At 38.9% G+C, this 129,089-nt stretch overlaps 10 protein-coding genes and 1 long non-coding RNA gene across 16 annotated transcripts; 5 read left to right on the top strand and 6 right to left on the bottom strand.

The window, feature by feature from the left end:
* Positions 1-5,110: 5,110 nt before the first annotated feature.
* Positions 5,111-6,662, bottom strand: LOC144646326 (QRFP-like peptide receptor). Its single transcript, XM_078505877.1, has one exon. It carries the CDS (start codon positions 6,603-6,605, stop codon positions 5,544-5,546), a length of 1,062 nt encoding a protein of 353 aa, XP_078362003.1. The 5' UTR covers positions 6,606-6,662; the 3' UTR covers positions 5,111-5,543.
* A 9,999-nt stretch (positions 6,663-16,661) lies between these two features.
* On the bottom strand, positions 16,662-18,445 carry LOC144645617 (galanin receptor type 2-like). Its single transcript, XM_078505182.1, has one exon. The coding sequence runs from the start codon at positions 18,247-18,249 to the stop codon at positions 17,230-17,232; it is 1,020 nt and encodes a 339-aa protein (XP_078361308.1). The 5' UTR covers positions 18,250-18,445; the 3' UTR covers positions 16,662-17,229.
* A 6,633-nt stretch (positions 18,446-25,078) lies between these two features.
* On the top strand, positions 25,079-26,968 carry LOC144646325 (type-2 angiotensin II receptor-like). Its single transcript, XM_078505876.1, has one exon. It carries the CDS (start codon positions 25,377-25,379, stop codon positions 26,454-26,456), a length of 1,080 nt encoding a protein of 359 aa, XP_078362002.1. The 5' UTR covers positions 25,079-25,376; the 3' UTR covers positions 26,457-26,968.
* Positions 26,969-27,573: 605 nt separating this feature from the next.
* Positions 27,574-29,671, top strand: LOC144645616 (uncharacterized). Its single transcript, XR_013569309.1, has 3 exons — positions 27,574-27,909; positions 28,050-28,197; positions 29,520-29,671. It is a non-coding gene; the product is annotated as an uncharacterized LOC144645616 (long non-coding RNA).
* A 3,118-nt stretch (positions 29,672-32,789) lies between these two features.
* Positions 32,790-50,200, bottom strand: LOC144646324 (endoplasmic reticulum aminopeptidase 1-like). Its single transcript, XM_078505875.1, has 19 exons — positions 50,118-50,200; positions 49,161-49,911; positions 45,867-46,140; positions 44,892-45,012; positions 44,530-44,798; positions 43,532-43,666; positions 42,897-42,962; positions 42,739-42,804; positions 42,178-42,365; positions 41,325-41,407; positions 40,635-40,765; positions 38,908-38,963; positions 38,301-38,448; positions 37,538-37,611; positions 37,037-37,138; positions 36,045-36,218; positions 35,120-35,260; positions 34,196-34,277; positions 32,790-33,777 (listed from the first exon to the last, which is right to left on the bottom strand). Exons 2-19 carry the CDS (start codon positions 49,814-49,816, stop codon positions 33,604-33,606), a joined length of 2,940 nt encoding a protein of 979 aa, XP_078362001.1. The 5' UTR covers positions 49,817-49,911; positions 50,118-50,200; the 3' UTR covers positions 32,790-33,603.
* Positions 50,201-51,649: 1,449 nt separating this feature from the next.
* Positions 51,650-67,117, top strand: LOC144646335 (endoplasmic reticulum aminopeptidase 1-like). Its single transcript, XM_078505888.1, has 19 exons — positions 51,650-52,230; positions 53,788-54,061; positions 54,788-54,908; positions 55,067-55,218; positions 56,103-56,216; positions 56,912-57,046; positions 57,611-57,676; positions 57,828-57,893; positions 58,466-58,653; positions 59,233-59,315; positions 59,416-59,546; positions 60,747-60,802; positions 61,192-61,339; positions 61,428-61,501; positions 62,089-62,190; positions 62,607-62,783; positions 63,586-63,726; positions 64,222-64,303; positions 65,133-67,117. Exons 1-19 carry the CDS (start codon positions 51,680-51,682, stop codon positions 65,340-65,342), a joined length of 2,871 nt encoding a protein of 956 aa, XP_078362014.1. The 5' UTR covers positions 51,650-51,679; the 3' UTR covers positions 65,343-67,117.
* A 1,255-nt stretch (positions 67,118-68,372) lies between these two features.
* LOC144646347 (MRG/MORF4L-binding protein-like) lies at positions 68,373-71,474 on the bottom strand. 4 transcript variants are annotated; one of them, XM_078505904.1, is made up of 4 exons: positions 71,252-71,474; positions 71,051-71,175; positions 70,331-70,463; positions 68,373-69,303 (listed from the first exon to the last, which is right to left on the bottom strand). In XM_078505904.1, exons 1-4 carry the CDS (start codon positions 71,472-71,474, stop codon positions 69,167-69,169), a joined length of 618 nt encoding a protein of 205 aa, XP_078362030.1. In that variant the 3' UTR covers positions 68,373-69,166. The 4 variants fall into 4 exon arrangements, with proteins under 4 accessions (XP_078362030.1, XP_078362031.1, XP_078362028.1 ...); XM_078505905.1 differs by having other exon boundaries at positions 70,340-70,463; XM_078505902.1 differs by having other exon boundaries at positions 68,373-69,327; positions 71,252-71,366.
* A 19-nt stretch (positions 71,475-71,493) lies between these two features.
* On the top strand, positions 71,494-76,521 carry LOC144646341 (uncharacterized). Its single transcript, XM_078505894.1, has 4 exons — positions 71,494-71,728; positions 72,435-72,602; positions 73,482-73,597; positions 74,996-76,521. The coding sequence occupies exons 1-4, from the start codon at positions 71,494-71,496 to the stop codon at positions 75,665-75,667; spliced, it is 1,191 nt and encodes a 396-aa protein (XP_078362020.1). The 3' UTR covers positions 75,668-76,521.
* A 2,214-nt stretch (positions 76,522-78,735) lies between these two features.
* Positions 78,736-88,425, bottom strand: LOC144646323 (stromal membrane-associated protein 1-like). Of its 2 annotated transcripts, XM_078505873.1 has the most exons (10): positions 88,233-88,425; positions 87,987-88,120; positions 87,820-87,905; positions 86,075-86,198; positions 85,632-85,703; positions 84,193-84,435; positions 83,122-83,187; positions 82,501-82,579; positions 81,841-82,079; positions 78,736-81,478 (listed from the first exon to the last, which is right to left on the bottom strand). In XM_078505873.1, exons 1-10 carry the CDS (start codon positions 88,345-88,347, stop codon positions 81,203-81,205), a joined length of 1,434 nt encoding a protein of 477 aa, XP_078361999.1. In that variant the 5' UTR covers positions 88,348-88,425; the 3' UTR covers positions 78,736-81,202. The 2 variants fall into 2 exon arrangements, with proteins under 2 accessions (XP_078361999.1, XP_078362000.1); XM_078505874.1 differs by lacking the exon at positions 83,122-83,187.
* Positions 88,426-91,167: 2,742 nt separating this feature from the next.
* On the bottom strand, positions 91,168-121,619 carry LOC144646340 (protein LTV1 homolog). 2 transcript variants are annotated; one of them, XR_013569393.1, is made up of 15 exons: positions 121,564-121,619; positions 121,343-121,480; positions 119,545-119,567; positions 118,170-118,344; positions 117,300-117,387; positions 116,694-116,794; positions 115,713-115,741; positions 114,732-114,907; positions 114,256-114,287; positions 114,018-114,148; positions 113,191-113,321; positions 93,745-93,797; positions 92,954-93,154; positions 92,409-92,709; positions 91,168-92,184 (listed from the first exon to the last, which is right to left on the bottom strand). XR_013569393.1 is itself a non-coding variant. In XM_078505893.1 (14 exons), exons 1-14 carry the CDS (start codon positions 121,564-121,566, stop codon positions 92,602-92,604), a joined length of 1,389 nt encoding a protein of 462 aa, XP_078362019.1. In that variant the 5' UTR covers positions 121,567-121,619; the 3' UTR covers positions 91,168-92,601. The 2 variants fall into 2 exon arrangements, 1 of the variants encoding a protein (XP_078362019.1); XM_078505893.1 differs by having other exon boundaries at positions 91,168-92,709.
* A 78-nt stretch (positions 121,620-121,697) lies between these two features.
* LOC144646336 (uncharacterized) lies at positions 121,698-127,326 on the top strand. The gene is made up of 4 exons (XM_078505889.1): positions 121,698-121,763; positions 122,114-122,185; positions 123,584-126,447; positions 126,727-127,326. The coding sequence occupies exons 3-4, from the start codon at positions 123,604-123,606 to the stop codon at positions 126,739-126,741; spliced, it is 2,859 nt and encodes a 952-aa protein (XP_078362015.1). The 5' UTR covers positions 121,698-121,763; positions 122,114-122,185; positions 123,584-123,603; the 3' UTR covers positions 126,742-127,326.
* The last annotated feature ends 1,763 nt before the right edge of the window (positions 127,327-129,089 follow it).

Here is a 129,089-nt window from a genome sequence, read left to right as displayed (position 1 = left end):
CCTAGTTTATGACTATACTCACGTGTGCAACCACTTTGTTGTAAAACCGAGATTACTTTCTTCTCTGACAGAGCGATAATCACGTTCCAATTCCACTTGTTTCTTTTCATTGGTTTTTAGACTCTTTTGCTCTGGCGGACATCGACGAGAAAATGTTTCATTGTTGAAATGTTTTATATTTTTAATTTCGTTTATTTGTCTTTGCCTTGTGTTATCCTGTCTCTGACAGCTGAGAACTAAATAAATATTAGCTATGCCGCAGCGGAACAAAAAGCCCGAAGTATGTCATGTATTTGTCAACCGGAAGTTCTGTCCATATTACAAGAAGTGCGTGCGTAACCCAGCCTTGAATATCACACACGCCCGTACTGTTCACCAACAACTCACAACTCGTCACGTAATATGCACATCGTGACATCCGATATGTTTTCAGTTTTTTTGCATTCACGTACATGTCTTCGTCCCTTCAAAGGCTGTGAATGGTTTGCAAAAGCTGATAAACCAAGCTTTTAACATGTTTGTGTAGTTCAAACGTTTGAGGAACAAGTTTATCAATGTTTGCCAACAAACGGCACTATCCTCTTCCTCGACTCGTGCCCTCCCACGCGTGCATCACGTTCCACGCGTTTCACGCTTATTAGCACTGCACGCGTGACCCAAGCGACATTTTCTTCTTGCTTCTGCTGTTAGATCTAAAACGATTTTTTAGCAAAAATGCACACCACTTTGTTCGATTCGATTATTGTCGTAAATTTTTATCAAGATTTTGTTTTGACTGGTTTTAATGTATATCCTGCAAAGAAAGAAGTAAATTTAAGCCTTGAGCGATTTATGAGCGGAGTCTAATACGTGCCGAGACGGAAACCCTATATACCATTTTTACAAGAAAGGTAACTCCTTTAGAAGGTAACCCTTTCTTACCTACAGCTGAAAAACTCCATCCTTTTTTCTTAACTTTTTTCTCGAATACCTTATTATAGGAAATTAACGCTTCATGAAATTAACGCGAATTTCAAAAATTCGCGTTAATTTAAGTCGCGTTAGTTTTTGTTAACGTTAATTTCCGCGCCGTTAATTAAGTGGAGCGTTAATTTCCATGACCTTAATTTCCATTATTTTGGCCCCAATTTTTCGATACAGTCCAGATGCTCTTGACTGCAAGGAAAAGACATTATTTCATCAGGGTACAAATCTGCCGGTATCACTGAAACTGTGAAAAACGTTCAAGGCGGTCAGATTCCTTCGCTTAACCCCTACGTTGAGGATTATACGCCTAGTGTTGACATGAACGTGTTCTTGTTGTCTCAACAAGATTTTTTCTTTGTGTTTGTCGCGTTAATTTCCTTCATTTTGAAATGTTGCCCCCTCTTTCGTGTTAATTTCCTTTATTGCGAAGTAATTTTTCCTTCAGTTCGCGTTAATTAATTTCAAATATCTTAATTAACACAAAAGTTTATTTCCCATACTAAGGTAACTCCTAAAAATACTTTAATGTATCAACCGTAGGTGCGTCTGTCCGAGATTTTTTTAAAAGCCCCTTTTTTTAATATACCTAATAACATTTTACTTACTCTTTCCTATGCCTCAGCTCGCAAAATCCCTACCCTTTTATCTATCTCCAAAAAGGTACCCCTTTCGGCCGGACCACCTCTCCCCGGATATTATGGAGACGATTAATTTTCATAATCGGACTTCCGCCGCTCCCATGAGCATGAATCACTTCATGTGTGTTTGTATAGGAAATACAAATACATTTCCATCAGCCTCGGGCTGAAATGCGGCATAGTATAAAACATGGACTGGACTCTGGACTCTGGACTCTGGACTCTGGACTCTGGACTCTGGACTCTGGACTCTGGACTCAAAAAAACCTGGACTTGCAATGAAAAAAAAAAAATTAAAAACAAAAGGAATTAAATTAAATTATCCACACGATGATTTATGTGAAATACAGACCTGTGTTAAGGCTGATAATATTAAAGGCTGATTTTTGTTCTATCAAAACTCTATTTCTTCTAGTCTCTCTCTTTCTGCAGCCGTTTATAGGGATGTTACACAACGCTCTGAACGCTCCCCAAGAGGGGGAGCGTTGTGTGACATCCCAAAAAATGCTGCAAAGGAGACTGCGTTTCTGTCAAAGTATGCGCAGTGGTGGATGGTTTGTTGTAACAGAAAGAATGAATTGCTATTGTGTCTTTTCTTTTCTCTTTTTGAAGTGCCTACTGCCTGTATCTCTTCAGATGCTGTGTAAAGTAGAGTCTGTTCTCGGCCCGATGGCTGTTACTACTCTCGTATGGGTGTCAATAACATATGTATAACTAATTATCAAAACAACAGGGCTCTGAAACGTTCAGAGAGAAATCACGAATCTGTTATCTTTAATCAGTTCGATATATAGGTACTAGGTGAACTGTCACGGTTGCTAGAAACTGGTGCATGCAGCGTTGTTATGTTTCATAATTTTAGCGACATTTTGAGCTGACACTCAAGGGTTGCGTGCTGGTAAATATTGTAATCATACCGTATTTACTCGAATAAGCGCCGCCCCCAAATAACCGCCGCCCTCGAATAAGCGCCGCATTTGGGACAAAAAAGTTAATAAGCGCCGCCCCCGAATAAGCGCCGCAGTACCAATGCGGCGTTTATTTGAAGAATTTCGTTTAACTTAAAACGGCACTACAAAGCAACTCTAAAACAAGCTTGAACATTTCTTTGCATCAAAAGCGATGTTTTGAAGTTATGAGTGATTGTTTTACCCCTCTCCCATTAGTTTTTCTATTCAACACTCTTACAATACATAGTTTTGTAAATGTCGTGATGGCCGCAAACAGTTTTCCACGACAGCTAGCGCCACTTCTGTCTCAGCAAGAGTCGAATACTGATAAGCAAAGGATGCTTATTTCAATTGCTGTTAAATATAAGATTTTTTTCGGCTGCCAAATTTTAAATAAGCGCCGCCCTCAAATAAGCGCCGCGGCGCTTATTCGAGTAAATACGGTAGGCAAGCTTATTGTTAGGTTTTTATAGCAATTAAAAATTAACGCAAATGTCGATACAATGTATGCTTGAAAATATCTGTCTATTTTGCGAATACTTAAAGCCGTTTCATTTATCTCCCGTGACAATTCACCTAGTATATGTCAAACTGATTAAAGATAACAAATGCGTGATATCTCTCTGAATGTTTCAAACAGGTAATTACAAATAATTGACAAAGTTTTAGCCACCTTAGTGGCATCCCTACCTTTGATAAAAAGTTATACACATGTTAATGACACCCATACGAGAGAAATAGGCATCGGGCCGAGGACAAACTATACATTAAAAACAGCATCTGAAGAGATACAGGCAGTCGGCACTTCAAAAAGAGAAAAAAAGGACAAAATAGCAATTCATTCTTTTTGTCACAACATACCATCCACCTTTTCAAAAAGGGGATGTCACGCAACGCTCCTCCCCAAATAGGGGGAGGGGGGGGGGGCGTTGCGTGGCATCCCTAAAAACGGCTGCAGAAATAGAGACTTGCAGAAAATGGAGCCTTGATAGAAAGAAATAAGCCTTTGTCGAAAAATACAATTAGGCCGAGGTATATTTTTTTGACAGAATAAAAATACGCTCTGTATCAGAACGCCCTGATTACACCACACCCCTAAAAAAAATTAACTCTTTTCTAAACAGAGGACTCTCTTTGGCTAAACGCCATGCCAAACACCTCAAGCAAGGCAACAGGCATTACTGTCTTTTAAAACTGGTCTGTATTTAACTTAATCCGTGGCTCTGTGGCTAATTTTTATCTTTATTCTTATTTTTTTTTCGTTGTTTTTAATTGTTTTGTAGTGGAGTCAATAGTTTTTTTTTTTGAGTCCAGATTTTTTGAGTCCAGGTTTTTTTGAGTCCAGAGTCCAGAGTCCAGAGTCCAGTCCAGAGTCCAGTCCATGTTTTATACTATGCCCTGAAATGCACAGCTTCGATCTACAAAATTATCATCCAATTATCAACATGAACTGAGGCACGGGTTTAGTATTTGCATCTATGGGCCCGGTCAAGTCACAAGTCAACTCAACATTAACTCACCGTTTTCACAAATGATAATAAAAATAAACTTGTTTTGAAATGCAAGTATTTGCATGACCAAGCAAATTTATTTTTATTTTTTTTATTTAAATACTGTCTTGCGCAAGACAGTACAGCTGTAATATAACCCCTGCAATTTTATCAAATCGGGTTATCTCTAAGAACTCTCGAGTGCCTATATGACAGACTTCCGTTGATTTTAAAATTTCCTTGTAGTATTCAAGTGCTTCGAAACCTCTGTTTTTAGCAGCATAGACTGGAAAAATGTCATAATGCTATTAATCATTGTTTTAAAATTTCTGCAAGACTATCACAGTCCAGTGCTCGCAATGCAAAAGAGAAAATCAGTCAACCCTTGTAAGCCAGTGCAGAAGACAATAGGAAAATTCAAAAAGCGAAGGAAGCACTTAAGTCGTAATTGCATAGTCTAAGAGGGAAACTGTATAGACATTCTGGCTTTAAAAAAAGAAATTAAAGTGGGGGGCATATATTCGCGCAAATATTTCGGTATTTCGACGTCTACAGTCATTTTTTGAACGTTTGATTTGTGGTCATAGAAACGTGAAGATTCGACTGTAATGGGGTCAAATTTGCGGGGGTTTCAAGGACTTCTTAACATTTCTGCCGTATTTGGGAAAGCAGCTCTAAATGATATTGATTAGCTTCGGTTGTTGCCTTGGCTTTTTAAGTGAGCATTAATAAAATAAAGTCCGCAATCCGCGAACAACGATCAATATGACTCCAATACCGAGAAATCTAGAACAACAATCGTTGTTGACTTCAAAATTTCAAACACCCTGCCGTGTAAAGCCGCACGAAAAATACAACGTTGAATAGGAAGACGGAGGGAATAAGATTGAACAACTTGTGTACTTAGTAATCAAAAGATTTTTTTATTATTATTACAGGATATAACAAACATGACAAAATTAATAATTCGTGCGTCGTTTCGTGATTTTTTATGGTCTATTTATAATTTCTTCCCCCGCATTTACGAAGGTTAAGAAAACACGGGCAATCTACAAACAAGCTAAGCTGTTAAGACATCGTTAAGATTTATTGACATTCCTTAAATTACAATTCAATTAATCCAAAATTATTTTTAAAGTTAAAATTTTTGCCATAAAAGGCGAGTAAATATATTTACACAAAAAGCAATTATTATACGGTTAGTACTTAGTTATATCACTTATAAATTATGACTTATATTTGACTCGTCAAAAAATCTGACAACAGAAACGATTATCGTGATAAAGATTAAGAAACTAGAAAGTAATTAATTATAATAGATCGTATCTTCAAGGTTCGTGCCCAACTAAACGAACCTAGAAATAATAAATATTAATCTTGTAGGAAGAACAAAAATTGCAAAACAAAAACACATCTCTCCTTGTTCAGTAAACTGACCTGAGATGTAAAATGTTTCGAGCAAAAAGCTCTGCGTGTAAAGTTAACGTTTCTTTTTTTTCCTAAACGTGATTAACTGTGCAAAATTCGTTTAGTGCAAAAGTGTTTTGTGAAGATTTCAAACTTGAGATTGATCTCGTGGAAGAAGATCTGAGTTTCCTGGTTTCCTTGGTGCTGAAGCGACAACGTAGCAAGTCCTTGAAGGAGAATCGAAACTGCTTGCTGTAAAAACAATAGATAATAGGATTGACTGCGGCTTGCCCGAATATCATCATTTGCCCTAAACGCCACATAATGTCTCCATTATAAATGTAAAAGTATCTTAGAGCTCGTATCACCATAAACGGTCCGTAGCAAATAAAAAATACGAGAGTTACTATCGCCAGCATCTTCGTGACTTTACGTTGTTTCAGTCCATCTCTTGTGTCCGTCATTATACTGTTCCTGGTTCTAACATGGCTTGACAAAAGTTGGAAAATTCTTACGTGCGCGCAAATCATGAATCCTAAAGGTAACAGGAAAAGCAAGCCCGCCTGGATCGCGTAGTATATTTGTCTTCCAAGATCCCCCATGTATTCGTTGACACATAGCGACTTGCCAGTTTTTTCTTCCTTTTTAACGTAATAAGCGTACAGCAGTGGGCCGCAAGAAAGGATCCCGATCACCCAAATTATCGCTAGGATAATCGTTCGTTCGGATGTTCGCTGTGCGCGCGCCAGCACGGGCGATGACACGGCCTTCAGACGTTCGTAGCTGATTGCAACCAGTGTCAAAATGCTCACTGTGTAGCAAGACTCGATGAGAAAGCTCTGAATCTTACACACGGGATTTCCGCCGAACCAATCACCACTGCCTATGAAGGCAATCAAGTCGAAAATCGACAGCAACGTGAACATCAAGTCCGCTGTAGCTAAACTGGCGATGAAGCACAACAACACCGAAGTGGTGACTTTGTAAGTCTTGTAGCATGTTATTAACGCAAAAATGTTCCCTACAAACGCCAGAGTAAAGACTATCGCGTACAGACAGTAAAATATGGTCGTCATCATCGGGGACATTGCTTCTACTTCTCCAACTATGGTAGAGTTGTCTTCGTTAGCGAGAGTTTCGTTGGAAGGATCCATTTTGTTCAAGTCCTCGCTGCAGACAACGTGTTAGTTTCTGAACTGTCACGGTTCAGGGGGCAACTTTTATAGCAAGGTAGTGTAAATTACGTATGTAAATTTAGATTGCAGGCGTGTCAAGTTCACAAAAGGAATGACTTCCTGTCACGATATTACGCGGCATGGCAGTGCACTTCACGTGTATTGTGTATAACAACAATTAGTGGTCATTTTTTAAACCGCTTTTGATGAAAACGGGAATTGATGTCATTGTTATAATGTATCGCGATCTTTCAGTTTTTAATTAAAATTTCAGGCAACTTGTTTTCTTTGTGATTTTAGCGCGGCCGAAAAAAGTTGCTTTGATTGCAAGAATCCGTTTCAACTCAGAAACAGGCTTCCCGTTTAAGCGCACTCCTTCTCTTCCTCATTCTTAACTTGACTTTTATCAGGATTATCTTACAGTTACTGACTGCGGAGTTTGAGGAATTGAAAAACTGGCATAAACCTGACGCAACTACATCACCCGCCTAAAATCAGACTTTGAGACTATTCGGCAAGACCAGCAAAAACTGGTCAGTGATAGCTATTAAAACTCGGTTTGTTGCTAGTTTACAATGTGTTAGAGCTCTCGCGTGTTCGCGTGATCTAATAAAACGGGGTCAAGTGCATGCAAGCGATTGACATGTTTGTGGAACTGTAATGGCTTTTTTATTAATTTTTGTTTTTGACACTTCCATCGCAAACGACTATTTCCTACGCATTTTACAAAATCCCCACAAAAATGTAAGTAGTCATGACACGATTTACGTTATTCAGATTTTGATTTTCCGGGCTCTCGAGGATACGCGCGCGTCAGACACGCCAATTTGAACGACTTTAAATAGCGTCGCGCACAAATGACGTCACCAAAATTGAGACCCCCCACTTGACTCAGACAAACTACAAGAGCGATATGAAGAAATTATGTCGCTCGCGAGCACTTCGCTTCGGTCTTTGGCCGTTCTCACGCAAGATGATGGCGTTCCTGGCTCGAAATTTGAAAGTGAAGCAGAGAACTATAATGTGGATCAGTTAAAACGATGGCTGAAGTGCAGAGGGCTAAAATTAAGCGGAAAACGACAACCCTTCGTGACGACCTTAATTGTGAAATGTGCTACGGAATGTATAAAGGCTGGACAACTATCGAGCCGTAAAAATCGTATTACTAAACACTAATCACGAACCTAGCGTCAAATTTAGAATTGACCGAAAATAGCTATTTTGATCGGCTCGAAATAATTCTTATCGGCAAAAATGTAGCTGAACGGTATAGCAATCATTTGCATAATCACAGTTGTCGGCGTTTGTCGTCCGAAAGATAACACATTCCCCTAAAAAAAAATGCCATAAATTCACGAACCTTCTGTGAAACTTTTATTCGATCTTAATAAACGTTCGCCATGTTAAAAAACAGACTTTTAATCCATTTGTTTTCATGACTACACATAACAAGAAAGCATGACAAACGTGACCATCGCGACCTTTATTTACAACCTGGCGCGCCGGGCGGCGTACATTCATGCACTAAAATAAAGATAAGAAATCCTCGGCGGCGGAAAAATTTCGCATCCTTCATTTTCGGATGACTAAAGCGAGAGTAGTGCTTTTACAGGCGTCTTTATTTCTGATTTATGATGTTACTTACATTCACCCTGATTCACGTTTTGCATTTTTGATAAATTATTTCGCGACGCGACAAGTTTCGATTCAAAAGCAGGCATCACATTTCTCCTTCACTCATACCTGGGTCGACTTATCATGACTTATACCTGTTTTGCAATCAATGTTTATTTGCCACATTCAATATTTTTGCAATATTTTTACCTCAGTACCGTTTCGCAAAGTACCATTTCGTAAAGTACCGTTTCGTTTCGCAATTCGTACCGTAAGCCAAATGGAATGAAGACTTTCTTCCCCGATTCCTTTAGCTCTAAGAGCAATTTTGGCCAATGTTCAAAATACTTTGAGTCGGTTTTGCACTCACCATGACAGCAGTGCTTTGTACTAACCATTCTTAACCCTTTGAGAAAGCATACATTCCGATTTACCTAACTTTTCACATGTTTTCTTCACGTATTGACGCTCTCTCGCATACATTCGCTTATGGCCGACTGCAATGTTTGTCTGTGTCACGCGGGGGGTCTCATGAGACCAAATCTATTTTTAGAATTTGTGCGCGACGCTATTGAGACTTTGAAGACTGAGCGGAGCCGATGGATTTTACTCTGGCTGAAGTCCTCTAAATGAAAAAGCTGTTCCTAGGTGAATATCCTTACACTGTTGTAAGTCTCGGATTTTCTTTTGCCTTTTTACTTGAAAGAACTTTTCACTCGAAAGAACTTCGGGGCCAAATACTTGAATACACTTTCCGTAATTGGCCGTAAAAACCAAAGTTGCTCATGCATGATGCTGAAGAGGGTTAAACTCGGCGTTGACCCAAAACAATTCAACAACAAAATTTTCCTCTTTAAGACTTCCGTTAGGTCTAAAAGCTGATTGCTGAAGGTAAGCGCTGGGCAACGGTAGCTGTCGGATTGCAGGGGTGATCGAAAAACACGGAAGCAACCACGCCACCGGTTTACATTACTTTGATTATTAAAGTTAGCGAACACGTTCCGTGCAAATATCACGTTCGCTATATACTCAAAGACTATATCCTATGTTCTTGATAAGCGTATCAATAGAATATAATGGAATTTCCTACGGTCCTATTTCGGCGAACTAAGGCAAAATGGTTATTTCCAAGCCATTTAATTTCAATAAGTGGACACAACTATTTGAATCGCTTTTTGATCCAAAAGAATTTAGGAAACTTTTAAGCTTAAAAAAAGAAACTGTATCTCTTTGATAACGAGATACTGCGGGGGATGTCTTCAATCAGGACATATATACGTCATTTCATTGAATTGGATTTCCCTGTTCGTCATAACTCTGAAGAATTGATGACATGGGTGTAATGTATCGCGATATTTCAGCTTAATGAAAATTTCAGGTGACTCGTTTTGAGCGCGGCCGAAAAAATTGCTTTGATTGCAAGAATCCGTTTAAACTAAGAAACAGACTCCCCGTTTAAGCGCACTCTCCTCTTCCTCATTCCCAATTTGACTTTTATCAGGATTATCTTTCAGTTATTGACTGTGGAGTTTGCGGAATGAGAAAACAGAAACATGAATTTGGCGCGACTACATCACCCACCTAAAAACAGACTTTGAGATTATTCGGCAAAAACTTATTGCGTGTTCACGTGATCTTATAAAATGGGGTATAGTGCAAGCGAATGACATGTTTGTGAAAGTAGACAAAAACGGAAAATATAGACGGCAAACTGATCCTGGCGGCTAAAGCGGTAAAAAATAAACAAAGTGGATTAACCAAAAAGGGAAAAAACTAAAATCGATTGAAAAAGCTTTGCCCTATATTTCCGTTTGCGATACTTCTTTTCTTACTTAAGTAGACCAACACGCCTGTTTAAATCGCTTTTTGATCCAAAATGGTTTAGGAAACTTTTAAGACCCTTTTTTAAGGCTTGAAAAACGAACTGTATCCCAATTGTAGGGAAGTGTGTTTGCAATCAGGAAATATATACGTATATTTTTTTTAAATAGGATTTCCCTTTTCGTCATTACACTGTCATGAGCTGAGGAATTAATATCACTGTTGTAACGAATCGAGATTCTAGCTGAATTAAAATTTAAGGCGAGTCGTTTTGTTTGTGATTGGTGACCGAAAAAAGAAGTTGCTTTGATTGCAAGAATATTAATCTTTTCCATCTCAGGACTTCCCGTTTAAGCGCACTCTCCCCTTCCTCATCCCCAACTTGACTTTTTTTAGGATTGTCATAAAGGTATTCCGTGCGAGGAGTTTTGAAGTACGGGAAAAAATGAAACATGAACTTGCAATCATGTGACGCAACAACATCATCCGCCTAAAATCAGACCATGAGACTAAGCTAAGCAGTTAAGACTTGGTTTTCGACAATTCCATCGAAAACGATTGTTTCCTCAGTTACAATGTTTTAAAACCCTCAAAAATTTAAGTATTAAAGACGTGATTTACGTATTTCAGAAAAGGAAGTCCAAAATTGGTCCTCCCAGGCTCGCGAGAATACGCGCGCGTTAAACACGCCAACTACGACTTTGAAGACTAGCACTTACTAATCGGAGCAGATTATTCAGTGCTTATCCAGTGTGTAAGATAAGATAAGATAAGATAAAAGATAAAATTTCATTGTGCACGCCTAAAAAGGTTTTTCAGTGAACAATACATCAAGTGGAATGGAATGTAAAATATAAAATATGTACACTAGTTAGAGGGTCTCAATGGGGTTAACCGTTAGCCGTAAAACGGCCAAAAAATAAGCCGTTAGGCGTAAAAATTGGAAAAATTTAACCGTTAGCCGTAAATACCTCTTATTAATCGAGTTCGAGGTCCGTACTGTAAAATACGGACCGAGTTTTTTCCCTTCGACTTATGGCCCGCGCGCTTCGCGCTTGGGCCATAAGTCGACGGGAAAAAACGAGGATCCGTATTTTACAGTATGGACCGAGAAAACGAGGTTAATAAGATATTTATTATATCTCTCACTCTGGAGAAAAGAAAACATTTTAAGTCAAGAGTGCTGGAAGCGGCTTCGTTTGACTGACGTTTTCATTGGCTTTGACGTGAATTTCATTGGCTTTGTCGTAAACAATTCGGCCGTTTAATAGCTCGATTGATAAGCGTATAAACATAATTTAAATCTTTATTTCTGCAATTAGTTTTACAGTAATTTCAGTGACAGGATGAAACTAGATACAGTGCAAGTTTCCTTTGGAATAACTTCTAAAGTTCTTTGCTTGGCGACGAAAGTGCCGCGATTGACAACATGCGTTATAGCTTATCAAACTTTCGAAAACTTATGGCAGTGTTTGAAGATAATACTGAACGAGAAAACACGTATAAAGTTTGAAGGAACTACTTAAAAAAACTTAGCTCTTTAAGGCGGCGTTGAATGCTACGTTGAAAGCTTGAAATGCTGTCTGGCTCGTACTCAGCTCTATCGCGTTTGCGTACGTATTTGAAAAACTTTCCGAGGAGCTTATCGAGGACGTCAGCAGGTACGGTTTCTACATGAAATGTTCCATCAGCTCAGTCTGCTCTTGACAATAATTGTCGAACCGTTTCCATTCACGTTTCGTCTTCTTGACCGTGTTTGCATATTTCTCGGCACTGATGAAACTTTCAAGTTCTTGACTTGAATCCTGCCCGGGTTGCTCTAAGTCCGCCACATCAGGGAAGTTTTCTCCTTCCAACAGATCACAAAAATTGAGTTTAAAGTTCGGTAGACCTTCTTCGCTTCGCCTTTGTTCCTCGCTTTTTTCCTCTGACTGCGAACGTTGTAGGAAGTTTTGAAAATCTTCTTCGCGAGACATTTCAACTTGCAAAGGCGTACGGCATCAGGAGAACTCTCAGTCAAATTTCGCGGGCCGTACTGCAGAATACGGCCCGTAAAATTGACCAATCACAGCGTGCGTACTATCTCAGAGATATAATAAAATATGTTAACCGTAAAAAAAATCGGTCAGTAACAATAAAGTAACCAAACTAGTTCACCTCATCGTCCCAGAATGGTCCTGAGACCGAAAACATGTTTTTCAATAATGGAAATTATATTTTAACCTTTTAAAACAATGAATTATAGCTTTTAACTTCTGTTAACCGTTATGGAAATAAATTAACGGTTAGCCGTAAAAAAAGCCAAAATTTAAACCGTTAACCGTAAAAGCCACCACCCCATTAAGACTCTCTAGTTATATATTAATAAAAAATAAAAAGAAATAGAAAGAAATAAGAAAAAAAAAATAATTTTAAAACTCTTTGTCTAAAGAGTTCCATAGCTTTACTATTCTGTAATAAAAAGACATCTGGCCAGCAGTGGTTTTGCATAGGGGAATATTCAGTTGTTGTGAAGACAATGAAGAGCCTTGCACTCTTATGAGTCTGATTTCACTTTGTACAAGTTCCGTTCAGAGAGCCTGATTTTGGCCCAAGTAGCATGTTTTTAAAAGTTTCTAATGCCAAAAATATTACACTCAAAATTTCCTTTTCAAGACTTCCGTTATAGCTGAGGCCAAGCGCTGAGCAGACAGCGGTGGCGGGGATTGCATGAGCGCTCGAAAAACATGGAAGTGTCCACCCCGCCGGTTTACTTTACGGGGCATACGTGTACACATCGTTGAGGGCATATTATTATGTTGTTCATGATGTCAGTTCTTGGGTAGGTAAACGAGCGGGGCACAAAACAAATGTTTCGGGTCCAGCCGCGCAAACGGAAACAATTGTTGCGAATACGAAACGTTTCTTACAAAAATCAGAAACATTTTTTGTGTCTCGGGCACAAGTTATGTGTCCGCAACAAATGTTATGCGCGGGGGGCAAACAGGGAGACATTTGTATCCGCAACAATGTATCCGCAACAATGTATCCGCAACGCGTTGTGTCCTCGTTTGCCAACACCTTTAAGGCTACGTTTATAATAACATGTTCCGTGCCAAATATCTTGTTCACTCTACCCAAGGGCTTGATCCGAGCGCTGTATTCGATATATATTGGCGTTATTAGCGTTTCGATTAATTGAAAATAAAGGAATTTTCTACGGCGCTATATCGGCCAACTTAAGCAAAATGTTTGCTATTTCCGAGTCGTCATTTCATTTTCAATAAGTGGACTTTTTAATCACCAAAAGAGTTTAGGAAGCTTTTAAACTTTAAAAAAATCTGTAACACAATGGTAAGGAAATACTGCGGGGGGATGTTTGCAAGCAGGGCATACGTGTATTCTTTTGGGTTGGATTTTCCCGTTCGTCATTACGTTGTCATATCAGTAAAGCTAAGGAATTCGGCAGATCTGAATTATTTTACCACGGAACACGCGAAAAAGTGAGGTCATGTCTTCAAGTATCTATAGCCGTGTTTCTACAAGGTTTGGCCCGATATCGGATCTTCGCTGTTTTTTCTGGGACTCGTTGAAGACTTGAAGAGAAGATAAAGTCTCCTTCGATATAAGGAAAAAATGTATTTGTTTTAATAGGCCTGGTCCCTTTTTATACATTATTGATATAGCGGATTTTTCGGCTTGTAGAGAAATAAATTTGTCTAATAGATATTCTTTAAAAATCCAGGGTCATGACAGATTCGACTGCAACTCAAGACAAATGTCTTTGCCGAAGATAAGCAGTTTTTTGCTCTTCCGCTCCTTCCCCTATTCTAGCAACCTGACTCGCACAAGATTTTTAAGTGAGGTTCCAATATTAATAATCGGTGGGGGGGGGGGGGGACTCCCAAATTCACTAGCTGTGGTCGGATATATTTTTATGTCGGGTAGCACATGAATGGTTCGCTACCCTTCTAGAAAACAATAGAACAAACAACAGGAGAACCGGTTAGAAGTAGAGAACCCCGGGGGGGGGGGGTACTCCCTATAATGGCCTATACGGGAGGCTCCGCCCGAAAGGGGTACCTTTTTTAGGCTCCAGGTATATAAAAGGGGTAGGGATTTCACAAGTTTAGGTATATCAAAGGTTAGGGAAATCTGCCATAATTATATTTAAAAAGGCCTTTACATTACATATTTCAAGCAGACGCAACTTTTGGCTGTATCGTTTTAATTTATTAAGCGCTACATAAAAATGACAAGAAAACTTCCCGTTTTAGGTAAATGTGATGTCGTGTAGGTATATGAAAGGGGTGCCTTTTTGCAATAAAAGGTATACAAAAGGGGTACCTTTTCTATCAAAATGGTATATAAAAGGGTAAAGGGTTGGATCTCCGGGCGGAGCCTCCCCGTACAAAACTTTTTCGAGTACTCCCCCCCCCCCCCCCCCCCCCCCCCCCCCCCCCCCCCCGGTAGAGAACCAGTAGAATTACAAACTTACGAGAGCTGCTACACTACTAAAATTTTTACAACCTTTCCAACAACTTTTGTCTTGGGTTATTGTACATTGTCCAGTTTTTTCTCATAATTTTACTCAGTATAAAGACTCGGGCTACTACCAATTGCAAAGCAGACTGAGTAGCTGTATAGCCCGTTTTAAGTTATATTTTTTGCTCGGCTTTCCTCAGAGCTTTTCTGTGGTGCGTTTTGTCTGAGAAGTAAAACTTACGAACCGACGACCCAGAAAACTCGAAGTTGGTTGATAAAAAAATCTTTTGTATTTGCCTTGATGAAGTTTTTAAGTCTTATCAAACTGGCTTACAGAAATTAAGTATTATTTTTGACGTCTCTTCAAGTGTTTTGTAAATATGCGACTGTATAGGAAATTATATTCAATAAAATAGACAGGAAGTTCTAACTATTTAATAACCGCTCAGAGTCGGGAATCTTGTCAGCGCATGTTAAGCTAATTATTCTTTAATATCCTGAACCCGGAACAAAATAATATATTGTATGTTTTTTTTATTCAATAGACTGTGAACGAATCGCATGATATTCTTTGTTGTGAAGGGACACTCGAAAAAGCAGCGGAAAACGTGAAATGTGAAATTTTTAACTCGCATTTTTGCTTATCTTTCGAGTCGAACCAGTTCGAAATGACTTCTCCCAGGCTTGTAATTTTAATTTTTTTTTTATGACAATCGCCCTTGACTATAATTGTACGTTGTTATGGAAACTTACTGTATTCACAAGCAATAATTAGTGTTTATTCAAAACTAGATAAAAAGCCGATTATGGCCGGAAATATAATTAAAGATATTTTGGAAAAGGTAACAAATGTTCAGAGAAACACAGTGCCTTAATTTGACAATTTCTTGAATAGTTTTATTATTTCGGTGTATAAAATATACTCGGGCCGTGAAATTTGTTAAATTATTCTCATTCTTTTTCTTATTAAAAAACTGTCACAAATATCTATTATCCAACCTGCGATCAATCCAGTTTGCTTACAGAATGTTGTGAAGCTTATAAGCTAAAATAAATAATCATGTTATTACATTGTCTAGTAGTCGAATTGTTAGAGAGTTTATCGGCGGAAAGTGACAACAAATGAAAATTGTGGCGGCGACTTTGTGAAACATATACGTTTGCAGAAGAAGCAATTATTCTTTATTCTCCATCGTTGTGTCTGTGATCGAAGTCGCGCCAAATCTCCACATTATTAATTCATTCTGTTTAAATAACAAAACAGCTTTAGACTTCATAGTGATATATTTAACTTTTCTAAACTCCTCTATTCATCAGGGTCGGTCAGGGTTGGTTATATAGTACAGTTTACGCTAAAAGTTTGCCTTTTATCCCCCCCCCCCCCCCCCCCCCCCCCCCCCCCACACACACACACACACACACACACACACACTCCCCGTGGCCGACCCTGATTCCTAGTTTGTATTGACATCGAAAAATAGGTATGTAGTACGCGTTAGACTAAAAGCCGGTTCACTTTCAAAGGCTTTGTCGTTACAATTTTCCTTTCCATTTAGCCTGCCCACAATTTTGTTGTTTTGACGGCCGGCACTTCCAGTCGCCGTTCGTCGGGTTGAGTTTTATTTCTCTTTGTTTGTTTTGTTTTTATTTTTGTTTTTTAATTAATTGTCACCATCTCACTGAACTTAAACTTGAAAAAGCTTTGCATGTCGATAAAGGAAAGGTAATTTTACCGACCTTTATGATTATTTGCCGTCTCTTTTTCCAGTTGGTTCCAAATTAGCTTGCAACAGGCAGAGGGAATTCTCAATGTTAGACCACTTGGCGAGTGGATAAAAACAGATGTGGAAGGAGCATTAATATATTTATGCTTATTTATCTGATCTACTAGATCGCAATTTTAAAAATAGCCCTTTCGCTATCAGTTTAGAGAGACGAGAGACGAGCCTGCCTAAAACAAAAAATAACGTATATTTCTGTATTTCTCTAATGTCGACTATAATTGGCTCCTTATTGTAGAGGTTCTTTTTTTCCTTTGTTCGTAAAGAGCAGGAAACAGTGGTATCTGATATTCAAATTATTATCGGCAAAGGGTCCAACTGAGTCGGTAACAAAGCGCACGAAATCGGGTGGGATTTTAAAATGGCTTCAATTTATTTAATGGAATTGCAAAACGTCTTTCTACGGCTGTTAAGCTCGTTTCAAAGTGATATATAACATTTTAAAAAGGCCTTTTTTCTAAAATGTCAAAAAAATACCTACAACAATGTATCATCCTGAAAATTGTTTTGCAAACCCAGTTGAATGTCCCTAAAAGGCTTATGGACTACATGAAATATACATATACTAGATCGATATTTTTGACCATTTCTCGGTTTCTTGGGTCTTTTAATAGGCTTGTTTACGAATTTGCACTGGGATCTTTAACTTAAACAGAAGTAATTTGCATATCTACATCGTACAATAGTTCGTTAACGAAAGCTTTATAAGGCTTTTATCTTACTATACATCTCAATTATGGAAACTTTGTAAAATCACAGAAGGGGTTTTTACGGCTTAGAAAAGATTACTGAATGCAAGTAAAACCAGTATACAAAAATACTACACCGCAATTTGTGAAATACACCTGTCGGTTGTTAATGAGATATTAAACCCCTCTTTTTGAATACTAGTAGTAAAATCTTAGAAACCACAAATTGAGCTTTTAATACAGGGAATTCACAGTTGAACTGTCTCCATTATCACTAGCCGCTATCAATCTACATCTGCATGTAACAAACCTCTTAATATACAACCTGAAATGAGTGCTGTAAAAACTGTAAATAAATGGGTTGGCTGCCGCAGAAGCAATAGTTAATAGCTGGCTAAGTTTCCAGATAATTAGCCCCTCGTACCAACTAAAATAGCGAAGTGTTCGCATGAAAATAAACGGAGCCCAAAGCGCGAAAAATACGATTGTTACAACACCAAGCATTCTACTGGCTTTCCTTTGGCGCGCGCGTATCGATACCGCGATTTGTTGTGTCGGCGCCACCTGAGAGTTGAAAACGCTTTTGATTTTTAACTGCGTCCAAATCATAATCATTAGAGGAAGAATGAATAGTATTACTGCGGTTACGCTGTAGTAAATTCGCCTTCCGATGTGAGACCAGGCGTCATTGTTGCATCGGATGATGCTTAATCTTTCTTCAGTCAAGTTATACGCGTAGAGGAGAGGTGAACAGAGCAATACCGCCAAAACCCACACGGTCACAGAACGCGATCTTCTCTCTCTGATCCTTTGAATGCGCGATTTCATTTGCAAATCGGACATAGACTTGAGTCTTTCGCGGCTTATCGCTATGAGAGTTAGAATACCCGCGGTGTAGCATAACTCGACGAGAAATCCTTGAACCTTACACAACATGGCACCCATAGTCCACTCGTCGAGAATCGCGTACACGGCATCAAAGATAGTCAACTGCGTAAACAAGAGGTCCGCAATGGCAAGATTCGCAATGTAGAGGTTAAAAAATCCCGTACGTGTTGGCCGGAAAGCGACGTTTCGTCCATTTTTGGCGCAAATGCAAAGCACCACCATATTTCCCACACTCGAGGTTGAGTACACAACGATGTAAAAACACATGATGAATATTCCCATGAACGAATTGAGACTTATACCGTTCGGGTCTTCGTTTTCAGTGGTAGGATTCGGTTCCACGGTGGTATTTGTATTTATCTGCATCGTTAACTGTCGTAGACAAATTTCGTATTTCACTACGCGTTGCCTGCAAGCTGGGCGGCGCGAAAATATGACAGAAGCCTTCGAGAGTCAGAATCAATTCCGGAATCAAGTTTCACTGTCGCGTATTGCTGTCCGCGGCAGAATACCATTCAAGTGCTATTTAAAATTTGGACAAACGAAAATGTTCTGTCTTATAAAGAAAACAAACGACAGGCAGATGAGCCTTCTGTTTTCCAAATGACAGCTGCCAGTCAAATTTTAGGTGAAAGCTGTTAGAAATGGCATTGGTAACAAATTTCGAAATCCTTTTGATGTCTAAGTCGAGTGCAAAATTTTAACATTTGTTAGCGCACTAAACAAAGATTGACAAAGGGTGCTATTTTTCCGGTAAATATAAAACTAATGTAGAAAAACGGCACGCAAAGAAGGTTTAAAAAGAACACGGAAATTCAATTTCTCAGTGGGGATCTCGTTTTTATCTTTGCCGTTTTTGTTTCGCACGTGCGTTATCATTAATGTTGTATACATACACATAAAAGAAAAGGGTTATAATAAACGAATGACAAACCGTCGGCCAAATGCGTCAAAGTAATGTACTGTCTATTAAAGCAAAGAAAAAAACAGGTGAATCTCTTTTATAATAGTTCTTTATCACGCCGTTTACGGAGGCAAACGATACAATGAAAGCTTTACACCTTTCAATAACTTGCTTAACCAGACAAAAAATGGTGTTTTGTTCTCTTTGTTTTCGCTTTTGTTAGTTTGTGGTAGATAAGAGTACAAATAATCTAAGTTTTCACATTCTGTTTTTTGTTTGGTTCTTTAATAAAATGGATTCTGCACATGGTTTTGTGTGAAGTTTCTCACGATGAGTGAAGGCGAATTGCCAATATTTCAGTTGTGTTCTGTAAACAAAACTAATAAATATATTCGGTTGTAAAATAAGTGATTTACCTAGCTTTAATATGCTTACCAGAATAAAGTGACCTCGGTGTTCGTAAAAACGGAAAAAAATCTATTTTTCCCATAATTATACCGTCCCGGTTATAAATCAGGTCTTCATCAGTGTAGCTTTGCAAAATAAGTGCCAATTTGCCGGCAACAAAATACATGTAAAAGAGCAAACACCATTTGTTATGTTTGTATAGGAGTTCTAAAACTCCAAGCAAAATATAGTTCTGTGAGCTGATTGGTTTGTACCTAACTACACGTACCGCTTACGTCACTAAGGCATGGCAACTACATGCTATGTATTAATATAGTTGTTACGGCTTTGTTTTGTTTTTGTTTGTTTTATCCTTCCCTGACAACTCCATAACAATCTCAAAAAGTTTGGTATAATAGCCTACGTACCTTTGGTTAGAGACATCGAAAAGGGATTTGAAAAAAAGCAACCTCGTTCCCAGGGCCTCTCTCCTTTTCCTCCCTTGTCATCGAGGACAAGGGAGGAAAAGGACTCCTTTTCCTTTGAGAGAGGCCCTGGGAACGAGGTTGAAGAAAAAAAGCGAACAACGACGTAGCCCTTTACAGTCTTTGCAAAGCAATTCAACTTAGCAGAAACAAAACTACAACAAATTCTAGTAGAAAATATAAGCTGCTTAAAATTAAATAAAAAATTCAAGTAAGCCCTGCTATTAATCGTTGGACATTCTTGTCATCATCCCGTGCGCCTAGCCAAGGTCATCCCACACGTATATTTTGTCTAAGCGCTCTCAGTTCAGGTTACTCGTTTTGTCTCGGTGCTTTACCTTTTAACAATGGCTCAGAGGTAGACATGTTTATTACTCTTGCTGATTTTGGTTGAGACCTCCACGAAAGTTTAAGCATATGGTTGATTTAAAAAAAAAATGTTTCTCGTCGTGTTTATAATTCTTCTTCCTATATTTGTCTTAGCCCTGACGGTATGTTTCGGTTTGTGTTTAACTGCATCATGGAGTTTTTCTCAGTTTCCACGGTCCAAGAACCCAAACATACCCCGACAATTTATATATTCAGCAAGGTTTACTTTGCTTTTTAAGTCAGTTGTAGCAAAATGCAAAAAGTAAGAGTCGGTGATCATATGCATATACCGAAACAAAAGTCGGCCTGAAAGACAAAGAAGGACTTTCGGCACGTTCCCGTGTAGCAAGCGCGGTCATCCCTACAACACTGTCTCCTGTCATTAGAAGGATAGAAACAATTTTTTTTTTTAGTTTTCTAGAAAGCGCAAATAATAGCGTGAGTTGCAAGGCGAGGATAAGACGGTAGTGGGGAGAAAATGCGCGTCTCCTTACACGCTGGTCCCTAAACCTCGCACCCTTTGCTCCCTCCAGCGTTCATCAATGAGTTTCAAAGTGCGCATCAAGCGGAAAGTTACAATTGCAGCCTGTACCCACCCACCACTTTGCGTTCAACATTGCGCAAAGTAGAATCCTGATTTCTTATTCTTCAGAACTGTGCATTTGCTGTGCTCGAGACCTTACAATGTCGTTATCAATTTTGAGCATCTTTGTTTATCTAAATTATTTTTTTCACCATGCTCTCTAATAACGTATTGCGTATATATCGAGAACGTGAATCGACCGTAAGCTTTGCATTGAACATATATAGTTTAATGTGTAAGCCACGGGTTTAAATTAACGCTGCAATATATATAATGACTGAGTTTGCGAAAAGAGATGTGAGATGTGGGGTATGGATGAGTTTTTACAGGCCTTACTTAGCTGGCCTGGCACAAACCCCATTCTCGTCCCCAGAGGCCGCGATCCTTCATTCTCGTCCCCAGAGGCCGCGATCCTTCTTGTCAGCACTGGTGCTGGCCAGAAGGATCGCGGCCTCTGGGAAGCGGAATGGCCCAAACCCCAGTCAGAGAGGAACACGTGACGAGCCCAAAGAGCGTAGAAAGATACAAACCCCCAACCTGGAGGAATGGGTAGATCTACTCTTTGACATGTCCGATGAGATAGGTGGCCTTTTTTAGGGCTACAACACAACGAGGTCTCTTCTTCACAAATAAGCCCAACTGGAAAATGTCCATGTCACCATCAGAACTTAAAGGTTTACTGAACAGGTCAGTATAAAATGTAACCCCTACCTATAATTTCACTTAAAAGGTTCAGTATTACCTCACATTATGGAATGGATGGCTGTGTGACCCGCCAGTTTGTCTCGCCCTTTTTGTCATTGCCCTGATTATTCAGTGACATTAAATTCTCAACCTCGGATATTGCATTTCTAGCTTTCTGATTGGTTCACTGAATCCCGTTTACCAGCTCGTATACCTATGTTTGACCTTTTATGGGAAATGAGTGCGGCAAGTGCCGCTCAGCGTAAATTTTTTCTGCGGGAAGCGACACTTCCATCAGAAAAAATGGTTGAAAACAGCAAATTTGGCGAGCTTTGTGAACAAGAAAAAATCAGCGGTGCCTACAAAAACCACAGAAATGCCATAGTAAAATTTAACTACGCAAAACAAAAGGATTGATGAGAAAAGTTTAATTAATAATACTTGTAAACGAACAACAAGAGCGAGTGAATAAAGTAGAAAAGCAGCAAATAATTTACGAAAGAACGGCAAACTGACACAGTTTCATTCAGTGTTCGTCATAAAATTAGGCTCAGCACTTCTGTAAAGTTTATTACCTTTCAATCTTGGTCTTGTCCGGCTTTTAAACTTCAATAAATCTGTTCCGCTTTGAGTTCAATTTCGCTTCAAATAATATAGCAGTCTTGAAGCTTTGACTAAATCACGATATTGACAGTCATATTGGTATCATGCAATCAGCCACTTGAATACACTTAAACTCTTTCCACGCCATATTGTAGCCCCGATGAGTTTTTTTTCTACATAACGTTAGCCTCGATAAACATTCTCGTGGAAAATTGGTCCATTAAATTAGCGTGACAAAGTTCAGTCACTAAGTCAAGTGGCGCCTGCATGCTGCCCACACCGATAGGTGTAATTTGCTTGCCACTTTGTCTTGATCTCTCAATCTACACCCTTACCGATTCAGCCTCTAGAACATTCGCAGAAAATCCACGACAATTGCCCATTATCTATTATTTAACCTGCGTATTTTCAAACCAATAAATATTGTTTTCACTGATGTCAGTCAGGCTTTTACACAATTAAATCTTCCCACGCCTGTCTACTTTTACATGCTTTTATTTGTTAATATACTTTGTTTATACTCTACACAAGCACATTCTCGGTAAAAAACGTGGTTCGTTAAATATCCAAATACTGAGTTACTCTGCATACCAGTAATACTGCATCCGGGTGTTTTTCAGACGCTCCGTTTCTGAAGGACGATCCCTTGAAGGGTGGCCCGGGGGGGGGGGGGGTACTCCATATAATGGTCTATACGGGGAGGCTCCGCCCGAAAGGGGAACCTTTTTCAGGCTTCAGGTATATAAAAGGGTAGGGATTTCACAAGTTTTGGTATATGAAAGGGTATGAAAATCCGTCATTTAGGTTTTTAAAAAGGCCTTTAATAAAATATTTCGAACAGACGCACTTTATGGCTGTATTAGTTTAATTTATTAAGCGCTGCATGAAAATGACAAGAAAACGTCCTGTTCTAAGTCTATGCCATGTTTTTTTAGGTATATGAAAGGGGTACCTTTTTCAGTAAAAGCTATACGAAAGGGGTACAATTTCTGTCAAAATGGTATATAATCTAAGGATAAGGGGGAAAAGCTTGGGGCGGAGCCTCCCCGTATAAAACGTTTTTTGAGTGCCCCCCCCCCCCCCCGGGAAGGGTGGGCAGAAGCCCATGGGGTGGGGCGTTTAACAAACTCTTGTACAAGGGAAAGTGAAAGAGAGAGGACTAGGTCCGTACCTTCATGGACTTCTAAATGATACATGCAGCTCCGCCCTTTGAGTGCTCCCACTGTCCAGAAGTGATTTTACTTTTCACTTCCTGCCGTGCGTTCACATGGATTACTCACGCTACAATGTTTATGAGCTTTAAATATTTTAGTCGTCAATATATTGCATCCTCAAAATAAGAAATTCTCGGTAACCAATATTCGGGTGACGAAAGTATTTAATTGTCCACTATGTGATACCTGGCAGACCTAGTTAAGCCATTGTGGAGAACCAAACGAGCGATGGACTTTCAGTAAAGCTTATATTCAAATGGATATTAAAAGAGAGGATTATGCTAGTTTCATCATGGCCTTAGCTTTGTGAAGGGAGAGAGCTGTTGCGTGACGATCTCAAACAAAGAGACTAAACGAGACAAAACAGGGCGCGCGACTTTTAGGGGCCGGCGTCGTGGGAGGACTTTATATGTCCCTCGCTTGTGCCCTCTCCATATCGTGCCTTTCTTTGCGATAGGCTATTGTGGCCAGCCATGGAATTGCCTACTATCGAAGTGGAGGGGCGCCTACAAGCTATTTATGATAACGGTACTTTACTTTTTACTTTAGGCGTGGGTTGTTCTGGACTTTGACCGGTTTTAACAGTCAAAGAACAGGACGGAACGTGTGGCTTTATAAAACCCATATGCATTATGACTAAGCCTTATCAACATTGTATGTATTTTTTAACATTTTAAAATACATCACATGTTGATTTCATAAAGCCACACTTGGTCCACACTTTTGTCCACACTTTGTCACCGAGTCTAAATAACCTCCCTGCGAAAAAAAAAAACAATAAAAAAATAATTAAATAGCCCAACACCACTTTACGGAAATAGTGGCCGGAAAAGCATTTTATGTGGCTCATAGAAAAACATGACAAATTGCTTCGTCATGTCTCCGAGGTTGCACAAATTTTTACTCGAAGTTATTTACTCGATGTGATACTACTGGTATTACAAACTTAATTTTCCTCTATTATAGCGCTAATATTAAAGCGTTACGTTGCAATATACCCTGAAATATAATATCTTTCTGGGGGCATGTACAAAGTTACCTTGAAATCAAAAAATAATCTGCCCAGTAAAGTAGAAAAAACAGAGAGAAAATTATAAACCAAAATGAAATAACTGGATTAAGGTGGGCGAAAATAAATTCAAGCAGATTAAAACAACGAGTGTAGGTAGAATTTTTCTAGGATACTCCATTCCTGACTTGACACCTAAGTTAAGTGTATGGCATCCACCATATTGAACATTCAGTACCGTCTCAAGGACTCTCAAAGTAAATGAACGTCTGATAACATGAACATAATTAATTGTCAAGAAAAACTTCTGCTCCTCGATCTGACGCCTTTGTAAAGGATCGTTCATCGTTCTCAGTAATCTCGTATTAGCCTGTTTTAACATACCTCCTACGCAGAACAACCTAGAACAGAACTTGCCTCGTTAGAAAAAAGATTGCGTGACCAACTAAAGTACCCAAAATGGAGCCGCTTTTTAATGGGAAGCGAGGCTCTCAAAACAGGAAAATGGTGTATCCTTCCTTGCTTTATGATTTTTTTTCTCATTTGGCCGTTAATACAGTTCTACAGTACTTCCTTTCTACTAAAACAGGCTAAAACCCCAGCGACCAAAGTGCGTGACATTTGTTTATATGGGTATTACGTCATACAGGAAACTCATCAAAACAAATTGGATGGGGGCATCCGTCATCCGACAAACTTCAGAAATATACACGTAGTTTGCAACTATCTATACCTTCTGTTTTCATCGCGTGTTTTAGCTTGCAAATAAACCATATTATGTTTGTGTCTGCTTGTGCACCCACCATGAAAATGTATCGGCCTTGTGTGGTTTGAGTCACGGAATAAAGGATGGCTGAAATATAAACCCACAGTTGTTTTCACGGACTATCAGAGAAATCACAACTCGCGCGCGTTTCCGGTCACACATGACATGGCAGCGCCATTCAGGGTGGACGTGCCGCGTCGTTATCGCAACGCGTGTTTGCGCGCCCTCTAATGTCAGTGTTATGGTTAAATGACCGTGGCGGATTTTTGCGCAATTAATTAGGAGAGTAGTGATCTGTAAAGGACACAAGAACGAACTGTTTGCATTTTGAAAAAGAGCTCGCGCGCTTGATAACTCCTGGCCTTGAAACTAACTTCTCAGGACTTCTCAGGAACTTCGTCCAATCCACTTAAACTTGAAATCTGATAGTGGCTTGCAATTTAAAAGACGTAACAGCGAGGTGCGTTCGATCGAGTAGAACCAACCAAAATGCAGCCGCCAACTAATAACAGCTCCGAGATGAACAGCACTTTAAAACCCTCTGAAATTGACGAAGAGTTTCCCTTGGCACTAATCATAGGCTATGTGGCTTTGTACGTCGTTTTCTTCACGGTTGCGTTCTTCGGCAATATCATGGCACTTTTAACATGCTACAAGAAATACCGCTCTTCGCAATCGATTCTTCTCTGCTACATAGCGAGCCTCGCGACAGCTGATCTGCTGTTTGCCATTCTCTCGACTTTCGACATTGCCTACTTCTTTTTGGGCGACTGGCCAGGAGGCAACCCAATGTGCAAAATCCAAGGCAGCCTGATCGAGATATCTTACTCCGCTTCAGTGTTGACCTTAGCAGCGATCAGTTACGAAAGATCTCGTTCTGTCACATCAACCACTCTAGCCAGAAATCGGGGAGTCGAGCATCGCACTATTGTCATAAAAATACTATGGATTGTATCAGTGGTGTTGTGCGCGCCATTATTCTACGGATACGCGACTAAGGAAGAGAATGGGAAGCAACTTTGCTTGAATACGAACTGGGGCGACAGCGGGAGGCAAACGTACTATATTCTTCAAGCCGTTCTCATATTTTTGTGCCCTTTAATTTTCATGGTGTGGGCGCACACGAAAATCTTGCGCGTACTGCAAGCGCACATAAATAACAGTCAAGGAGTAGGCTCTGTTCAGTCAAAACAACACAAAGTAACAAAGATGTTGGCTGTAGTGACGCTGTTTTTTTTCTGCTGTTGGTCCCCGTTTATTATGGTGCGCGCTTTGCGGTATTTTTACGTCTATGAAGGCGATGAACTGTGGAAGCTCACGCAACTAATTATCTTTGGAAACTCCGCAGCCAATCCGATCTTATACTGCTTTTACAGCGGACAGTTCAGACGATCATTCAAAGAGATCATCAAATGCAAATTTCAAATACAAGGGAGACGTAAGAGTCGCGCCGGAAGTCATTCAACCTTTGCGTTGCACGATGTCCGTCATAACAGCATCAAAAGGACCGCTGCATTAGAACTGGCGAATGATTCGGCGATGAATAGCTCGTCGATGGCATTTCAGTAGGATTGGAGGAATAAAAAACTTTAGAAACTATTTCTTTTCAAGAACAGTTTGTCGAGCTTCTTTAACTATTAACAACTTGTAAACATTACCGAAAACAAGTAGACTGTGACCGCAATCACCATATGGTCTGAATATTTAATTAGTAAAAACACTTTTTTTTTTCAAAAGCTAACATGAGTCGCAAAGGGCGCAACCTTGAATACTGAAATTACCGCATTGTTCGTTTTATTACTAGTTTTATCACAGCTCACTTAGATCCTAAATCAGAATTTAATTGCTATCTTCGTGAAAATCCATACCATTCTCATTAATCACTAACAACCGGATGTGACAATTAGAAAACAATTTCCGAGACACGTTTTATAGCCTATTATGAAGAAAAACAATATTAGCTTGTTCTCTTCCTTTTATTTTTAAAGTATTTTAAAATGCTTAAGACGTTTAGCAGAGTTTTAGCGCTTTTAGGGACGGACCATTATTTTTTTTGGAGGGGGGGGGGGTGAAAAAAATTGTTTGCAGGGCCTAGAAAGACAAAATAAATTGTTTGCAAACACGATATTTATAACAAAAAATAGTTAGAATTTTGAAAAAAACGTTTGCATAGGTGTATAAACTAAAAAAAAAGTTTGCAGAGGAAAATTTTTCATCCCCCCCCCCCCCCTCCAAGAAAATAATGGTCCGTCCCTTAGCGCGAAAGTCCGAGAATTTAGACAACAAAAATAAGTCTAAAGAAGCCAAAGACGAAAATTAGTTCATGTTGAATGCAAATTAGCATTTTAGAAATGATCTTTCCACAGTTTCCGTTGTAAATAAATAAGGGCAAATTTCGACTAGTTGACTAGTCGAAATATCGGCCAAATAAATTGTCCAACACAAGTGTCGTCGTACTAGCCGTGCATTTAAAATTACTGTTTTATACACCTCGAGTGAGTTCTAGTACATGCATCTCCAAGTTACGTGAGATCCGACAACAATTGTGCCATAGTCTTCCTAACGTTGTGTGGCTCTCTGCATTTAATCGTCCCACTAATAATTAGGGTTATAAATGAAAAGTTGTTCTTAAATTTACACATGTCCGGTCATATTTTTCGCGGTAAATAATTACCGTAATTTAATATTCTTTCTTTTTTTTTTGGGGGGGGGGGGGTAATAAATTTTGACAATCATTTCGGTGAAAAAGAAAACCAAAAAAAAATAGAAATAGTTAGTGTTGTCTTGAAAATAAATAAACAGTCTTTCTGGAAGAGTTTTAGTTTCAGTAAATAGGTTGCCAAGCGAAAACCGGTTATTTTGACCGAAATCTTCTGATGCCCAGGCCGTCGCTTTTTTGTCTGTTAAATTTTCCCTCACCCCTCCGTAGTCGGTACTGTCTTTTTCTCATCGTTTCTGACCGTGCCAGTTGTGGAGGGAACTAGGGAGAGTGTACGGAGAAGTTACTCGATTTTAGTGAAAGGTTAGACTTTCTAAAAGTCGTTCGCTTTTTCATTTCCGGTTTGGTGGTAGTAGACCCCGGAGCTCTCGCGCTTCGCGCTGCGCGCTCGCCTTCGCGCTTCGCGCTCTGTGAGCTCGACTTGTAAGCAAGTCTAGTGAAAGGTATAAAATGGGTTGTCTCTAACTCCTCTTCCTCTTTTCGACTACGTTGATGCTGCTTTCGTGCAGGGAATCATGCTTACAGAGTAATTCAAAGCTTATTTGATAAATATCACAAAAGCAACAATGGAGCACGAAGGTTCTTGACAAGGTAGTATAAAGCTAAGCTTTAATTCTTCATTGACCTTTTTTACGTTAGCTTTTAAACTAATAAACCCTTAACCTAAAACGTCTTATGAAAAATCCCTAGCTTGCCATGTCGTCAGGAAGTCTTATTTTACGGGTTTCAACCTGACACAAATGACATTTGAATGTGTTGGAATACTTTGTATGCTCAAGCAGCGATAGCAGCCCTCCCCCCCTGCTAAGTCCCCCTCATATCCGCCGTCAGGGGGGGGTCATCGAATGAGTACGTACTCATTTTCCACAGAAGTTACATAGCAAAAGTGTGCATTTATACATTTTTAAACATGTTTTTGTTAACAAGTTTTCTCTCATGTTATTCAGGTGGAGTAGGGACTGCTAATATTTTGCTAGAGTATGTTACAATCTACAGGGTGAAAAGTTAAATTTCTGTAAACATTTCATGTGCATGCCAGAATGCACACAGCAGGCCACTTGAAGTACTTAAAAAGAGCTCAGAGCAATGGCTCCAGGGTTCAACATCTGACCTAATTTAATTTTTTTTAGTCAAGTTTCAAAGGAACCCCGATTTTAAGGGAAGAAAAATTGGGTTGAGAGTCGGAAGTTAATGCACCCATACCTATCAATGGTTTGCCCCAGGATGAGGGGGAACAACCCACGGAATTTGACATAGCATAGCTCTACCTGTAAAATATAGACGGCAAACTGAGGAAGGTTTGTTTTGCAAACCGAAATATAGGGGCAAAGGTTGTTTCAATATATTCTAATTTTCTTTCTTTTTATCCACTCTGTTTATTTTTGACCGCTTTAGCCGTCAGGATCAGTTTGCCGTCTATATTTTACATTCTAACTAAGTTACCGATCCAGGTCTTCAATAGATCCGGCACCACTCATTGGTTTGTCGCTGTGATATTGCAGTTTTTTATTATATTTAGCTCTACCTGGGTAGGAATTTTGACATCCACAACAGTCCCCTCGGTTAAAAATTTTACTCAGTCCCCTTCTGGGAAAGTAGAGAGGGCGTGGCCGAGGGTGGTAATTTGACTCTCAATAGAGACCCAAGGGTGTGGAAATTGACATTTGAAAACCTGAAAATGTCAAATTCCCCTGGGATTGCCTGCATCCCAGGGGGCAAAAAATTGAAAGGTGCATAAAATTGCAATGTTCAACTGAAAACAATTCAACTTTTGGTTCGAGTTATTGAGAAATTAGGATTCCACTGCATGTCATTAGGCAGATAGAAAATTAGATGATCATAATATAACTCATGTAAAAATTTACATAAATTATCATTAACACTTTCAAAAAATTGTATTGATTTTATTTCAGTACCACTAGGGAATTATATGGAAGCACTAGGGGAAATCAGAATGTAAGTGTTGCTTAATGAATTAGTTCAAGTTCAATTCCTAAGGCATTTCTGGATTGTGTTATTCCAGAAAATATCAATACCCCTCCCTCCGTAGGCTTTTTGGTTTGAATCCCCCCAACCATCCGGAAATTCCAGTTGAGCCCCATACTTTCCTTTCAAGATTTCCTTTTCTGAGTCATTGCATTGCAAATAGCTAAATTTATGTTTTATTATCATGACCAATTGTTGCCTCTGATGTTTCTCAGTTTGTTTCCTACAAATAGTCAAGTACACAGTTTTGACACAAGGAAAGCCTAGTTTACAATACTTTACCAGGGTCCTAAAATTTGGAACTCTCGCAATGTCGATCACCCTTTTAGTTCAATGTCTGTTTTTGTGACCCTTAAAAATACTAAAGTTTTAAAACGTTGCTCCCTTTTTGCATACAAGAATAAAAGGATGCCCCTTTTGGCCCTGTTGGGTTGAGACTCCCCCCATATTATAGTCCACTACGTGAAGCTCCACCCCTGAAGAAATACTGAAAACAACTCACCTGTTCCTGACAGTTGAAAGGCACTTAATTCAGCCTGATTACAGACATTCAGTTAAGCCTTTCAAGAAATATTGTTAGTTTATTTCAAAAGGATAAATAAATATCAACAACATAGTTTCTCCATACAAGGAAACTACACTTTTGTATGTTTATCCCCCCCCCCCCCCCCAACCCCCCCCATTGAAGGCATTCTTGTCCGTTTTAAAACACTTCGCCAGCTAGAAATTCTTTTATTTTACTTTTTAACAGGACCCACCACCTTTTGTCCTTGGGATGCGAGTTCGCCTCAAAGACGTTTGAAGTTCCTGGCTGGAAAATTTATATTTAACTTTAACTTGAAGTCAACATTCCATTTGTCATTAAATATATATTTTAATTTGACATTGAGTTGAATAAACTGAAAGAAATTAAAATTCTTTGTGTTACTTCCCCAAACTCCAAGCGCACTACCACAAGTGACAAATGACCAACTGCAAAAGAACTACTAATAAAACACAACACAAATACACTACACGGACACTTCTAAAACTGATTGACTTACTAATTCGCTAAATATTAAAACAATAGAAATTTGAGTTAAAAAACTGGCCATTTTGCTCATTAACAAATTACTAACGTTTGAATACTCAGAGGGGAATTCCTCTGCTTGTAAAAGACTGTCACTTCGATACTTGCACACAATAGACATGGAATCACACCCGCTCAAAAGCGCACACAATTGTCCAAGAAAGTCCTCTTTTGATGGAGATATAAATGCCTGAATATTGAAGCAAAAGGAATTTGTTAATGAGTTAAAAACTGGCCATTTGCAAGGTGGACCATTTTGCTTATTAACGAATTTCTGTTGTTTGAAAATTCAGAGGGGAATTCCTCTGCTTGCAAAAGACTTGTCACTTCGACACTTGCACGCAATAGACATGGTGTCACACCATTTCAAACGCGCGCACAACTCCGAGAAATCCCCCTTTTGACGAAGATATTTACGCCTGATTGTGAAACAATAGGAATTTGTTAATGAGTTAGAAACTAACTTTCAAACACGCACACAACTATCTAGAAAATCCCCCTTTTCACGGAGAAATTTACGCAGGAATACGATAGGAATTTGTTAATGAGTTGGATACTGCTCAAACTTGCCATTTTCAAGGTGGACCATTCTGCTCATTAACGATTTCTTTTGTTTTGATAGTCAGAGGGGAATTTCTCTGTGCTCAAACTGGCCATTTCAAAGGTAGGCCATTTTGCTAATCAAAGAATTTCTATTGTTTGAATATTCAGAGGGGAATTTCTCTGCGTGTTAAAGACTTGTGACTTCAACACTTAAATACAATAGACATGGATTCGCATACTTTCAAACACGCACGCAACTGCCTGGAAAATCCCCCATTTGACAGAGGTATTTATGCCTGAATATTGAAACAATAGGAATTTGTTAATGAGTTCGATACTGCTCAAACTTGCCATTTTCAAGGTGGACCATTCTGCTCATTAACGATTTCTTTTGTTTTAATATTCAGTAGGGAATTTCTCTGTGTGTAAAAGACTTGTGTTTTCGACACTTGCGCGCAAAAGACATGGAGTCACACCCTTTCAAACACGCACACAACCTGTCTAGAAAATCCCCCTTTTGACGGAGAAATTTACGCCTGAATATTGAAACAATAGGAAATTGTTAAATGAGTTAGAAACAGCCCAAACTGACCATTTAAGGATAGACCATTTTTCTCATTATTGAATTTCTATTGTTTGAATATTCAGAGGATAATGTAAAAGATTTGTCACTTCAACACTTGCAAACAAAAGACATGCAATCACACCCTTTCAAACGCGCGCACAATTGTCATAGAAATCCCCGTTTTGAGGAAGATATTCACGCCTGAATATTGAAACAATAGGAATTTGTTAATGAGTTAGAAACCGCCCAAACTAGCCATTTTAAAGGTGGACCATTTTGCTCAATAACAAATTTCTATTTTTTGAATATTCAGATCGGAATTTTTTGTGCGTGTAAAAGACTTGTCTCTTCGACACTTGCACATAATAGACGTGGAGTCACACCCTTCCAAACGCGCACACAACAGTCCAGGAAATCCCCACTTTGGCTGAGATATTTACGTCTGAATATTGAAAAAGCCCAAACTGGCCATTTTCAAGATGGACCATTTTGCTCATTAACGAAATTCTATTGTTTCAATATTCAGAGGGGAATTTCTTTGCGTGTTTAAGACTTGACAAACGCACGCACAACTGCCCAGGAAATCCCCATTTCGCCGGAGATATTAACGCCTGAATATTGAAACAATAGAATTTGTGAATGAGCTGAAAACTGCCTAAACTGGCCATTTTTCAAGGTGGACCATTTTTTCTCATTGACGAATTTCTATTGTTCAATATTCAGAGGTGAATTTCTTTGCGTGTAAAAGACTTGTCACTTCGACACTTGCACACAATAGACATGGAATCACACCCTTTCAAACGCGCGCACAGTTGCCCGAGAAATCCCCGGTTTGACGGAACAATTCGCGCCTGAATATTGAAACAATAGGAATTTGTTAATGAGTTAGAAACTGCCCAAACTAGCCATTTCCAAGGTAGACCATAATTAACGAATTTTAATATTCAGAATTTGAATATTCAGAGGGGAATTTCTATGCGTGTAAGAGAGACAAGCAAGTGAAAAGCTGAACTGTACCAATAATGTTCAATAAAATTTATTATTTTATTTGAACGAATTATGACAAATCCTTTAATTTCAAGTTTTATCTAATTCATTTATTAGTTTGTATAGTAAATTGAATAGTAAATAATGGTTGATTTTTGCGATGCAACCGTTAGTCCAGTCCCTGAACTCTCCCTTCGCACGCTATATAGGGGTTGGACCCAGGCGCGAGGTTCAGCCCCAATGCAGAGCTGGGGTAGGGAGAGTTCAGGGTCTGATCTAGGTTCATGTGTGTTAAAAGAAAAAAAAGAAAAATTCGTCAATATTCCACTGCGTTGCGCAGATTCCTTGTTGTATTTAGGGAGGTTGCCAAAGAATTTTTTCCATGTGTCACTTTCAATTGATAACGACACACAAAACTTTATCGCTTTTTTTCCGCAAAGCCTTATGTCTAAACCTGGTTATTAAAATAAATTGATAAATTAAATTCCATAAAGCTCAATTTATCTCGAACCAAAATTCAACAGTCGTTTAGATGCGCATTTGAAAAGGTTGCAAAAGAATAGTTTAGAAAAATGGAAGGAACTCAAACAAAAATGAAACCCACAGTCACCTATAGTTTAACCAACCAAAGAATAAGGTTTGCATGGAATCGTGTTAATTACCATTTAACGGTGGTTCGATCGTTCAACAACGTTCACAAGCGCGAACTGTATACCATATCGTCAGAATATAAAATAAATTTTCCTAAAACTTTTTGCCCCCAGCTGAGCAGTTTGACAAAAACACTTGTTATAAGTATGTTATCAGAAGATAACCATCATGAGGCTCGTTTAATTAGGGACATTTTTTAGAGGTCCTCCAGCCTGCTGCTGAGCGAGTCCACTTGTGATTGGAGCCAGTTCTCCACTTCATTCCCATGATTCTTCATCCAGTTTATACATCCCCGGATGTATTCCAAGGATTTCTTTGTCGCTCGTAGTGATCCTAATGTTTCTTTGTGTTGAGCGATGAATTCTTCAACCTGTGACAAGAAGCAAAAAACGTGTTAAGGATTACTATCTTTCTTATCTTATCTTATCTTATCTTATCTCTATTGAGTCCCTCATTGTCCCCCATTGCTTTTTCTGACAAAAAAAATGCTGAAGATAATCTGTTATAAAGCTGTTATAAAGCGCCGCCATTTTGGATTTTATGACGTGTAAAGTTTGCCGCTTTTGTTAGAAAACAGAAGATCTTTTATGTGAAACAATTGGGCAACCATTACACGTCATCAGGAGTCATAATCGGTTAAGGCTCCTGACGTCATAAAATCCAAAATGGCGGTGCGCGGAAAATTAAATCATTTTCCCTTGTCCTGTAAAATTTGGAATTTAGGCATTATTTCAAACAATTCAAAGTTAACTTGTCAGAAAAGTAACTCATATGTGTGTTTATCGTACCTCATGAAGCTGGAACTCCGTATTCATTCCTCGAGAAGCGATGCTGATCAAATAACTGATTTCCATGGCGTCTTTTCCCACCCTATGAAAGTTATTGAAATTCAGTACCATGTTATATTTTATATCAAGGTAAAAAAAATTGCTATCACCAACCTCTCTCGGTCCAGATAACAGACACCAACCTATAAATTTCCTCTTCACCCCACCCCTTTACTTGACAGAGCTAAAGTCCACTACCTATTCGAGAGTTGGAAAATAAAAGTCCAAGGGCACTGACTTAGTGTGTGCACGAAAGACGTCAAATATGGCCGACATTCGAAATTACTATCAAATTCTTTGAAGTACTGACTGGCAAAAGATGGTAAGCACCAAGAGACAGCTTAGATTTAACGGTACAGGACGATCGGCCCGATTTGTGAAATGACTATGACTTGCAATTTCGCGCGGTATAACAAAGTACAAGTGTACTATGCTACAAAGAGACCAATTCTGGGAAAGGAAAAAAAGAAAGACGCAGATCAGAAATAATCTTTAAGGAACTATGTGCGAGTTACAGGTATCGCAATTACAGTGGAGGAGGGGCTAAAAAGCTGGAGGTCTGGGGGAGCGGATTGAGGACACAGCCAAATCTGTGTTTTTGAACTTTAGAAAGTGTTTAATCAGTGAACTTTTGTAAAGAGGGAAGCTTAGCAAAAGCCTCCTCGCCAGAATCAGAAAAAGCACAGGCAGACTAATCTTGTAAAAATTTTCTGGGCACGAGATTACAAGCAGACCTATAAGAAATGCGCGTGCAAAGTAGCCTGCGTGGCAGTTTTTTCCTCTTTCTCTTCCTCTTCCCAACTCCCCCTCCCTCCCCTTTCGACGCCTGCTACGCAGGCTACGTGCAAAGGCGCCACTGATTTGTTTCATATCAAGCGTTCTTACTTTTTGACGATCTTGTCAAAGTTCTTTCTGATGAAATCCCAGGTGAGAAGACGTCCGTAGATGTGCGATCCAACTCCTGATATGGCGTGTAACATATCCTGAGTCCTGATCTTAGACTCGTCCAGTGAATATTCCAGAATCCTAAAATAATTTTAAAATAACAAAAATTGCTTTTATTTATTTCATATTCAATACTTTTCAGTCGAGTGTGCTCTTCTTCGGAGTACAAGGCTTCTATTTTCGTCTGGAACGTAAAGCTCAATGTTAAAAGTAGTAAAAGGTAAGCTCTCTGTTCAAACCTAGTGACCCATTAGAGCAGCGCCTATCTTCGGTTTCCGTAGTATGAAGCGACTGGGAATATTTCTACACCCCCCGTGGATGGCATGGGGCTACTCTCTCCCTCCCCAGCATTAAATTCGTACCCATTTGTACACCTGGGTGGAGCGAGGCACTGCGAAAGTAAGGTGTCTTGCCGTAGTAACACGACACAACGACCCCGGTCAGGGTTCGAACCCAGACCGCGCTCGATCCTGTGTCCAGCTCACAAACCATTAAGCCACCACGCCGCCCGCAAGGCGCTTCCCTTCTTCTAGCTTTAAGTCAAAAATGAGACAACAAATCTTTTTTCCCCAACCAACTCTGTCCAACTTAAAGTAACCCCATTAACCTCGATCTTAAGTATTTTTTTTATTATTTGGATACAATGCCAGCCCTAGAGTGTGACCACTGAAACGAAGGTTTTTGCGTAGTCCTTTGATGTGATGCGGATTTCTCTTTAATCAAAAGAAAAATTAAAACTGAGACTAATTTATTCAACGACAAACTTGGGCTCGCTAAGGAATGAACACCCGAAAAAGAAAAACAAAAAACTACTTAAGTAATACCTACAAACTGGTTAAGTAGGTAAAAAAGAATAGAGTGTCACCTTTCCAGCAGCCAAGGCTCTTTGGTGGCTGTGAGTGCAGACAGTATCCTGGATTTTTCAGTTGCATCAACACTGTTCTGGTATCTCTGCCACATGAATTCCCACTCCTCTATTCCACCAAACTTGATGGCGGTGTTGTACACAATGTCCCGGATATGAGGAGAGATTGTAAGGCTGGAGAAAAAAGGGATGTTAAAGGGGCAGTATCATGTATAAGACGTCTTATACGTTTTTGTTTAAACTATAACAGAATTATAAGGGTGCACTCAGTGATCAACAAAATAACCTTTAGACAGCAAAAAAAGGCATAAATTATTGTTCACCAAGACGTGAGTAAACCGTAACCAATGGTTTTTATGTGAGTTTCTTTCAGTAAACACTGCCAAACATGAAAACGTTCGCCCACTTTTTTCAAGTTTTAAGCCACTATTTTCCTACCAGTCTGTAACCACACCACTGTTAAACAATTTTCACGACTTGTACAGTACATTTTAGCAAGGCCAGGCCACTATAAGTGGATTTCCAATTAAAACCAACACTTTCATTTGATTTTCAAGTAGCACTAAATGTCGGGGACACTGCACCTTTAACTCAGAAATGTTGTTTTTAACTTTTTTAGCTAACATGGTAGACTACTACTTTCTTTAATTTTTTTTAGAAAAGGCGGCTTTTCAACGCCATTTACAATCCGGCCAGTTTAAAAAGGCAAGCCCAATAGTGCTGTACATAATAGCAGTAAATTTACCATCTTTATTTTTACTCACTTGTTTCGCATTGCTGTCCTGCGTTGCGGCGCGTGTCACTCCCTGTTGGCCCAGCTCCCGGTCTCCGGCTCAGGGGCGCCCCCGTTCTGGGGGCCGGGTCCTCCCGTCGGGCTCTCTTCCCCTCGTGTCGCTCTCTTATAGCAGTAGTGACTAACAGAATCGAGACCAAGAGGGAAATAAGTTCAACTCTACAGTACGTTAACAGAGAAGTATAGTGTTTATAACAACCTCTGATTCTTCATCCACATTCTGAACCCGGTCAAACTGTAATTGACTGCATGCTCATCACCATGATTGGCCAGTGTTGACAATACGTTGTTTCGGAGATACCTAAAATAAGTCAGTGAAAATAATTCCATATTTAGCTTAATCTCATTGAAAATTATTTTGAAAAGCTTTTTGAGAGAGGAGAACAGACAAGGAGAAAGTGACTCATGCGAGAGTGCGTCTCAAAAATGACAAGATTACATAACTTTGGCGAAAAAAAGAAAAAGTTGTACATATTTTTGGAGTGGCACTTCCCACAAAACGATACCTTTTATACGATTTTTTAGATTTTTTAGCAACGTGTCAATGTAATCTGGTTCTGTATTCATCTAAGATGCGATCAAGTATACTAACCTCACTAATTTTCTTATTTCCTGCTATGTAACTACCAACTGTGACATTTTCTTAGCCCACCATCTATTTAATTGACCTGTATTTTAATAAGGCTGAAAAATCACTTACATCTTCAGGATGTCGCCCTCACTTTCCCATCCGACGTACTTTTCAAGAGGCTTTACTTTCTTCACGATGTATTGCTGTGTATAAAATATATAGATGAACGTCAAATACATGACAGTTCGTCGTAGATAGCGGAGCAATGCCCAATTCGATATTTCCTAATGACATCCTCGGGCTCCGGGGTCCCCACACTCATGTTTGGTCCCCGGAGCCTCGTCCCGGGTCTTTGTTTTGGCTGTTATTGATTGGGCTATTTAAGTGTCAGTGTAGTAAGCATCGTTGTGCTTATTGTGGACACTGTAAACAAATATTTTCAATCGAACACAAATTGTTAAAAAACCCAACTGGCAGGAGGCTGACCAGCTGGCTATTTACAAAGCGTGGAGGAGTTGAATTCGGGGCTACCGAGCACAAATCCGGCATCAAGTGTCATTGAACCCGGGACATACGGATTACAAGTCCAGTGCCTTAACCACCAGGCCAAGCGGCCTCCACAGCAGGGATAATGTTCACGCGGGAAATCATTCAACGTTGCACATCGAAGAATTTCCGCGCGGAGAAGAAACTAAAAAAACTTCCGAAGATATATGTCTTTTTACTGACAAATGTAGCTATCACAGTTTACCAATTCTGAGTGAGAGAATTATTATCCACGATTTCAAACAGTTCCGTCATGTAAGTAAATGTCTCGATGTTGCCCTAGGCGTGCTGGTCATGTATGCTATATTCTCCCTGGTACCAGGGGTTTACGACGTTTTCACCTTACCCGGTAATATCCGTAAGAGGGACGCATACTCAACATTGAGCCAATGAAACCCAAGTGACCGAGAGCAGAGGACCATGGGACATATTCTCTCTCTTTATCCAAGTAATTTGTCAGCCTCAATGCGGTGGACATTTCCACTTGACCAGCTCTGTGTAAAAACAAAAACATCTGATTAGTTGTTCTGCATTTGTTTTGTGTTACAAGGCTTTGTGAGTCGTTAGAGAAATCCTGGAAAGCTAAACGGAAAGCAGCACGTATCAGAACGAACACGTTTTCACTAAGTTTATCAACTGCAAAACCAAAATCTAACGTCATTTTGCAATCGGTTGTGCGGTAGTTTGCCTAACTTTTCCAATTTACGCTTCTCATTCGCTCATTAAGATTCATTCATATTTTCCCGCGCTTAATACGCGTTTCCCGCGCTCACATCAACGGCTACACGTTTCCCGCGCTTGGCAATGTTCTACGTTCGCAGAGAAGATGCTTCTTCTACTCATTTTATAACTTCCTTTCCCTCTGAAAACTCAGTTCGTCAAGACCTGTTTGAATGCAGCGATAACATAATCTCGTTCTTACTGGCGAAAATTTGCTAGTTTACTTGTCATACCTTGCTAAGTTAAAGGCGTCGTCGATCAGTCCGCTCCTATCCACGGATGCTAAAACCTGAAAACAAGAACTGGTTACGGTGTTTGTTGCAAAAACTTAATGTGTTCAGCTATGTTGAACTAGCTTTGAACTCGAGATATACAGAGGTCGAGGACTCAAGTCTGCTCATAATGCTTGCGTTTTCTTTAACGGGATGTTACTTGAGTCGATTATTAACGCAAAGTTAAAACTTCGTACGACGTGTAAGTTTTTTAAAGCAGTTCACGAGCCTGCAACATGTTACCGCAACAGAATGTTGCTTCATAAATTACATGTTACACGAAATTGGCTTTTAACGCAGTGTCGCGTTAAAAATCCTCGTGAAGTCGTCTCGTGTATTATCGCCTTTACTCTCACAGTGCCTTACCGGGTGTATATGGCCATATCGGTTCGCCTTGTTTTGCGCAGTGAAAAGACACTGTGGAAGCTAAACGGATGCCCAATAGGTCCAATAGGAGCAGGGCAGTACAAGTGAGCGTATATTATATATTTCGCTACAGAATTCATTCAAATGTACTTTTTCGATTGGTACTTATCATTTTACTCTAAATGAGTCTATGAATAGCAATGTTAATCTCAGCTATCGATCAGCATATTGATTCACTGACGAAAAATAACGCAGAAGATTACGGTTTTCTAGATATCCAGCAAAAACAAAGCCCGTTTCAACAAAACAAGAAAAAAAAGTAAATTCGCTTTTTTTACGATCCCATAATACACTTTGTTTATCCCCCAAAATTTTTGCTTAAGGTCGCGCAGGACCCTTGCTCATTAATAAATACATTAGCCAAATTTCTTGACGGAGTGCTATCTTGTAAAGCTTTAATTCGCTACATTTTGAACATCGATTTCTCTAAAATTTTTCAAGGATATTAAGGGATGATGGAATTACATCATGATTGTCCTTTTACTGAGAGATGACCGTTTACTGTAATGTTACAGGTTCTTAAAAGTTTAACTGCAGATAATGCGATTTTGTGTCCAAGTTTTCGGCTACAACAGCGCACCGAGTTAAATGATTATATAACCTAGTGGTGAATCATAACCTCTTTTGTGTTATGACAAGAACGAAATTTTCGATTTCAAAAACTGCTAGAAGTTATCGGCTTCTAAGAGATTAAAAATGTGAAATCTAAACTTTGAAACGTGCTATCTTCATTTTGAGAACGAAATTTCAAAATTCGCTCTTGTCATAACACAATAGGGTGCGCCAAGTTCATGTTCCTCGCGAATCAACTCCTGAAATTCTATATCGGCGAAGAAAACTTGGACACAAAATTGCAGGATTTTCCGCTTCCGAAGACCTTCCGAGTCAATGTTTACAACCGACGTGTGCTATATTTGCAGAAGTGAATCTAATTATGATAATTCGCTTTGTTTCAGCGCACGGTACGCAAAGCTGAGAACAATACCGTGTAATTACTTGTACAAAGAACTTTAAGAAAAACATTGTCATGAATATTTCGTTTGTTGTCGGCTTCAGTCGTCGCAGTTCGTGCCTACTCTTTAAATAAATACATACATAATGATCTCAAGGGTCCTGTGCGACCTTAAGCATTGTTTTTAATTTCTCTGGGGACGATTGAACGTCATTGTAAATCCCAAGAGAAATGTGTATGATGATGATGATGATGATGATGATGATGATGATGATGATGATGATGATGATGATAAAGACAGGCCTTTTACCTTGTGGTTTTTGTTGAGTTGCTTTATAAGATTGTTCCAGTTCTTTTTGCTGTAGTTTACGCGGTAAAATCCTGTCTGCCCAATGTTACCCTTTATCCATTTGTAATGTTTGTCGACGGCAGGTACTTGAACTTTAAAATAATGAAATAAAATAGTAAATTACGGTGAGGATTAAAGGTATAAGCTTGTGAGGCCATGTATTCCCGATCGAACTGGATTTTTGGAAGTGTTGGCTTTTGTGGAGGGAGAAAAAGTGGAGAATCCGGAAGAAAACCCTCGGAGCAAGGACGAGAACCAACAACGACGCCGGGTACAGGAATCTACCCGGGCCACATTGGTTGTTTTCCTTGTTTTCCAGAAATAGTTAGAGTTTAGACTCACAGTACGTAGCATTCACTTTAACACAAAACTTCTTCCGAATTCACTGGAAGATCTGTAAAATATGAAATTCTGCTATGAACGAACACAAATTTATTGTGTGAACGTTTGAAAACCAGCTTCACTTGACCGAATATATCTCGCTAGCGTTTTTATACAACAGGAAAATTTATGGATTCCTTGATTCACGCCTTCCTTACAAGTGAATACGACAGAAGCTTTTGGGGAATTACAGGTACTTTATACTGTATAAATGTGGCATGATTCAATCTCAGCTCTAGACCCGTCTTATTTCATTTGGTCCCAGCTCACCGCTGTCCTTTCTCATCCACACTGTGTGTTTCTTGTGGGGGTTGTGTGACGTCACATAGGTCAGCGGTATGTGCCAGTGGTAACTGCAAAAGAGTAGAAAGAGACATGAGACGAGCTTTAACATATTTCAATTTCTTGTAATGCAGTCGTCGAAGATCTACTAACGGTCTTCCTTAAAACTCTAAACAAAGGCCAAATGTTTTCGTCTTTACCTTTAAATAATCCATAAATTTATTCTTCTCAAAACCTTCCTACAAAAATAGTGTGTAATTTTGTTTAACCGTTGTAAATAGTGTGAAATAATAAAAATCTGAAAAATCTGAAAAAATCTGAATCTGAAACCACTTTTAAAAAGCGGTCCCCAAAGTGGCCATATCAGAGAGGTTCAACGGTAGCTTATATTTTACGTGAGTTGTTCAAAGGATATGGAAATAGGTCGAGACCTAGGGCTGATCAGTTTCTGTATTCTCACCACCCATCTGCTTAAGTTAAGATTAAAGGGACACTGTCAAAATTATTCTAATCAGTGCTTTTCGTTAAAAAGTACTAACATTGGCGAATACATCGTACATGGTGTTTTTTCAGTCCACAAGGACAAAACTTGAAAAAATCAGCCTGACTTGTTCAAGTTGAGGTATAAAGTTCCTGATGACATCAAAATAATATCTCTTGTTTATCGCTTCAGTACACTTGCATGGTGATTTTAACAAAATTGGACCACTATTCCCAGTTTCCATATGTCTTTAGGCTCTTGAGTTTTTGAAGTGAAACTGGTGACAGTGTCCCTTTAAGGGCTTGGAAATGTGCTGATATTCTTAAAAGAAATTAATTATCGATCAATCTCGGTACCAACCCTTTGGCCTCGTCATTATATTGCTTTGTTCCTTGTGGAATGTCTCTCAAGAATCGTTTCTGACTTGCGACCATCTTTTTAGATCCGTCTCTCGTTTGAAGGCTGTTCTCGTCAATATAGACCACGGGGTACCCCTTCTGTTTTATCCAGGTATCCATAATTGCCTTGACGTCAAGATCTTTACATTGCTTAGTAAAACAGTAAAATATGATATCATCATTAATGTATAAACAATAACCTCTCTTTGGCGCGAAAATATGGATTGATATTTGTCGGCGGACATTATCAACAATAACAACGGAGTCAGTGTCTTGTGTTCTTGGGCAAAACACTTGGCAGTGCCTATCTCCACCCGGGTGTATTTATGGGTACCGGCAAATTTAATGCTGGTGGTAACCTTGCGATTGACTAGCATCCCTTTCAGGGGGAGTAGAAATACTCCCAGTCGCTTGATTATCCCGGTTAAAAACAGGAATAAGCTCCGGCTTGATGGGCCACTGGGCTCGAACGCAGACCTTACCTCAGTACCAGTGCCACGCGGTACAACATTGAATTACTAACCTTACTTAAGGCTTCCCATAAATCGTCAGCGGCTGCGTTTGCGTATTTGTGACTATTCAAATAAAGCTGAAAAAGAGATAAAAGCAGCGTGAAGAGATTTTAGATAAATCGGTGGTGAATTTGAATTACAACATGTCGATAAACTTGTCAAATCATACCTCTAATCCTTTCTGGAAATTCTTGTCTCCAATGAAACTTCTAAGCATACGGATTATTGACGAACCCTACAAGGAAAAGACATATGGAATTTTAATAAGAAAAATCCAAAATTATATTTTGAGGAAAAATGTCTTCTCTTTACACTTTTTTGACAGTTTAAATAAGGACCAAACCAGGAAACGCTTAACTTAAAATAGCAGTGTAAAAAGAGGAGGAGCACTATGAGGGGTGGTAAGATTAACCTGGCATAAGTTTCGCGCGCTTTTTAACACGATCAAAGATCCCATAAAGCACGATGCAATTTCAACCAATTACAAATGAGTACAAGCGTCGAATGGCTTCCACCAGTTGCCCTTTCCCGCACTTTTTAGACGTGTAAATATCCTGCGCAGCTGGCGGTTTTGTTGGGGTTAACGCGCGCGCGAGAAAGCCGCGAAACCGTGACAACGAGCAGCAAAGCCGCGTGGTGCCTAAGGTCTCGCGCACGCGTTTATTAACCCCAACAAAACCGCCAGCTACGCATGCTTTTAACGTATAAGGAAAATCACACAAGAAGGAACATGACTTCACTTTATCACTTGTTCTTCTTAACGAGCTAAACAAATTCTAAAAACGTTTTTGCTAAGGATCTTACCTTATCGTAAGAGATGCTGTCAAAAATCTCCGTGATCTGAGAAGGGTTTGTGACTGGGACTGATATCGGATGGCTGTTGGCCATGCTGTCAGCGGACAGCGCTGTCTGTAACGTGTGGGCCACGAACTGCTCGAGCTGCAAAGAAGAGAGAGAAAACAAATTTACTAATAGAGGAATGGCTGTCTTTTTGTTCAAAATACTAAAATCTATAAGATATATTCAAGACATGTGAAGAACTAATAAATGCGGATGAACAGTGTTTCGATTCTTGTTTGGAATGATCTTCAGTCATAATAACAAATAAATGAAATGAGACACTGTGAATCTTGGCCACTGAAAAAATTCGAAAATAATAATTCTCGGGACAACATTCGATAACTCTACGAGTTCAATGTAGTAAAAATTGTCATAAACTATAAGTTCCGACCGCTTTCCGAATATTTCTCGGTTTCAAAAGTTACATAAGTTCTTGCCACAGGAAAATGTAAATACGTATAACTTAATAAGTGAATGTCATTTTTAAGCATATAAGGCTCGAACCAATCGTTTAAAACATATCTTTTTCCCTCTATGGTAAATTTTTAATATAGTTTTAATGATTTTAAAAGTTGTATCATATATAGTTTTTTTTCTTTTTTACACAATTTATCTCTTTGTCAATTTTTACGTAGTTCAGTTTCAGACTATTAAGCAGAAATATCAAATAAACTTTCTATCTCAGACCTCGTTTCGGCTGACTGCGTATAATTTATTCCGCTCCAGACCACCAACTTGCAGAATGCGTACAAAGAATTCAACATGGCCGCTTCGAAACATAGACGCTACAAAAGCAGGTAAAATTTTATTTTTATTTATCCTCTTATGTGATATGAGGGGGCCCTGTGACCATGTTACAGCTTCGGTCTTAATCTTTAGAATCTCCGGTGCCGTTTCCCTCACACTTACTTTATTTTATGGGTCCGGCGCATTTCTCCATTAGAAATTGCAAACACACTTACCACTTTCCAATCCTTCCGGAAGTGATCAGTACCAATGTATTCCACGTAGTTAGCAAAGCCTTCATTAAGCCACAAGTCATTCCACCACTTCATGGTGACCAGGTTACCAAACCACTGGTGCGCAAGCTCGTGAGCCACCACTATGGCCACATCCTGTTTGTCAGCGGCACTAGAGGAGGCCGGGTCACTCAGCATGTAGGTCTCGCGAAATGTGAGTAGTCCCCAGTTTTCCATGGCTCCAGCGGCAAAATCAGGCACAGCAACTAGGTCTGAGGGGATAAATAATTAAAAGAAAACATGGGACACAAATTATCAGGTTGAAAAACGTAACTAAATTATTCAATGAAAGAATGTCAACTTACCCATCTTGGGCAGTGGGTACGGTATATTGAAGAATTTCTCGTAATAATTCAAAACATTTTCCGCCACACTCAGTGCAAGACTCGTGCTCTCAACGGCATCCTTTCTGGACCACACTCGAATCTAGAAGAAACACCAAAAATTGCAGCAATTAAAGCATCATTGTGCATAACACTTGTATAAATAATACATAACACTTGTATAAATGTTAAGGATACATACTGAAGTGGACCTCCGGCTCAACTGGCTAAGAATTACTGGACTACTGCTTTAACTACTGTGGATTATGCAGAGAAATGTGTTTTGTGTTGTTGTTGTTGTTGTTGTTGTTGTTTTCAATCCATTTTGGCATCCAATGTTTGCGGGAAAATAAGAATCCAATATACCGTTTGAGGAAACGAGAGTTCGCCTATCTTCTCAAATCTTCGTGAAGTAGCCGAAGAGTTCCCGATGTTTATATTGACCAATCACAAAATTGTACAAGCACTCAATGAGCTTTCGGAGGTTGTCGGGCCAGCTTGTGAGTAAAACTAAAACCAAAGTTATCACTCTGGCCAATCACAATCACACAGACAATCCAGTGAACCAATTAAAACTCGAAGCAAACACATGTAGCCGGCGTGAAGAGCGAGAAAAAAAGTGTGTTATGGAAGTAGCAATTGATTTTGGTTTTACTTCTGATTGGTCAAGAAAGTGGCGGGAGTTTTTTTAACCAATCTCAAAGCGTAGTATTGCAAAACCAAAGCAAATGCGAGTTAATTTCGATACTCAAGTGAAATTCGCTCTAATAATGCGTAGTTGCTACTTAGCAATCTATCTGACGAACACCGCGGGCTCAGAGAGGATTTTGACCAAGAGAAAACAAGGGGACTCATTTTCTCCGTTAGGTTTTCCATCTTTTCTTGATTCCGAACCATAGCAACAGACTTGTTTTTCGGGGTGAATACAAAATATACACAAGGCAAATTCACACATACCTTCTTCCCGCTTTTCGTGTGAGATTCCTTGTAAGCAAAATCGCACACAATGAAAGCCAGTAGATACGTGCTCATCTTTACACTCTCCTCAAAGTGGCTCTCCTCGAAGCCATCGTCGCGTTTTACGACCTTTTCAACAGGCATGTTGGAGAGAGCTTTGTATCCCTTCTCGTGCACCAAGGTCACAATAAACTTTGATTTAAACTCAGGTTCGTCGAAACAGGGGAAAGCGGCTCGGGCGTCTGTTGCTTCGAACTGGGTTGTTGCCATGTGCCTTAAAAAATAAACAAATGAATAAATGAATATCATAGAAAAATGCGACTCGTGTTTTTTTTGACAAACAACTGTCAAAAATTTATCATGTAATGAATTTTTTTTCGGATTTAAAATTAAGTTTAAAACTGTTTTGCAACCGAAGCGATGCCTCTATCTTTCTAGCATCTTTTGTCAAGAGGCCATTACTTTGAATATTTTCCATATCATATTACAAACAATTTTCCAGGGAAAGGGAGTCTAAAAATAACAAGGTCTGTGAAAACGCTTTCGGTGACATAGACGGAGTATGTTTGTTGCACTTTATTAAAGTGGGGAAAGATGTGCTTTAAGCGCTAAAGCAAAAATAAATTTTTTGGATTTAAATCTATTTTAAGTACTCGCTAAAAGAAAGACATTGGAAACATCACTTCCAACAGACTGGTCAATCTTTTTTAAGAGATTAAAAATAAGTTGGTTTTATGATCGAACAGAGTGCCTCTAGAAAACGGTTAAGAACTAGACAATATTCCTCTTCTTGTGTTTTTGTTTGTTTCTCGAAAATAAATAACAAATTAGTATACCAAAGGTTAACTTGGAAGTACGTACAAGGGGCATTTCGAATGAAAAGACTAATATGAGGCTATTTGAGAGAATGCTGCAGAAAAGGTGCTTGACATTGGAAAAGTTGTCTGCTTCTCTGCTCTTAGTTAAAACAGTGATGAGAACATTATTAACAAGTAGATTTGTTGCTGGAAAAGTAGCAACAAACGGGGATGCTGTAAAGATGTATTATGCTTTATAATAAACCGTAGACTACATTGGTCGGAAGAGTTCCGTTATAGTTTTTTTTTTATGGTAAGGGCAATCTCAATCTCGGCACTTCTCACTGCGAGAGAAAAAAAATAAGATCGACAAAAGACTTAAACTCGGAGAAATTTTTTGGAATTGGTAGCCAACTATACCGTAGAATTCCGGTTATAAGCCCTGGGCTTATACAACTTCGTAAGGGGTTTTCGGTGGGCTTATAAGCGGAGGGGCTTATATCCGGGAGGGCTTATAAGCGGAATGAAAAAAAGCGTTTCGAAACGAGCCACGGGAGTGTTGATGGAAATACGTTTTTTAGTTAAAAACGCATAATAAAGCAACATTTAGCCCTATTTAGTACTGTCGTCCGGTAGAGGGGGGCTTATAATCGGATGTATTTTTTTGTTTCCAGGATGATGGGCCTATAACCGGGGGGGGCTTGTAACCGGAATTTTACGGTATTTATATATGGCGACCGGTGAGCGAGTGGCAACCTCCTCCAATAGAAAACGAATTTTTTTCTCGGGAAGCATTTTGTAAGTTTGTAATATTGGATATTATAATTCAAACTATTCCGCAGAAATTTTTTCCTTTGATGTTTCCGAGAATCTTCTAAAAGAAAGAACTGTGCATTATAAAAATTACTTTTAAAATAAGGCTCTTGAGAAACGTCGCGTTGCTGTTTTTGGTTGGTTTCATGAGTAACGAAACGTTTTGTTTTGGATTCTATGTGAACTATTTAAACAGCATGTCTACTATCCAAATAGTAGAAGAACGCTCGTTACCAAGACGTTGTCAAGACGTTGTACTGAAGGCGAACAAACTCTTTTTTCATGTTCTTCAAATATCGAAAGGATACTCTTCAGCAACCTAAAAAAATATTGAAAATTTTTTGGCCACAACAATGCTTTTAAAGTTCGAATAAAGCGATGTATTGGCGAAAAATATAAAGCGACCTCTTAGCGTGTTTACTTTATTGTTAATTAAATTTTCAAGAGACATCACGTAACACACAAAAGTGGCGAAAAACGTCTTAATTCACGAGTACTTTTTACTACAGTTTACTTAAGTCAAACAAACACTCTTTTGTTAATAACACTTTGTTTAAATGTTAAGACACATGCAGTACTGCATATTGATTGAATTTTAGCTTTCACGAATGAAAATACCAAAATAAATCGCTTTTGCTTATCATATTGGCATAGTCAACGTATTTCCGCCAGTCGCTCTAACGATACGAGGAATGAGAGTCCAATTGTAACTGAATAATTTAGATGTTAGCTAGTTCGGGCAGTTTATTCCCGGGTTAATTTGTAAGCGCTTTTGTTTACACGCAGCTGAACACAAAAATAGAAACAATCCATCAATCACCTTGCAAAACCAGTTATCCTCGAGTTCATGCATTTAACTAATTTCCTTGTCTTCCGCATCAAAACCTGTTTTCCTCAATTCCTCACAATTTAACCCAACCTTGCCAAAACCGGTTTACTCAACACCCAAGGGACCAATATATGATGCTGTTATTGGTTATTTCGGTGGTTTAATAATCCAATTATCCTCATTCCCAAGGGAAATACACACGCACCCTGAAAACAACTAGGATGCCCTTAGCCGGGCCTTAGCAGGGTCGTAACCAGGTATATTTTTTTATCGCTGATCCCAAATTTTAGCTCTAAATTTTGATTCCTGATCCCAAAAATGTGGCAACGTTTGATCCCTGATTCCATTCTGATCCCATCTGATAGGCCGATCCGGATCCCATGACTTGTGACCTGGGATCCCGGGTCCATGATCCCGATCCCGAGGCTGTGATCCCGATCCCAAGGCTGTGATCCCTGATCGTCCTGATCCCATATACCTGGTTACGACCCTGCCTTAGGCATCCCAAAAATTGTTCATGCAATTAAGAAAATTATAAGTGATCTTGTTTATACAAGAAATTAAAATAGGCGAAAAGGGGGGGCTGACAGCGTATATATCTACCGCCTCAAACGGATAAACCGTGTACAAACACCTCTTGATTCGTGAAGAAAGTGGTCCACTCGCAAATTCTTCTAACCGGATCCTATACATTTCTTATACTATTAGTTAGGAGAAATTGATTTTGGATCTACACAATTTCCCCTTAATGATCAGTTCATTTACTCTCCAAACGCGACAACTTGGGTGTGTATCGATTTATTGAGGAGAATTTAGATCTTTATAATATTAGGGTTACAGGATTAGAATGTTTACCTCATTTCTCCGCTCTTTGTCTTGTACGAACTCTTGTAGAATCCTGTCATTGTGTTTGATAGTTTACCATTAAATTCAAGCTTTACAGTGTACTTTTCTCCCCTCTTCAGTTCGTCTTTCATCTCAACCAAATACTGCTCGAGTTTCTTGCTCTCTGCTACTCGCAAAACGGGAAGATGATTTCCTTGCGAGTCCTGAATGCCGTAACTTGTGATCTTTAAGTGTTTTACGTGAAGAAGAATATTTTTTGTCGGATTCTCGACGTTCACGTCGATCTTTACTCCTCCGTGGAAATCAAAGCTCGTTAAATTTGGATGAAGGTAAACTTGATATCTCTCGGGTTTGATATCCTTTGGTAGCAAAATGTCTTTGTGAGGGAAGTTTTTCTCGCTGTCTGCCGAACGGGTGAATCGATCGCCTGTGACATAATCAACCGCGCGACGGTAGAAATCAATTTCGCTGTCAGAGGCGTGAATAAACGCGGAGAAAATGAACAGGACAACTGCTCCGAAGGCAATAGATAATGTTAAAAAGATCGCACAGAGCTTTCCACTGCACATTCTGGGTCCCTGATAGCTGACGCGGGAACGTGAGTTAGAAGACGAAATTTCGCTGCCATCTTCGACCGGGGCCGGCCTGTACCCTCGTTCGCGCATTACGATAAAATTTTATCTTTACGATTTTACGATCCTCGCTTTTTCCCTGCCCTTTTCACGTTCGCTCGCGACTTGGTCCCTCAGAACAGCTCTGCCTGTGGTCGAATAGAAAACAATGTCTATACTAATAAGATCATGCAGTTATTTCAGGAATACGATTTGAAATATTTACAAAGATTCTCAAACAGCCATAGTGATGCAAGCAAAGAGCTGACCAATAAGAGCGTCAGCCGATAGAAAAAGGTAAAACAATCAGCGCCAAGAAGAAAGACATTTATTAACGGGTTGTGTTTTTACTTACCTTGGCCAATAAACAATTTTAGAGTCACTCGGTTCTTTCGTTTTTGCTTCGATGGTGGAGACAAGATCGTAAAATCTCCGTACGGTTACTTGACAATATGAAAACACTGAGATCAAACAAGTGACAGGTTGAAACAGGTGGCGCCGTGACTTCGGTTCATGCTTCACTTCACAAACCCTGGGGTTATAAAAACCGCAGGGAGATAATGAACACACGCACGAAACGAACTGATGGCTGGGCAGGAACTGAACGAATCTCTTTCCAGGACCTACGCATTTATTAATCAGCCACCCTCTCGTTGCGAAGGCCCTGGAGAGAAGATTATTCGGTTGAAAACTTACCAAACTTAGCTAAATTTTCGTTTATTTTTGTGCGTCTCCCACAAAACCAAAAACAGACCTCTGGGTATTAATAACGAGACTGAGAAAGGTGATAACTGGACAGAATTTAAAGCATTTAGTTCTGCATTACAAAACGATTAAACACGTTAGGGAGATACTGGTTAAAACGCTGTGATTTGTGGAAAATTGCTTGCTATAACGCGGTGGAAACATAATTTTCAAAAACGTTATGTTTGAAAGAATTAGTTTCCTAGTTTCCATAAAGCTATTTCCATACATTTCAGCTGTTTTGTTTTTTCCAAATTCAGTTACCAAGTTACGGTGACTGTCTGAAAACAATGAATAACGTTTTTCATTTTCAGTAAAAAAAATATTTTGCATATGAAGCAGAAAAAGCATTTACACTTTTAAAATCCTTTATTTCCATTTTTCTTATTTTTATTCACGACTATCAAACGGACGAAATGGGTGATCGTGTGCAGCTCGAACTATGATTCCGAGTATTTAATGCCGTCCTCATCAAGTACATTGTTCAAACGTACAAAACTGAAACACTACTTGACCTATATGCCGCCTGGTACGAAAACCCAAAAACCCAGTGGGAAAAATGGGAACGTACTCCCCAACCAAATGCAGCCGCATGAACGTTTGGGGGATAAAGGTAAAGTACAAAGATAACAGAAGTGTATAAAATAAAAGTTGCATTGAAAAGTTCGAAAGCTGAGATGAATACATTACAACCATCAACCCTTTTATACGTTACAACAATAGAGTCTAGTACTTAATTAACGCCATAACGGCTCACGTGCGTTCATACCAATGAGAAACTATTTACATTCTCTGTCACTGCCACTTACAGTTTAGATCCACCGAATGTAAATACATGCATTACTGGTGGGAGAAAACCCTTCCGCTCTTCGTATGCGAGACTTAGAACAGCTACAAAATAAGTTTTAGTTAGAACAACGTTGCATTGCTCTTTTTGGAATGGTTTGTGATGTTATTAGGGCGATTTTAGCCGTGGCCACTAGAGTTAACCAACCAGAAATTTTATTTTAAAATTTCAGATGGTAAAAAGTTGTTTTTTGTTTGTAATTTCCCACAGCCTTCGATGAAATGACCTGTTCGATGGCACCTGTTGGTCAAGTTGGACTTGTTCGACGCACCGCTGACAAACCGGTCAAAACAAATTTATATACAAGAATTTAACCGTCCTTGTTCATGGCGGTTTCTAGACTATGTCCTCTTGCATTGGCGTTTAGCGTCGCTATAATCATTGCGGTTTCGACCGTCTATACATTTATCAATGGATACAGCGAAGATCTGGTTTTTAAATTCAAACGAAACCGAGGACCTTCAAAAAGACAGTCGAGTCTAGGCAAGGAGATAGCATTTCCGTATCAAAATATTCGTCTTCCGAACAATGTTCGACCACTATCTTACGATATATACATTCATCCAAACTTAACCACGTTCAAGTTTTATGGCAGGGTTAAAATTGCATTACGGTGTTATCAACCCACGAAGAACATTATATTGCATCTGCGTGGTCTTAGTGTTGGTGATATTAAGCTCACGGATTCAAAACAAAATCGTTTGAAAATTGCGCGAACCGTGCAACACAAGAAAAACCAACAATATTTGATTGCAGCGGATAAAGAACTCAGAGAAAAGGAAACGTATGCAATTTATCTGGAATATAATGGAACGTTATCCAATAATCTGGAGGGGTTTTATAGAAGCAGCTACAAGACAAAGAGCGGACAAGTCAGGTGAAGATTATTAACAGAATTTTCTTAGCCTTTGCGGATCATTCTTTGACTATAAGCTTAAGATGGGAGGCGCGGTGGCCTAATGTTTAGTGCGCCGGACTCCGGATCGAGAGGTTCGGTTTCGAGCCCTGGTCGGGGCACTGCGTTGTGTTCTTGAGCGAGACACTTTACTCTCACAGTGCCTCTCTTCACCCAGGTGTATAAATGGGCACTTGTAAATTTAATGCTGGGGGTAACCCTGCGACGGACTAAAATCCAATCCAGGGGGGAATAGAAATACTTCTGGTCGCTTAATGCTACTAAAACCAGGATAATCTCCAGCCTGATGGGCCACTAGGCTCGTTTGCAGACTTAATTTAACCTTTATCATAAGCTAAAAGGAAAGATAATTAGTTAACAACTGGACTTCAAGTTAGAGGTTTTTATCGCCTGTTACTAGAAACTAGCTTGCCGTTATTAGTAGCAAATCCGTGCATTTGATTGGTTGTGCCATCGTTGGCTATTTAACTATTGCTCTCTGCTGAACACTTGCGCGCATGTTAAAATATCCTGAACATATTCAAAATTTGAAGAAGCATTCCTTTACATTCCTGTTGCAAAAAGGACATCAAATATATATTTTTTGCCTTAGAAAAAGGGTCGTTTCTGCTAAAACAGTTAGGCTACTTGATCTCTATACTTGCTTACAAGTCGAGCACACAGAGCGCGAAACCGAAAACCAGAAGCGAAAGACTTTGAGAAAGTCTACTTGATCTCGTGTTTTGCCAGTTGTTTTTAACAGCGATAATCAACTCGGCTACGCTTCGTTAATTATTTGTTCTCACTCTTAAAAACTCGAGCTTGTAGTAGGTAAAGGTAAAGTCTGCGTTGGAGCCCAGTAGCCCACCAGACCGAAGCTTATCCCAGTTTTAGTAGCATAAAGCGACTAGGAGTATTTCTTCTCTCCCCTGGATGAGATGCCAGTCTATCGCAGGGTTACCCCTAGTAGCAAATTCGCCGGTATTCATTTATACACCTGGGTGGAGATTTAGAGAAGCACTATGAGAGTAAAGTGTCTTGCCCAAGAACACAACTCAATGACCCCGACCAGGGATCGAAACCGGACTGCTCGATCCGTAGTCCAGCGCGCCTCCCACTCGAGCGTGTAGTGCAGTCGCAAAAACTCGACATAACAGACTCGTAGTCTTATTTGCTGCGCAGGCGACAACTATAGAGTCATTTGAATAATGCCACTTCTAAAAACAATTTCAATGCTGAGGTTGGTTATTTTTTAACAATTAGCCTTTCCACTCTTGGTTTCCCCAGACTTAATATATAGTCGACTGAGTTGGTAATGCGCCTTTCACAAATAACACGAAATGAAAATTTTGAGAAACAGAAACACACAAGGATTTTTTTCTCTCGCAATACGGTCTTAAGTTATTACAGTAACTAGTGCAAGGTCAATAATGCTTTTTCAGTCTATCAGCCTTGATAGCTGGGTTCCAGGTTTATCTTCTTTAAGCACTGGATCTACTTAAAAGAAATCAAATCAACTTACTTTTACTGTATTTTCAGATACCTGGCGACAACTCAGTTTGAAGCAACAAACGCACGCTCCGCTTTTCCATGTTTTGACGAGCCCGCGTTCAAAGCAGTTTTCCGTATCACAGTAGTACATGACGTCAGTCACAAAGCGCTGTCCAACATGCCACTGGAGTCACGTGACAAGAGGCCCGACGGCCTTTTGGAGAGCCGCTTCAGCCCAAGCGTTCCTATGCCAACGTATCTGGTGGCGTTCATTGTGTGTGACTTTGAGTACAAGGAGACAAAAACAAAGAGTAACAAGAAGGTAATCAAGTTATGAAGTTTATTTTGAACAGCCGGCGTAGCGGCTTTTATTATTGCAAATTTTGCCCATCACTGTACGATTGCAAACAGTTTTACCACAAAAAGCACAAGTACAAGATTAGAATTTGCCATTTGCTAGCTGAGTTCAGCCAGTATATGCTGCGTAAAGTGCAAAGAAGGCTTGTGAAAGAAATTTCCCTAAGAGCGAAAACCTTAAAATTCTCGCTTTTCATACATGGAAGATATCGCAAACATTTGCGAAATGTGAACCGCTCCGTTTGTCAGCTTTGTAAGAAAATGAGGTAATTCGCACAAAAAATAAAGAGTAGTGGGAATGGTAGCTTGTAAATCCATCAAGGCCGCGTAATTTGTTCCTTTGGCGTCAACTTGATGTAAATGAAAATATATACGAAATAATTGGGCCTCTACAGATTATCCGACAAAGTCTGTAAGGTTCTACTCAGAAAGTTTAGAAGTGTTCGGAAGGTCTCCGGTCGCACTTCGAGTACCCCTCGGTAATCTTTTCATGTCTCAAGAGATTTCAGACAATTTTGACACGTTGGCATATCCTTCAGTAGCCTCGACAAAAAAATATCTACAGTTAGACACATCGCATTGGGAGGAATGTACCTTCAGTTTGCCTTCAGATAATCACGTATTTTCCAAGCAGGTGATCCCGGTCCATGAAGTAGCTTAGTGACCGTGTGATATATCTTTTATCTCTCAGGTGAGGGTGTGGTCTAAACCTGATGCAATCGATAGCGTGGACTTTGCACTGGATGTAGCCAAGCGCACACTGGAATATTATGAAGATTTTTTCAAGGTTTCATATCCTTTGCCTAAACTGGGTAAGTACATAACTCAGCAATACATATTTCAACTTTCTTTTCTTTGTACTGTAATATGAAAGTGTTCTGAGTTGTTAAATGTTGCAGTCACTTCTCTCCATAGAGTAACCTATCAAAGTTTATAATCAAAAACTTTAATAACGCTTTCTCTTTTCCAGACCTTATTGCAATTCCTGACATGGGCGGCGCTATGGAAAACTGGGGACTAGTGACGTTTCGTGAGTCCGCTGTACTGTTTGACTCAAGCACCGGAAGTGTTGCTGATAAAAAGCTGGTAACAATGATTGTGGATCACGAGCTTGCGCACCAGGTAGAAGTTCTGTTATATGGCATTTTAGAAGTTTTGTTTTGTTATGTAAGAATTTCTGTTGAGTTCCTGTAATAAAGCAAAGAGCTTTCAAAAGTTTTCTCGAATGCTGCTCCGTCTTAAGGAATTAGGTTTCCTTTATAAGTCTTAAGTTTTAAGAGTAAAATTAAGACATATATTTTTAAAAGAGCTTAATATGGTAGACGAAGCAATAAAGTGTTATTAAACTATTTATTAGAATGTTTCTATTTTAATTAACTTCTGTCTCTCGAAAAAAAAAAAAAAAAAAAACCAGAAAAAAAAAAAAAAAAAAAGGGAAAAAAAGGGGGCGTGTCTTGTTTGACACCGCCGGGGGTTTTTTATTTTTACTGAAGTTAAGATGGCCTAAGAATAAGAATATCTTATATTAGATTTTTAATTCAAAAAAGGCTTCGTTGTAATAGTAATTAGCTCTATTGAACAAGGGGGGGGGGGTGGTTTTTTTTTTTTTTTTGGGGGTGGGCCTCCCCCCAACAAAAAAAAAAAAAAAAAAAATTCCAAACCCCAACACAAAAAAAAAACCAAAAAAAAAAAAAAAAATAATTTATTTATTTCTTTGTTTTTAACCAGTTACTAGCGCTATATGAATAAATAAATTATCATTCTCATCATCATCGTTATCATCCATCAACATCATTAACATTATTATTTCTATATAGCCGTATGGTAAGGAGATCTTTAAAAGCCCGATTTGCTAGTCTAGGCTAAATTCTGGTTGATATATCTTGTTGAAGGCTGGACTTTTAGTCAGGAGGCAGTTAAGCAAACCAACAGTGAACACCCAATACTAATTGTTTGTGAAATCTTTGCGTTCTCACGCGTTTGATATTTTCCTCATTCTTTTGCAGTGGTTTGGTAACTTAGTGACGATGAAATGGTGGAACGATCTGTGGCTGAATGAAGGATTTGCCGTGTTCATGGAGTATCTTGCCACTGATAACTACAACGCTAAATGGAAAAGGGTGAGAAAAAACGAAGGACCTGTACATTACCTCTTCAAAAATTTCAAGCATGCAAAAAACAAAACTAAACAAACAATGGCCATTTTTTGTAACGGCTAACAAGTATAGAATCAATCTCTTCGAGATAGAGATGTTTTTTTATGGAATAAGGGTCGGAGGTTTATCCTGTGTATTGTTTTTCGAACTTATAATTAAAGTTTTTTTGTAGTTTAGTTTAACACTTTCCGTTTGTAATTTTTAAACGATGTAAGTGCTAGTGATTATTTATTCGTGTTTTAGTTACGCAATCCATTGTTTGTGCGACGCTTTTTATAGATCACCTTTCAGACACATACAAACAAGGCTTGTCACACTTAAAGTTATACGCCGAAGTATGAAAAGTTATTTTTTAAAAGAAACGAAACTAATTAAGCATTTCCAACAGGCCCTGGGCAAAAAAAAAAAAAAAAAAAAAAAAAAAAAAAAAAAAAAAAAAAAGAAAACACTTGTAAGTAACCATAGAAAGGACGCCCATTTTGCATCCACTTTGAATTATTTATTATGTTTTTATTATAACCCCTCTATTAACTCTTTTTGTTAACTTCTTACTGTTTTAAATTATGTGTCATGATATCCATAAATTGAAACCTTATAAGTTATAACTTTCCGACTGTCGCAGTTTGAATACTTTAGATTTTAAATTTCCATTTTTACAGGAGGATCAATTTATGTTGGACACGATGAGAGAGGCACTGGAAGTAGACAGCTCAATTCACACCCATCCAGTGTCCGTTAAAGTTCGCAATCCAGCAGAAATAAACGAGATCGTGGATAAAATAACATATCATAAGGTAAAACGTTTTTTTGTACTTGCTCAAAATATCCAAACAGACCTGTACTCAAATTATGGACTGATACCCAGTAAATTTCCGAAAGTACCCCAAAAACTTAGTAGTGAGTAAGTGACACCACGAAAAAAGGGAAATTTATTGTTTTTAGCAATTTCTCAAGAGAAACGAACCCTCGAAACAAGCTTAAGCTACCTGACACTGTGACTTGACTTTGAGGAAAACAATTAAAAATATTTATCCAAGGCCGAAATATAACTCTGTTCTGCTGATTTTTTTTTTTATTATTACTTTTCGTCTCTTTCTTGCGAGAATTATTATATACACAAAACTTCAAGAAAACTCTTCTTCAATGTATGCTAACAGCCAACGAAGTCCAGAATGTTAGTCTTACTGCCCTGGATCTGAATGACTCGTAGTTACTCGTAAGCTGACTTAGTTTTTTCAAAAAACGTTTTCACATTCGTTAATTAGTTTTCTAGCGGTTAGATAACACTGTTTGTGTAAAAAAGTGCAAATAAATAAACTCGATTGTTTACAAACTGATTAAGATTTTTTTGTTCACAGAGCTCGGCAGTCATACGAATGATGCAAAATTTCCTCGGAGTTGAAATGTTTAGAAAAGGAATCCAGGTATAAATGCTTTTGAAAAGGTGCTTTTTCCCTTTACTTTATTTAATTTCTATTTCTTTAGCTTTAATTTCAGGCAAAACAAATTGGAAAGTTGGCAGGAAACTCACGAATTGACGCTTTTACACAGACTGCAATTTTCTCTGTGATTCAGATTTACTTGAAGAAACATCAATTTTCAAATGCCAAGGCCTTGGATCTTTGGAAAGCGATGAGTAAGGTGAGAGCGTCATGGGGTAATAGTAATCAACTATCACTTTACCTTTTTACACAGTTCAACCTTGATATAACGTTTATATAAATACCGAACAAGCCTTGATGAACCGCCATCTCATTTCCTCTCCCTCCCTGACCCTCTCAGTATTCACTTCCAACTCTCTCAAGCGCAGCGCATATCTCCATCCCTTATTCAGCGAGCGAGAAAGGGAACTGTCGCGAATATAGTCAACTCCCTCTTAATGGATACCTTTTTAAGACGGACTCCTGGTGTTGGTCTCGCGCCTGCCGATTCTCAGTCATTTTATTGTGACTCAACTCCCTATAAGACATACACCTCTGTAAGACGGACAGTTGGCGGAGCCGGTCCCGACGGTGTCCGTTTTAGAGAGAGTTGACTGTAGTATGCTATCGACCCACCATCGAAGCCTCGAGTTTACGGACTACCAAGGGTATGGATGGCTGTTCCTTGGGCATACGCATCCAACATTAATAACCCAAGTAAGCAACGCTTATTCACCAAACGTTTTTAAACTACACATGTTTAACTAAACAGCTATTTAACTTGATTGACAGGCGTCAGGAAATCTTGTGGATGTTGCAAAGATCATGGACTCATGGGTGACCCAGAAGGGATTTCCTATTGTATCTATTTCAAGTGATAAGATTCAGAGGAAAGATGGCCGTTTGTCCTACAGGGCAAGTCAGAAAAGATTCGTCAGAGATTTTACTTCGACACATTTAAAAGACGAGCATAAGAAGGAGTAAGTCTATAATTGCAAGTGGCGTCACTTTTTTTAACTGTTATTTTCTTTGATTTTCGTGCATTTGCTAGCTTCAAACAGGCTTAAAATAACCTTTCAAGCTCAACCCTCGGTTTATTATACGAAATTTCAAATTTTTTTATTCGCCCAACTAAACGTTCTAAACATGCTTACAAACTTGGCTCAGAAAATACTGACTCTTTTCTGAAAAAGGATGGCATCATCTACCACTTTTGTTTGAAAATTCGCCATGTCTTTAGAGAGCTTGCCAAGTAATGTGATGTTAAGTCGAGATAGGTTTTGGAGTGCGGAAACTGGTTAGGATATCTCTACGTACGAAGCTTTGCAAACGCAACTGTTGTTTTTCAATACTTTTTGAATAACGCGCGCAAGACTAAATTTTTTTTATGTAATTTGGAAGTGAAGTAAATTTATGTTGTAGGAGGCTTCAAACACAACAGCAAAAATGTAAGTTGGAAACTTTAAAAGCGGAACTGATTGGAACAGACCGCTTAACTGGCCTACCTGGCGACGCCGGCTATGAACAACAAATCTTTATTTTTGATCCTTTCTTGGCAGACCAGGATGGTATGTTCCGCTGACATACATCACTGAGGACTCACTTGGTAGTTTAAAAACTGTTTGGATGAACAAGACTTCAGGTAAAATATGGACGGTTTACGGTAATTAACAACAATAGCTAAAAATTTTAAATGCAGTTTGCAAGTGGCGATAACAACAATACGTGCTTTCAATCTCTAGTTACATTTCAGCTTCCCAGCAGTACTTCCGGCTGGTTTAAGGCCAATGTTGGACAAACTGGTTTTTATCGAGTCAACTATGAGGAGGAGAACTGGAAACGACTGAGCCAGCAATTACTTCATAACCACACGGTAAGCCGCTGACCTCCAAGCTTATTGGAAAGGTGTTTTGCGCTTGTCTACTTTCTACTCTTATCATCATTATGATTGTAAGTCTTGTAATAACCTGAACTCTAGGATGCTCCAGTCTTTTTTCCTTTTTTTTTTCTTTTTAGCGTAGTTTATGTAGTACAGCAGGTATAAGTGATGACTTCCTGAGCAACCTCTCCAAGGAAGGAACGCTCCCCATCATTTTGAAACATATTCATCTCGACACATCCTCTAAAATAATCCCATCCCATATCCCCCCAAACACGCCCACCCGCTAGATCGTGCACCCAATGCTATATTGCATCAACTTCAATACAAATAACTCGTGCCACATTTCTCAACAAGTGTTTTTCTTATCGTTTTTCTTAACTGGTAAATAAAAGAAGTTCCTCTTGTCGAAACTTTTTGGCCACTTACTTCGATATCATCATATCGGCGAGCTACGCAAAAAAATTGCAATATTTTCGTACCATTCAATGGCTTTACCTTTCATTCTCCGGGCGATGATGTAAACCTCAGCCAACGTTTTTATTTCCAAACGAGTATACCTCATCTCAACCCCACACATTTTCTTGTTCCTGTCCATTCATCCTCTGGTTGCGCGAGGTTAAGCTATTGTGCTCTTGACGACTAAAAAAAGCAAAATACTTTCCATCGTGAAGAATAATCAACTATATGTATTGAATCCAAACACGTTCTTATTTTTAAACAACATTTATCACCTTTTCTAGTAAATTTATTCACATCACTCATCAGCAAAAAAGCCCGTCGAATGTATGGAGATAATTGATCTTTTGTTTTTTTTTGTTTGTGTTATCGCCCAACCCAGGGTAATTAAGCGTGTTATTCACCTGTTCTACGGGGGTATGTGATATATTCATCTCGTACGAGTACCCCGGGATATGACACGGGTTTCGCCCTCGAATCCCAAAGACATATAGCCTCCAATAACCCTTACAAAAAATAGGTAACAAGAAGTGGTAACTTGAATTTTACACATGGTCAGACAAAGCTCCATTTTTTCAGCGAATGAAAGTTCCCCAGTAAACAACTTAATACACGCATACGAGATGAGATAAGACTAAACTCTGATCGGACTCATGATCAAGGAACTAATCATGCTAAACTCGGTAAAATCTCCAAGAAAGCTCCAATGCATGAATTTTATTTCTATTTCTTAAGGTACTGAGTCCATCAGACAGAAGTGGTTTAATAGACGATGCATTGAGCTTAGCAAGGTACGTTTGGTGGTTACTTAACTGTACACGCTAGTCAAATGAAAATGTGTTCCGAACAACTTCGAAGGCTTGTTCAACCACACCATTTCTTAATTTTCTTTGAACAAACTCTACAAAGTTAATTTGATAAAACACAATATTAACTAAAGCTCCCGGCTGTTAAGACTGAAGTTACGGTGGAATATTGATATCTCGAACCCTCGTTTCTCAAAACTCCCGATAATTCGAACCAACAGTGGTTTACCTTCCCCTCAGCCAAACACTGCAATTTTACCCACCACCCCCACCCCCATCCCCACGATTAATCATACTTCTCGATTTCTAACCAAACTCGACAAAACAGCTTTTAAACTTGTTTCAAACTTATTATCACGCGCATTTCTTTTCAGGGCGGGTGTTCTAGACTACAATATCGCATTGGACATGACGGAATACGTCAAACACGAGACTGAATATGTTCCATGGGCGGTCACTCTGCGTTCGTTGGCTTACATCGGAACCATGCTGAGTTCGAGATTTTCCTACAAGCTTTATCAGGTAATAAATTACAGGAAAAGCATTGAAACTGAGCAGAACTCACTAATCACTGCTGACTGGTACTCTTGAACCTTTTTATCTCAACAAGCAATTCATTGTGGAGAAGATGAAGCCTCTGGAACAAATACTAGGATGGGAAGACAAAGGAGAACTGATTGATAGGTAAGAAATAAGATACTGTCAATGTTTTATTGCCCAGTTACACGTCGCAACTTGTGTCTGAGATTTATTAATAGCAACGAATCACGATTGATTGATTGATTGATTGGTTATTGACTGACTGACTGACTGACTGATTAATTGATTGATTAATTGATATAATAATTGACTAACTGACTGACTGACATATTGATTGATTGATTGATTGGCTGACTGACTGACTGACTGACTACATATTGATTGATTGATTGATTGATTGATTGATTGATTGATTGATTGATTGGCTGACTGACTGACTGACTGACTGACTCTGATTGATTGATTGATTGATTGTTTGATTGATTGGCTGACTGACTGACTGACTGACTGATTGATTGATTGATTGATTGATTGTTTGATTGATTGGCTGACTGACTGACTGACTGATTGATTGATTGATTGATTGATTGATTGATTGATTGATTGATTGATTGATTGATTGATTGATTGATTGATTGATTGAATTGTTCGATTGGTTGATCCTTCGATCGAGCGACCAACCAATCGAGTGACCGAGATTGATCGATCGATCGTCTCATTTGTTCTTTTAGATTTCTCCGCGAACTGACGCTTTCAACACTCAGTTTTCACGGTGACGCGGAAACCGTAAGCAAGTCACAAAAACTGTTTAACGACTGGATGAAGACGAATGGGTAAGACTATGTATAACAAACATTTTGTGTGGGTAAACTCTGCAGAGGGTAAAACATGTTACCCCAGCAAACGGATATTTGACGCTTTTCAGTTCAACCAGACCAAAAAAGTTCAACAAATTCTTATTTACCTTTCTTGGCTGGCTAATGAGTTACCAAAAGAGTGAAATCAAGAACCGGTTAAATCAAGCTAGATACTCTAAACAAATGAATAGAAAATCGTTAATAGCCATTCAGGATGCGAGGTTCTTCGCAACTGCCCAATTTCTATATAAGAAAAAAATTCTAATGCGTTTAATTTTTGAGCATCTTTCACGAAACACATGAAATTAACAGAAACTCTCGCGACAAAAGAGTTTTAACTTTTTTATAAGGAGATCTGATAAATTTATGCTTTTGCCACACTGTACTTTTAGGAGCCATCCGATAGCGCCTCACCTTCGAAAGATTGTTTACTTCACTGCCATAAAGTACGGAGGAGATAAGGAGTGGGAATTTTTGTGGAGAAAGTACAAGGAATGTAAAAATGCTGCAGAGAGAGAAAAAATAATTTCCGCTCTCGGTGCTTCAAGGAATAAACACGTGTTACAAAGGTAGGGACTTCTGCTCTTATTTCATAGCCGGAGGTAAAGTAAAGAGCTTGTATTTAAGTAGCAATCTCACGATTCAGGGCGGTAAAAGGGGGTTCCCAACCAATCACGAGCTTATTTTCCTTCAAATCAGGTATATTTTTGAGACTATTTTACGAATTACCCGGCCCTTCCCACCTAGGGTTATAGCAATAAGTCAAGTAAGTCAAGTTAACGAATTACGTATTTAATATACAATATTAAAGAAAATAAGCCTTAGCTAATTAGTTAATTAACGTAGCATTTTCCAAGATTCGTGTTATTTGTCAATTTTGGCTTTACTACCGTCAACCGATCTATGAGTGCGTAACTTCTTTTCATTTTTCACGAACTATTCCCTTAACGTATTCAGCCGTAATCAAAGTGAGCAGAACACCCACCACACGCGTCAATCTGGACTGGCAATTCACGGATCTCGCGCCTTTTTGCTCAAATCACACGTCACGCATAACCCCTTTACCCCGCGTTTCAATCTGCGATGTACAAAATTAACATACGAGAAGAAGTGAAGGAAACCTCAAAATTATAGTTCATGAAAAAATAGTATAGCACAAACGAGGTCCAAAGAGGCATTGATGAACCAAACAGAAACAAGGACAGCCAAGAATATTGCAGTACATTTAATTTACTCTATTTATTCACATCAATAAGTGCGTACAGTCCTTCGCTGCTGCCAAATTCGGGGAGCAATTTGAGTAATTTTGAAGTAAGACACATCGCAACAACAGTTTTGGATATTTCATGGATTATCTCTCTTGTATCAAAGGTTGCTTAAGGACACTCTGGACAGCAGCCAGGTTCGTTCTCAAGATGCGATTCAAATTATTGGGACCGTGGCAAGCAATCCTGAGGGACGCCAGCTGGCTTGGAAATTTTACGACAAGAACTTCAAGAAGATAGTGAAAAGGTAACGCAAAATACCATGACTTCTTCCTTTCTTTTCTTGCCGTGTGATTAGAATTTTGAGAATGGAAAGGCTGGTAGGGCCTCTGTAAAAGAGAGTGGATTCAAAAGTGTTTGGTAAAACCCAAACACAAATACAGCAGCAGCAAATGGTACAATTAACCAATGAGAACTCGAAGCAGAAACTTACGACCAGTACCAGAAAAGAGCGCGAAATCGCTGAATCGCGATTGGTTTCTTTTTCACCTGATTGGCTGAGAAGGCAGCACCTTCATTCTTATTGGTTAAAGTAGGTTGCATACCGGCGTTTCAAGAAACTCAAACTCAAAGTGCAGTTGAGGGAAGTCGGGTGACGAGAGCTTAAAAAAGCTTCATGAAGCTATCAGCTAAATCACAATAAACTAGTCTCCAGACAAGCTGTTAACAATTTCAATTTATTTTCCTACCTAATTAGATCCATCTTCGTTCTGGAAACATTTTCTTTTTCTTAACTCCACAGGTTTGGTAAAGAGTCGAGAGCAGTTGCATTTCTGCTAGAGAAAACAACAGAAAACCTTAATACGCCAAAACACTTGAAAGAGGTAAAGATGTAAACGGCAGTATTTTCTTTATTTAGCATCGAGTTGTTACATTACCCAAAGATTCAACCGAGTAGTGTAGAGGTTTTGCGCGTAGGTTGAAGTCCGCTAAGGGGCTTGGCATCAGATAAGAAGGCACTTAGGGACTGACCATTATTTTTTGGAGGGGGGGGGGGGTGAAATTGATGTTTGCGGGCCGCATTTGTTTGCCCGTCGTTCATGTCGATGTTTGCGGGTGCATCATGTCTGGGGATGGGGCCGGACATCAGCCGAGGCCAGATGTTGGACGGTCCACGCCCTGCACATCTTTGTTGCGCTCTCACTTCATATTACGTTCCTGTTCCTTGGTGTGCGCACCGTCCCTTTGTTGTCGTGTGCGGGTCCCCCAGGCACCACACTCGTCCCTTCCCTCCTCATCAACTGTCGGGTCCCCCCCCTCCAGAATGGTCCGTCCCTTATGTGTAAAACGCGTAATTAGTTGGACTGGAAGAACGTTGACACAGGGTTCGTACCCTTTTTCATAAACAATTTTCAAGCACTTTTCAAGGACTCAGATTAATTTCCCAGGACTCCAAAATTCACTTTAACCCTTTCACTCCCAAGATCTCAATATTATCTCTCCTTACTGTCTGTACATTTCTTATAGTGTTAGTTCTGAGAATTCAGTTGTTACTTGAGTTTAACAGATTTTCAGAACTTTCTAGGACCGGTAGTCTTTTTCCAGGACTTTCCATTGCTGAACCAGTCCTGGAAGTGCCACAATAAAATTCCAGGACTTTCCAGGTTTTCCAGGACTCGTACGAACCCTTTGATGTTTTTCAAATATTTGCAGGTCACGGATTTCATCAAAGCACATCACACCATGTCCCTGCTTCAATTATCCAACAAGAAAGTGCTGGAGACAATACAGACCAACATACACTGGATGGCCACTCAAATCAAGCATGTAGAGAAATGGCTCAAGGATCGGCAAAAACAAACTGATACCAAAGGAAATTTCAAATATAGCCATGGTCCAAGATACACACGAACAGTACTCTGAAAACTGCCACTGAAATCTCCAGCAAAGAGTATTTAGTCATGGTCACATTTATTCTAAGCAGTGCATTGAAAACCTGTTGTGAACGGGATCCTCCCTCAAGGGAGCACTGAGGTATGGCCTCAGTTAAGGCTGGTTCTCATATGATCGCCCCGATCGTCTCTGTCGCCTCTGTCGCTTCAAAAAGTTTGCTTGCGATCGGGGAGATCATATGAGAACATTACAGAGACATCTGCGACGATCGGGGAGGTCATATGAGAACATCACAGAGACAGTGACAGAGACATCTGCGACGATCGGGGCGATCGCGATCGCTTCGATCGCCCGTGTTCTATCTGGGCGATCGGTCGCAGACTGCGGCGATCGCGAACGATTATATGAGAACTACTTTCACAGAGGGAGACGATCGAGGCGATCAAAACTGTCCCATGGTGCATCAGTATTACTCAGAACTACGTTTCCGTTTGGCCTCTTTTTGCTTCTTCGCCGTAAAACGGCAATAATGAGAAGATAGGAGGCCACGAATTTTGCCTTTGCATCGAAGGCTGCCATAAGCGATATCGGAGTTTTGAAAAAACACACGTGCGTTGATACGAATAAAATCGAATATTCATATGCGGGAACAAAGAAAAGATCATGAATTATTATCTTGGTTGATTAACCCTATTTTGCATATACCAGACGATCGGGGCGATCATATGAGAACCCCCTAATCGCTTCCAATCGCTTCGATCGCCTCAGAATTTGCAAACGACAGAAGCGACAGAGACGATCGGGGCGATCATATGAGAACCAGCCTTTAGTACACAAAGAGCGCATGTACTTTTGCAACCTGCAGGGCGGGATAAAAGTCACGAACACGACCACTGAACAGCAACAACTTTTTTGAAAACTCTTTATGACTTTTACCTTCCTTGTTTCCATCGAAGTTATCATGGTTAAATACGAGTGGCTGTTTAGAACACAAAAGCCATCGAATCATAAGCCACAGATCCCAGGCCACAGATTGACACTGCTGGAAAGTGCATGGTAACTTATTTCATAAAGTAACAAATGAGCAACCAATGGTTTCATTGCTACAGGCAATTTTAATAAACTTCTTTCATATAATGGTACAGTGTACCATGTACACTATATACAGATATAATAATGATATTCATAATTCTATGAACTTGGAAAATAAAATACGCCAAGAAACACTTTAGATAATACTGGTTGGTACCCTATCAACTACATTATGACAGCTCCCTGCATCAAACTATTCTTATATTGAGCATTTTTCACTTGAACTTTTTTTTTTGGACAGCAATTTAAAAGTGGTTTCCCAATCAGAGGGAAATTTGGAATTAAACTTGAAAACAAAATATTTGAACAGTGGATATAAGAACATGATTGTAGCTACAGACCCCGTACCCCCGTCATAATTGCTCTCAGTGAAAAGTCTTTTATAACAGTAATGTAATAGGAATGAGCATAAATTATATACACCATACTTCATCAAATTCTTCTTCTTTCTCTTTTGAGAGAATACAAAGAATTTAACACTTTGACTAGACAAAGTGATTAAAGCTACCTCTAAATTGCACTCTAACTGAACAAGGCACAGAAATTATAAGTGGTGTTTTTTGATACCACAACATTTGTAATAAACTTGAGCCAGGCCAAACAAGAACAAAAGTTGAGCAAAGATGGGAATGAGAATATGATGGCAGTATTCTTCAACTGTTATTTACTATCCAAAGCATGTGTTCAAACAAGCTGACAGTATAAGAGAGTTGAAGGGACCATGTCACGGATTTTAGCCAAACTTAGGCATAGGAAATGACCATCAAATTTGTTTAAATGTATAAAATAACCTCTTAAAACAGTGAAGGAATATTTAAATGACACACCAAATGCAAAAGAAGGTACGGATGGCCAAAAGTGTTGAAGATTGAAACGGATTGCGATGTGGGCTTTTAAAAAAATATGGTCCGGCGGAACAGTTTTCAAAGTTAATCTTGTCTGCTTGTAACTTTAATTTATGACACCCGGGAGACACATTTAGCTGCAAGGAAGCTATGGTTGTGTCATTTAGTATCAAATAATTAATTTCTTTGCAAACATTTAGTTTCATAGCGAATATTTGGCAAAATTTAATAACATAAGATTAACTTAGCCGTGACATAGTCCCTTTGACCCTCCTCTGCTTGTCAAACAAGCAAATGGTCTAGTCTAAATGTCCAGTCTAAAACATGAGCCAGCAGGTTCAAATTCAACATTAATAAGCACATGAGAGTTGAGGATCTATTGTAACATGAGCAAGAGTGAACTCCCATCAAATTTTGTTCTCTTTTGATCTGGCTTTTAGGGACATTTTCCCCCTGCCACTCACACAATTTCTTTGTTTCAAGTCTGAAGACTACGATCAAGATTCTCTTTTCCTTTACTGATTCACTTTGGGTAATTATCTATTCTTAGATGACTTTGCTTTAGATCAGGACTTTGCTGACTTTCTTAAAAAGTCAAGTGTCTGTCACATGACCTGTCTATGTATTTACAACTAAACTTACATCATTTCAACAGAAAGAAATTACGGTAAGCACATTTATTTGTATGTATTCAATAAAGTATTGTAACAACATGAAATAGGTCTGCAGACAAAGTAATTTCAGTTTTTCAGCTACACTTACATTCAGCTAATACTTTTAGATTCTTTAAAGGGGCTATGTCACGCAATTTTAGGTAATTCTATTTATTTTTGTTTATTGAGAGCTCTCAACTTTCATTTGGCAGAGCAAAAGTCTTTTATTGGCAAAATCATGACAAACAAGGATGATTTTCGAGCATTGTAAATGACACTTTCATACAAATTGAGATAAACTTGAAAAAAGTCGGGTCGACATTTTTCAAGTTTTCCCTGAACGCAATCTGTCTTATTCTTCTCAAATTTTGCCCATCCATGCCCCTTTTTGGCCTTGCTGTGTTTAATTTTTTTTAGTTCTTCTACAGTTTTAAGCTGTTATTGTGATATTTCAGTAATTCTATGACCAGTTGGTCAGTGCCGAAATTGCCTAATATTGCATGACACAGCCCCATTAAGTTGAACAATACATTTAAGGATAGCAGTTAATGACTGTTTATAATTCGAATATATACATTTAAAAACCAGCTGGCATATTAGTCAGTTTTTAAAAACAGTCCAAAGAACACTTATAATCTTTAAGAGTATGAAATAACCAAGAAAGACGTAAATGCATTAATGTCGCTGGCATATTTACAATTTCAGAAAAGACCATCCTTTAGCTCTAGCAAATCCCTCAGAGTTTAACTGAATTTAGTTGTAAGAGAATGATGTGTTAATTAGTTATTTTTTAAACTTTTTAAGCTTGGGTTTTGAGGTAACAAACAACTGTGAAAGTTTTGTAAACATTTCAAAATGGCCACACTATTCTACATTACAACCTATACAATTATAGAGTGTTGACTGTAAATGCTGGCTACCTTTTGTAAAGAAAAAACTTGTGAATGAATTCTCTACTGCTCAGACACAGTTGCATCACATAATTAAATTTACCAAAACCAAATGAAAAAATACAGGTGCAATGAGTTCCTCATTACAGAGGAACGCATTCTACCAGTTGTTAACTGTCAATAAAATAATTAAAAATTAATCTACATTGTACAATGTAGCTACATGTATAGGTCTTTGTGGGTTGAATAGCAACTATTAATCTTAGATATTTTTTAGTTTCAATAATTTATCACATAATGACAAGCAATTATTGAGACTATAATAATTTTCTCCTTTGTGGACTGTACATCAAACCTGAAACCAGGTCACTTTGCTACCGTCTTCTCTTGACTGATGACGGTGGATGAGGTGATGAAGGCTGCGAAGAACTTGCACTGTTCACTTGCCGCGTCCTCTTCCTCTTTGGGGATGAATCTGGTGTGGACGTGCTTGGTGAATTGCTGGCCAACCCTTGAAGTTTGAAGTTAAGAAGAGCTAAAATCAAGATCGCAACCTCTTAGCCATCGTGATCTGAGTTCAACCCCTGTTTTTCAGGAGTTAAACTTTGAGTGAGTCCAACCCAGGTTTCTTAACAAATGCACTTGGTTCCAAACATCTTGTGTGTTTACATTGCATCAGAGGTTTAGTTACAATGCATATTTTGGATAAACATGTGATGAGCATCTAGTACCGTCATAAAAATGTTCTATTGTACCCCAGGTATCTGCATGGCTGTTTCGAAACCTAGAAATGTTTCTCAGTAGTATGACATGATTATAACTGTAAAAAATACATCAAGCTCACGTTTTTTTTTTTTCAGATTGTGTCATTCCAGATTATAGCCACATCCACCCCATAGGAGGTCAGTAGAAATTCTAAGCAGGGGGGGGGGGTTAAAAATTGAAATATTTTAAAAGAAAGCATGAGGCTAAAATGGAATTTCCAAAGGGAGGGGGAGGGGTACAACCAAAAAACCCTTCCATGGAGGTAGGGTAATAGTATTTTCTGGAACAACATATTGCTAATCACTGCAAATATAAAGCAGTCTATCACTGCTGTATCAAGAACAACAATTGTAAATTATAATAAATTTGGCTGTCGAGACCTGAATGAGCTTGTTATAAGAGGACATTTATTTGAAGCTATGTGTATTAACAGTCCTTTCCTACAGTGTCACTTATTTTGCTGGTTCTATTTTTATATGAGCATTACAAACAAAAAATGTCTTGTTTATGAATTTACCCCTCCTCAGAAGAAAAGGGCCAACCTTTCAAATAGTAATAACCACTTTACAAAGCAAGAAACCTCCAAGAGAGTTTAAATGGGTTTTCCTTCAAATATCTGATTTTTCGCGCTCTACAAAAACCAGCATTTCAATCTACATTTGAAAATTCCAATTTTATCTGAAAACAGTGGATGAAGAACCACTCTGTAGATACACCAAACCAATGCATATTCCCATTTATAATCTTATTAACATAAAAAAAATCTTCTTTACCTGTCATACCTTCGTCAGCCACAGCAGATGATTCAGACGCAGATGAATGAGGCTTGGTACTAGACTCAAATATTTCATCAGGTAAATTAAACTCTGTTTCATCATTTGGAAACGGTATGCTCTCAAGATCATCCTGTATTAATCAAACAAACCAAGAAGCTCATTGCTTTGACCCAATTTCTATTTCCTTATAAATTATGGTAAAAGTGAGACATTACATCCAAAAATCCTATACAGCTCTGCTTGCCTGAAAGTATTCTTTGCCAGCAACTTCATGCCAGTACAAGTGGCTATTAAAATTTCTTTTTGGAAAGTTAATATTTCAAACAATAAGTGATTTCAAATTTATCATTCCGCATTTCCCTTGCAGCGGTTCCATTCCTGTCATTCCTGCATTTGTTTTTAGTACTTAGGCTCCACTCGGTTTTCAAACAAAACATTAGCCGAGGAGCATTTTCAACAGAATGTTTGTGAGGGAGCGCCCATTCGTCCCTTAGGACAAATAAATCGAAAAATAAACAAAGAAATGATACTAAAATACTTTAAAGGCAAAGAATTTACTAAAGTGAACCCCTTGCATACTAAAAGTTGTTTTTTAGGCAAAATGTAAAAAAATTCAACAAGTTTGCGTATGTCGCGATCGATGTGAGGGTATATTTCTCTCAACACTCGCGAAAAAAACAGAAGAAATAAGAATATATTTTAATCCTGACTACCCACCAATGCTTGTAGATTGTATAGTTCCTGTAAATGCTCCCATATTTGTTTGGAAGAAATGTTTCTTTTGCCAGTTGACGTTGCGAATTTATCGTGAATACACGCCATATGAAAATGTCGATTTATCCCTTCAAAACAAACAAGAGAACGCGTTAAAAAATTCGAATTACGAAAATACCAGTTAAAATTAACACTCTGACTCACCTACTGGTTTGTGCCCCTTCATAGAATGAAATAAACTGACTTCGAGTTCTGGCGTCCAAACCAAAACTTCTTCTGTAGACGCCATCTTGATTTGCTGTTTGGAATACGCATGATCAAAACGTACACCTGCTGGAAAGAATTTGATGAAACGCAGGCTCAAGTAGTAAAGTGTTCTCGGACTTTCGGGCTTTTCTCGTTTCAGTCGATTTTCAGCTTGGGACATCTCGCACGACTTTTAGAAAATGACAAGGAAAACTATTAAATCCATCCAAGAACTGGGAGAATTCTTCAAATACGGAGACGCAGGATCAAATAGCGACGTATGGGGTCCATTTAATCGAATTTTTAGAGTATCAATGAAATCCAGTCGAATGACTTTCCCAAAGATGTTTGAGGCAAAGTTGACCCGGTGGTTTCATTTGCCAGGCGACGAACATGAAGAACAATCCATCAAAAGAGCGGAGTTTCAAACTGTTGGTTGGTATTCACAAGTTAAAATTACTTTTTTAGAGCCTCGCTAGATACTTTGTTATAAACAGAGATTGTGGGCGAGATGAAGAGTGTGTATTCTGCCTTGTCAATCAATCAATGTCATTAATCAGTCAATCAATTAAGGTGGCTGAACACAGTTTTCCAATCTTTAGACTACCTTTCCTTTACTTTGCATTCACGTCTAAACCGTTGCAGATGACGAGTTTAAAAATTAGCAAGTTTCAAGATATTGCTGCAATTTTGTAATTTTTGCATGCCACTTTAGACCATGATGCGTTACTATGGTAACACAGCTAATTATAAATCAACCAAAAAGACTGATTTTTTTTACAATTTCAGAAAATTCAGTCAGTAGAATATTTTCGTCATTTGCATGCAACAAACATGGAGAAAAAATGACATTTTGACATTGAAGTAATAAAGGTTTAACAGGGGCAAATTTTAATTTTTTGCTATTTATATGTTTTCACGTATTGTCTTGGAATGTTTCAAAATCCCTTTGCTAAATTCTGGATATATATTATATCTAACATGTACATATAAGATAGAATAATAAACAAATTTAGGAAACAAGTGTCAATTTAGAATGCCTTACCAAATGCGATAATGACTGTGCTTTGAACTGGTACATTCGCTAAAAAACAGAGTTTTCAAAACTGATATCTACTTGTTATTATTTCCTGGGTTGCAGTGAGAGTATTTGACCGATGGACATGCAACCAAACTTGTTTCAATGCTGCAAGAGCTCTCAAACCACTCAACAATGGAGAGGCAAAGCCCATAACCTGTATTGAAGTACCTGTAGGCTCCAAAGTGCCAGACTGTGACTTCTGCACTCCACTGGAGTTTACTGCTGCAGGTAATGCTGTTCGCATGAACTTATTTCTAAAAAGAATAACACAGACTACTGTTTGTATTTTAGTAAGTGATGAACTGGGTCCTGTAAGGCTCAGATAATTAACAGACTCTGGCAGTGGGCCAAGCCAAAAACCTCCGACCTGTCCAAGGGAGTACTATCTTTTCCATCTTGGACAACTGGGTTTCCAATAATATTTTGTCCAGCAGATTTTTAAGACAGGTAAAGTTTCCCTAGCCTGTTCCAGGTGTTTAGTTAATTAGGGATGTCAAATGGTAAATGCAAGACTTGCGAGATGGCGAGATTGATATCTTTTCTGCGAGCCTGAGACCTATTTAGTCTTGCAAAAGAAATTGAGACTCCGAAAAAGCGTCAAAGAAAAATTCGAGACGACGAGACCCCTGAAATTTGGCTAAAATTTTGCGAGACACGCAGTTTTTGAGGGACCATTCACCACCCCTTTAATTGGGGGAGCAGTGCAAAAAAAAGTAAAAAACATCCTTGTCCTTTTTTCCCTAACCAAATTCCTGAAATAGGTTATTAATCTCCCAGACTTCTCTAGATAAAATGGACTTAGTTTAGTCCAACCCAGTTTTCCACAAATTTTTGTTTACTTTAATGGAGACAGACAGACAGTTTGCTATGAATTTACATTCACTTGTTGTTTTCTCGTATTTGAAAAAAGAAAAAAAAAAGGAAGCAGTTGGACAGAAAAGAACAATAATCAGTATAAAATTATTACGTACATTCACTCACTGCTCATTTCTGTGACTAAATGTACTGGACTGCCCCAGGCAATTTAGTAAATAATACTACAAAAAAAATAATCTGTCCAGCATAATTATGCCTTGAAAAATCAGTAAACCATTTCTATCTTTTCAGATCTGTGGGGTCGGTTGGAAAATGAAAGTGGTTTGACAGCATCCAATGTTGCCAAGTATGATGGACTACACAGTATGGTGGTGTTTAAAGAACATCCACCAAGCCATATGAACAAGGTACAAAAATGAAATGTTACACATAAAACTGAAGAGCTTATTGTGTGGTTCCGGAAAATGTCTATACCCCCACCCCCCACACAGAAGGGATTGGAAACTCCTGGAGTGGGGGGGGGGGGGGGGGAAGGGTCTCATCAACCAAAAACTTTGGTGGAGGTATTGATGGTAATTTTTAGAACTGCACATTTTTATTACGGTAACTGGCAAAACATTGGAACACCACAGCTGCAGCTTCACTACATGATATGCTTGTGTTCTCAGTAACTGCTTGTTATTTTGGATTGAAAGAAATTTGACAATGTTTTATTTCCATCATTCAAGCACTTGAGTTAAATCTGGAAACAAAACTAAAACTACGGGTACATGAAAATATTTGCAAAATCCAAACATTGTCCTGACCACCTACGATTGTACAGATCAGCTTAGTGTCAGCTGTTAATCCAGCACAGCTGGCATTTGTGTGACTCACATGACTGCTTTCTTATTATTTGGACTTTCCCTGATAATACCGTCGCTTGCATCTAAGCGTGAACACGTGCCGCCGAAACATGATCTAATTGGGTATCAAATGTGGCATGATTGGTCATCAAACGTTTGAAGTTTAGCAGACCGTAACGGCAACTTTCGCGCCGAAACTTCAACACATTCCGGTTTGAAAAAATCGAAATGGCGGAGAGATTGGGTATCAAGACTTCCTTCGACAAATTGATCCTGATCTGTGTCAATATGCATTTGCAGGTTCACTTGAATCACTTCTGGTGCAAAGTTTCGCCTGTACTCAGTGTTTATGGTGAGCATTTTGAGCGTGAAAGTTGTCGTTACGGTCTGCTAAACGTCAATGTTTCATGGCGAAACATGCCATGTTTGATACCCTATTAGTTCATGTTTCGGCGGCTCGTGTTCACGCTTAGATGCAAGCGACGGTATTTTGTCTTTCAAACAGGAAATACTTTAAAGTAGCTATAAACTTTCATCAGCTATCCAAAGCTTCTTGTTCTATTTTCTTTAATCTCTCCTTACAAAATACACAAACAACATGTATTATTTAATTTACTTAAAATGACTTTCTCATCATGTAGTAGAGTGGAACTTCAATATAACAAAGAGCCAAATGACTGGCAAAATATGTTACTTATAACAGGGTTTCGTTATGTCAAGGTTTTTCTTGTTATTAACTCTTACTGAGGTCAAGAATATCAACCCTTATACCAAGGTATTTGTTATATAGGGGTTGGTTAAATCAAGGTTCCACTGTAGCTTGTAGTTTGAAAATAAGTGCCTGGGATACCCATAGGCAGATGTAAGGGTGTGAGGGACAGGGGGGTTATGGTGTACCAGGACATACAAGGTTTGTTAGGCTGACCTCAGTTCTTATAATCCCTGTGTTATTTATTTCAGACAAAGTTGTTTGATGTGCTGGAGTTGTGTACACAGTGGTTTGAAATAACTCACAAAAACAATCCGCAAGCTATCTACCCAATCATGAACTGGAATTGCCGCGCCCGAGCGGGAGCATCACAGCACCATGGGCATTCGCACATGCTCTTGGCAGAGAATTTCCATTACGGACAGTGGGAGGGTCTAAAACAGGCTGCGAAGTTTTATTCCTTGGAAAATCCTGGCTGTAATTACTTTGATGATCTAGCAACTGCCCACAAAAACCTTGGCCTTGCAAAAACCTTTGGAGAAGCCTGTGTCATTGCCCATTTAGCACCCTTTTGTGGCTATGAGTTCAAGGTGATCTCATGGAACTATGACGACAATTTCAAGCTGGCTATAAGTGAAGCAGTCGATGCACTTATTTACAAGTTTGGCTCTGAATGCTTCAACCTTTGCGTTCACTTTCCCCCGCTTCAAAATGGAAAACTTAGAGAAATTGCAACGATGGAAGAGATAAAAAACCAAAGCTTGGAAACAGGTGATGTTGCGATGCCTTTTATGGCGCATCTTGTCGACAGGGGAGGAGTGAAAAGTTCATCGTCTGATGTCTGCGGCATGAGAATTTATGGAAGTGCTATAGTTAATGAAGATCCTTTCTCGATTTCTCAGCAGTTAGGATGGAAAGAGTGAGCTGGGATTGATAGTTTTAATTTTATTTTTTAATAATGAATCAATGATGGATGTACCAATCAAAGTACATCGTATTTTTGATTATTTATTTTTAAATTATTGTCTGCCATTTATAGAAGTGCTATAATTGTTAATGTATATCCTTTCTCAATTTCTCGGCAGTTAGGATTGAAAGAGTGAACTGGGGTTGATAGTTTTTATTATTATTATTTAATAATGTATCAATGATCAATGTACCAATCAAAAGTATTTATAATTATAATTTCTGTATCAATTTTTATTGGCCATTTCCAATTGCTGATTCAATTTTCCTTGAGAATGTTTTTTTTAAATACTTCTACCAGGGTAAATTATTCCCTACCCCCTGATGAGAAAGTATTTTCTTACATGCAAAAACGTTGTAAATAAAATGATGTTCTCATTAGTAGAACAATGTATGAATGAGTCTAGTTTAGGAAAAAAGGCAACAAACAACTTTCTGTACTAAGACTTTTTCCAGACTTCAGTAATTAAAAACATTTCCAATCTAGAGCTGTCCCTCAACAAATTTTGCAATTTAATTTACAAATCAGAAAATATTTTACCAAAGACTCTTTACTATTATAATTAATTTGTATTTGCTTGGTGGTCAAATAACAGCCCATGGAATGGTACTGGACTTTATTTCCAGTATAGCCCAGTGCACTACTTGTCACATGTCCCAAGGGGATAATCATTATTTTTCAATAATATTATTGACTTATTAGACAATATATTAAAAATTAGTTGGAAACTCTTACTAAGACAAGCACATTATTTTGTAAAAAAATCACTTTTAATTGTAGATATACAAACTGTAGCAGAAGTGCTAATTAGTTAAAGGATACGAAAACTACTTTTAATCAATTTTCATTAAAAGGTGTAATAATAATATAGGGTATGACATTTTAAATTTATTTAATTTGTTGTGTGGTCCAACAAAAATTTCAGCAGTTTGCAGTAGTATTTTTAACAATGACTAAGGTATTTAAAATCCTCTTTAGCACTGTAGATGTATCTTAGCCAGAATTGATACACTAATTAATTAGCTAAGAACCTTTTTCATAGATGGTGAAACTAGCTGAAGCAGTAGTGTATGCTCTTCATTGTTTAGTTTGCAGTGGCTGTAGGTTTTAGGTAGAACTCAGTTCTACTTTGTGCAACATGTTGCTGCAATTTGCAGCACTGAAATTTGTTGCGAGACAAGTTGAGCGCGCGGTGAAATACGGGCAACAACTCGTTCAACTGGCAACGCAACAATGTTGCGCGACAAGTTGAGGGTTTTTGTATCTCGTATTTCGCCGCCTTTAGACAGTGGCGGATCCAGACCTTCAGCTAAGGAGGGGGTCCGCACCTTTTCTGAAAAAATAAGGTGGGGCCCCGGGCCCCTCCCCTGGATCTGCCACTGTTAGACCCACCCCCTCCCTCTGGAAATTCCAATTAAGCTTTTTACATTTCCTTGAAGTTTTTGGCCTTTGAGACCCTTTCCACCCCCCAGGAATTTCCAACCCCTTCTGTGGGGGAGTATGGACTTTTTTCTGAAACCACACATACATGCATTATTATGCATTAAGTCTTATTAATCCACTGTTCCGGGCCACATTGGAAGTGCCAGTTATTGAAACAGGAGAAAATCTAAGGACCAGGGAAAACTAATGGTCCAAGGTAAAGCCTATGCACAAAAACTAATCTCCCATCACTGTCTGTACTGTAAATTATGCAATGTACCCCAGAAAAGGGATATTCGTTTGCACAATAACAATATTTGTAAAATTCATTAACTGTTCATGAGGGTGCAAACAAATCCCAGCACAGTATTCAGATCACATGTACACAACTGTAAACACCAAATGAATGCAAATCAAACAATAGAATTAACTTTTGATATCAACTCCTTCTCAGCTATAAGTTTTGATACAGATCTCTACTGAATTGCATAACAATACTTTGCATTCAATTTATTGTTTTCATTTCACAAGTAGAATAAAATATTTGCCTCCGAACTGTATGGCCGTTTACAATGACAAGCCATTGTAAACGCCCATACAGATCTCCCGCTCATATTTTATCTACATGTTATGTTTACAATTAAACCTCAGGTAATACAAAAGTATTTTTAGGTTCATGTATTTTAGGTCGCAGTTTGTGAAATGGTCTTACCATGCATGTCAAAGTATTTTTTCTGATTTGGACCATCTGTTTATCTAATATAGTTGATGATTTGTTGTAGTTTTAAAAAAGGAAAACTTTCCATCAATCCTTTTCAGTTTCTCTGTGCGGTGGGCACAGTGACCCAAAAACGCTTACCTTCATTCATCTTTTTCGTTGTTAATACTGACTACCTGAAATTTTGCATAAATATAGAACTCGTCATTCTGAAAAATCGTATGTTTTTTGTTTTTCGAATTTCGAATTTTTTGGCGGGAAAATAACGTCACAAAGTTGACGCCAAATTTTTTTTTAATTAATGTGGAATATTTTATGGCAGTTTCTGAAAGAACTTGTCGCAAAGATCCTAAAATTGAAAAAAATTTTGAAATACGACAATCCAAACCAAAGTTATAGTGCATTGAAGTTTGAGTTTTCCGCCATTTTGAGCTATTTTTAGTAACAAAATGGTGGGAAATTCAAACTTCAATTAGCGATAACTATTGATTAGATTGACATTTTTTCAGTTTCAAGATCTTTGCGACAAGTTCTTTCAGAAACTGTCAAAAATAGACGAGTTCTATATTTATGCAAAATTTCAGGTAACCAGTATCAAAAAGGAAAAAGATGAATGAAGGTGAGCGTTTTTGGGTCACTTTTTGTGCCCACCGGATACTGATGGTGCAATCACCAAATTACATAAACAAAGAATTTACAAGATACCAGTAATAACTAATACCAAAACCACAGCACATGTACAATAGCTAACCAACAATGCCTGAAGATGTACTCGAACCAGAAATAAATGGACATCGTTTTTTCGTTTTATTAATACAAGAAAGGAAACAACCCTACATGTTCTCAAGAGAACTTTGACTACACAAAGAATGATTTTGCATTGCCATAAGCCAATAATCCATTGGATAGTTTTTATTTGCCAGTTCCTTTTTACATGATTACCTTAAATTCAACTAATACCTTTGCGACTACTTTATTACAGCCTACTAAACATTCTGAATAATGACAATATTACCGTGAGTTATTTTACAAGCAAAAAAAAATGAAAAATGAATCAAAGTCAAGCAAGCACATTGGTTGAAAACCATGAGTGCAACTTGTGTATCATGATAATAAAATTATTATTGATTTACTTTACAATATCAGGAAGCTAAACTGTATATAATAGTTACAAGTTATATCTAAGGTTGGGAATGCAATATAATTTCATGTGTTTAGATAACATGTCTGATGCACAATCAAATAATATTACGTTCTGCTTTTTTTTCTCTTCGACCAAAGTGTGGCATACAAGTTACATTCAAGTGTGCATTTACACTTATAAGAAATGAACCTTTAAAAGAAAATAATACATAAAATTGTTAAATTAAAATGATTCACAAAAATTCTGCTAGGTAGGTTCCAGGTTCAAGCTTGAAAAAAAGCAATATCATATTGTTTTAATAGTACATGCAAACAGTCCAATATTTTTAAATAATTAATATTACCACTTCTAATAGGAGAATGTAAAAGCACTGCAAAATTTCCAAACCTGATCCCAGGTCAAGAAAATAGATTTCAATGTAATTTGTAGGGAACAGGATTCCAGCCAAACAAGTGAGAAAATGAAAACCCTTCTTATACACCAATTTCTGTGTATATAGTTACACTACATAATAATCATTGCAAGTACTTTGTATGAAATAATGATATGAATAACTTATAATAAGTATTTTTTGATAGTGACAAATGGGACATTCGCATAATAAACTACATTATAAGTAATAACTTAAAAAAAAAGGTGAGGATACGAAAGTTAGTAACAAAGATATTAAATAAGATTTTAAATAGCATCGAACTCGGAAAAAAATCTGAGTTCCAGATGGGATTGGAACCCACGACCCTCCTTGTTCTAGGACGGATGCTCTACCACTGAGCTACTGGGACTCTGTGGTGAGCATGTGGGCTTTTGACTGGAACCGCATCACGCGGTCACACAGCCAAATGATGACTGGAACATATGACTCATAACTGTATCACACAGTCACATTAAGGCATATCAAAGATGCAACCAACCAACCTCCAAAGTGAGTAACAAAGATATCTGGAATTCGGATTTTTTTTCCGACTTTGAGGCTAATTAAAATCTTATTTGATACGAAAGTTCAAAACTTTAAAGGTACTGGTAGTACTTCACTATTAAATCACAGAATTTGAAGATGAAAATAACATACCACAAAAGTCACATTTGTTTCTAAAACCACCTATACCCTGAAAACAAAGTATGCTTTGCCCACCTCCCCTCCCTTTCCGTACGCCATTCAATTACATGGGTTGGGTAGCAGTTCTCGCAAGGTCTGACATAAATGGCTTGCTGCTCTTCAAGAGAACAATAGAACAACCAACAGGAACAATGCCCCTAGCCCCAGAATCAAAATTAGAAACTACTTCACAAGAGGACTAGCAAAATTACAAGCTTACAAGAGCTGCTACAGTACTGAATTATATTGCATATTAATAATAATTACATACAAGTATGTATAATACAAATAGTTATACACTGTATACTCCAGAGTTCTGTGACAAACTAAAGTCACTTTTTTCTACAATAAACAGAGGTATTACAGCTGATTGTACAAGCATATGCTTGGTAGCTGGCCAGCTTTACAGGTGTATCAACAGTCATTAGGCTAGAAAAATATGAAAAAATTAAATCGCAAATAATTACCACAATTCTACAATGTTAGTAAGTTTTTGTATTACATATTTTACCAGCCTAAACCTACTAGGGTGATAGAAATTTCACCCCTGTCTTACTATCTTTAAATTGAGAGTTCTATGGATATCTTCCGTAAGTTCTTCCAAAAACAAATTATAGCTAATAATATGATAAATTATTGTAGTTTTAGTAACACTACATGTATCTGAAGGAATTTAAAAATCTCTACCACAGTGAAAAAGGTTTACATTTTGGCCAGCAAATTTTTGCAGTGCTGTATTTTTTAGTTTCACAGCTGCCTCATCAAACTTCAACCAGAGAACAGTGATCACCTTTTAGGCAATGAACTTGGTTAAAAAAAATTTCATGTTGAAAGGTTTGTCGTAAACTTTTTTCTATTTCTCTCTCAATTCAAAATTGTAATTTCAAACTTTTTTAACTCTCTCAACTCTGATGAGGATTCTTGCAAAACTAGAGCACCCAAAAACATCAATGCTCTATCACAGATAGGTTACAAGTGTAAGTTAATCAGGTTGAAACCATAGCTCTCTTTTCCACAACTAACATTTCAGAGAAAAACCAGTCACTCATTTAAGGTAACCCAATGTACAGGATTTCAATTCATAATTATTTACATATTCAAAATAACTTTGTTATTTCCACAATTGGTGGCTGAGAGTTTGGCCCGAGCCAGGGTTTCCCATGGGGTACCCTCCATACCCCATATTCCCAGGGACAGGTCCCGTGGTGACATACTGAGGATGTTGTTGCTGTGGAAACGACATAGGCTGCTGTGGCATCCAGCCGTTTGCCACTGGTGGCTGAACAGATCCAAACATGCTTGGGTTGCCAGTGTGCATGTTCAGATGTTGGGGAGGCATCTGTTGTTTGAGTCGCATTTGCTGCATTTGCTGCTGAATTTGAGCGACCTGTTTATCATAAGTAACTTGTTAGTATACTGTGAGAATGCCAAGATAAAGAATTATGAATTAACAAAATACTGGAAAACAAACACAGCACCACACTAAAGTGCTGCTTAACAGCTTTCATTTGAATGGTCATGCATAAGCTCAATAGTTTTCATTTGAATGGCCACATACTAGGGTTTCATTCACAAAGTAAAAAGTTCAAACTATCTTGTACAGCATAATGAAGGGAACTACAGTTAATGTTCAACTACTGCTGATCAAAAGCGTTCATTATGATGGCCAAGTACTAGAGATTTGTTTACAGAATTAAAATCCAGAACCCACTATCAACAGAGTTTAATCCTAACAATTCAAACTAGTACCTGTTGTTGTTGCTGTTGTTGTTGCTGCTGCTGCATGAAACCCGGTTGACGGGGAGCCCCCATTCCCATAGGAATTCCCTGGGGATGAACTCCACCCATCCTGTTGAACACAGCAGGATGTTGATTGGGGCGGGGTGGTTGCTGATGTTGTTGCGGGGTAATGTACATGCCGCCTGGAACACCATACATCTGAGGCTGATTGCCCTGGGCTTTTGGTGTGTATAATGCCATTATGGTGTCTGTGGACAAAATGAATGAAAGCCATAAATTAAACAAGTATATGAAAAATACAGTTGAACCTCTCCTTGCGAATATCCCCATAATATGGACACCTCTTTTTTAGACCATTCACTTCTTTCCAGAGAAACCAGAATTAATAATTACGATCTTTCCCTCTATACTATGAATACCTCAATAATATGGACACTCTGCTCTGCGCCGTATGTGTCTGTGTTGTGTTGTTCAATTTTAAATTCATAATCATACATTACCATACACCAGAACAAATAAAAAAATACCAAATTATACCAAGGGTAAAAATTAATATTATTGTACCACAACACCTGTACTAAACAAGTTCAACTGCTGCACACAGTTACGTGTGATCACATTCTACTGTAAACGGCATTTTCAGTTTTTAAGCAGCTCCAAGATGGATACCTTTGGCTGACTTGTTTGTTAGTGAGTCATCTTTGAGAAGGGATTCTTCATTTGTTTCTTGAGGCACTTGAGTGTTGAGCTGTAGGCAATCAAAGGTAAATGGTTTGAGTTTTCAAATGCATTTTAAGGAAAAATAGTTGAAAAAGGCATATTAAATATGAAATCAATACTGTTTCTTCAGCCAACCCATAAGGGTTGAAAGCGCGCACTAACTCGCGCTCGATGGTGTAATCTTGTTTTTGAACAAGCTTGGTTGAATAATAAAGTTAAATTTGGTTAAATTCTCCCGTTTCATCTTCTTGAAGTAGTCTGGAGAACTTCGCTTTGATGTACTTAATGTATTTCTTTAGTTTCTGTAAGAAATTTACGGCGTTTAGGTCGAAAGTCAAACAACTTGCCGCAAAACCAAAAATTGTGTTGCGTGTGTCATTTCGTGAATAAAGCATTCGCGTACAAATTCTTAGTGTTTCCAAATATGGTACTTAGCAAAATGAATATTCAAACGCTATGCGCACGCGTTACACGTTTCAACCCTTATCGAGTGAGGGCCTAGTTCTTAAATTCATAGCAATTGTATATGAAGAAAATGAAATAGAGGCAATGCCACAGCATCTTAGTTACCTGCTGTGCTGGACTAAAGCCAGTGTCAATAACTGCATTCTGTTGGAATGCCCCAAAATCAATGAGCTAAAATAAAAATAAATCACAAAACAAAACAAAACAAAAAATAACAAAAGTGGATTGAGCAAAATAAAATTAGATGGGAATGAACAAGTGTTAAAGAAAAGTGTAAATGATTCATAGCTGCAACAAAAACAAATGGAAAATAAATCAAGGTAAAAAGAATTTGGCAACATCTGATGGACAATGTGTGTAGTATTCATTTTTTCCATAACATTACATTACATTACAATCCTGCACACAGATTACAGTCTAGAGCAACAAAACTAGAACGAGTAGCAGGGCTCGAGACTAACGGTAGCCAACTAGCCAAAGGCTAGTAAAAATGCAGTTTTGGCTAGTAGGTTTTGGCCTTTCACTAGCCAAAATGGCTAGTGAAAAAATCAGACATTAGTGGCAAGAAACCGCATTTATTAAAATCATCTCTCAGAGAATATAACTAACAAGTAAACTGTTGACATTTATTTATAGAATGTGAAGCTTTAAACAAAATTCTAGTTGACAAAAACGCACGTACATGTACAATTTTTATAGTAAAGAACAAAGCCCAATTTTTTAAGGAAAAAAATGTGAAGATTTAAGGAACATTTTATGGTTAAAGGTTTAAACATAATCGGACATTGAAAGAAGAACTATGCTTAAAAATTGTGGCTAGTAGAAAATAAGTTTTGGCTAGTGAAATCAAAGCTGTCACTAGCCACTTGGCTAGTTAGCAAAAAAGTTAGTCTCGAGTCCTGAGTAGAATGACTCATGTCACCAGAAACAAGTAAAATCATACACTCAGATTGTATTATAGTAGAACCTAAACCTCTACCCTTATTAGGTGCTGCGAGACACAATGATATGTTTCAGGGGAATCCTGATTTTCCAAAACTCAAGGTTAGGGAAACAAAAATTGGCTGAAAAAATCAGGTACCCGTAGTATGAGAAATCAAGAGTGAAATTACAATGGTTGACTGAGAAAAGGGAACGTCATATCCACTGAATAACCAATTCTATTTCAGTTATCACCTCATTCTCTAAGCCAGTCTTAGCAGGCTGAGAGGCAGCAGGCAGAGGCTGCGCAAGAGAATTTAGTAAACCAGCCGATGTTGCTGTTGCCGGCATTGGAGCAGTAGCTGGCGCAGGTGCCGGGGTGTCTAAAGACAACAAATCAACCAGAGCAGCTGGCTTGGCTGGCTCTGGTGCCTTGACTGCGGCGGGAGGGTGGGAATTGGGGCGTGGCTGAGCAACTGAACTGACTGGAGGGGAGACCTGTGATAAGAGAGATAAAACCATCACACCCATATTCTGTAAAACTAATAGGAGGCAAGCGTGGCCGAGTGGTTAAGGGCGCTGGTGTTGTAATCTGGAGGTCCCCGGTTTGAGACCTGCCCTTGCCACTAGCTGGATTCGTTTCTCGGTTGTCCCGAGTTCAAATCCTCGACCACGCTTTGTATATAGCCAACTGGTCTGCCTCCTGCCAGTTGGGATTTTTAACCTTGTTATGTTCATTTAAAAATATTTGTTTCCTCTGTTTCAGTGGCATGCCTGTAAACTAGCTATCTCGTTGAGATATGAAGCTAAGTGCATGACCACTCTAAACATATATTTATTTTATTTTTAGTTTATTTAATGGAAAAACCATGTAAAGCCTTTGTGAGACTAAAGACCTACACTTGCTTACATTTAAACTTAACTTTAACTCCACCTGAGTGAAAGGTTACCTGTCAAAAAAATTTCTCCAATAACAATGCATCTGTCCATAATTTCCATTATATACCTGAGTGGGGCCAGTTGTTCAAAAGTTAATTGACGCCAATTCGGGTGCATCCTCGGAGACCCAGGGGCGTTAGTGGGGGCGGGGGGCTCGGGCGTTGTCTTGCTTTTCTTCGCCGTTTTTCCCCCCGTCCCCGCCCCCACTCTCCCCTGGTCTCCGGGATTATTCGGGTGCAATCTTAGTCAAGGTTTAAGATTTCCTTTTATAAGAGTGTTTTTTTTTTTCACTGCTGATATTTTGTGGAGTCTGAGACTAATCAAAGTCTGGACTGATGGATAAAAAGGTTAAACAGAAAACCAGTCACTGAAAAGGTACAAAACTGAAATCAGACACACTAAATCCAAAATTAGCTTCACTGTGCTTTGAAGGCTCTTGGTAGAAAAAAAAAAAAGCAACTTGAAGAGACCACAGCGTATTTAATTCTCCGGTCACTGGATCCCAACTGATTTTGAAATGCTCACTGTGTAGCTATTGTGGTTTAAGTTTATCTTTCCTTTAAAAATTTTTCGTTTTTATTTTTCAGTGTCTCATATTCATTATCATAATCTGAAAAAAGGGAATAAAACTGAAACTGGTTATTTAAGTCTAAATTTTAATCACAACATATCCACTTTTCCTCCAGTAGACAAACAAAATGATGTATTCTAGCATTGATGAATGGCATATATCCAGTAATTAATTACAAACTTACTTTCTTTTCTTCTTCATTTCTAAGAGGGGTAATAGTGATGTTTTCTTCTTTCCTTTCTCTCCTTTTCTTTTGCTTTAGAAACAGAAAAACAAAACAAATTAAAAGTGAAATGGAATGAGTTGACGGCTCCATATAGACTGAGCAAATGAGTCTGAAATGAAACAGCAGCACTCACAATAACCATTTAAAACATTAAAATTGGTCATGTTTCTAATTTTCTTGCAATTTTCCCAGCTTTGACAATTAAAAACAAAAGTTTTTCTGGCATTCTGCCCAAAAAAATGTAAATATTTTTTGCATGAAAAACATGTTTGGGGGTTATGCGCAAAAAGCTGGAATACCAGTTGATGGTTGCAAATGGGTAAATATCTTGCAGTAAACACTTTTTCCAATTTGTTGTGATCATTGTTATCAATGGCAGCATTTAAATCAGAGTTTATTACCTTGTCAGTAGATTTTGTTTCTTTTGTAGTAGAATTGGTTGTTGTTGGCCTGTTTGGAGGTAATCCATCTTTCTTTAAGTATTGTTTACGTTCATATTTGCTTCTGATAAATGCCTCCGTGGCTCTGTAAGTTCAAAAATAAACACAGAAAGAAAACAACACAGAAGGAGGCAAGAAAATGTAGTCATTACGATCTATTCAAAAACAAGTTACATGTTAAATAGTAACTTATAATATGCTAGGTACATAACAGAGTTCTAAATAGTCAGTGGTGTTTAGACATGGCATATGAAGTAATTTGCAATTATCCGTAATTAAGCTTTGTAATTTCATTTGTACAAAGCAGAATTGGGGAATTCTTTTTGAAAATAGTGCTATATAAATAAAATTATATCATCATCATCAACTACTAACTTCTACAACTACAACTCGCGTCTCATGGGACTTTCTTATATACATTTACTTTAAGTCCAGTTAAATAATCATGATATTTTTAGTTTTTAAATTTTTAACTTTTAAAACTTCACTCTCTGCATGTATCTAGATATTTTAGCTCAATAGATTAATTTAGTTAGGTATTTTTATATTTTATTTTTATATTTTAGCATAGTGATTGTAAAGCGCTATGAAAGATTAGCTAAATAGCGCTATAGAAATTATTATTATTATTATTATTATTAAACTTCCCGCCGCCCCACACACACAGCCGCGCCGGCTCATGACCGCCCGCCCCCCCGCGCCCCCCACTGCACCTCCACTCCACCCACTCCCTAACTACGACTAAGACGACGATGACAACGACTACTACTACTACCACTACTACTAGGACTAACTGCTACTGCTACTACTCAATGAAAACAAGAAGAAATAAACAATGTAACTACTTTCAAGAAAACTGAATAAGAAAATTGCACTACTATAACTGAAAAGACAGCATTTGATAGTTATGAAAAGGAATCCAATAGTTAAAAAGGATTTGTTTCAAAATTAACCCAATTTGTTACATACAAAAACAGGGTCACAGATGTTACCCCTGGTAACCAAACTCACTTCCATGAAAAATCTTAACCTTACCAGTCATCTGTCTACCTGTCGATCATTAAATTAAATTTACTTGTCACTGAAATGAATTTGTATAAAACCATTGTAAGAGGCTACAAGTGGGCAATTTATGGTTTTTGAACCCTTTTTAGCTATCTATACTTAACCAGCCATAACTTTCAGCAACGATAGCAGGGCAATACTGGACGATATTAACCGCCAGGTCAAATAATTTATCGACCCAGCACGCCAACGAAATGGAATGTACATTTCTCGCCTCTGTACCACGCACTATCACGTAAACGTTTGAATCAGTGATCGGAGACAGCAAGAAACACGGAAACAACAACATTAAAATGCCCCTAAAGTTTCCTTAAGTTATCAATCGAACATTTCCTTGCCATTTAAGCTTTCTTACAGCAGTAGCCACGCATGAAACATATGTTACGCTTGACGACTTCGTACATGTAATTTGTTCACATGTTCAATCAAACACAAATGGTCCTCCATTACGTCTGAAGCACGAATGACTATATACGAGCTTTACAATACAAAAACAGTCGAAATAAACTTTGAGGATTTTACATAATAAAAGGAAAACACTATGTGACACACAAGGGCATCGATTGCTACGCTAACGTTAAATTACAATGATATATTTGGATTAACCGGTGTAGTAGTATAAATACTTAGTTGAATGGTACGAGTCGGTTTGAGGGCGGCGAAAGTCATTTGGAAGATAACATTCCCAAAACTCTGCAGCGCGCTTATTTCCCCATTGCTGGATACTCTGAACACGAAAGAAGAGAAAATCAAAGTGAGAAGAAAAAACAAGGCCAAATAAATCAAAAAATGTGTTGCCACAACTTACTTCCATCTGTTCGGGAGTCCATGAATCAAGGTTCACAGATTTCACTCTCGATATGTGAACTCCTAAGTTTCGATGAATACCGGCGCAGCGAATACACAGAAAAACGCCCAGATTCCATGATGCCCAACGAGGCCCTAGAGCAGGAGAAATAAGCTAAATTAGCACCAGGAAGTAAAGGTATTTCAAGGCGACAGAGCAAAATCTTTAACGGAAGAAGATGCGATCGAAGAACATCCATGAGTTTACCTTTGGCAGCGCAATCGGCACAGTATCTATTCTCTTCCTCCTTCAGTAATTCCGACAAAATAGTCTGATTTGCGTTCTGTTTCTGTCCTCTGTCTTTCTGTGTTCTAGAAGACATAATCAAAGGCAATGGACGCCGTAAAACACTACAATCCACCGAGCGTCCACACAAATCAAGATGGCCAACGAATATGCCTTGCGTAAACCGGTTTTGAGCCCGCGAACACGCATGAGCCGGTGGCGTGGTCCTTTACGTAATACAATATTTTTGACGTCATCATAGCATCATTGTTTGTTTTTCGTCCAATATCCGGTGCGGTACTTTAAAATCTTTATAGCAGCGGCAGAAGAAGAAACCTCCAAGTAGATAATTTACAGACTGCAGACAGGTATTTTTCGCGCTTCTTCCTGATGGGGGTTCAGGGAACATGAGAACACGGCCATTAACTTTCTGGGAACATGGGAATTGGGAACAAAAGGAAAACAAAACTGGAAATACGGAAACAAGAGTATATTTTTATAGGGAACACGGAACACCAAAATCGAAGAAATACTTTTAGGGAACACAAGGAAAATTTTGTAGGGAACAAGGGATCATGGACCCTCCCTTCCCCTCCCCCTCGCCCATCCCCCGCCCCCTCCTGCGAGGCTCTCTAATATTATTTTGACCCAGAGAAGTTCTCCCAATGAATTGTAGGGCTTTCCACAAGTTGCTCGAAATTTCCCAAAAAGTTGCTCGTAATTTCTCAAAAAGTTGCTCAAAAGTTGCTCCAAAAATCCAAAAAAGTTGCTTCTGATAATAAAAGTTGCTTCAAAGTTGCTCCAAAAAATCCAAAACGCTGCTTCTAATCAAGATAATTTCTCTAAATATATGCTAATTTCCCTTGAGGGTAATATTTCTAAGCAGTTTAATGCAATTTTACAGCAAAAGGAGTAACATATTAAGGGGAAAATTTGTTGAATAACCGTGATTTCTTAAATTAAACTGAGAAAAATCGTGAAGATATCGATGACGTCATGTTTGCAGAGGGGTTTTTGTAAAGCCGAAAGTTGAAACGTCTTCAGATGTTTCTCGTAAATCTTCGGCAAACTTCGTAAATCTTCGGAAACGTTCATATGGCCCATAAACAATACTCGGATAATCTTCGGAAATCTTCGGTCTGGAAATTCGCTCAAAATGCAACAAGTTGCTCGAGAGGAAAAAAGTTGCTCGAAGGGGAAAAAGTTGCTCGAAATATGAAAAGTTGCCAAAAAGTTGCCGAGCAACTTGTGGAAAGCCCTAATGAATAGCCCTGATCAATTTTGGTGGAGAGTGTGCGGCATCGAAAATCCCTTACCCCAAAATAGCCATTTACATTTACAACTCTTTCTCGGGCTGCACAAAATGTTTGATAGCATATTTTAAGCACGGCCCTACAAGAGAACCGTACATACGGACCCGCGACTGCGGCGATATGAAATTTGAGACCATCTGATTCCGAGTCATCATTCCAAAAGGGAAGAACGTCCGACATGTTTTAACTTCACTATCTAGAGACCAGTGCAGACTGCAAGCGCTTATGTAGAGGGTCTGAATGGGGGTACCTCGATAACAATGACACTTTGGCTCTGTAACACGAAACGGTTAAATTTTAGGCAATAAAAAATTCACTGTAACAGTAAACTTTATCCACAAAGAAACAACAACGGTTCCAAAAAGGCCAATATTAATTTGTTTAGTATTTGAAGAAGTTTTCGGCCATTTTCCGACGTTTACCGATCAGTCCGGAAGATTCCCAAGACAGCCGAAGATTTCCGAGAGCTATCCAAAAAAATTCTCTATAAGTTCATAAGTGATTTTATCCGATTTGTGAAGAGTAGATAAGAATTTACAACGCGAAACTTTTCCATTAAAAACCCTCCAAACACTATTTTCTCCAGAAACAGTAAACATTAAAAAATTGGCCAATGTAACAGCAAACTTTAAAAATTATGGGCAAATAACACTAAACCCCATTCAGACCCTCCTTGTGTAATCTAAAAGAAAGAAAACGGATGAAAATATGGTTCAAGCTTATGCTGGAGGACATAATCTCGGTTAGTTGGACGTGGGAAAGAATCGCGAGAGAGCTGGTCGCCGCGCAAAACCGGAGGCACGAGGAAGTGCGGAGGCGGGGAGCGAGAATTCTATCATTTCTCTCGTTCGCTTCGCTCGTCCCCGCGCCACCACTCCCACGTGCTTCCCACTCGCGCTTGCTTCGCTCGCTGTTTCTCTCGGTTCTCTTGCGTTGAAAAAAAAATATGTGAACAGGTTATTTGAGGACAACAACAAAAACAAAAGGCCTCTAGATCTAGAATGTCTCGTGACACACTATTGCGCAAGTAGCTGTATTTCAAGGAAAGCCATTTACTCTGGCCCAATCTGAATTCATTCGCACCCAGTCGCTACTAAATAGTTTTAGATAATCTGGATAGTTATGAAGCGGGCCCCACTCACCCCCACCCGACCCCATCCCTGTATCCAATTTTCTCTCACCCCCCCCCCCCAAAAAAAAAAAAAAACCAAACACGTAAGTGGCGACTTGGTACTAGTCTGTGTTGTATGATACACAGTAAGAATACTACATGTCATTACAATACAATATATTTTGGTCATTTTTACCTATTTGCTAATTAAAACGTACATTTAATGGTATGGTTTTTTTTTATTTTTTTTTTCTCTTCTCCCCCCCCCCTCCTCTTTTTTCTTCTTTTTTTTTTTTTTTTTTTTTTTTTTTTTTAATATTTTTTAGAAAAGAAAGTTATAAAAAAAAATATTTATTTTATTATAATGTAGGTTTGTATGTATTGGAGGCGTTTTGTAGAGAAAAAAAAAAAAAAAAAAAAAAAAAAAAAATGGAATGTAAAGCGTCACCGCCTGTGATGCATGTATGCGTGCCGGTTATTTTATTTCTTGTATATTTTGAGACTTCTCGTTTTTGTTCCATCGACAATTATTGAAGAGTTGCGTTATTTTGCAGTCTGACATCCGGGGTGCGATATACGAACCTAAGTAGCCTAAAATCCCACTAAATACCATTTAAAGACTATAAGAACTTATTTAGGCTAAGTTGGAAAAATCTAGGTTCTTATAAGTGGGTTTTTACTGTAGTTCATGTTCTGACTGACTTTTGTGAATATTTCACTTCGGATCAAGGCTAGACCACCAACCCTGTGAAAAGGCATATTAATTTTATAGCAATTGTGGTTTAAATAGGTTTTTGAAAACAACACCCGTGGCTCTACACCTTGGTACCAACCTATTAACAAAACCACAGTGGAAAAACCTATCGATATATACCCGCCGTTTCCCTTTTTAGTAGACCATTCGTTGAAGAAACACAGTGCAGCATGCTCAAACCTATATCTAAGCGAAAGAGCATGTTTCATTTTAGCCCCTTAGATGTAACTAGAACCCTAGGGAAGCTTGGCGAGTTTTTGTTTAAAATACATTGTGCTGTTTGACGCAGAAAGTGATTGCTTGTATGAATTTAGAGCGGTTTTCACTTGAGTGTCGAAAGTAATTTGCGTTTGCATTGGTTTTGCATTACTACGCTTTGTGATTGGTTTAAAACCCTCGCGCCACTTTCTCAGCCAATCAGAAGTAAAACCAAAACCAATCATGACGCGCTCGCGCACGTTTTCCCGCGCTTCGTGCCGGCTTCATGTATTTTCTTCGAGTTTTGATTGGTTTACTGGATTGTCTGTGTTCTTTGTGATTGGCTAGAGTAATTTCTTTGGTTTTGACAAAGCGTTCAGTGCAAACGCCTGGAATTGGGTCGGGTAGCGTCTCTCACAACGTCTTATATAAATGGCTTGCTACCCTTCGAGAGAACAAGAAAACAAAAAACAGGAACAATGCCCCTAGTCCCTCCCAGCCCCTGAAACAATAGCAACTGCTTTACTAGAGGACCAGAAGAATTACAAAAGCTTCTACCTTATTGTTACTTATTTTCGCGGGACTTAATTTTCGCGATTTTCGCGATTTTCAAAAAATCGCGAAATTAAAGACCCGCGAAAATTAATTCCAACCGATTTCTATTGTATTTTTTATGCTAATTACGTATTTTTGGCCAAATCGCGAAAATTAAGACTCGCGAAATATTCCTGTTCCATTTTCGCGAAATTAAGTGCCCGCGAAAATAAGTAACAATAAGGTACACTACTGTTAAAATAAAATAGCTGCTGATGGAATAACTCTGATTTGGAGAACTTGCACTGTCACTGTTTTTTTTAAAAAAAACACTTCTTCTGTATCTCCAGCCACATGTATATTTTGTAAAAAGTTGTTATAATATGTACATTCTTTTCATTATCGCAATTCACGTTAAAACTGATGGAGATTGAATCATCATCAAAGCTTCTTTCCTTGTTGCTGTTTTGTATGCAACATAGACTGTTCTTGCCGCTGTTTTTCAGATTTAAAAGCTATCTTGTTGGCTTTCTTTTCCATTCGTCTCACCTGCAATAAAACAAACGATAGATAAATTGAATGAATAAATGAACGTCAAATACATAAAAACCCAAGTATCCGGCCTTTCTACGGGGAGGGGGGGGGGGGAGGGTGGAAGAAATGTCATAAACTCGGCTTACGCAAATGACAGCTAATTTGGAAATTCTTTGTCTTCAACACAGCCGTCACGCAACAAAGTATTGCGTGACGTTCCCAAATAACACCTGCCGAGTAGTACTTCATATAAACGAACCTTTCTGTCATTCTTGACTTCTTGTTTTCTTTGTTTCTTCTCCTCCTTAGTCTCGTCCCTGCTCCTGATCGTGTTGTGAGGTATCTGGGTTTGAATTTCTTCGGCTTCCATATCTTCATTAGTTTTGACAGGCTTGTTTGATCCTCCCTGGGAGAGTACACCCAGTGGAATTCCAGCCTTAGATAACTTGATCGGTTTGACCTGAAAAAGAATGAAAAATGGAAAAATATTCAAAACGGTTCTGCCAAAAAGAACTCTCACGACCCTTACTCGGTCGGTCTGTTCATAATTGTGAAGTGCGTTGTTTAATTTTTACGGCTCAGCCAACATAACGCGAGAATATATGAGCCGTTCTCCCCCCCCCCCCCGACTTGAGTGTCGAAAGTAAAAAAACCAAAACCAATCGTGACTCGCTCACAGGCATTTTTCCGCGCTTCGTGCCGGCTATATGTATTTGCTGCGTGTTTTGATTGGTTCACTGGATTCTCTTTGTGATTGGCTGGAGTGATTACTTTGGTTTTGGTTATATGATTACCAATCACATGTGATCATTTGATGACGTAATGAATGACAAACGAGCAAACGAGTAGCATAGGAATTCATACGTCGAGCAATTCTAACGAATTATGGAACAAATACAATGTTATTTTTTGCTGAAAGCTGCACATTTAAACTATTTCACTTTGATTTTATTTTCAAGATAATTACTGACTTCTCCATGACCTTGTAAAAGAAAAAAGCTTTTCTTGACTTAACGATGATCGAAAAAAAACCTGTGAGAAGAGGCTCACCTTTGGTGAATCCTTGATCAATGTAGGATGATTATACAGATTTGAGTAAGTACCTGATTAAAAAAAATAATTGTATTAAATAATGATTAGTATTTTTGTAGTAAAAACAAGCCATGGAGGTATCACACACACAACTAAATTAAAGTTAAAATATGAAATTACTAGAGTTGAACTAAAATAAATTGTATTTTTCTTACGTATATATATACATGTACATGTTACATGTTATTAGTCTTAAGATTTTAAGCATTTTTTGTAACTTTTTGACTATTTTTATATTTATTTTTTTAATAGTGTTTAATATTTTTAACGTTACTTCTGTAAAGCGCTTTTGAATTTTTAGGATATTGGCGCTATATAAATATTTTATTATTATTATTATTATTATTGCGTTCGACGAAGGAGAATGCATACTAATCGCGTCGTTTGCCCGACGTCAGTCCCGCGGGTTCTATGGTTCAGTCCCGCGGGTATCGATCGCCTGATGCCATAACCGTTTGAGACTTTTTGGACTGCTACAAGTGACCTCGACCTCATGCAGAGGGCCTCAATCTCATACATATCAAAATGGCATCGAATTTGCATTTTTTGTGTAAAAAATGTCATGGGAAGCATATCATCCAGGGAAGTAGAGTTTAAGTCAGCCATCGAACTCAAAAAAGGTGGAAATTGAGTGAGTCATTTCGTGTGTCGCTTTGAAGTTTAGTACGTCTGCGCGAAAATCTTCCCAAATTGACTCTTTTTGTAAAACTTTTACCGCTGTGAGATTATGAGTTACCAATGTCAGAAATGTAATAAAATTGGGGGTTACCGGCCATTTAAAAGCTGCAAGCGAAGTTAACGCAACGGCGACCATCAGCGCGCGCTTAATTATTGCGACATGAATTACGTGCGCAGTAAGGATGCGCATAAACAACGTAGTTGTCCATGTTCTTCGATGTGCTTGTGTTCGCGTCTTTGGAGGTCAGTCGTGTAAAGTGGGCGAATAAAAGGCACACAAAATTTCTCGAACGCACTCCGCTAATCCATGATTATTACTAGTTATTATTATTATTATTATTATTATTATTATTATTATTATTATTATTATACTTCCCTGAAAGTAAATTTAAAGCGATGGGAGAAATATATCAGCTGTCATGAGTGTTTTTCGATAAAATGCTGATCTCAGCACTAAAGGAAACATGGTTAGGACAGGTATAGTGTACTGTAGCAGCTCTCATAAGGTCTCACATGAATGAGCAGTAGAACAACAGAAACAGGAACAGTGCCCCTAGCCCCCAAAACAATAGCAACTGCTACCCAGGAGTACCAGTAGAATTATTAACCGCCGACCGGTTAGCTCAGCTGGTAGAGCGCCGGACTGCCGTGCGGGAGGTCTCGGGTTCGACTCCCAGACCGGACCAACACTCAGGGTCTTAAAATAACTGAGGAGAACATGCTGCCTTTGCAATATGACATCTGCAAATGGTTAGATGTTCTAGTCTTCTCGGATAAGGACGATAAACCGTAGGTCCCGTCTCCTGTATCTTCAGTGTTATATGGTCAGCAGGGGACGTTAAAGAACCCACACACTTATCGCAAAGAGTAGGGCACGGAGTTCCCGGTGTCGTGGTCTGGCATGTATCATGGGTTGGTGCTTACATAGGGTTAACCTCATCGCGCCTCTCCCCCTTGGACAGAATTGTTCAAGAAAAATTACTATGAAATTACAAGTGTATGACAGCTGCAGGGGAGGCATGGTGGCCTAATGGTTAGTGCGCCGGACTCCAGATCAAGCTTCCAGATTCAAGCCCTGACTGGTGCACTGTTGTGTTTTTAGGCAAGACACTTTAGGTAGGTAGGTAATACTTTATTTAAAACACGGTAAATTCCATTCAGGTATACATAATAAAAAAGAACAAGGAATAAAAACACAAACTACACTGACTAAGAGAGGCTAACTACTAGTAAGAACAAACAAACAAAAACCTGCTTTACAAGGACGCCGTGTATTTATAATTTAAATGCAAAATGAGCCGAACTTGTGATTTTTCAATTTGTTCTTAAATTCAATAAGTGTGATGGATAGTTTTATTTCATTCGATAAGCCATTACATAACACAGCCCCGCTGTAGCTGAAGCTTCGTTTACAATAATTAGTGCGCGGCTGTGGTATGGACTTTACTCTCATAGTGCCTCTCTCCACCCAGGTGTATAAATGTGTACCGGCAATTTTACTGCTGAGTAACCCTGCAATGGACTAGCATCCCATCCAGGGCAGAGTAGAAATACGCCTAGCCACTTAATGCTTCAGAAACGGGGATAAGCTCCAGCTTGAAGAGCCACTTGACAGCTGAAATACTACTGTATTTTTTTAAGTCATGCCAAGGCACAACATGTGTTATGTATCGGTATTTTTTTACCTAGTTATCAGTCTACCTATTTATGTGATTACTGCCTTAGAAATAAAAGATAGATGAAAATGGAAACACACATGTAAATTAGGAGTTGTGGCACAAATTGTGACAACTCGCTCGGCTCGCCCGGGCTCGCCTCGCTCCTTGTCACAATTTGTGTCCACAACTCCTAATTTACATGTGTGTGCGGAACGCAAGACGCCTTTCTTACCCCCCTCGCGAAACGAGTTGCAAAAAAAGACGTTTAATCCCAGAAAACTTAAGAAAAAGAAAGCTGCAATCGTTATGCAAAGCATGGTTAAAACTAACAAAAAAATCGGGAAAGCAGGCGTGGAAATGGTAAAAAAAAGGAGGAAAATGTGAGTGGCTTTCACATTCCTAACTTCCTGAAGCAGATTCGCCGGACCCGACAGTGTACCAATCGTTGTATGGCGCCATTGTATTAAATTACAACCAACCTTTAATTGCTGTGCCAGAAATAATTCCTATTGAACAAATGCTCTTATTGAGTAAAAGAAGATGGGAAGAGGGAGAACTGGAGAAATTAACTTGAGTGTAAAGAAAAACTTGAAAAGATCTTGTGGAAAAGCGTTTACAACATACAAAAAAACTAAAGAAAATGAAAAACAAATAACAATCTTTTTAACAGACGAGCTGATTGAAAAATTAAAAAAATTAGACAGCAGTGTTGTCGCAAACGTTTTAACAAGCTAAACAAAACTTGCACGCTCCGGTGAGTGCATAAATTATTGAGTAACACAGGAAGTCATTGTTTACCCTGTGCCAATTGCGTGGGAAACCCCCTTGACGTAATCTAATTCTTTTTTTTTTCATTTTGAATATTTTTAGCCGGAAAACAACTCAAACTCTTTGTATGTGTTTTTTGAGAGCTATGATTTATTCAACAACAATATTTAATTTGACTAACATGTAAATATACCGTGAAATATTGAGCTAAGAACTTTCTAGCACATAAAAGAACAATATAAGATCACGGTATTTTTATTCACCAGGCGTCATTACTATTTTTAGTTAATAGGTTATTTCCCGATGTAATGACGTCTTTTGTGACCAATCACAGTTAAAATTATAACTTTATATTATTCACATAAGCTTTTTTGTATTACACAAGCAAGTATGGCCGATGTATAAAGACGTTTATCAAACCTTCATTGAAAAATAAGCAAAGACACAGCTTACGGACATGAATCATTTGGAAACGACAAACGAGGATCCGATTTTAATATTTCATATCAGCTATTCGTGCCGAAGCAATAATTACGGACAAAAATCAGATGCTTGGTCGTGAAGTTTGATCGCAAGGTTAAGTATATCGGATGCTTGAAGACGTTTATCAAACCTTTCTAGATCAAAAATTAAGAAGTTTTAACTCAGTTTATCGACATAAATCATTTGTAGATGTCTAACGATGGGATGATACAACTTTAGCGTTTGCTAAACTTGACCAAAATTATCTTAGTCACAGGCAACATCACATGCCAAATGGGTTACGGCGTAACCCGAATTGACAAAATTATCTTAGTCACAGGCAACATCACATGCCATCCAAATGGGTTACGGCGTAACCCGAATTGACAAAATTATCTTAGTCACAGGCCTTAAAAACGTCATCACATTGGAATGCCAATGGGTTACGGCGTAACCCGAATTGACAAAAACTTGCAAGTTTACAAGCTTAAAATATTCTGACGTTGTCAAGGAACAATTTACCTTAGTTACCGCGGCCATGACAACCGAACCGGCGATGTCCGCCGTTGTCAAGGAACAATTTACCTTAGTTACCGCGGCCATGAGATGTCCGCCGTTGTCAAGAAACATTTAACTTAGCAACTGAATAAAATTATTTTTACTTAACACACTTGTAATGTTTATTGATTGCTTATATTAATAGATACAATATTGTTTCACGGCTCCCAAGAAAAAAAAAATAAATAAAAGTGAAATAACCCCTTGCTTCACACCTATTTTTTTGGTCAAAACAAATAAATACGTGCGGCCCATCTTTTGCTGGCGGTCGCTAAATTATTTTGTCGCAGTCAGAGCGTGACGTGCAGGTCGAGGGGGCTTGGGTCTTTTGGAAAAGAAGGATCGTGGATCGTGGATCGTGGAAAAAGGAACGACAGCCTCAAATGTTGTTCAGACAATCAACAACCTCTTTAGTGATGACTCGAATATTTTTTTGCCACTCTGGCGTGAAATATTCAATCACAAAGTAAACAACAAGATGAGCGCAGACAATCATTCTTTCATTAAATGAAAAAATGTTCTATTGGACTGAAATTTTATTTCGAAATGTCGGTGGTGCTTTCGAGAAGTTTTTTTTTCATTTTTTGTCTTTCTGCTTTCATGATCTCTTGTCGTATTTTTTCGATGTCTGGCTGTGAATTTGTTTGTTTGTGTGCAAAGCTTGAACGTAAAGTCTCTTTAAGTTGACGATATTTCTGCATTTCTCGTAAGATCAGTTGAAACTCTTTGTCAGAAACAAGATTATCATTCAGAGCTTGTGAGACAGAGCTGTTTATCGAGTCATGTTTTGCAACAGCCAGAGCGAGGATTCTTGAGTGCTTATTAACTTTACGTTCAAGCTTTTTGTTGATAACTGACAGGCCAGTGGAAGCTGCGCCAGATATACCTGCTACTGCTGCAACAGGAACGCCGATAACAATTCCAACACCAGTAAGTGAAGTCGCAACAGCTCCAGAAGACAGAGCTGCCGTCACGGCGCCAAGACAGACCACGGAATAGTGAATAACTTTCCGGACTTTTTTATATTTTTTTAACACAAGCCTGTAATGCTCAGCTTCAGCGGATATTTCTTTTTCAATTTTACTTATTTCAGTCAGCCGAAAATTCTCGGCATTTGTTGGGAGGCTTGGATAAAGTTGTGTTTCTTCGCGATCACCATAAGCAGGGGCACTCGGGAGAACATTAGCAGATGACATGGTCTCGTATACATAAAAGTTAATTTTGTATTTAATTTAATTCAATTCCAACTCATATGTAAGATTTGTGCCGTTAAAATCGAATGGCTTTCCATTCTCATCTCTAATCGAAAGAGTCAGAGATGATACATTTTCTTCAGCAGAAACGTCGCGCAAGACGTTAAAATGTGTATTTTGGTAATAAACTTTTTCATACGGTTTTCCACGTATGTCAAAAAACGCTAAAAGGCTTGATGGCTTACCATTTAGCAAGCTTTGTTGCTTGTCGATAAGGTCACAGTTGATGAAGTAATTTTTAGGATTTGAAACATTATTTACCTCAATTGTTTCAAAAAATTCCTTTTCAATACTTGCGTAATTCTCAAACCCAGGCAAATTAAAGAACTTAATAAGACTTTCATTCAGTCCAAAAGTTTTTAAATTGGGCTCTTTTGCTTTTATTATCAATGAACGGCCTGCAATGCCTTTTGTTACAGAAAACATGTTTTTCTCTGGAAATCCTTTTTCAAAAATACTCCCAATGTCATCGAGTGAGAAGTTTCCTTGCCGTATATAACGCGCCTTCTCTTCCTTGTTCACTTGTTTATAAAAAACTATTCCATCCTTTTCCAAACTATTCCAGCTGTTGTAAAGAGAACAACTTAAAAGCCGGATATAGCTTGGTTTTGGAATAGGCTGGTCAAAATAAACAGTGTTCGGATTTTCTTTTGTGGTAACAGTCAGCACAACCATTTTTATATTAAATAAAAATAAAAAATGTTTAATATAAAAGAGGACCATGGATGCAAAAACAAGAGGTTTTATGAAGTGGATGAAAACCCCAGAAGCAACTACAATTTCTAAAGCGGCAAAAGACAATGCATGGAAACCTTTTCTTGCAAAATATCCAAACTCTGACCGAACAAAATTTGTTGCACAGGTTGAGTTCGCGTACAACCACACAGCAACGGCAGACATTTATTACAAGGCAGGGCAAGGCCATTTGATAAATGTTTTTGGCTCTGACAGCAAATATTGGAGCCCAGAGATGAAAAAAGCACTGGGGGTGAATCAAATTTCAGGCGGTTTTCCACAACAGCTGTCACCAAGCGGCGCAAAAGGCTCATCTTTGCCAATTCCCGCGGTTGGATTTCACGAAGCCGCACCGAGTTTGAAAAAAATATTTAACAGCCAAATCAACATCTACGTCACACCAGATCAATATTTCACAACGAAATTAAGAGAGATTTTTCAAAAAACAAAACTGAAGCATACATCAGGAAAAGAGTCAAAAAGGTGGCTTGCTAGCCAAAATATGGGCTATTGGCCACAGCAACTTAACTTTGCGGTATGGTGCGCGACAACAGGCTGCGGTATAAGTCGAGATATTTTCGATGAAGAGCACTCAGCTCTTAGCTTGCCACCGATTGTGCGTAATTTTTATCTTTTTCACGTTTATTTCACGATAAGGCGAATATTGTTTCAGATGGGGGGAATTCAGAGCGTAAGCGCCTTGCCAGGCGACCCCACTTTTAGCCAGTTCGACAACAAGTACGACGTGGCTTCTTACAAAAGAATATGCGCTGAGTTCGGTGTCGACCCGTCAAGCGATTTCCGTTTCACAACAGGCGCAAACCACGGACTTGGTAACGTTTATATCTGGATTACTAACATTGGACCAAACAAAACTGGAGCAAAATACCCCGATTACGATAAATTTTCGGATGAAGGTGGAACTGCAAGCAAAGGTAACTTGATTCAATACATCGAGCCAGACGACGCTGCATATGCACAGGCAGACTGGTTTTGTCCTAACGGCACTGAAGGGCTTACTCAGGCAGGTTTGTCGAGAGTAAACCAGTCGATAGAGGCTTTTGTCTACTGTATTCTCGGTTCGCAGGTCAACGTTCGAAGTAGCATACTTGGAACAGGCGGCCGTGCAAAGGAAGCGCAAAGTGAGTTCCTCGTGTTGGTTGAAGACGCTATAAGGCAACCTGATCTGGCAAAGTCGGTCCAAAGATACCAACTAGCCATCGACGAAGCTAAGGTTCGGCTTAACCTTGCAGTCTGCCCAGGTGCCTGGCTGATGCCCGCTCGTATGGTGATAAACACAGAAAGCGTTGTTGGTTACAATAACCAGCTTAAGCAGGCTGTTGTTGGGATGAAATTAGGAGTGAATGATGAGGTTAATAAAGCTACAAAAAAAGCAGCTCTTAAACTGATGGCGGGAGGAAAATCAAAAATCAACCCACCAAACAGCCACCCTTCAAATCCTATACACAAGAGCGCCACAGCAAAAAAAAATTGGACACCCGCCGCAAGCGCTGCTGAAACACCAGCAAGGGACCTTTACGGTCCCCGTCCAAAGGACGGCAACGCGCAAAGCGCTAAAGCTACGAAGGCCGTAGCCAATGATTCACACGAAATAAACAAAGCAACTGTCGCTGTTGGCGCGGTTGGAGCAGCAGCTTTGCTCTACACCCTTATGCGTTAACGTCTCTTTTTGATGTATTTTTCAACAAGAAAAGCAACCACAGCAAGGATAAGCAGCCAGGTGTGCTCTGCAAGAAATCCAATTACTTGACCAGCGGTTTTGAAAAGAAATTTCGCAATCGAGCCAATGAGACCAGGCAGAGCTGATGCTACCTTTGAGCCAATATCACTTAGGCCTTTCCCCAACGCTTTGCCGGTTGCCTTCAACGCGTTTGTAATTGTTCCAATAACAGAACCAATCGTGACACCAGCAGCAAGAAGTATTGCTGTTACTGTCACGCCATATTTTTTGAAGATCTCTTTGATCCTCTCACGAAGTGGAAGCGCCCTTTCTCTTTCTGCAATCTGCGTTTGCAAACGCCCGAGCTCCTCGGTTCTTTCTGCGACTCTGTCTTCCGCTGCTTGTTTTTCAGATGGCGAGGCATTATCATCTTCAATAATTTTTTTGTCTTCCTCGTTTTGTTGTTTTATCTCGGCTTCTTTTTCTTTTAAATCATCCAACCCTTTTGTGTTGTTGAGATTTTCTTCCAAAGTGTTTCTTTTGCTCTCTTGGGCAGCGCGGACTGCCCTTAGTTGGTCGCCTTTTTTTTGTTCTTTTGCCTTATCTTTTGCCAGTTTTTCAAGAGCAGCAACTTCTTTTTCTGAGTTTTTTACATCAGCTTCAAGATTTTTATTTAATAGCTTAAGTCTTTCTACTTCTGATTTATTTTCAACAGCTGACCCAAGTTGATCAATAATGGCGTTATTTCGCTCGATTTTTATTCTTTTTTTTTCTACTTCTTCGATGGCTTTTTCTTTTTCTGATGCGATTTTTTGGGACTCTTGAACTTGGATTTCAGATTCTCTTAATCTTCTATTGGTTTCTCGTATTTCTTCATTTTCTTTCTCAATAAGTTCTTGTGCCATTGGTCCAAGTTCTTTCCTGATTTCTTTTGTAAGACTTGGATTTAGCTGTTGTTTACCACCTGTACCCCTTTTGGTGGTGAAAAGGTCATACAATTTTTTACCAGCTCCGGCCATTTTTACTTGTAATCTGCCCTTTAGACTGTAAGAAGCTTCAAGATTTGTTGATGAGCTTTCTGGAAACACCCCTTTTAGAGACTTCCATGCTTTTTCGCTCATTGATTGCGCACTGTCAAGCAAAGGTGTTTCTTCGTAGGATGTGTCTGGCAGCCCGCTCTGTTCGTGCTGCATCGTTTGCATTTCATGTTGTTCACCCCCATGGTAGGGTGTGGATGCCTCCCCGGGCTGAAATGGTCGGGTTGTGTCGACCTCTTGTTCCTCTTCATCATCGTTATCACTGTTGTGGTCAAGATCTCGGTCCAAATCATGGTCCTCGTATCCAAACTCACCACCACCTTCCGCCATCACGTAATTTATATATATTTTCAAATTAAACTTTTCAATTTAACAATAAAACCAATCGAGAGATGGCTGCTGTTCAAGAAAACCTTCGACCGGGGCGCACAGAGAAAATACTCGGCGCACTGAAAGCCGAGCGCGCGGTAAAACGAATCACTTTTGACCGCACAGAAGCCAATCCAGAGGAAACGTTGTATGTTTCAGTGCCCAAGCTGAACGAAAACGAGGTCATTGTGCCCGGCTCGCTGGCGCTGCGCTTCAACATCGACTTGAGCGGAGGCCATGCCAACAACTTTCTGGTTGACAACGTCAGCCGAGCTCTGGTCGACGATTTTGTTGTAAAGTACGAAGGCACCGTCGTGCAGGACACGGTTGGCTATGGCATCTACAAAATATTTGAGGATTTTTTCCTTTCGCAGGAGGAGCGCGACGACAGGGTGCCAGAGGGCATTCAGAGCGAGGACCTTAACAAAATTCGCTCAAATGCTGGCGATAAGAAAGCTTCAGGAGTCGAAGCAGAAAAAAAGCTGAATGAGATATATGGAAATAAATACCGCATCCGCCTGGATCACCAGATTTTAACTGACCATGGGGCATTTTATCCTCAGGCACTATACAACGATCTTGTGTTCGAACTGAAGCTCGCGGCAGCCGAACATGTGGTCAGAGGCTCAGATACAACAAAACTAAAATACAAGTTGACAAACATCCAGCTGGAGTACGAGATGATAAGAAGCGAGGAAATTGCAGATGAAGCGTTCAGCGCTTATTCGGGCGGCAAAGAGTTCGCTTACGACCACATCCAGCGTGTTAAAGTGGTGACTTTTGCAAAAGGCTCCGACACACGTCTGAATCTAAGGGTCAACCCGCAGAGGAGGTCCATGAAAGGTATCTTGCTCCTATTTATTGAGCAATATAACAAAGGTGCAAGGAGCTCGGAAAAGTACATTAACCCGGACCTTACAAAAGTAAGCATCACTGTCAACGGCTCGCCAAACATGCTGTACAACAACGGCATCGAAGGAATGGACATTTGGGGAGAAGTTAAAAGATTCTACATGAAAGAAAAAAATAAAACGCAGCACATGACTCTGCAAAAGTTTTACACAGAAGACAAGTTTGGCCTTCTTATTGATCTGCGTTCCATGGCTGACCACTCGATGCACGGAAGCGGCACGCGCCTTGTGAACACAAAGGACGGTGTCCAGCTTGAGCTAGAGAGGAAAGCAAGCGGCTCAGGTAATTTGAACTGCCACATTTACGTAATCAGCGACGCCCAAATGAATATACTTGGCAGGCAGTTAGAATCTGTGCTTTTATAATGTGTGCGTAAATCGCACACACTTCCCCGCAAGGGGAAATTTTTTCTTTGAAAAAGTGTACCTTAGGTACATATACGAACGAAGATGGATCCTGCCAATATACCCTTCAACGCCCTCATTGTGGGACCAACGAACTCAGGAAAAACAAGATACGTGGTCAATCAGCTTTGTGGCCCTTTCCGAGGCAAGTTTGACTACATCGTGCTCATCTGCCCGACTTTCGAGCACAACAAGACTTATTATCGCTTTGCTGAGGAAGATATTCGATTTTTTGTTTTCATTTGCGAGCAGCACGAGGTGGAATCTTGGTTAAGGCTTTCAAGATTTCTTTTTGAGGGTACGAACACGCTTATCATCCTCGACGACTGTGCTGCTTCGAAAGATGTAAAAGGAAGAACAGGGGAGTTGGTGAATCTTGCTTTCTCTGCTCGCCACGCAGGCTTGAGCATATGGGTGTTAACTCAAAAATTGACAAGCATAACATCCTCATTCCGCGAAAATGTTGCGGCAATCGTTTTCTTTTACACCCCCTCTGCCAAGACCACGAAGGCAATCTTTGAGGATTACGCTGGCGAACTTGCCAATGAGGATTACAAAGAAATCATTTTAAAGCTAAAAAAAAATAAGTTTTCGCATCTTGTCATTTCTCATCGCCACCCTTACGGCACAAAATTTTCTTATTGAACATATTTTTTAGAGTAATAAATGGCTGACCCGTTCGCAACTTCTCCTCCCGAGAGCGTCAAGGGCGCTGCAAGTGAACAAGAATTAGCTTCCGTAATGGAACTGCTAGGAGCTGAACCAGAAAGTACAGAAAGCGCTATGGCACTCATTCAAGGCCCTGACATTCCTGCTTTGCGTGAACAGCTTGCAATCCTTGTTTCAACAGGAAAGTCCAAAGAAGCAATCGGTGTGCAGCTGACACACGAGCAGGTGAAGCGCTTGACAGATAAAGAAGTTGAAAAGTACTTAAAGAGATATGAGGCATACGTTGGATCCAAAACAACCGACAGCTTGATTGACAGCTTTATTTTTCTTGTTACTAAAGTCGTTGGTATGGCCGTAAATATCAAGGACGTCAATGATTATCAGAAGGAACTCAAAAACGACTACATCATCAGCAAAGAGCTGTCCACTTTGGCAGGCGGTCTGGCTTTGAAATGCGGCCGCTTTCTTGCCGTTGCAAATGCTGCGCTCATCACAACAAAGCACATTGATTTAAACGAAGCTACAAAGTCGCACACTTCGCTGTGCGAAGCCAAAGGTGCTTAGTCCCAAAGATGGCGCTGACACAAACACTACTGAAGATTTTTCTGAGAAATGCTAAGAAAATGCTAAGTAATTACTGAACAATGCTTAGAAATTGCTTACCAAAAAATCTTGCTGAGCAATTTTCTATTTAAATATTATTTTTTTTTCATTATATAATGGCCGAGCTCGAACCCCAACTCCGATCGCTCAAGAAGAACAGAAACAAGTTACTTCAACAACTCCAGCAACAAAGCCTGCCAAAAATCCAAAGCGAGTTGCTGCTGGCAAGCTTGCAGCTGAAAAAACAAAACAGGCTCGTGAAGCACAGAAAAAAGCTGCTGTCGAGGCTGCTGCAATAATTGCAAAAGAAAAGGAAAAGAAATCTGCTGCTGCAAAGCTGTCCGGAGGACGGGGACCACAAGGGTCCCGAAATGCAACACCACCGGACGTAACGGAACCAGCTCCGCCCGAGGCTCAGCCGCAATCAAGCGGTCTCACCACAAATCAATGGATATCTTTGCTTGGTATCGGCGGTGCAATCGTTACAACTTATGTGAAACGCGAAGACATAAAAGGCTTTATAAACGAAAAAAGAAGTCCAACATTTAAAGCTCCGCCAACTCTTATAACTGATGACACACCAGGGGTCCCAGAGGAACCCCGCGCTTTGCGCGTTACAGCAGAAAGTATTGGAAGGGTTGCAACGCGTTCTTCAGACACGCCTTCGACAATCCAAAATGCCATTAGACCTCGCAAACAAAGAGGAATCCGTCCGATGGATTAAAAAAAAATAATTTTCTTTTGAACATTTCTTTTTCATTTATTATACCGACAATGTCCCTTGGTTTTATTCTTGACAACCTTGTTAAAGGTGCAGCTATGGCTGGTATTGCATTACTTTGGTTTGAATTTTCCAAAACTTGCGTTAAAACCGCTATTCGGGTGCAAAAGGATGAGGATACAATTTTTAAAAGAGGTATAAAAAAAACAAAAGAAGTTGAATCTGGTGAAGAAGTTCCAAAAAAATTTTACTTTACGCAATTACTTTGCTTCGCAAAACGGTGAAGAATAAACAAAAAAATTTTTCAATTGAATATTTTTTATTATTTTATACTGAACCGCCATGTCCGACAACAAACTCGTAAAAACGCTCATGGATGCCGCCACCATCACAGGTCTTGCCGCCGGAATCGGCTGGGCTGCCAAAAAAGTTGTAAAAGAAAACTTCACATCCGACCCAAGCAGCAGTTTTATGAACTATGTAAAGTTCACAGCCGTCATGGCTGGCAGCGTTGCACTTAAACAGTATCTCGAGGACCAGAAAATTCTCCCAACCAATTAAAAAAAAATTAGAATAGTATAATAACAAAATGGCAAGCGTCGCGATTATGGCTGGCGGAGCTATCTTGAACGCTGCTGCTTTCATTGGCGGCAACTACCTTGCTCGAGCTTTGGGTGGCGGAGATGACGCCGCTTTAAAAGAAAAAGAAAGACACGACAAAGCTCTCGAGGCTTACCAGGCAGCTTACGCGAAATACTCTCGCGACCGCACGAAGCTTCTCGACTGGATCGAAACCAACAATGAGATCAAACAGCAAGCGAAACAAAACTTTACGAACACAGACTACGCTTTCAAACTCTACAACCAGGCACATCCTGACAAACAAATGATTCCTCCGAAAGAACCCAAGTTCTCTGATTTTTATCAGCCAAGCGAGCAGCAGAAACAAGGTGAACTGATGTTTGTTGGCGCAGGCGCTCTTGCTCTTGGGTACGCTGCCTTTCGGTTTCTTTAAACGTTTCTTTTTTTTCTTGTATACGCATGGATGCAAAGATTTTTGCGGAGCAAAACTTTTCGAAGAAAATCTCGAAAGTCTACTATAGCCCCCAGGGATACTGGAAGGGAATTGCTGCGATAAAAAAATTAGCCGAGGCTGCCAAGGTTTCCGAAGATGCTGCTAAAAAGTGGCTCGTTAAGCAGGCCCTTTGGCAGATCTACCTTCCGGCACCACGATACGTTCCTCGCCCAAAATTCGATGTTTCTTCTCCAAACGCGGTCCACCAGGCGGACCTTCTTTTTCTGCCACACGACAAACTGCCGCGAGGGCGAAAAGTTTACAAATACGCTCTGACTGTTGTTGACGTTGCCAGCCGTTTCAAAGAGGCCGAGCCTTTGGCCTCCAAAGATTCAACTGAGGTTGCAAAAGGTTTTCAGACAATTTACAGGCGAAGTGCACTAAAATGGCCACAGATGCTGCAAGTTGACCCTGGTCGCGAATTCATGGGAGCTGTTACCAAAGAAATGGAAAATCACAAAACCTATATTAGACGCGGGCGTGTTAACATTCACAGAGATCAAGCTATTGTTGAACGTTTTAATCAAACACTGGCAGGGCGCCTGTTTGGCTATCAGTACGGTGTCGAGATGACCCTGCCATCTGGCCAGCGGTCGACAGCGTGGGTAAAAAGGCTACCCGAAGTTGTTGCCGCTCTGAACAACGAAGTAACCAGTCTTACTGGAAAAAAACCTGCTACTGCAATCAAAGAAAAGGCTGTTTCGTCCAAACCGTCCTCAAAATATACAAGGCCTGTTGGCTTGAAAGAAAAAAACTCCCCTCTCTCGTTAATGTGCGCTATCTCTACCAACCTGGCGAGCTGGAAGGCGGCGTAAAAAGGGCAACAGATCCGATTTGGTCATTAAAAGTCTACAGCATCGAAAGGTCTGTTACTAAACCTGATCAGCCAGTGCTTTATTACTTGCACGATGGCCCAAAGCGCGGCTTCGTGCGTGAAGAATTGCTTGTTATTCCTCCAAATACACAGTTACCACCAAGCACTTAGTGCTTGAGCCCCTTGGGCTCAGAAAAGCTATAAAAGTTCTGTTTATGTAGGTGTTTCGCAAAACTTATACCCGTAAGCATTTGTATGTATCCCATCATCCGCTATCCATCGCTTTGAGTCAAATGGCGACAGCGATTTTTTGTTTACCACTATCGAATACATCTCGTGGGCATAGCTCCTCAGCATGTGCATTTCGTGAAAGCTTTCCTTGTTTTGAAAAAGTGTATCTTTGAAGTTTTTATGATCTATTTTTTTCTTTGTCACACACTCTTTTACCCCCTTTGCTTTTTTTATATTTTTTTTGTCTTCTGTCATTATTGAATACATTTTTGGCCTCAAACAAACACACTCTGAAATTAGTTTTCCTGCGCATTCGTCTTTCATTTTTCCCAACACCTTTTTGTTTTCGTTTGAATGAAGTGAATGCTCTTCTGGGTAGTCGCTTGTGTCGTACTTGTCAATGTTTTTTGCCATGTCCGCGTAAACGTCTTCTGTTTCTATCTCAAGCAAAAGGCTGTCTGTGTCTGTATACAAAAGCTCGCAACGCTCTCCATACTCCTTTTTCAGATGGTTGTAAAAGAAGTCATACATGCATAGCTTGCTTACGTCAAGGATAGACATGCCTGTGTAGACCGGTTTATTAAGAAAAAGCTTACTTTTTCGCATGTCTATTCCAACCAGATCGTTTGAAAACATCACATGCCTTGAATACAATGGGCTTGCAACTAATTTTCTTATTTTCTTTTTTTCGTCGCTGCGCACTATTCTTATGTCTACACGGTTTCTCAAGTTTTCCATTGTTTTTCCAAAAACTGAGTTATTCATTAGCTTGTAAAAGTTCTTTTCAAAGACGCTTTTCGCTTCTTTTCGGAATTCTGTGTTCATCCGGATGTACGGCTCCATCCACGCCTCTTGTTCAAACTCTAAGACCCTGTGCACTTTTTTGAGTTTCATTCCCTGTTTTAGATAAAACTGCAAGTTTCGGTAATGCACGACGTAATTGGTTTTGTCTTCAAGAGTTAAAACAAGCTTTTCGGTGTCTGGCAGGTGCAAATCAAGATTTTTTATTGTTTTGTTTTGGTAAGGCGAAAACATTTCTTTGTTTATTTTCTTTTTCTCTGGTGCTAATGGATAGCTGTTGTGGGCTTCATGCAGCTCTTTCGGGTATTCCAAGTCCACCTCTAAAATCCATCCAGCTTTTGCATACTCTTTTTTTTTCGTTATTTCTTTTTCTGTTGGCATAACCTTTTTCCATCTAAATCCACTTTTTGGAAGCGGCTTGCTCATTGCCCACCCGTAAAGGTTATTCGCATCGAGGTACGTTATGTATTTTTTTGGCTGGCTCGGGTCAAATCCCTCAACATAAGGGTTGTTCGCCTTTGCATACCTCTTGCTTACCATCGAAATCCCGCCTCTTATTCCCCTTTCGACAAAAAGATGCATTTCATAGTCTGTAAGTAACTCAAGCTCCACGCCTGTCTTTTTCAAGAGTGCGTCCCAAGCAAGGCCTGGCGTCGTGTAATAATTCGCGGGATCCAACCAGTACTTCTCAAGACAGAGTTTTCGGAAGCTTTCAAAGACGTCGGCTAACAGGGTCACGTCTGTCTTAACGTACAAATCGTGGTAGTCGCCCAGGGTCTGGCAGCCAAAGGTTTCCCACACGTTTTGCGCGTGTTCGTACTCTTTATCCGTTATGTTCTCATCATTAAGTTTGCTGTAAAACTTTTCTTTTTCAGGCAAACTTGTTTCGCTAAATCTTTCCCATGAGTCCATGTATTCGTAAGGATAGATTCCCTTTTTGCAAAGAAGTTCAAAACTTTCATCAGACAACTGTGTTGAATTAGATTTTGTTATATTTAATTCCTCCTTCGGCATCGCTTTTACAAGTGAATCAAGACTTCCTTGAAGAAAGTTTAAGCTGTCAATAAAACGCAGTCCGCCAAATGAAAATGTGATGTATTTTTCCATGTTGTTTGCGACACATTTTACCTCTTTCTGTGCCTCTTTTGAAATCTTTGACATTGCCTGCATTAAATGGTGTGCATCATAGCCCCTTAGGTTGTGAAATACAACTGGTATTTGGACATTTTTTGGATTTATTCTCATCATCAAGTTACAAATGTTGTGCGCGGCTCCTCGAAACTTCCCTGTTATGTGGCAGTGGTCCTTTACCACATCTTTGTAGTTCGGCTGGATAAGCGGCTTGTGGCACTTCAAACATTTTTTTTGGTTTTTTGCGGCCACTATGTGTGTGTTTTGTGTCAGCTTTTTTAGCTCATAGTGGTGTTCGGTACCAAGGCTTTGCTCCGCTTTTTTCGTGCTGTAATAACATTTTTTGTGAAGCTGCCCAAAGTAATTAAGTTCACCATAATACCCAATCCAAACCGGCAACGAGTCTAAAAAGTTTTGTTTTATCAGCGTTTTTTCGCAAATGTGGCAATCGGTTGCATTTTTGAATTTTTCCCAGTCTTCCGAAGTCATCACAAGGGGCTCTGGCTTTGACAATTCTGTTCTTATTTTTTTCTCTTCGCTTAAAATGCAGTTCAAAAAAACTTCAACGGCGTTTTCTCCTCTGTAAACAAAAGGCTTTTCGTGTTTGCCGTCGCTCCTCACGGCCGTGTAAGAAAATCCGCACGCCTCGTGCTGTTCCGTTTTGTCCGTGTAGCTTTTTGGCTTCAGCTCCTCAATGTCTTCCCCTTGCTCTTTTCTCTTCTTGCGGTCCTCGGGCGTTTCGCGTTTGCATCCTTGCATCTTTCTCAGCAATGCCTCAAAGTCGGCGTAAATTACAAAAGGCGCTTTCATTTGTTTTTGATAGTTTTTAAAAGAAAGAGTGTTTTTCCCCTCTTCCGGCATTTCGATTCTTGTTGGCCTGCCGTTAACTCCATTGCAATATTTTTCGTGCTTTTCGAGCAAGTCTGCTCTTGTAAAACCGGTCAAGCACATCATGCAAAAGTGTTTTTTGTTGTGTGATTTAGTCTGATCGTAAAGAAGAGCGCTTACTTTTTTTACAAAACAGTAGTGCTGAATTAATCCTGACTCAATTAACATAAGGTTTATACGGGAAATGCTATTTTCTTTTTTGCTTGTTCTGAGAGGTATCACACAGTCGTCTTCCCATCCAAACACATTTATTGCAAGGTTGTTGTTTTGCGCCTCAAGCCTGTCAATCTGCTTTAGAGGCGTTGGAAAATCGATTCCATTGTAGTTTATTCCGTCGTCAACTGGGTATCTGCTTGTTCTTTGCGGATTTTTCCCATCTCTTGGCGGAAATAATGCAGCTCTCAAAGCCCATTTCAAACATTCGTTATCCCTGTTTTGCACGTTAATAACTGCTTTTTTGTTTGCCAATTTTGGTGGTAAAGGCAGATAACTCCCCCCTCTCAATGGCTGATAACGCGCGACATTGATATACGCCATTTCTATTCTTTCAATTTTCCACCCCGAGCCCTTCTCTGACCAAGCCTCAATTTCTCCCTTTGCTTTTTCGATAAATCTGACAAACTCTTTTTCGATTTCTTCTTTGGTGTTTTTTGAAAACACGTGCGGTTCTCTTTCACTGAAATAGTGGTTCATGTGTTGCGTAACTCCGTCTCTTTGTATCGAAAATTTAACTTCAAGTCCAAAGCTTGCTTTTAAGCTTCGTAAGTCATCAATTTCGCTTTCCAAAAGATCATAAAACTTTTTTTTGTGTTTTTTTGCAAAAATTAAAAGATCTTTGTTGTTAGTGTCAGTTTCGGGTATGTTCATTTTCCATACTCTAAGCCATTCGTTAAAATCGGTGTGGGCGAGTGAAAAAGACAAATTTCTTTGGGGGTTTCTTTGAAATTCACGGAGGTTTTCCTCCATCATAGCTTGCAAAACTTCTGACGAATATCTTGCGGCAGCCATCTGTTGCATATACTTAAGAAAAATATTTGTTCAATTGAAAAATAAATCTAGCACACAGGTGGCGCTCTCTGTTGCTGCGGGCCGTTAGAGGTGCCGCCAACGCCTTTTTTGCAACTCGTTTCGCGAGAGGGGTAAGAAAGGCGTCTTGCGTTCCGCACACACATGTAAATTAGGAGTTGTGGACACAAATTGTGACAAGGAGCGAGGCGAGCCCGGGCGAGCCGAGCGAGTTGTCACAATTTGTGCCACAACTCCTAATTTACATGTGTGTTGGAATAACAAATTACTTTATTGAGGTCTAACAGTAATTTAATTCCAGTCACACACAGAAAATTCTCTCCTAATCTGGTAATCATGTAAGTTCTCCTCTCAGAGTATGTGTTAACAGCACAACACAAACTAAGTTACAAAGAAGAAAACAACAAGTCACACTCAGAAGTGACAAAAGAACCCTAAAACAGGGAGCTCAGTCACAAGAGTTGTGACTTATTTACTGTCCCACAAGTGTAACGCAAAACCAGCGAGAAAATAACACCGGTCTGCTGACTACTTGTGGATTTTAAAATTACTTTCTCAGACCAGCAAGAGCTCTAACCCAACCACAGTGTTGTGCTTAAAAAACGTAACCTTTTGATATTTGAAATATCACATTTTAGTTCTTGTTAACTCTACCTTAATTAATTAATTAATTAATTAATTAATACAATGTAACTTAATGTAGTGTAAGTAATGTAAGCAATTGTATTGTAAGTAATTATCCAGTAAGTGATGTAGGTAATTGTCCCGTAAGCAATGTAAGTAAGTGAACTGTAAGTTGTTTTTTTTCTGTGTTTTGCAATTAAAAAAAAAAAAAACTCTACCTTACACGATTTGCTATTTTACTTTATTAATAAAAACTGTTAAGGGAAATATCACACCAATGAGCCTCGTTAAGATCATGGTACTCACTTAAAATTGATTCACAGTCCCATTTTTCTTTTGGTTCATCAGTGATTCTGACAAGTTCATCTGGAGCATTGTCACTGTCTTCATCATTATCACGACTCATGCCAGCTCCACTTTCTTTCATCTTGGGCAAGCTGGGAAATACATTTTAAGATATTACTAGTATTACATTGTACATTCTTGACAAGGTTAGGTGAATTACATTCTATCTTTAAAAGCCCAGGGCAAGTAGATTTGTAACTTGAGGCCAGGGTGCAAAGCAATTGCACTTGTAGCTGTAGCCAGGATGTATTGGCCCGAAAGTGATTATTACTAGCCCAAAAATATTCTTTTGCTTACAGTGTATGATGCTTCACTTGCCCATCAGGCAAGCAAAGGATTAAGTACACCAGCCCAACCACAAAATCTACTAGCCCCAGGCTAGCAGACACTAACTTCTTTGCATGCTGAACTTCACTAGCTCATCAAGCAAGCAACGGTTTTTATGACTATAAAAAAAAATATATATGTGCTACTGTAGTTATAATAGCATCAACGCTAATATTTATCTTACTACATATACATGTACCTTAAATTTATTCTTTTCGGACAGTTTCATCGATCTCTCAATCCTAATGATTCAAAAGATCATTTCTCTTAACTTATCATCACACATATCTTTGAATGTTGTAATGAGAATTTCGTGGAATATCAGTCAATGTTGGATACATTACATTGACAATATTCTTTATTCTCATCACCTCTCTGCTTGGTAATGTACCAACATTGTAAGGAGAAATTACTTTATCATCATTTGGGGCATTACAGGGTTATAGAACTCCAAAGCTTACTCTTGGTTTTGTTGGCTTTCAATAAACTCTTCAGCTAGAGCATTAAGTCGCTCGCTGCCTGGGTCAACAGTCCCCTCTAACTCCTCATGATCCAGTGCTCCAATTTCATCTTCCTCATACTCTTCCATTACCTAAGAATTCAGTTCACAAAATAAGTGAGGTTGAGTCGGTCCAAAGCACATTAGTCCGATCAAAACTTTGTAATTATTTTTGGAAATGACTACTACATTGTACATACCTTTTCAAATCGTTCATCGATGAGTTTCAAACCTACATGTAAATAACAAAAGGAATTCAAAACTGAGGCCATGTTTACACGGGACCGGTCCGGAACCGTTCCAAACCGAACCTGACCTGTTTACATGGAACCATTTGGAACCGATCCAGGTGTTTACACGGGACCGTTCCGGACCAGTTCCAGAACGGTCCCGCGTAAACAGAAGGCCTATCCGGTCCGAAAATTGGACCGGATCCGTTCCGGACCGGTCCCATGTAAACATAGCCTGAGTCACTAGGTGCATCAAGCTAACAGATACCAGGATAAGCTCTGGCAGCATTGACAGTTTGGCCTGACTGAACCTTAAACAGTCAGTCAGCCCACATGTTAATCTGTCCGTCAAACATTCTGACTTTATCTTATCAATTTACAATTATAGTGAATGTCGGGTATTATTTTAATTTTTTTTGTGAACATAATCATTTGCTTTTTCCAACCTTCATTCCTTCTTATGACAGATGATGTCATGGAATAGTTTGTAAATCTTGACTTGGTTTCCTCCTCCTCAAAGAATGACATCCCATCATCTGAGCCTGACTCTTCAGCCTCATCCGAAGGGAACAGATCATCATCATCATCATCATCATCATCACTCTTGATCAAGTCATCGTCACTGTGGATCACAAAATTTAAAATAGCACTGTCAAGCCTGTCTGTGATTAACCAAGTCTCATCCGGCCGTATTTAGTTTTCCTTATTTTTTTCTTTTTAACTTAATCTGCAGAATCTGTAGTATAATTTTTTCAAATGAGTAGGAAATGTCTTACACCCGCCTTTCAGTGTTAGGCTAGATTTTATGTGCGTGAAAAAAATTTAAAAAATTTATATGAACGACTTGCGTAAACTTTACCTTCTGAACTTGTGGGCTTTTTTGCATGAAAGCAACACGGCTATGCATCCCTTTTAATTGGCTCATTTCAAACAGCACGTTGAAAGACGATGTTCAAAGATGGATGTAGAGAGAGAGCTACATGTACCGTATGCACGTAACACTGAAAGCAGGTGTAAGAAAGGCCCACCAGCTAGGCAAAGAAGTGTATTAATTAAATGTTAAATGGCCTTTTACAGCTTTTTCCTTTCCTATGACAGGCTCAATGGTTTAAGCATAACCCAGTGGCCAACTATTGCAAAAAATTAATGTGCAATTTGATTGGCTACATAGGCACCTACTAATATTCAATAGTAGGTTTACGCAGCAGGCATGGTTTTGTGGATGGGATTGAGGCTGAAAAGTATTAAACAAAACCCTCACTACATGTAAATCAGTTTTATTTTTAATATTTATTGACATTTCTATGTTAACAGAACAGCCACTGACTTATGCCGGGTCCATAAAAATTGATATAAGATGATGCTGCTTTCTTAGAATGTGCATTTTCCAAATGCAAAACAAATAATGTGATCTTATAGGTTTTTACCTTTCAGAATCTGCACCCTCTTTGTTTGCCTGAAAAACATTGAATAAACACGGGTTGAAAAAAACTTGAATTCCAACTTGCCTTTTGGATATTAAGCAACCAGAGCTTGAGACTAACTTTTTGACTCACTGGTTAACTGGCTAGTGACATTTCAGATTTTACTAGCCAAAAGTAATTTTTCCACTAGTCAGGTATATTGATTTCTATCAAGAACAGTTGACTTTCCCGAGTTTTTCACTAGCCAAATGGCTAGTAGGAATGCTAAACCTGGTAGCCAAAACCTAAATTTTAGTAGCCTTTGGTTAGTTGGCTACCGTTAGTCTCGAGCCCTGAGCAACTTTCAATAGTTCTTGGGATAATTCTACTAATTCTTTTTATGTTAAATTTGTTCTGATTCTGATCGGGGCCTTTTACAACTCAGTCAGCAGACGGCTTACATGGCCACTGAACAAGCGAGCATAAAAAGTTGCTTGCCCAAACAGGAAAAGTGGAGTTTTTTAATGCAGTTGAATTCCAATAACTTGAACTTTTAATAACCTGCACCTCCCACTTACTTGAACCTTTTTGATTTCTCCCTTCGGGTCATTTTCTTACTAATTTTACCATTGATAACTTACAACTCACAGAGAACACAAACCTTTTCATTCCTCTTAAAGGTTCAAGTTATTTGAACTCAACTGTATGAACTGTGTATTTCCAAAAATTATAGTTCTTGTGATTCCGCTGTCTTTTCTTTTGTTTAAAGTTGTTCTGACCAGAGACTTTTCCACTTCAGTACAGTGTAACCCTTATCTTCAGGCTTAACCTAACATCTCAGACATTTTGCGGTCTTTCATCAAGACATCAAGATCATAAATAATTAAAGTAAAATATTAATTTTGCTTTAAAATAACCAGTAAATATCCTATAAATTCTTGCAAAATACAGTGTACATGAAGGTGAAAAAAACGAAAACAATAGCTTCATAGCTCCAACAGGTACCTTCAACATAAAATCATCCTCTAGAATGTTATCAGGATCATCTAAATCAAGTGCATCATCGAGAGCGGCAACAACATCAGGATCCAGGTCTGGACGGGGTCCTTAATTTAAAATAAACCGTGTCATCAGGTAAAATGATCTAGTGAGAATTATGTAATAAAAAAAATCAAATTAAAAGCAAATGTTTGTTGTACTTATTAAATCATACACAAGTACTAATCTACAGTATTTTCAAAACTACTGGTAGTCAAAATTTCAGTTCCATGCTGTGAAAATTATTTCTTCTAACTAACTTATTGTGTAGTTTCAGAAAATGTCCATACTCCCTCCACAGAAGGGATTGGAAATTCCTTGGGAGGGGAGGTCTCAAAGGCCAAAAACTTTAAAGAAATAATTGAAGCTTAATTAGAATTTTCAGAGGGATGGGGGTGGGAGGTCTGAGGAAAAATCCCTTCCGGGGAGGTACAGTATGGATAATTTTTTGAACTACACATTGAGACAAAGATCTTTTGAAGCTATATTACATTGTAAAAACCTTGTCATTGTTCTTTTTTGTTGTGTACAGTGTATGTGGACAAGATTAACAGTACATATATTTTATGTTACCTGATGTCGGGGCAGCAAGGTTGAGCAGTCCTTCATTTTGTTCATATCCTGATGCAAAAGCCTCGCTGGGTAACTTTACATTGCCAAACTACATTTAAACCAAAACTTAAACAACTCAACAAAGAAAGTGGCCATAACAATGAGGTAGTTTTAGAACAAGGTGGGGTTCAAATGTATATACCGGTATATAAAATTTCATACATTTTTTTAATGTTCAAGAAGTGTTATTCCTGTACGAATATAGTTGTTGAACCCAACTTGGAAGCAGAGGCTTTTAAAAAACTAAGAGAAGAGTCACTTAACATTAATGTTACAGTATGTGTATTGCTATGGTTACACCAAGCCAAAAACAGGTTGTTGAAAAACTCTGATGCAGACTGTATTAGGGGTGCATTTTTAATGTACCATTCTAGGCAGGAATTCACATTCAGAACTTGTGAGATTGAAGAGAAATCTAGCTGGTAGAAAATGTAATTATTCTCCATAAAAATGTCATTTATTTCAGAGACAACACTTCAATAATCAAAGTACAGTGCAGTTCATCCATATGCGGGAAAATAAGATCACGTTTCAAACACCAGTTTGTTTCCCAAAGGGCCTTCGGGTAATTTTCTCACTAATTTTAACAACCCTCCAAGTCATGGCGACTAACATTTTTGGAGCTGGCAACTAAAATTGAGAGGAAGGATTGAAAGTGTGAGCTTAATTTAAGGCTAAAATTTTTCACTGGCGACCAAACTTGAGCAGTCGGTGGCCAAATGGCCACTAAGGAAAAAAGAATTAACTTAAACCCCCGGATAATTAAAAACCTTTTTTATTTCCCTTGAATTTCAGAGTTTGCGCATCACGGAGAACCACTATAACACCTACCTCCAAATGATCTGCATGCAGTGGCTTCTTAGCTTCTATGACGGTGACATTTTCAGGCAGTGGTTCCAGTGACAGGTTTGTGCGAGGTTTGACATGTTGTAAATAGTCATATTCGTCATCAAAGAAAATGCCATGTTCTTTTTCTTCATCCTTCTTCCTTCGCTTGTCACTGGCACTGATTGGTAGAATTAATATTTCCAGTTACAGGCTATTTGTGAAGATCAGTTACATGTACGTGTAATATTAGCTGAGGACATCCATACAGGCCATTTTAGCCAGGTTCAGTATGTTGTTTAGGCATATCAAAGATACATGTACAATGTATCAAGATAAAAACAATACAAAGCACCTTGTTGCAAATAACACCCTTAAAGATGATTTCCAGTCCGTACTGCGCAATCTCCGCCTGCAATGTTTGTGAGTCTCACAAACAGAAGAATGTTTACTAGCAAAAATAAAAATTCCGGGACAAAACTTACCTTTTTCTTCATTATTAACGCCAGATATCCTTGCAAAACAATAATAACGAGTAAAAGAAGCTCGACAGTATTTCAAACGGACATTTTAGCTCATCGTGAATTCTTGAACGAGACGATCCATAATAGTGAACTAAAAAACTTCATGTACGCTATCACCGAAGTGTAACGTTTCAACAAATTCAAAACAAAAAAGAAAACAAACCCTGAGTCTGCGCAGTACGGACTGGAAATCATCTTTAAAGGGGCTTTGACAGGGATTTTACCAGATTTATAAACAGCCAAAATTTACATTTGTGTTGCAGGAAACTAATAAAGAAAACTATTAGTCCATTTTTATAAAAAAAAATTGCTATATTTGAGCACTGAAACTGTTAACGAGCATCTTTGGATGGCTCAGATGGAAATGAATTGCAACTTAAGAAATAAAGAGTTTACTTTTCAAGTTGTTTTCACTCATCTTCAAAAACTCTATATTTATAGCCATACCCATGTAGCTTGATTACTATCCACAAATTAAGGTTACATCTTCCTTAAGATGTTCAAAGATAACGTTTTTCATGGGTTAAGTTGCTTATACCACTAATTTCAGAACAGTTGAAACCAAAAATCTGCGAAATCCCAATGATGTAGCTCCTTTAATAAATTGTTACTGTTAGTTTCCTTCTCAGAGTATGTGTAGCCAGCACAACACAAACTAAGTAACAATGAAGAAAACAGCAAGTCACACTCAGAAGCGACAAAAGAACCCTAAAACAGGGAACTCAGTCACAAGAGTTGTGACTTATTTACTGTCCCACAAGTGTAACGCAAAACCAGTGAGGAAATAATACTGGTCTGCTGACTACTTGTGGGTTTTGGAGAACATTTGAAGGAAGGCCTTAGTAACAAACACTTACACAGACTCTGTTTCACTTGCACCCTGGAAGAGAAAACATAGATAAAATAAACTAAATGCCAACAATTAAAATAAAGGAAACAAGCCTTTTGGCAAGTATAAAACAACAAAGCAAACAGAAGCCACGTTTGTCAATACCAAGTGTCTGTATTTTTTTCTTTACAGAAATTTAATACCAAAACTCGCAAAAGGTAAAATTATGTATAGTAATTTATGGCCCTAGGCTGGATTCGCACGTTCGTTTGTATAGTTATTACATAAAGAAAAAATAGGGCCCCAATGGGTCCATGTGTTTTGCTGCTAGAGCAAAGTCTTAGGGAACATGTTGATGAAAGACAAGTGAGTCGAGATTGAAATCCAACGTCTTTTATTGTCTGTCACTTGTGTGCAGGTTAATAATTGCACTATATTGTAGTCACTTTGTGTTAATTCAATCCTGATAATTTTACTGATCAAAATTCAGAAATTATAAATAATCGCACGCGCACCGGCGTACAACAACAGAAAGATGGCGTTGAACGTAACGCAAAGTTCATTTTGAAAGCGAAAGTTTACAAATAATTATTATCATTCGTCAGTCATCCCTTCACGCATGAACACTCGTCGAATTTCAGTGTCTTCACAACAAGATCGGAAGATCGATAAGGACCAATTTTTGATTCTGCGAAAGTTCGTTTTCTTAAAGTTTTAGAAATTTGTGAAGTTGGAGGATTCACTGAGGACTGCGTAGCCGAAGATGCAGTGGCTCGCTGGACATCAAATTCTATTTTTCACGGCGTTTAATTAATCTTCACAAAATAAACATGTGGCGCCAGCGCGTCTGGCAGTCAAAAATTCATTTTTCAAAAAACTTTCCCTTTCCAGCTATTTTAGCGGGGCTTATACTATAGTACCTACCTGTCAGTCGTAGAAAAGCTGAAATTTAAGGATGAACTGTTTATTAAATGAAGACCGTATTATTTTTTAATAACTAGTAAACAAACTGGTCGCCACGCATTTAAACACGAACTGACGAATGTTGCATCTGATGCAGTGAATCTGGTGAATGAGAACTTCCTTTAATATTTCTTTGTTTTCGACGGTGTGAACCACTGAATAAGTTTCTTTCCCATTGTGATGTTACTAGTATTAATTCGTTTCTAGCTGTCTTTTATATAGCTCGAATACAGCTACAATTAGCGGTGCAGCCTACCAGCATGGTATATTCCTTTCCAGCTGTCTTTGCGTGACAAGTTACACGTTCATACATTTTATTTTAAAATATGAAGTTCAGAGTTAATACAGTACTAGTATGCTGTAAACAGTGTAGACAAGGTGAGGGTAAGTTTATTTTCAAAGCGAAAGTTTACAAACTGTGCACTAACCGGTCCTTTGGAGAAAATATTTATGACCTTCGGCGAGGTTCCAAGTCTTCGCTCTTTTCGTAAATGATGAAAACTGCAGAATAATTTTCTCATAAAACTGGAGTGGTCGCGCCACAGTTTGTTTTCTTTCCCAATGCGATATACTTTTAAATCGGTTTTCTGTTTTCCAACGTGTCCAACGTGGTTTGCGTTCGAATACTTTGGCCCGTAACTTCGAATGCGATCAGCGCTACGGTTCATTGGTTTCGATTTTGTTTGTTCATGGATTTGATTGACATCGGTAGTTCAGATTTCTCCTCTGTTACGGCACTTACACCTTACACCTTACGGTCCTTACGGCACAAACTTCAGCTCTCAATGTGTTTTGCTTGCAGCCATTGCGGCTGCAGCAAAACACAACAAAAACAGTTACAATACTATAAAGTCAACTACTACCTGATTGCTGGAATCTATCGGTAACAAAACATGTTTAGAACTGTCTTCATCAGCTTGTAAGGGATCTTTCTGACTTCTGTGAACAAGCTGAAAGCTATGAGCACTCTTCTTGTCAATAAACGGCTTCTTTTTCTTCCCCTGCAACAGCAATTTACTTTTATCACCTGGACAAATTATTTTTCGATCAGAATAGACGAGAAAATCTCTCAAAAGAAGCTTACCATTTCAAAACGTTCCCTCACGTGTTGTCCGCCATGTTTGTTCTTGAGCAAGAAGTTGCGCCTGCGGTACTACTTCAGCGGATACCTTGCATATCAACCATGTCGTCAAATAAGCCAATTATTTTGTCCGCATAATCAGGGAACCTCCTTGATCCCCGAGTGTTTTCGTAGTTTCACTTTCCAAACCGAACTGCTTCGTGGTAAGTACAGCGCTGGCTAACCTTGTATAAACTTTTTTAAAGCCACGAAACACATAAAATCACAAAAAGCTGCAACAAATCGCAAACTCGACGGTTTCCTTTTAGATACAAAGCTGTTGTTTGGTTCTGTGAACTGGACCATGGAATCATGCAGTGGCGAAAATCGAAAGTATCCCGGAAGTATTAAAAGATCGATCAAATCGTTCAAGGACTCTCCCGTGTTTAATCAACATAGAATAGAGTTGTAAAGGATGAAACACACTTTGGAAGCAAGGTTTTCCTTTGGAAGTCTGCATTGAGTTTGAGCTTTGTTCTTCAGTTTCAGTTTGTATTTGTCTCCTGTCTTGCAGGGAAAGTCGCTCAGTACTTCAGTTCATCGCTTTTGGTTTCACTATCATAACTTGATCAAGAAACTGAACACGGTAAGTTAATATCTTACTTTAGGCTTTTTGAAAATGATAACTCAGCATTTATAATAAAAAAGCTGAATTAGTGAGAAAGCGAGAGCTTAGAGATTTGCATGAATCGCGTGACTGATTTTGTCCGTTGGGTCGTGATCAGTAAGTCACGCAATAAAATTAAAGTCACGCGAATGAACGATGTCTAGATGTAGTGTTTGTTGAGAAGTTGTTTGAAACATACTGACTTTCGGATTCTTTCCGGTGACCCAGCAGAAGTGGTTAGTACGACAAATCAAATTAATTTTGGCCGTTAAATTCGTATTGGGCTAAGACTGTCATGGCCATTTTCATTTGATCTGTGCTGAAGAGTAAATACTGTAATAGTCACTTATCAAACAAACGTTTGACCAAATTTGGCAAATTCGAGGCTTTTCTCCGGTACATATAGTTTTTTGTTTTATATTTCATGCTTAATAATTCAGTCGAAATCAAAAGGTTGCTCTAGATTACAATTTCTCGTTATTTATCAAATCCGTCTTTTGTCCTATTTTGTCTTCTTCGAGAACAGTGGGTTCCTCTGAGTCTCTATCTCTTTATCCAGGAGGAGTTCAATTTCCGTTGCGAAAAGAGAAAAAAATGATGGGTGAAAAGATTTTCAGGTTTTTCACGGTTATCATTTCACCTATTTTCGTAAAAGAAAACAAACAATGTTTTACGGTACCACTGTAGGTTCACCGCCACTAAGCCGGGCTAAATATGCATATGAGACAGACAATAACATCGAAAATTTGCACGTTTTTTTGTTCATTACAAATACAAAATTGCAACACTGATAGAGAAAACATAGAAAAAGTAGCTGAAACAGCCGCACAATAGCTATTCTTAGCAATTAACATAAAATGCTGGTTCTTAGTTAATTATAAGGCTAATAACCAAATAAAAAACTTCTAAGCAATGTTGTATTGCATTGCATTGCTTTGTATTGGCCATTCCGAAATTGCGCAGGGAACTGGAGCGAGTTTCAAATTTCAAGTAATCGATAATCTGACACCACCAAATGAAAGATCATGATGAGAATGGTCATTTCACCAAGTTTGATGCTTTCAGGATGAACAGAAACGAAGTTATGGACCTTAAAACATGGTCAAATGACCAATCGCACCATGATCTTTCATTTGGTGGTGTCAGATTATCGATTACTTGAAATTTGAAACTCGCCCCACTTCCCTGTGCAATTTCGGAACGGCCAATTGTACTGATTGATCCTGATTCCTTTTTGTCCAAAGACGAAAACTAACTAAAACAAAGAAAGAACAGTCATAGTTATAGCAGTCATAATACGCATTACGTATTCAACATAACTAATTTAACTTGATTTTATATTCTGTTCATGTTTATTCTTTATTATCAGTTTGCCAGGCTTTAACGAAGAGGACGCCATGAACAACACAGAGGACGTTATAAGATATGCCCACTTGGCCATCTTCATAGGCTATCTTGTTGCTATTTTCCTTGTCAATACCGGTCGTGATCTAAAAGCCATCCAGTTATGTAAAGAATGTCTGATTTTCCTGAATAATGAAGATCTGAAGAAACAAGAACAATTTGTCAAACTATTTAAGATTGCCACCCTCCAAGTGATCTTCAAGGCATATTGTCAGATCTCTGATCACACAAATGCACTAAAGTACGGCAGGGAACTTCTTCTCATTTACCGCACGTGTGCAAAAATATGTGAAGGGCAATGTCAACATGCAGAAGCAAAAGAAATTTATAGCAGAGCCATCAGCATCATGAGAGAGAAAGGAGAAGGAAATGTTTGTAGAAATTTAGGAGTTGTGTATTATTATCTCCGTGAATATGTCAATGCAAAAGAATATTCTGAGAAAGCACTTTTAATCAGTATGGAAACTGGTGACAGAGCAGAAGAAGCAACAAGTTACAGAGACCTAGGAATTGTGTTTCAGGCTCTTACGGAATATGTCCAGGCTATGGAATGTCACGAGAAAGCACTTGCAATCAGTATAGAAATTGGCGACAGAAAGGGAAAAGCAGCAAATTACGATAACCTGGGAACTGTGAATCGATTACTTGGTGAATATGAGAAAGCTAAAGAATGTCACGAGAAAGCACTTGCAATCAGTACGGAAATTGGTTATACAGAAGTAAAAGCATCATCTTATGGAAACCTCGGGGCTGTGTTTCAGTGTCTTGGTGTTTATGTCAAAGCTAAGGAATGTCTTGAGATAGCACTAGCGATCTACATGGAAATTGGTGACAAAAAAAGTGAAGAAGCACTTTTGGGAAATCTAGGAACTGTGTTTCAGTCTCTTGGTGAACATGTCAAAGCTAAAGAATATCTTAAGAAAGCACTTGCGATCTCAATGAAAATTGGTGACAGAGCAAGACAAGCACTTAATTACGGAGAACTAGGAATTGTGTTCCTATATCTTGGTGAATATGTCCAAGCTAAAGAACATCTTAACAAAGCACTTTCGATCTCAATAGAAATTGGCGACGGATCTAGAAAAGGCAAAGCAGCAAATTACGTAAACCTAGGAAAAGTGTCCCTGTATCTTGGTGAATATGTTCAAGCTAAAAAAAATCTCGAGAAAGCACTTGCGATTCAAACGGAAATTGGTGACAGATCAGGTGAAGCAAAAAGTTATGCACACCTTGGAAGTGTGTTTCGTATTCTTGGTGAACAAGTCACAGCTGAAAGTTATCTTCAAAAGGCACTGTCAATTAGTAAAGATATTGGAATCACTGACGTAGAGTTTCACTTGTATTGTAGCTTGATATTGATGAAGTTATCCCAAGAAAAGATCTCTGAAGCATTTGTCTATTTACAACTGAGTATCAATAAAAGCGAAGATTTGCGACGTTTGCTTGAAAACAACGATCAATTTAAGATATCGTTTTCAGAATTCCACGATTTTCCATACAAGACGCTCAGTGCATTCTTCTGTTTTTCTGAGAATCCTAACAATGCGCTTTACGTTCTAGAGCTGGAAAGGGCTAGAGCCTTAGCAGACTTGATGGCAGCTCAGTACTGTATTGGAAGACAAATCTCTGCTAATCCGCAATCGTGGATTGGCATTGAAAATATTATGAAGAAAGAAAGTAACTGTACCTGTCTATACATTTCTTATGTTGGTCAAGATGTGTTTTTGTGGATTCTCACAACAAGCGGAGTCATTCATTTCCGAAGTAAAACGGTAAATGAAAGCAATGCTTCCGCCGGACTACCTCGCGATTTGAATGCCTTTTTTGGCAAAAGCTTCCGCAGCTTTGCAATTTTACCTGATGAGGATTGCGAGGATCGATCTTTAAATATGGTTCAGCCTGATTCGAAATCTTCTCAGGAAGAGAGCCTCGCAAATTTGCGTCTTGTAGAGGATAACGATGAAGACAACCAAGATCCCGAACCTTTATTCTACAAAATGCTCATCGCTCCTGTGGCCGACTTACTTAAGGAGCCCGAAATCATCATTGTTCCTGATCGTTCCTTGTACCAAGTTCCATTTGCAGCGTTACGCGATGAAGATGGGAAGTATTTATCAGAGACTTTCAGGATCCGCATCGTTCCTTCTTTGTCGACTCTCAAGCTCATTCAGGACAGTCCTGCAGACTATCACAGTCAGACTGGCGCATTGATAGTGGGAGATCCTGAAGTCGGTCGAGTGCTTTACAAGGGACGAACAGAGAACATAACGCCATTGCCTTATGCAAGAAAAGAAGCAGAGATGATTGGACAGCTACTGGGCGTTCTGCCTTTGCTAGGAGAGCACGCAACGAAGCAGGCGGTACTTCAAATAATTCATTCAGTGAGTCTGATACATTTTGCTGCACATGGTAATGCCGAACGAGGAGAAATTGCCCTTTCCCCGGTCAGAACTACTTACAGGACTCCACAAGAGGAAGAGTACCTATTGACGATGTCTGACATTTCACAAGTCCAGCTGCGGGCTAAACTGGTGGTACTTAGCTGTTGTCACAGTGGGCGTGGACAGATTAGAGCCGAGGGAGTGGTTGGAATCGCTCGCGCGTTCTTGGGATCAGGTGCACGTTCAGTACTGGTGGCATTGTGGGCGTTAGGAGACATAGCAACAGAGCAGCTTATGCGTCGTTTCTACGAGCACCTTGTTCGTGGGGATAGCGTCAGTAAATCTCTTCACGAGGCCATGAAGTGGATGAGATGTAACGGCTATCCCAAGGTTTGCGACTGGGCACCGTTTATGCTGATTGGAGATAACGTGACATTTGACTTTAGCAAAATAAAAGTAAGTTTAACTAAGACTATAGAAACTTCTGTTAGGAGCACGTTAGGAAGTTAAAATTTGCTTGATGTAAATTAAAATTGCACAATTAAATAACAGTCTAGTGAGAATCAACGCTAAATGTAATAACCTGACTCACCGAAAAGGATAATTTTTGACGGGAAATTGAAATTGGCTTTTAAAACAAATCCCGTCAGTAATAATTTTTTTTTCTATACCGTTTACGATAAAATTCTTGAAATTCTAATTTGTTTTTCTTTGTTTTTCTTTTTTGTTATTTAGGAAGAAATCCCTTAGCAATGGACAGCACAAGCTGAAAAACTTCGTGCAACCTGAGAAACTTAGTAAAGTTTGTTGCCGCTAGCTCATTGATAGAGAAAGGCGTCTTGTAAATAATTTAAGTGATTACATGCGATATACCGCACACAATATTTTTTTCATTTCAGCCGAGCTATTAACATCCTCGTTTTTAAATTTCAAGGACTTCTTAGAAATGCAATAAATATGTAGTGATGTAGTTTTTAGTGCGTAAAGCAGACGTTGACTTTTTTATAGAGCACAAATGATTTCGCGAAACTATCGCAGACGTATATATTGTTAAAAGCCCTGTTTACGCAAATTTCGGAGTCAAAATCAATCGTAGTCGTAGAAACAGGATGGTGTTTGACTGGCGTAGGTTTAGCGAAGCGCCCTTTACGTGACAACTGCTGTACTTTTACGATAAGCGCGAAGTTGTCACGAACTCCTGACGAGTGACCGCTTAACACTCAGTACAATCAAGAGAGATTTGTAATCGTACAGCATTTCATTGAGAGTTGTGAAATCCATAAGTTGATGTGAGTAGTGAAATATTAAATCAAATTAAAAGTTAAAAATATGACTTTTCTTTGTCTAGGGCTGTACATGTAAAGGGTCCATCTTAGATCGTATCCTGTTTCTCCAATGCTAGCACAAAACGGCCTATCTTTATTTCAGTAAACCTTCCCCTATTCCCTTTTGATCGATTCCGATTGCGCCAGCGATTTACGCCAGTGTGTTATTTACCGTTCAGTGTAAACGTATTGCTCCCTGTGTTCTCTGGATCATGACCGCTGATTGGCCATTTACACGGTACAATTTTGTCGCATGCGACAAGATTACGACACGCCTACGACAGTCGTAAGCGAGTTGTAGGTTTGACTTACACGACACAATTCGTGTCGTAGGCCTGTCGCAAGCATGTCGCAAACATATCGCATGCGACAAAATCGTACCTTGTAAATCGGCCTTTAAAAAGAGCTAAGTTCTCAGAAGTGGCGATATGGTAGGAGTCTAGGATGATTCTATCGCAATGTTTCCAAGATTGATTCAAAAAACATGATCATATACATCATTAAAGGCTTGTTCATAGCGTTGCAGAAAAAATTACGGTGAGGTTTAGGTCAATATAGCTTTGGTTGCGATATTTATAATAGCTTGACCATTTGATTGACTAAAATGCTAGTCATGACGTGGTTTAAAATCTGGACCAGGTTTTTTTCCGCTGATTTCTTCCTCTGCGGTATTTTTTTTCCACCTAGGTGTGTAAATGGGTGACGGCGAATTTATTACTTGGGGGCAGCCCTGGGGCCCCTGCCATGGACAAGCATCCCATCCAGGGGGGAGTGTAAATACTCCTGGTCACCTGATGAGACTGCTGTAACCAAGATAAGTTCCGGCCTGATGGGCGCGCCACTACGCTCGAACGCAGACTTTCTTTTTGATACGGCCTGTCCTGCCTTTCCTCTCTCTCCCTTTTCTATTTTCTTTCTCCTTCCTTGTTTAACGTCATTTTGAGAAACTCGAAAATCGAGCCCATAGGAGTGTAAGCCAAGTTTCAGTGCATCGATTTTAAGATATCGATTGCGTAGGATTTTTCGTTTTCTTTTCTAAATTTGAAAGGCTGGCCTTGTTTGCTATTTTATCGTAGTCAGCGTTCTTTTTCATCGCCATCATTCCATTGGATAGCTTTGTCCGTTTGACAGAGAGAGAAAAAGAACATGTGTAATTAAACTTTACATTAAAACATTGCTCTTTATTGTCGTCTGAAGACACCAAAAATTTATAGACACAAAATTTTCGTGTCCATTTGCAACGTTAACATGAAACAACAAGAGCGCCGTTTCTTAGGATTGAATTGCTCATCCTAATTTGGACGTGGCTGAAGCTTTTTGTGACCCCTTAAAGATACCAATGTACTAAAAATAAAATTCTGTTTTGTTTATTTCTTCGTGTGGAACCTTAAACGAGGCCCTGAAGGCGAAAATTATTAGCGTTTTGCGCGGAACACCCTAAGTAAGACCAAACTTCGAAATTTACATTCCTAAGTGAGACGACGGGCATCCCCGCCCCTTTCATATGCGAGTCCCTGCGCGGGGCTCTAGAACCTCTATTTTTATTCGCATGTTGTAAACACCAACACTAGGGGCATTGTTTTGACTTATTATCTATTGTTTTAATGACATGTCTCGTTCCTAGAGATACAAATCAATTTTGGCAAAGTTTCACATGATTAAAGCTAACATTTGCAATTTGTCTCGTGCGAAATATAGATTTTGTAGAACACAATATAACGTAACTGGAAATTGATAAAAACTCATGAACATATTTAAACAGAATAAAACAGT

The sequence above is a fragment of the Oculina patagonica genome, chromosome 3, assembly GCF_052425735.1.
Source record: "Oculina patagonica isolate OP01 chromosome 3, crgOcupat, whole genome shotgun sequence".
Lineage (NCBI taxonomy): Eukaryota > Metazoa > Cnidaria > Anthozoa > Scleractinia > Oculinidae > Oculina > Oculina patagonica.
This window is presented reverse-complemented; position numbering and strand designations above follow the sequence as displayed.

What these genes read in the sequence shown, in the direction of transcription:
- LOC144646326 (XM_078505877.1), bottom strand. Translation starts at nt 6,605, where the DNA reads ATGGATCCTTCCAACGAAACTCTCGCTAACGAAGACAACTCTACCATA.
- LOC144645617 (XM_078505182.1), bottom strand. Translation starts at nt 18,249, where the DNA reads ATGCAGATAAATACAAATACCACCGTGGAACCGAATCCTACCACTGAA.
- LOC144646325 (XM_078505876.1), top strand. Translation starts at nt 25,377, where the DNA reads ATGCAGCCGCCAACTAATAACAGCTCCGAGATGAACAGCACTTTAAAA.
- LOC144646324 (XM_078505875.1), bottom strand. Translation starts at nt 49,816, where the DNA reads ATGCGCGAACGAGGGTACAGGCCGGCCCCGGTCGAAGATGGCAGCGAA. An exon ending in CCTCTTACGGATATTACCGG is followed by an intron (nt 37,612 to 38,300) that starts GTAAGGTGAAAA and finishes TTTTATACACAG; the next exon opens with CAATACATCGTGAAGAAAGT. An exon ending in CGGAGTTCCAGCTTCATGAG is followed by an intron (nt 33,778 to 34,195) that starts GTACGATAAACA and finishes TTCTTGTCACAG; the next exon opens with GTTGAAGAATTCATCGCTCA.
- LOC144646335 (XM_078505888.1), top strand. Translation starts at nt 51,680, where the DNA reads ATGGCGGTTTCTAGACTATGTCCTCTTGCATTGGCGTTTAGCGTCGCT. An exon ending in TTTGGAAAGCGATGAGTAAG is followed by an intron (nt 57,894 to 58,465) that starts GTGAGAGCGTCA and finishes CTTGATTGACAG; the next exon opens with GCGTCAGGAAATCTTGTGGA. An exon ending in TTTCCTACAAGCTTTATCAG is followed by an intron (nt 61,340 to 61,427) that starts GTAATAAATTAC and finishes TATCTCAACAAG; the next exon opens with CAATTCATTGTGGAGAAGAT.
- LOC144646347 (XM_078505904.1), bottom strand. Translation starts at nt 71,474, where the DNA reads ATGTCCCAAGCTGAAAATCGACTGAAACGAGAAAAGCCCGAAAGTCCG. An exon ending in TATACAATCTACAAGCATTG is followed by an intron (nt 70,464 to 71,050) that starts GTGGGTAGTCAG and finishes TGATTAATACAG; the next exon opens with GATGATCTTGAGAGCATACC. An exon ending in GGCTGACGAAGGTATGACAG is followed by an intron (nt 69,304 to 70,330) that starts GTAAAGAAGATT and finishes TCAAACTTCAAG; the next exon opens with GGTTGGCCAGCAATTCACCA.
- LOC144646341 (XM_078505894.1), top strand. Translation starts at nt 71,494, where the DNA reads ATGACAAGGAAAACTATTAAATCCATCCAAGAACTGGGAGAATTCTTC. An exon ending in AGCGGAGTTTCAAACTGTTG is followed by an intron (nt 71,729 to 72,434) that starts GTTGGTATTCAC and finishes CCTGGGTTGCAG; the next exon opens with TGAGAGTATTTGACCGATGG. An exon ending in CACCAAGCCATATGAACAAG is followed by an intron (nt 73,598 to 74,995) that starts GTACAAAAATGA and finishes TATTTATTTCAG; the next exon opens with ACAAAGTTGTTTGATGTGCT.
- LOC144646323 (XM_078505873.1), bottom strand. Translation starts at nt 88,347, where the DNA reads ATGTCTTCTAGAACACAGAAAGACAGAGGACAGAAACAGAACGCAAAT. An exon ending in GGACTCCCGAACAGATGGAA is followed by an intron (nt 87,906 to 87,986) that starts GTAAGTTGTGGC and finishes TTTCGTGTTCAG; the next exon opens with AGTATCCAGCAATGGGGAAA. An exon ending in GCTTTAGTCCAGCACAGCAG is followed by an intron (nt 82,580 to 83,121) that starts GTAACTAAGATG and finishes GATTGCCTACAG; the next exon opens with CTCAACACTCAAGTGCCTCA.
- LOC144646340 (XM_078505893.1), bottom strand. An exon ending in AGGATGATTTTATGTTGAAG is followed by an intron (nt 115,742 to 116,693) that starts GTACCTGTTGGA and finishes AATGTTTTTCAG; the next exon opens with GCAAACAAAGAGGGTGCAGA. An exon ending in AAGTCAAGAATGACAGAAAG is followed by an intron (nt 92,710 to 92,953) that starts GTTCGTTTATAT and finishes GTTTTATTGCAG; the next exon opens with GTGAGACGAATGGAAAAGAA.
- LOC144646336 (XM_078505889.1), top strand. Translation starts at nt 123,604, where the DNA reads ATGAACAACACAGAGGACGTTATAAGATATGCCCACTTGGCCATCTTC.